General features: G+C 44.6%; 2 protein-coding genes across 5 annotated transcripts; one reads left to right on the top strand and one right to left on the bottom strand.

The window, feature by feature from the left end:
- Positions 1 to 68,228: 68,228 nt before the first annotated feature.
- On the bottom strand, positions 68,229 to 75,860 carry HNRNPDL (heterogeneous nuclear ribonucleoprotein D like). Of its 4 annotated transcripts, none has more exons than XR_014225904.1 (9): positions 75,699 to 75,860; positions 73,846 to 74,014; positions 72,520 to 72,681; positions 71,979 to 72,110; positions 71,760 to 71,884; positions 70,381 to 70,553; positions 69,296 to 69,387; positions 68,829 to 68,932; positions 68,229 to 68,377 (listed from the first exon to the last, which is right to left on the bottom strand). XR_014225904.1 is itself a non-coding variant. In XM_082272272.1 (8 exons), the coding sequence occupies exons 1-7, from the start codon at positions 75,773 to 75,775 to the stop codon at positions 69,317 to 69,319; spliced, it is 909 nt and encodes a 302-aa protein (XP_082128398.1). In that variant the 5' UTR covers positions 75,776 to 75,860; the 3' UTR covers positions 68,229 to 68,373; positions 69,296 to 69,316. The 4 variants fall into 4 exon arrangements, 2 of the variants coding, with proteins under 2 accessions (XP_082128398.1, XP_082128397.1); XR_014225905.1 differs by having other exon boundaries at positions 68,229 to 68,373; XM_082272272.1 differs by lacking the exon at positions 68,829 to 68,932 and having other exon boundaries at positions 68,229 to 68,373.
- Positions 75,861 to 76,216: 356 nt separating this feature from the next.
- On the top strand, positions 76,217 to 120,939 carry ENOPH1 (enolase-phosphatase 1). Its single transcript, XM_082272315.1, has 6 exons — positions 76,217 to 76,401; positions 89,527 to 89,628; positions 96,939 to 97,129; positions 102,093 to 102,225; positions 107,656 to 107,779; positions 120,665 to 120,939. The coding sequence occupies exons 1-6, from the start codon at positions 76,318 to 76,320 to the stop codon at positions 120,799 to 120,801; spliced, it is 771 nt and encodes a 256-aa protein (XP_082128441.1). The 5' UTR covers positions 76,217 to 76,317; the 3' UTR covers positions 120,802 to 120,939.
- The last annotated feature ends 23,240 nt before the right edge of the window (positions 120,940 to 144,179 follow it).

The following is a 144,179-nucleotide window of genomic DNA, read 5'->3' as shown; positions in this document are numbered from 1 at the left end:
CAGGCAGTTCCTTTGACCTCATGATTCTCATTTGCTCTGACATGCATTGTGATCTGGAAGGTCTTATATAGACAGGTGTGTGGCTTTCCTAATCAAGTCCAATCAGTATAATCAAACACAGCTGGACTCAAATGAAGGTGTAGAACCATCTCAAGGATGATCAGAAGAAATGGAAAGCACCTGAGTTAAATATATGAGTGTCACAGCAAAGGGTCTGAATACTTAGGACCATGTGATATTTCAGTTTTTCTTTTTTAATAAATCTGCAACAATGTCAACAATTCTGTGTTTTTCTGTCAGTATGGGGTGCTATGTGTACATTCATGAGGAAGAAGAATGAACTTAAATGATTTTAGCAAATGGCTGCAATATAACAAAGAGTGAAAAATTTAAGGGGGTCTGAATACTTTCCGTACCCACTGTATATATATATATATATATATATATATATATATATATATATACACACACACCAGTACATACAGTATATATATATATATATATATATATACACACACACAGATATATATGTGATTGTATAGGTAATGTGTTTCTAACCTGCTGTTGATGTATATTTCACTGCAGTAGGGAGAGTTTTTACTTTCACTTTTGGGCATGGGGACATTCACAGCAGAAATCTCCTATTTCTTCCTGCTATCTCCACCTCTGAGCTGGAGAAGCAGGAAGAGGAGATCTTCAAAGAGAAGCACAGTGATCAGGTGACATCATGTGTTACTAAACTGGCCGTTTCTATTGCAGTGAATGCAAGCCGTTTGTGTACTGAGATGAGAAGAGAAGACTATGTTCTCCACTACTCTTCTCAGTAATTTAAACCGGCAATGCTCTGAGACAAGCCGTGATCATCCAGATCTCGGCTTATCTCAGTTTACTAAACGAACACCTTGACTTGAGTTTAGAAGCTTTTAACATTTTTTTTGCCAAAGCCCCTAAACCAGGCATCACTAAATAGCGGACCGTGGTCTGCATCCGGACCAAGTTGATGTCCTATCTGGAGGACTGCGGCCCCGCTATTTAGGAAAAATGACGGGAAGAAAATTTTACTGATCGGACCTCCGTGGATTAGGGGAGATTAAACCTCTCTCTCCTTAACACGGAAGAATCACATTCAAGATCAAAATTTTGACTACCGTCCTCGGGGAAAACGCAAAACGTGGCAAAATTGCAGATAAGGCTTCATATACACTGGCAGCTCCTAAACTTGAGTTTAGAAGCTTTTGGTGTTTTTTTTGCCAAAACCTCTAAACTCAACTCCACAAAAGCCTATGTGCCCATGTACACATAGGCTTTTAGCAGAGTTTAGGAGCTGCGGTGTTTAGGTGAGAGGTTAAACTTACCTCTCCTGAATGCAGAAGAATAGGAATGTTTTGACCTACAGCTGTGAGAAAATGCAAAGCGCGGAAAAAAATTCTTTGTGTTTTCCCGCGGCCAAGGGAGGCTAGTGTGCATGTAGCCTTAATGTAGCCATGAAGCCTAAAGCTTGTCGCGATTCCGTCCATGATGACAGAATCACTGCAAAATGCAGGATGCATTTGCAATACCATTATTTCTGACTAGCACCCTAAGGCTACATTCACACCTTTATTGCGCAATTTTTTACAGCGTTTTTGAACTTTGGTGGTTTTTGGATTAGCTAATAGAAAAAACTATCATCTGTTGCATCATTTCTTGCAAGGTTTTTCAGCTTTTTTTAGCTTTTCCATCAGCTTTTATTTATTTTTTTATTATTATTATTCATTCATTTTTTTTTTCTTTGTTAGGGTAAGGGGTTAGAGTTAAGGTTACGTTAGGGTTAGGGTTAGGTTTAGGGGTTAGGATTAGGGTTAAATATTATTTATCTATTTATTTTTTTGTTAGGGTGTTAATACTACTACTAATAATAATAATAAATAAGCAAATAAATAAAAATATTAAATAAATAAATACAATAAATGAATAGTATGTATTAATAAATAAATAATTAACTCCCAACTCTTTGAATTTTTTTTTTTTGAGCCTCAGGTGTTTGGCTTCGGGCGAGTTTAAGTGGAGATGTGAACCATCTCCATAGAGAACAATTGCTTTTTTCCAGCGTTTTGGAGCATCAAGCTTCAAAACGCTGAGAAGTCCTGCATTTTGCCATGATTCTGAAATTGCAGGGAGAATCGTGGGAACTCCGTCCACGATTGAAATCGGCTATGTGTGAATGGAACAGAAGGCTTCATGTACACACAGAGAAGTAAAAATTAGGATGGCGCTCTAGTGTGCATCATTGTGGTAAAAAAACCCAAGTGGAGGCTCAAATGAACAATCTCATAAAAGTTTATTGAGTAGGTCCACAAATGGTTAAAACAATTAGATATGCAATCCTACCAATCCTTGAAGCCTCTGTGCCTCCTGGCTGTACTGCAGGAATCCCTGGTGTATGTCATGGGAGCCTGATGGCCGATGGAAAGGGATAAGGCTCTCAGATGGAAAAGGAATGATGTCAGTGGTGAAGGCTCGCACGGTCCAGTGTGCGGCCGCGTACCCGGACCGGAGCTTTTTTTTTTTAAGGTTTAGGAGTTAAGGTGGGAGGTTAGTTATTTATTATTACCTAGTATTTATTTTTTGAATTTATTTATGAATATTTTTATTTAGTTGTGTATTGATTTTACATTTAATTATTCATTTATTATTAGTAGTAGTAGTAACAATAGCAACACCCTAACAGAAAATAAATGAATAATCTTAACCCCTAATCCTAACACTAATCTAACCTTAAAGCGGAGTTCCACCTAAAAAACAAAAAAATACATAAATATACCCCCCGGGACAGTCAGGGCTAGTGCATTCCACAATGGATAGCCTCTGAACTGTCCCGGGTTGCACTTACCTGCAAGAAGAAATACTTACCTTGAAAAGTCTTCTCCAGCGCTGCCATCTCAGGTGTGGGCAGCTTGAAGCCAGCGTGATCCTCTTCTGCATCCTCTTCGATCCCACGATGCACTGCGCCGGCCCCGCCGTCACTTCCGGGTCTGCAGCGTCATCCCTGCACAGCTTCTGGGCATGCCCAGAAGCTGTTTAGCAAGGTATGACGGCGCCTGAACCGGAACTGACGTCGGGGCCGGTGCAGGCGCATTGATTCCTGGGAGCGATGACGTTTAGAAGCTGTAGTGTACATACGTACATACTTACGATCGCCAAGGTTGGCCCCGCCCCCTCTCACGCGCAGCCTTGCCTTTCCACAGAGCCAGCCCCACCTCCTAAGTAATGGGATTTTTGACTTACTGTAAAATCCATTTCTCTGATGTTCATTGACAAACACAGCTCCTGATATTATTAACCATTGGGTTATACTGCCCCCTACAGGAGTAGAACACTAGGCAGAAAAGATATCTGGCTACACCCATGGGCAGTCCCAGGGGGTATACTCCCTCTCTCTGCTAAAGGAAACTCAGTTTTGTTACAAGCAGTGTCAGAAGAATTATAACTCCACAGAGGGGTGGGTGCTGTTAATGAACATCAGAGAAATGGATTCTATGGTAAATCAAAAAATCCCATTTTCTCTTTCGTTCACTGACGGACACAGCTCCTAATCTTCTTAACCATTGGGACTTCCCAAAGCAGTGTTAAACATGAAGGGTGGGAACAACAATAAAAATCCCAAGGCTAAACATTAGCCACTCAGGCAACAGGAAGGAGCTCAACCAAACAACTGGAGCCCAGCTGAAAAAAAACAACACACCCTCAAAGAGGATCAGGTCCGCTTCAACAGCAGCCTGCAAAACCTTGCGGTCAAACGAAGCATCTGCAGATGCCAACACATCCACTTCATTAAACTTTGTCAAAGTGTGCACCGATGGCCAGGTGATCGTCTTGCAAACCTGCATCTCTGGCGTCTAATGAGGCCCAGGAGGCACTGAGCACCATAGTAGAGTGCGCCTTGACAGGGAAAGTAGGAACCTGACCCCTGATGGAATAGGCCTGAACCACCATCTGTCTGATCCATCTGGAAATGGTCGCAGAGGAACCAGACAACCCTTTTCGGTTGTCTGTTTCCTCAGGGGTGCCCCACTGGAGACACAGCTGATGAAACACCTCCGGATGAAGGGACCATTCCCTGTGGTCCAACGCCTGCCGACTGAGGTAATCTACCTGCCAATATTCCACCCTGGGAATGTATACGACGGAGAGGACTGGAACGAACCCTTCTGCCCACCTTAGAATGCCGGCTACCTCCATAGCCATCAGGAAACTTCTTGTGCCCGCTTGGTGATTGACATAAGCCACGACTGTGGCATTGTCCAATTGAATGCGCATTGGACAACTCTGAAGATGATCCGTCCAATAATCCAGACACAGTCTGATCGCTCTGAGTTCCAAGACACTGATCGGGAGTCTGGACTCTTCCAGCGTCCAGATCCAATGAGCAGAATGCTTGCTGAGGATGCCTTCCCAGCCAGACAGGTTGGCATCCATGGAGACCACTGTCCAATACAAGAGGAGGAAGGAATTTCCCAGACGAAGTGCCAGAGAACGAAGCCACCACATCAGGGTCTCCTTTGTGCCCTGACTCAGCCGGATCTGGTTGTCCAGAGAATGCGGAGTCTTGTCCCATTTGGTCAGAATTTAACCTTTGCAGGGACCTCGTTTGGAACTGTGCAAAAAAAGAACCGCCTCAAAGGTAGATCTCATCAGGCCCAGCACCCGCATGCAAGTCCGGAGGGATGACCATTTGTTGGACAGCAGGAGGCGAATTGCAGCCTGCAATTTCTGGAGTTTGTCCAGAGGAAGGAGCACTCTGGTTAAGGCAGAGTCAGGCCCAGATAGCCTAGCTTTGTGGATGGAACCAGAGCAGACTTCTGAAAATTCAGAATCCAGTGGAACTACTACAGAGTTCATATTGTGATCTCCTGGTTCTCCACCAGAGCAGAGGAAGACTCTGCTCACAGAAAGAGATCATCCAAGAGTCCACCACCAGTTGCACAGTCCACTTCTTAAGAAGGGACTCCTCATTGGGGGAATGCCTAGTAAAGCACCTAGGGACCCCACGGGGATGCTTTGTTCGTCCCCACTCAATTCTGTCAAAATAGGCAGGGAAAGGAAACCCCTTTGTCACTTTGGATGGCTTGTGAGTACCAAAGGGCACCTGTGCCTCTGTCGCAGCTTCAGCTGCGTCCTCTATCTTCAGGGTCTCACGCACAGATACAATCAGTGCATCCACCAGCGCCTTCTAGTGCACGGTCGCAGATGTGGAGGAATCATCCTCACTATCAGAGGATTCCAGGCGCGTGGTTGCAGACCCAGCAGGGCGACCCACGTCCACGGGGGCCAAATCAGATTCAGGATCTGATGAGACAGATGAGGCAGGGGAAGATGGGGGGGGGGGGGTCGCCTTTTGCTAGCCTGTGGCCCACAAGCCACCTCCACCCAGGACTCCAGTGCTTTTATAGATGGTTGGGACCCGGAGGGCCCCGCAGCCTCAGGGAGAGGATCAGGTGGGGAAATGTGCTCCAAAGACTCCATGAGTCACCAGGGGGACCCCACAAAAAGTGTAAAATACTGCTAAGGGACAATCCCCACCGCGCTGGCAGCACCACCCGGTCGCCAGGCACAAAGCGATCCTAAGCAGAGAGGGAGAGGACCCCACCAGATTTGCCACCCACAGAAACAGGCAACTGCAGCCACCAGAAGAACCTGCACCACTCGTGGAAGTAAAATGATCCAGGAGTAAGCACCTGGGGATGAGGAGGGGCTCCCACCACCGAAGTTGCCCACAGGGCTCCACTGTCATGGGCCCACTATTTCTAATGGCAAACCACAAGAAAATGGCCACTGGACACGCAAACATGGCCACCGTGTATAGAAACACACAAGTTATAACAAAATGGCGGCCCCCACCATGAGTCTTACAGGGACCCAGAAGGGAGACCAGGCCTCAAGGGCCGATCCAGGCAAGATGGGGGGCCCTGACAGGAGCCTCCACCAGGTACAACCCCCCCCTCCGCACAATCTATTGTCCAATCGCCAGGCGGCGCACCCCCCTGGCCCCGATCGCCAGTTAGCGCCCTGCCCCCATCCCAAGAAAGTGGCCAGACCACCAAATAGTTGATTGTAGATCTCATAGGAAAAAATCCATGAGGAAAAAAAAAAAATCTAAAAATTCTTTGCCAGGACCAAAGATCCCAGCAAGGAAATAGGTCCTTTACTCATGGCTAGGCAGAGAAAAAACTAAGTGGCTATAACAGAGAGAGGGAGTATACCCATGAGTGCAGCCAGACATTTTTTTCTGCCTAGTGTCCTACTCCTGTAGGGGGCAGTATAACCCAACGGTTATGAATATCAGGAGCTTTGTCAGTCAGTGAATGAAAGAGAAACTCTTGTTTTCATGTTATCAAATGAAAGCACTCTGAATAACAAGTAAATTGCAGGATGACATGGGTGTTGTCTGAATGCGTAATGTTTCTTCTAGAAACTTTCGTTTCCCTGTTCCCTTAATAAAAATGGCCGACTCGGCTTCGCCACGTGTCCCCCTCCATGAATACCCTTGCTTTTCCTCTCTATCCGCAGGACACCTTTGCTATATAAACTCATGAACAGCAAGCATGACGTCTATGCCTGCAGCCAAAGCGTGTCGCCCTTTCAACTGGCCAGCTGCTGGCTGATGCTGCCTCAGCACATCACAGCGTTATGGTCGTCAGAGCCGGCTCCGCCCCCCCTCCACACGCGGCTCCGCCTCCCATCAGAGACGGTCCCGCCCTTATAGTCTTGTCCTGTGTAATGTACTCCCTCCTGACAGCCTTGGTAGCCCCGCCCCCGGCTCCTCCCATCCACCCTCTGGCTGGTAGGAAGAAGTGATCATGGCAGCTGACGGGATGATTCTCTGTATCCCATCGCAGTGTTCATTGGTGAGCTGCGGATTGAGGACGTGCAGGTGAAGAGGGACACAGAAGGGGGGAGGGAGAGTGCAGGTACTGTCTATACTGCTCACCTGAGGGTAGCCCCCTGACTGTATACAATATGGGGAGGGGCGGGGGCGGCTGACAGCTTTCCTCCCTCGGGGCCTTTTTATAGTTTGGAGAAGAAATTTCACTTCCCCATGCAGAGACACAAAAGGAGGTGAAAGGCATCCCACCTCATCCCTTTAATCCAGGACACATATTAATTACATAGGTTCTGAGGCTAATATAAGGCGCTGAGTTTACCACCTTAATCAGCCACATCAGACAGGTGTCCCCATTGGAAGATTTCTCCGCAGTTCCTGTTGTGGTGACAACTCAAAACATTACTCTTCCTATCTAGCATGCAGCCTTAGCTTTACTGCTTGTGTGGTAAATCAGTTGTCATTAGACCTGGAAGTGACAACACCCACATAGCAGCAGAGGTTCTTATCCTTCCCCACTGTTTCTAGCTGCAAAAAGAAAAATAGTTTTAGGCTAGAAAAATGTAAAGCAGGAGTTAAGTCTTCTTCTCTTCCCCCTTTTTTTTTTTTTTTTTTTTTTTTTTTTTTATGAACGACGAAGCGCTGTCTCGGGTGGGGAAGGGTTAGAACCCCTGTCAGGTTTTTACTGCATTAATTCTATAATACCTTAAAGAGACCCTGTCACCAGACCGTTCATGTCAACAACAATCTTCCCATAAGATGATAGGTGTATTTAACATATTTTCTGTATATTATTTACCTGTAAAAACCCCTCTCGTGTAGAAGGCCAAAAGCCCTGAGCCTGCTGCCCGAGTGACGCCATCTTGGATGTGATGTCAGCAACCGCGGCAGGTTTAGAGCTGTCACTGCAATGACACTTTAAAGCAGTGGTAGTCAACTTTCTTGATCTGGGAGCCCTCAACTTCTTCAAAGGACCTCACATTAACCACTTAAGCCCCGGAAGATTTTACCCCCTTCCTGACCAGGGCCTATTTTGCGATTCGGCACTGCGTTGCTTTAATGGACAATTGTGCGGTCGTGCGACGCTGTACCTAAACAAATTTCACGTCCTTTTTTTTCCCACAAACAGAGCTTTCTTTTGGTGGTATTTGATCACTTGTGCGATTTTCTTTTTTGATAATGCGCTACAAACAAAAAAAGAGCGACAATTTTGCAAAAATAACAATATTTTTCACATTTTTTTATATGAAATTCCCCCAAAAAATGTAAAAATAAAAATGTTTTAACATTTTAGGCCAATTTGTTTTCTGCTACATAGGTTTGGTAAAAAAAAAAAAAATCGCAAAAAGCGTATTTTGATTGGTTTGCGCAAAAGTTATTGCGTTTACTAACAAAGGGAAATGTTTCTGTCCTTTTTGATGTTTTTTTTTTTAACGAGTAATGGCGGCGATCTGCGATTTATTTATTTATTTATTTATTTTGTGGGACTGTGACATTACGGTGGACAGATCGGACCCTTGACTGACATTTTTGACACTTTTGGGGTTACCAGTGACATTACTACAGTAATCAGTGCTATACATATGCACTGTTACTGCAAAAATGACACTGGCAGAGAAGGGGTTAACTTTATTTGAGAGGGAGGGGTTAAGTGTGTTCCTAGGGGCGTGTTTCTTACTGTGTAGGGGCGTGGCTTTTCATGTAACAGCAGAGATCTACGATCCTACATAGCAGAACCGTATGATCTCCATTCTTACACAAGGGAGAATGACAGGCGGCTCTGTTTACATTAGCCGCCTGCCTTTCTCCCACTGTAACGGACAATCGCGAGTGCCTGGCGGACACCGGGTCCGTCGGGCACACGCGCGGGGGGGGGGGTCCGTGAGGGAGCGGGAGCGTTCCTCCAGCGGCGCGCGCTCGCTCCCTAGAGCCTCACAGGCTAGCGACGTAGACCTACGTCGCTTTGCCTGTGAGGGGCTGACCGCTCATGTAAATAGTCGTTAGGCAGTCGGCAAGCAGTTAAAGAGGAAGTAAACTCTATGTGAATTTTTTTATTTTATTTATTTTTTCCCTTCAAAGTAAATACATAATGTACTATTATGCATCGCATACTAGCACATCATGTGACACCTGCATCTAAGCCCGCGTTGTCCCCGCTGCTGGCCGCATCCATGTTCACTCGTCTTCTTCTGGGTCTTCAGACTCTGGCAGTATTACTGGCCGGAGCCACGTGACATCACTCTCACACATGCGCGCGGGAGCCGCCAATCACGGCACAGGGCTCTGAAGAAACAGCCACCCGTGCATCATCATACATCATCGGCTGCATGCACTGAAAATATCTCCTAAACGGTGCATATCCAGGAGATATTTACAGCACCTATAGGTAAGCCTTAATATAGGCTTACCTATAGGTAAAAGTAGTTAAAGTGGGTTTACAACTACTTTCACAACTTCAATACCGGGCACTCTTACTCCCTTCCGGCCCAGTCCAATTTTCACCTTTCAGCGCTGTCACACTTTTAATGACAATTGTGCGGTCATGTAACGCTGTAACCAAATTACATTTTTTACATTCTTTTCACACAAATAGAGCTTTCTTTTGGTAGTATTTGATCACCTCTGGGTTTTTATTTTATTTAAAAAAAAAAAGACTGAAAATTTAGAAAAAAACAGAAAAAAAAAACCCTTTTCTTTGTCTCTGTTATACAATATTGCAAATATGTAATTTTTCTTCTTCACTGATGGACACTAATGAGGCTGCACTGATGATAGAAAGGTCCATAAAGACATGGATGAGTGAGTTTGGGGTGGAGAAACTTGACTGGCCTGCAGAATCCTGACCTCAACCCCATAGACCAGGGATCCTCAAACTACGGCCCTCCAGCTGTTGCAGAACTACACATCCCATGAGGCATTGGAAAACTCTGACATTCACAGACATGACAAGGCATGATGGGTATTGTAGTTCCTGGACAACTGGAGGGCCATGGGTTTGAAGACCCCCTGCCATAGAACATCTTTGGGATGAATTAGATAGAGTGGAGACTGCAAGCCAGGCCTTCTCTCCAACATCAGTGCCTGACCACACAAATGTGCTTCTGGAAGAATGGTAAAACATTCCCAGTGACACACTCCTAAACCTTGTGGACAGCCTTCCCAGAAGAGTTGAAGCTGTGATAGCTGAAAAGGGTGGGCCAACTCAATATAGAACCCTACGGACTAAAACTGGGATGCCATTAAAGTTTATGTGCGTGTAAAGGCAGGCTTCCCAATACTTTTGATAATATAGTGTATGTTGCACTGATGGGTCTGCACTTAAAAAACAGTGCCCTGATTCTCAGTGTAAATGTCTCCTGTAACTGGAAAGACAGTTATCGGCATTTCCTTTCTTCAAACAGTGACGGCACTTAGGAAAGGAAATGACGATAACTGGCATTTGTTTACATGTGATCAACTGTGATTGGACACAGCTGATCACATGGTAAAGAGCCTTCGTCATCGTCTCTTTACCCTAATTATTGATGCAGGAGATGACAAGAGACTATAGGCATGGTACAGGAGAGGGTCAGAGACAATGGGCATCGTACAGGAGATGACCTGAGAAAATGGGTATGGTGCAAGAGATGATCAGAGACTATGTGCATGGTTTAGGGGATGGTCAGAGATTGCGGGCATGATATAGGAGTCGGTCAGAGACTGCGGGTATGGTACAGGAGATGGTCAGAGACTGCGGGCATGGTACAGGAGATGGTCAGAGACTGCGGGCATGGTAGAGGAGATGGTCAGAGACTGCGGGCATGGCACAGGAGATGGTCAGAGACTGCGGGCATAGCACAGGAGATGGTTAGAGACTGCAGGCATGGTACAGAAGATGATCAGAGACTATGGGTATGGTACAGGGGATGGTCAGAGACTATGGGCATGGTACAGGAGATGACCAGAGACTATGGGCATGGTGCAGGAGATGGTCATAGATTCCGGGCATGGTATAGGAGATGGTCATAGATTGCGGGCATGGTACAGGAGATAACCAGAGACTATGAGCATGGTACAGATGACCAGAGACTATGAGCTGGGTACAGGAGATGACCAGAGACTATGGGCATGGTACAGGAGATGGTCAGAGATTGCAGGCATGGTACAGGAGATGGTCAGAGACTACGGGCATGGTACAGGAGATGACCAGAGACTATGAGCATGGTACAGGAGATGACCAGAGACTATGAGCATGGTACAGGAGATGACCAGAGACTATGAGCATGGTACAGGAGATGACCAGAGACTATGAGCATGGTACAGGAGATGACCAGAGACTACGAGCATGGTACAGGAGATGACCAGAGACTATGGGCATGGTACAGGAGATGACCAGAGACTATGGGCATGGTACAGGAGATGGTCAGAGATTGCGGGCATGGTACACGAGATGGTCAGAGACTGCGGGCATGGTACAGGAGATAACCAGAGACTATGGGTATGGTACAGGAGATGACCAGAGACTATGGGCATGGTACAGGAGATGACCAGAGATTGAAATCTCGAGCCAAGAAACAGTTGGAGACTGCGGATGCGCTCCAAGAGACAGTCAGAGACCTATTACATGAGACTACTAGAAATCACTCTAAAAATGAGGCAATAGGGAAATTCAGACCAGTGTCTGCAGGAGCCCCAAGGGCTGCACAAAAAAGTGCCAAAGGTTACATAGGGAGGATAGGGGTGGAGGAGCTTGGCCAGCACAGGCAGTAATTAGACACTCCCAGATGAAGAGAAGGATATATTGTGCAAAAAGGGAGGGGGCAGTGCTGGGGGAATGACTCTTTTCTGCATTAAACAAACTTTCTGGCATGTTCAGAGGCACATACATTGCAAGTCAATAAAAATGATTGAGGGTAAGGAAAAACACTACAAGTGAGCATTTCCAGTATTTGATTTTTCACTGCTTTTACCTGCAATGTTTGGTGACAGGTTCTCTTTACATTTTGAAGTCTTTTCTACTGATGTCTACAGGAACACCTATTCCCTGGTTTCTGAATGGTTACTCTTGAACGCCGTCTGTGTGCGCTGCTATTACTCACATTTGGGTTCAGTAAACCTGTTGAGCGTTATCTCTTTTAACCCTCGGTCTACCGGCAGGGTCCAGTATACCCTGTAGGTAGTTTGTGTTGTGTTTTTTTTTTTTTAAATGGAATTTGTTATTATTAATATTATTTAAGAACTTATGACTTTTTTTAACTGCTAATTAGACAGTTCTAAATCTGAAGGCATGTACTTTTTGTATTTACACATTTTCTGTAAGTTCAATTTATAGCATCATACACTGCCAGGGTCCATGGGACCCATGTTGCTTTTCAATGGTTTTTCCTTTATTACTTATCCAGTCACATGATTACTGTCCTGCACTCTGTGAGCCATTTGCAGTCTTCAATAGAGATGAGCTCATGCGTGTTTGAGTTGCTACATGCCCAATCCCACCAGGAAGTCGACACTGCACTTCACTAATCAAAGGCAGTGAGACATTTCCTGATCTGTGCAGCTGCGGATCGTGAATTATCTCACTGCCTGTGATTGACGGAGTACAGTGTCTGCTTCATGGCGGGATCGGGCACGTATGAACTCGAACAAGCCCAAGCTCATCCCTGGTCTTCAAGTTAGAACAGGTTTACTTATCTTTGAACAGCTCCCTTGATAGCTGTTCTTCCTTCTTCTATCTGTGCGTGAGATCCTAAAAATAGAGGACGCAGCTGCGACTGAGGCGCAGGTTAGGTTTGACAATCACAAGCCATCTAGAGCGGTTAAGGTTTTCCCCCTTCCTGCGTATTTTGACAACCTAGTCAAAAAAGAATGGGACCGCCAAAAGCGTCCCACTGAGGTGCCTAAGTGGATTTCTAGGCGCCTACCCCTTTGAGGAGTCCCTTAATAAAAAGTGGACTGTGCGGCCTACGGTGGACCCTCCAGTCTCCAGACTGAATAAAGCTACCATGATCCCAGTGGAGGATTCCCTTTCCTTTAAGGATCTGGCGGATAGAAAGGCGGAGTATGTGGCCCGCAATATGTACTCCCTGGCGGGGTCTGCGCTCAGACCGGTGTTTAGTATTGCCCTTGTGTCACAAACTTTGACTGAATAGGCAAGTTACAACGCCGTGACCTGGAGAGGGTAAAACTTCCCTCTGCCTTTGGGGAGCTGATGGACCAGTTGATTCAGGGGCTGCACTTTGTTTGTGATGCCTCGCTGCATGTGGCTCCACTATTGGCCCGACTGTCGGTTTCGGCAGTGGTCCTCCGGCGTACACTTTGGCTAAAATGCTGGTCTGCGGATCAGACTTCAAGAAAGGCTTTGACTGATCTACCTTTTCAGGGTGATCACCTTTTTGTCACTACCCTTGATGACCTTATCAAAGGTCTTACAGGGGGGAAGAGTACTTTTCTCCCACAGGCTAACAAGGGTAAGGACCCTCGTCGTAGACGGGGTCCCTCCTTTTCAGCACACAAAACGTTTTTTCGTCCCTCAGGGACGAGTGATAAAGGATCAAAGTCCTTCAATGCCTCCCTGGGTGGCTCCAAGCGACCCTGGTCTGGAAAACAGGAGTCGGGGGTTTCTCCAGACCTGCAGAGAAGGCCCCTTCAGCCTGAAGGTGTGCCCTCACCCGTATCTGGGGTGGGGGGAACGTCTTTGCCGGTTTCCGGACCTGTGGCTATCCCGGCTACAAGACAAGTGGGTCCACAAGGTCATATGGTCTGGCTACAAGATCGAGTTTCGATCTGTCCCTCTGGTAAGGTTTTTCCCCTCCAATGTGCGACTGTCCCCGGATCGCTTACAAGCTCTCTATGGGGCAGTACAGCACCTGTTACAAGGAGTAATAGTTCCGGTTACGCCACTGAGTGTAGCATAAAATTTATTGGCATGACATACATGAAAACTCACATGGGGATGCCTTAATCCGTGGCTCCTAGATTGCTTCCTGCGCCTGTGTGTCCACCTTCCAACCGACCAGCAGCTGGGTGATGACGATGACAGGAAGGGCCGTGGAGGAGCTAGATCAAGCGGAGGCAGCGGTGAACCGCAAGCCTTCCCGGATATGACGTAACGCGTTTTGGAGCATGCGCACAAAGCTCCTTCCTCAGACGAATCTGTGCTCATGCTCCGAAACGCGTTACGTCATATCTGGGAAGGCTTGCGGTTCACCTCTGCCTCCGCTTGATCCAGCTCCTCCACGGCCCTTCCTGTCATCGTCCTTACCCGGCTGCTGGTTGGTCGGAAGGCGGACACACAGGCGCAGGAAGCGATCTAGGAGCCACATATTAAGGCATCCCCATGTGTGCGTTTTCATGTATGTCATGCCAATAAATTTTATGCTACACTCAGTGGCGCCTGTTTTTTCTTTCAGGTTTGCAAGGTGGCTACCTGGTTCATACCTGCACAAAATTTTGTAAGGTGGATGTGCTGGCATCTGCAGATGCCTCTTTTGGCTGCAAAGTTTTGCAGGCTGTTTAAGGGGGTTTCTTAGTCTCCCTTGAGGGTGTTTAATGTTTTTCCAGATGGGTCTCATCTTGTTATTCTGATGCATCCTATGTTGCCTGGTTGGCTGTGGTTCAGTCTTGGGGAATTGTTTTCTGCTGTTCCCACCCCTCGTGTTTTATGGCACTGCTTTGGGACATCCCTACTGTTATGAAGAACAGAGACTGTGTCCGTCAATGAACGATAGAAAAAAATGGATTTTTGTCTTACCGTAAAATCCTTTTCTCTGAAGTTCATTGACGGATGCAGTACCCGACCCTCTATGTTGAGTTGGGTTGTTATTGTTTTCTCTGACACTGCTTTTAAAACAAAACTGACATCCTATAGCAGGGAGAGAGGGTGGTATACCCCTGGGACTGCCCATAGGCATAGCCAGAACTTTTTTTTTTCTGCCTAGTGTCCTACTCCTGTAGGGGGCAGTATAACGCTACTGTTATGAGGAACAGAGACTGCGTCCTTCAGTGAACATCCGAGAAAAGGATTTTACGGTAAGACCAAAAATCAAATTTTTTCTGTTACTAGACCTCTCATTTTAGTTGTTCTTTTCCCCTTTATTTTGCTCCAATAGAAATCAAAATACCTCTTATATAAGCTTTATGTGCTCCCCATATTGTGACTTCTGATATTCCTGGGGTTTCATTGAGCTTAAAGTATAGTTATAATTCTTCTTCTTTATTTTACCTACTACCTCATTCTCTTGTATCAGTTCCTCATTTAACCTCCATTTGCTTGCCCTATGTTGAGTTTCCATTATTTTCATCTTCATTAGTACTGGGGCATGATCCAATAGAGAGATTATTTCTACAGATGTTTTAACTACTGAATCCAACAGTCTATGGTCTACCATGATGTAGTCCAATTTAGAGTATGTTCCATGCACTGAGGAGTAAAATGTGGTAAAATGTGTAATCCTTTACACCTGGATGTTGTACATGCCATACATCCACCAGTTGGGCTTCTTCACCCTCCTCAGTTGATGCCTTTCCTTCCCCAGTGCATGTGACATGCTATTTACATGTGGATCCATAAAAAATGTAGGTCTCCAGCCAGTATCGCCATACCTTTTTTAAATTCCATTAACTTTCCCACCACGTTCAGGTATCGAGTCGGGTTTTTATTTGGACAATATATGTTCACCAAGGTAATTTCCCTCCCCTGTATCTTTTCCCTCAGGAAATAAATCTCCATTTGGGATCTACTAATCTCTCATCCAGGGAGAATTATAGCTCTTTGGCAAAGCCTATCGCTACGCCTTTTTGCTCTTTTAGTTGTTGAATCTCCATAAAACCATATCGGATAGTCTTTTGAATACAATCTAACATTTACATCATGGGTTGTTTGTGTCTTTTGTAAAGAAAATGACATTGCAGAATGACGTTTAACCTCTTTAAGAACCTTATGTCGCTTTGTTGGGGTATTTAATCCTCTTACATTATATGTTAAAATATTTATTGACATAATATTGTCTCTCTTTCTCCTTTCCCTTTGCAACCGCCACTTCTCTCTTCAACTATTTTCTTTTCTAATTGAGACCCTAAACTCACTTAATTCCTCAAATTAGAGCGGTGTGTTAGTATGGAGAATGAGAGAGCATATCATTAGTAGGGAGACTCTTCTACTTATGGAAAAATAGATTTACCCTACCCCCTCCTCCCTTCCCCACTCCCCTACCCTCCCTCTTCCTGTCTCTCTTACTACTATTCATTAGAAGTGGGGCTTTTGACCTCCCATTGGTCATCAAGTGGACAGGTACCTCCTCCATCTAGGTCTTCTCTACCTGTCTACTCTTGGGCTGGGGAGGAACTCAATCCACTGTATCTACCAATGTCCTCCCTGCCTTCTTCGGGATGAGATGGCTCCAAACCCTATAGGTGCCCACCAGGTATCTAGGGATCAATCCTTCCTATTATCAACTTTACTTTCCCCTTCTCTACTTTCCCTTTCTGACTATATCTATTCTTTCTGAGACTAAATGTCCTTATTTCATTGTCCCTTTAGCTTCACATCTATTTCTTATTTGGGACCAGTTGCCATTGTTCAGCGTCCAGTGGTGGGCCTTCTCTACTTCTATTTGACCAACCAGAAGTATCAACCATCGGTAATTCCAATTTTTTACAGAAATCTTGTAACTCCTCTGGGAATCTCAGTGTTACTGAACGTCCAGTTTTCTGGCTTACTAGGAACGCTGAAAATTCCCCCAATTATACTGAATATTATGTTCTCGCATTTGGTCCAGCAGTGGTTTAAAGACCCTTCTTCTTTCCAATGTTCTACGCTATAGGTCTGCAAAAATCTGAAGAATTGACTCTTCGTACTTAAGTGGTGGTTTGCCTCTCATTTTTCCCCATATTTGTGCCTTTTCTTCATAGTTATGAAACCTTACTTCTATGTCTCTTGGAACATCCTTTGCTATATTTTGTGCTCTTCTAACCCTGTGGACTTTCAATTTTTAAGACTTCTGTTATTGGTCTACATAGAAGTGGGTTAAAAATTTTTTTTCGTTATTTCTACTAGATCTTCTCCTTGTGATGTTTCTGGTAGGCTTCTTATTCTCAGATTTTTTTACTTCTATCTCGATCTTTCTGGTCTTCAAGTTTATACTCCAAATTCTTTTGCACAGTTTGTAATAAGTCCAGCTCTGCTCTTAAATCCCTCATTACATGAGAATGAGTATCCAGCCTCTTTTCTGTATCCTCCACTCTTGTTAGTAACTGACCCAAGTCGTTATGTAACTTGCCAGATCTTTCTTCAAGGAGAGTTCTAGTTTAGAAAACATTGTTGCCATTTCCAATTTTGTCGGCATTTGGGCTTTGGGATCATTTTCATCATCCAAATCTATTTTTTGTTGGTTAGGCATATTCTTCTCTGCTGGTATCTTTTCGTTGAAATTTTTGTATTCCCTGTTGTATGTTTACCCCAAGCTCCCAATTGACTTTCAGAAGCCGACTTGTCCATGTTCCCTTCATGGGACATGTATTTTTCTTCATAGTCCCAGGGCTGTCTCTAACTCTAGATGATTTGGCTGTTCCTTCATCCAGTTTTGCCCCTCATCCTGAGTATATCTCCTTTTATGTCCTTCAATTGTATAGTCACAAATTCTCCTGTCATTACTATATGTCTGTCCCTCTTCTGGATAATATATACTTTATATCTGCGGTCTGTGTGATGTGTAACTTGCATGAAATGACAAGCAACAAAACACAGGTAACAGTTCAAGCAGAATAAGGAGGTGACTCGCCACTCCTGCATAGGGGCAGCTCTTAAGATAGTGACCTTCTTTCTTTTCTGCATGTATTTCTCTTTTTAGGGTTTAGGGTATCCACTTATTGTCTTGCAGCCTGTGTGGTGCTATGTTATTTATCCGCTTCTGCCTTCCACCCTCGTCCGCTTTCGTCTGGCTGTCAGTTCCCTCTGAGAACAGCCGAGTATAGCCAAGAGCCTCCGAGCGTGTTTGCCTCCTGTCACTTCCTTTTGGGCTTATCAGCCTCGCTGGCACAGCCACTTCTGGAACTCTCACCTCCATTGGCAGGCCCGCCCTGACTCGGCACCCACTCATCCTCCTTCTTGGCTCTCCCTCCACTCCGCTGAAGCAAGGGTTCTCCTGAGGCGGCTCCACCGATCTCTGGCTAATACTGCTTTCCGGCCATCTCGGGCCAGCCAACCAGCATCTCAACTCTCAGCGGAGAGGTTCTGCCTGCTTCATGCAGAGGTAATCCCTGGCATCATTGGTGTACCTAGCACGGGCTCTGTGCAGGCGCTATTGTTCAGCTTCTCCTCCCTCTGAAAAATAGAATTCTGTGCCTATCAACAATCCACAAGGCAGAACGAGGCAAGCGAACATCATTTGAGAAACACCAGGTGCCAGCCATTTTGCGAAAATACAGACAGACCCAATCGAATCATCATATGTGTTTTTTTTTTTTTTTTGGAAAACCTTTGTTGAAACCATCTGTAAATAGATAAATAAAGAAGGTTGGGCTGTATATGGAGCTTGATGGTCTAATCTAACAACAGATGATTTGTACAAGTTCATGGGTGAACTAATTTTGATCGGCGTCTACAAGGGTAAGAATGAAGAAGTGTCTAGTTTATGGAGCAGAGAATATGGTCACCCAATATTCAACAAATCAATGAGCAGAACTCGCTTTCAGAACATTTCCAGAGTTCTGAGATTTGATGATGCTGCTGCTAGATGACAAAATCGTTCTAATAAATTGCAGCCCATTCGAGAATGCTTTGATCTGTGGGTAAAAACTCCTTTCTGAAGCATTTTGTTCCTGCAGTCGATGACAGTTGAACAACTAGTAACCTTTTGTGGTCATTGCCCTTTCAAACTATATATTCTATCAAAACCAGGGATATCCGGCATAAAAATATGGGTAATATGCGATAGCAGAACTTCCTATGCATACGATATGCAGGTGTACACTGGGAAATGTCAAGACCAAGGAAGGCAAGTGAATCAGGCGGAGCGAGTGGTAATGGATTTGGCTCAAGGAATATTACATTCTGGAAGGAACATCACTTGTGATAGTTTCTTCATGAGCCTACAGCTGGAGAAGAAAATCATAGTTGTTGGACCAATTTGTAAAAACAAAAAAGAACTGCCCCAAGAATTTGTGACCACAAAAAACAAAATGTCTACTTTACTCTGTTTGGGTTCCAGAAAGACATGATTATTGCATCATACTGCCCCAAGAAAAACAAAGTTGTTACCCTCTTGAGCTCTATGCATTTCCAACCTACTGTTCAAAACCGAGAAGACAAAAAAACAGAGATAATTTAGTCATACAATGAGACAAAAGCAGGCGTCGATACGTTGGATCAGATGGTTCGTACTTACATTACTAAACAAATGACCAAAAGGTGGCCAATGGTTATATTTTAGAACATGTTGGATGTTAGTGCTATCAACGCCTACATTATCTGGATGTCGCTAAAACCAGACTGTAATGCAAGTAAATAGCACAAAAGGAAGGTTTTCCTTACACATCTTGGGAAAGCACTGGCTGGAGTATCTGAGGGGCATTCCTCAAACTTCTACCTCAGAAGAACCACTGAGAAATAAAGTACATTGCAGTATCTGCCCTAACTGCAAAGACAGAAAAAACTCGAGCAGTGTGTTGTGTGCAAAAAAAAAATGTATGTCTCCCCTAAACTGCTGTATCTTTTTCGCACTCTTATAATACCACTGCCTAATAGGTCCCTTCTAACCACTTAGAGAACGGTTTCAGCGTTTCATTTGGGGTGACAAATCTCCTAGATGTTCCCTCAACATTATGATGAGACACAGAAGTAACGAAGGTATGCGTATGCCGAAGATAGGCCATTATTTTATTCTAAAGCCTATGTTCTGGATCAGCTTCACTATTGGTGGCCCCCCTCGCCACAAAAAATCCCTTATGGATCTCTTAGATCCACCCTTTTTGCATTACAACTCGGGGCCACAGGCTTTATATCCCCCCTCTCTGACTGTAACCACTTCCTTAAATATTTGGGCCGGCTTCCAACTTCCCGTCTCTCTTCCCACTCCATATTGAAACTACACTTACCCATTTTGATTATTTATCATTTTATACCTGACATTAGTTTACACACATGGCAAAACAAGGGCATCGTCCAGTTATCTGACCTTTTTGTAGAAACTACCCTCTGCCCATTTGAGAGTCTACGTTCTCCATACCATCTGGACTCCACTGAATATTTCACCTACCTTTTAGAGTATGGTCTTTCTTACAGAAACACCCTCTCCCTCTGCAAATTGATATGCCTATCTCCATTCAACGTTTCCTTTATGACTCCACATGCAAAATAAGGGGAGTTTCCTTGTTTTACGAGCTCCTGAATCATAATGCTGCTTTCACTAAAAGCACCACTATGAGTAAGTGGGAGGAGGACTTAAGAATTTCCTTTTCGGAAGCTAGCTGGAAAAAGGCCTTTTCATTATCCTACTTCTCCTCTCACTGTACTCGGCACTAGGAAATGTTTAAAAAAATGGCTCATAGGTGGTACCTTACCCCCCCCTATAAACTATCCAAAATCCACCCGTCAAGGAAAGCAGATTGCTGGAGGAACTGTGGAGAAATTGGTTCCCTATATCTATACCCTTTGGCTATGTAAATCTCTCAGATCATTCTGGGATTGCGTTTTTATCCCAATGCCCAGTACACACGATCCGAAAATCGGACGACGTTCCGTCCGTTTTTGTTTGGTTGCTAGGAACTCTCAATTATATTCGCAAATGGGAGAGGTTACTTACGATACAAATTTTCTCGGACGATTATTCAAAAGCTTCCGGTATGCGTAACCACGTTGTAGCGTGTGAGGGGAAATGTCTACTGCTCATACGCTGTCTACTGCTCACCATTTTTTTCGGACGAACAACCTACTGATACTACAATTATCATACGATGCGTTATAATACGATCAAAATTTTTATGCTTGCACGACCGGATAATATCGGGCGAACTGTCGTGATCGCCTCTCGTAAGCTGTGTACTAACGATCAGATTATCGTCCGATCTTTTCACAAGCGCTATTTTTCGTCCGATTTTCGGATCATGTGTATGGCCATTAGCCTCAGAGATCTTAGGAGATCCTGTAGCTCCTGACCATGCTCTTGCAGTACTTCCATGACCTCTTATGACTCTTTATTGTTTATGTTAGATTGCATTTGGTATACCTCCACAGAGGGTTATTCAAATAAAAAAAATTAGATTAGTGCTGCCCCCCCCACTCTACGGCACAGTATCCTCCCAGATGGGATGTCTTGGGAGGGGGACAATACCCCTGCCACTTGAACTATTTTAGTAATATATTTACTGCTCAAGCTCAAGCAGGACTCTTATTGAATTAATATAATCATTTGCTAATCTTTTTGCTATATGCCCTATATGTAACACATACTGACATTGTTTTACTACAGCTCTGTATCTCTTTTCTTGTGAAAATCTTAATAAAGACCATTGAAATAAAATATGGCCTTTCAGGGCACTTTCACACATTAAAAAAAAAAGTCAAGAACATCTGAAAAGTGGTGTGTTTGAACTGTGGACAGTGAAAGGGTTTTCATCATATTAGCATAACTTTTCTACCTACCTATGCCCTACCCCTACATATCAAAATTTCATGTTTCTCTCATTTGGCAATTTCTTTATAATTTTTATCGTTATCTGTGAATTTATGTGCAAAATAAGATAAGACCAAATACTTTTCACAGTTAGTGCTCAAAATATGGGGAATACGCTTTATTATCACCAAATGAGTAAGCGTTTCTTAGTATTTCATGGTTATTCAATATTTTACTAGCTAAAATTATAATCAAAATTCATAAATACCCTGTTTCACAATAAAAAAAATTATTCTAAATCTTAATGCAACATTTTATTCATTCTATGTACCAAACTATAGTACAGGGTCCATTTGACCCTGGCGATGCAAGGTGGTACAAAAAAAAAGCCTGTAGACCGAGGGTTAAAAGGATCTCGAAGATGCAGAATGTGCCCTGTTGTCATGTTTGAGGTTCTGAAAGTATTTTTCTGATTTGTCTGCAGCTCCATCTGAACAATATGAAGAAGCTCTCTACCATTGCTTTGTGTGTAGAAAAGACCCGCAGTGAGCCTCTTTCTGACAGGTAAGGGTGTCTTATGAGAGAAGAGAATAGACCTTCTTTTGCATGAAATTTAAAAATATAATTTTCCATTTACACGTCTTAATCATTTCCATTGGTGTGCGCAGCCTATTGTATTAGGGTGGGCACATCAAAGCTCAAACACGCATTCCTTTCTCTGCAGTCTCAGCTGCGTGGGGCATAGAATGAATAGGAAGTGCTCTGTGCTAGGTGGCTTCCTGTTCATTCACAAACTGAAGCATAGGAAACATAGTTTCCTATGCTTTAGTTATGAATGGACACAGTGAGTGAGTGTGTTCACTGTGTTTATTTAGAAAAGGAAGGGGCCAGGAAGTTTCAAATTTACTAGCCCCTTCCCCCGCTCTACATTCCCTACAGCTGCCAGGAGGAGAGGAGGGAAGCCAGCAGCACTGCAGGACCAACCAGAGGGAGGGGCCTGGACAGTAGGGGGCATCAGCACCACACATAGTGATTAGGGTGTGCCCAGGCACACCTGGCACACGCCCATGTTCTTTTTTTTTTTTTTTTTTAAACGTTTGTAAAACCTATGGTACTACTTAGGCTTCCTGTTCATGTGGTCACAGTGATTACATGATTGGAAGCCTAACCCACTTGCTTGGTGACCGTGCAGTCACTGTACTAGGGGGGGTGCCCACCCCACCCAACACAAACAAGCGATGCCTGCTATATAACTATATGTGAGCCAGCTTGAAGTTAAAGCTCACTATTGTGCTGCTGATTATATGGGCACGGCCTGCATAAGGGGTTAAAGAGAGCCTGTCACTCTACCCCCAAAAGGGCATAACCCTTACACCCCCCCCCCCATCTTCCCCCATGTACTTAACTTACCTGTGCTCCTTCATAGTGCTAACTAGAGATAAACATGGGCATCCTTCAAACGCTCTCTTTTTTTTTTTTTGCTCCAATGAGCTGCGGGCTGGGTCATTCCCACAACAAAGAGATGGGCTGCAGGTACACAGCACATTAGAATAGTAAAGAGCAAGTTCGGAGTTACCTTTAGAGGATGCCGTGCTTTTTTCTATTGGTCACCTGGGAAGGAGTGACTTTACTCCCTAAATTATGTGTCGGTGTTTGGGCTAAGCCCAGGCCCTGTCACAGGGGAGCAGGCAAATCTCTCCTCCATACCAGTAAGTGCCGTGCTTATTTCTATTGATTACCTAGGAAGGAGTGACTTTACTCCCTAGAATATGTCCATGCTTGGGCTAAGCCCAGGCCCTGACACAGGGAAGCAGGCCATTCTCTCCTCCATACCAGTAAGTGCCATGCTTTTTTTCTATTAATTACCTGGGAAGGAGTGACTTTACTCCCTAGATTATGTGTCTGTGCTTGGGCTAAGCCCAGGCCCTGTCGCAGGGGAGCAGGCCATTCTCTCCTCCAGTAAGTGCTGTGTATTCTTACCAGCTGCCGAGGAGGATCAAGGAGCTGCAAGGGAGCGCTGATAAAGTGAGTATATGGTGGTCAGGGGATGCCCTTGAAGGAAAACAGTATTGACAAGCTGACAGTGTCCTTTCCAATAACGTGCATATGTTTAGTAATCAAGCATAACGTGAAAGCTAGCGTAACTATTGGCAGACATAATTTACTTTTTTTGGTTACAAGGTTGTTTCAAATTTCTGAAGGGGGTTCCAGGAATAGCCTCCAAAAGAGACCGGCTCAATCCTCACAGCACAGCAGTTCTAGTAGTAGATCTTGATCGAGTGCATGCAGCTGCTGTCGTCAGTGTGCATCATTGCTGACCAGTTTCAAGGGTGAACCCTCTTCATTAATGGCACAATACAAATTGCACAAAGTATTCAAAGTAAAAAACATGATTTTTTTGTCCCACGCCTATCTAAATTATCTTCAGCATTTAGGCTTTGTTTTCACTTGCCAACGGCCCCCACCCTTGAGCTGCAATAGGCAGCAGAGGGAAGATGTTTACATGGCGCCTCTGAAATTCTTAGCAACCACGGCTAAATTGGCCTTTACATGCAGTGATCAGCAGGCTGTAAGCCTGCTGAACTCTACACATGCAGGGAAATGGGGAAGCGCCGCAAATGACCCGCAAACACTTGCAATGCATGCGGCTGCAACATGATTGTTGGAAAAATGGGGTTGAAAAAGGCGATGAGGCGGCATCGCAGCACTTCCTTTCTGCCTGTCAATAGCCTCTGGAGCGTGAGGTGGAAGCGGATTGAGCTTCAGAGGTAAGAGAGAATTGGATGCACGTCTTAATCTACCCTTAGTGAGTGATCATAATGGCTTTCCCATATAAAACCTTAAAGCAAAGTTCCAGGCGGATATAAAAGATACAAATGTATGCAGCTTTTTATATTTAATTTTGAATTATTAAACTTATTTTTTAAATGCAAGCAGTGTAAGTGTGTTTTCTATAGTCTTTTATTTTCCCTAGGCCAGTTGCACACAGGCATAATAATTTACTGATTTTTATACTGTTGACAGAAGGATCCTGAGTAAAATGAGACCTTGTTACATATAGTTATATAGTTGGTAAGGTTGAATAAAGGCACCAGTCCATCCACTTCAATCTGTGGTGTGTGTGAGTTTATGTCAATAGTAAATCCTATATCCCTGTATGTTGCAATCGTTAAGATGCCCATCTAATAGTTTTTTTTAAACCATTGATGCTCCCTGCTGATACCACTGCTTGTGGAAGGGAATTCCACATCCTTACCGCTCTGACAGTAAAGAACCCTCTATGCAGTTTAAGGTTAAGTAGCTTCTCTTCCAGTTTCAATGAATGGCCTCTTTTTTTTTTTTTTTTTTTTCTCTCCCTCCCACTGAAAAGTTTTTTCCCTATGCTAAGTTCACCGGTAAGGTATTTGTACATTGCTATCATATCTCCTCTTAAGCGTCTCTTCTCCAGAGAGATTAAGTTTAATACTTGAAGTCGTTCCGAATAGCTTGTGTAAGCACGCATATGGGTGCGTAAATTTATAGACAAGAAAAATTCTTAATTTCAAGTGTGTAATATACTCCTTTTATACTTGCATAAACATGGTAATAAATGCGTAAACATGCTTATGCTTATGGGAGTAAATTACTGCACTCAAATGTAAAAATTTCTGTTTCCATTTTATGACTGTATACTTAGCGCTCTATTATTGATCTTTACTCAGCTGTGTGCATTGTTCTATAGACGACAATGCATCTAATTTCAAATCCGTAAAAAAAAAAAAAAAACAGCTTTTCTCTTTCGTTCATTGATGGACCCCGCTCCTGATCTTCTTGACCATTGGGTTATACTGCCCTCTACAGGAGTAGGACACTAGGCAGAAAAAGAACTTGACTACGCTTATAGGCAGTCCCAGGAGGTATATTCCCCCTCTCTATAGGTACTCTCGCTATAGGTACTCATTTTTTTTCTACCTAGTCAGGAGTAAGGACCTAGTTCCTTGCTGGGCATTTTTTTTTTTTTTAGATAGATTTTTGTTTCTCCTGGTTTTTTTCTTGTGAGACCTACAATCAACTGCTGGACTGGGCGACGGGCTGGAAAATCTAGATCCAGTGGTCACTACAGTCTGGCCATTGAGTGCTCGAAGGCCTCAGCTCCGCGCTAGGTTAGCTGTGACATAGCCCCACTGGACAGGGGCTTGCCTGCGAGTTAAACGCCTTGTGAGGTCGCATACGACCGGGTCTCAGCCTGCGTTGCAGCGTTCCTCCTGGCCGACAACCCCCCATTTAGATAACGAGTAGGTTCCGTCTGGAGTGATGCCCGCCCGGTTCCTGGTATGGTGAGTAGCTATCCCCCTATTCTCCCTGGAGGGTTTTGAGGTGGACGCGGGCCCATCCCTGGGATGGTCGGACCCCCAGGTTCCACTCCTTCTCTTTGGGCCCCCCCCCCCCCCGAGTCTGATGGTCCTGTGGGTCATTTATCCCCCCCTCTCTGCCCCCCCCCATTCCCCCTCTACCTATACGGGGGTTGTATATGGGTCTGGCTACCTCCTGAGGCAGGGTGCTGCATTGGCGATGGGGGGGGGGGGGTACGCCGCCGGCAACCGGGCGATCGGCTGTGTGTGTGGGGGGGTGTGTACCTGGTGGCTTAACACGCCCCCCCTTTTTTCTCTGTGTCTTGCCTGGGCCCAGGGGTCCCTAATGGGTCCCTGGGAGCCTCGTGGTGCCATGCAGGGCCGCCATTTTGTTGTAGCCTAATTTCTATATAGGCTGGGGGCCATGTTTGTGTAGCCGCGGCGGCCATTTTGCGTTAGTCGGGCATTGAATTGAATGGTGGCCAAATAACTGTGGAGCCTTCTGGGCGTCTAATTTAGCTGTGGGAGCCCCTCCTTTTCCAGTGGTGCTGACTCCAGGGCCTCTTTCCTTCCTGGATGCCGCACGTGGAGTGCTTTAAACCTGGTGCTGCTGTTGACTGCCTGGTGGGGTCCTCTCCCTCTCTCTGCTGCAGGATCAAGAGGTGCTCTGTGGCTGGCGACCGGGTGGTGTTACCAGCGCGGTGGGGGCATCCCCTAGCAGAGTTTTTTTGCACTTTTGTGGGGTACCCCGATACCTCATGGAGTACCCTGAAGCACATTTCCCCACCTGACCCCCTCTCAGAGCCTGCGGGGTCCTCCGGGTCCCAACTATCTATTGATGCACCGACGGCGGTCCTGCAGTCCTTTGTGTCCTGGGTGGAGGTGGCTTTTGGGGGACAGGGTAGTAAAAAGCGTGTGGTCTCGCGCCCTGAGTTTTCAGATAGTGAGGATGATTCTTCCACTCCCAAAAGGCACTGGTGGACGAACTGATTGTGTCTGTGCATGAGACTTTAAAAATGGAGAGCACAGCTGAAGCTGCGGCGGAGGCACCGGTTACCTTTTGGCACTCACAAGCCATCTAGAGCGGGTAAGGTGTTTCCGTTTCCTTCCTATTTTTACAGATTTGTCGAAAAAAGAGTGGGAACGTCCAAAACATACCTTTTGTGGTCCCTAAGCGATTCACAATGAGGTACACATGGGAAGAGTCCCTCTTTAGGAAGTCTCGACTCTTCCACTGGTGGTGGATCCCCCGGTTTCCAGGTTGAATAAGGCAACCATGATTCTGGTAGAAGAATCGTCGGCTTTTAAAGAACCAGGCTGACAGAAAGGTGGAGGCTGTGGCCTGCAGTATGTTCACTGTGGCCAGCTCGGCACTCAGTCCGGTCTTCACCATTGCCCTGGTGTCACAAACTCTGACTGAGTGGGCGTTTTACGCCGTGACCTGGAGGGTGAGCAGCTCCCCCCTGCCTTTGCTGAACTGGTGGACCAGTTGGTTCAGGGGCTGAAGTTTGTCTGTGATGCCTCTTTGGATGCGGCTCCACTTATTTCTACACTGTCTGTCTGTTTCGGCAGTGGTCCTTAGGCGTGTTTTGTGGCTCAAATGTTGGTGTGTGGACCAGACCTCTAAAAAAGCCTTAACTGATCTTCCTTTTCAAGGAGATGGGCTGTTAGGAGCTACCCTGGATGACATCAATAAAAGTCCCACTGGTGTCCCAAGTTAGCCTGTAGTTTTGTTTGTATCTCTTACCTCCTTGCTGCTATTGCCTCTATCTTGCCTCCCTTCACATGTGGTGTTTGGCTTCTCTGTTCTCCTATGGGCGTCGCCTGCTCCACTGTGGGTTATATCCTGTTCCTGTCTATTACTTCCTGGGTCACCTCCCCTGTTTGCTTCCCTATATATACACATGCTCAGTGCACTGCTCCTTGCTTGAGCAACATCGCTGTTCTCTGAGCTCCCATCCGTGTACCCCTTGGCTATTGTATCTGATCTCCTGTGTACTGACCCGGCTTTGTTTCTCCGTCTATGTTCGTCTGCTGCCTGTCCTGTCCTCGGCTTGTCTCTTGGATCTCTTTATAGTCTCCTGTTTACTCTGCACATGTCAGCGGTCTCCACATCCTCAGCTCGGCCTACCTGGGGGCTGCGACCTGGTTCCAGTCTGCTGCAAGTCCATCTCCACCATCAGGGGCCCTGGTGAAGAAGCAGGCTGGGGCTTAGACTCTGCGCCCTGGGGAATCCTGAGCTGGGGATCTATAAGGGCTCACTACCACAGACTCGTTGGCAACTGGGGAAAAGAGAACCTTTCTTCCGCAGGCTAGTAAGGGTAAGGAACCTTGTGGCCTGTCCTTCTCTGCTCTTAGGAAGTTATTTTGTCCCTCGGGTTGGCTGACAAGGGTTCAAAGCCTTTCAAGCCCTCTTCAGGGGGGGGTTTAAGCGAACTTGGTCTGGCAAGTCCAAAGCGGGGTTCTCCCGACCCGCAGACTCCTTCTGCACCCGTGGACCTCCTTGGTGCAAGACAAGTGGGTCCTGGGGGCCCCCGATGGCGGTGATAGCGTTTTTCCAGTGGTCAGGGGCTGCCTCGGTGGTTTCTGCTGCTCCCCACGCCGTGGAACGCAAAGTCCCATCGTTGGGCTGACCGCGACATCCCTTCCGGGTTGTGATGTCTAGACGTAAGGTGATGCCTTTGCGGATCATGAGCTCCTTCTTCAGGCCTTGGAAGCGCCATATTGGAAGAGGGCTTTTATATGCACTGGTAGGGTTCTGATCTATTTTCCTTGCATTTATATGTATTAGATTGTTTTTAGCATCAGTTGGTTAAGGCTAAAACGCATCCAGTGAATATAACCACCTTGTTTGGCCCCCGTGAGCTCCTGTATTTCAGAATCCTACCAGTACCTTTTGAAAGCCATCTTCTAATATGGCGCTTCCAAGGCCTGAAGGAGCGCAAACCTGTTGCTTTACGTCTAGACATCACAACCCAGAAGTGACGTCACGGTTAGCCCGACTACGGGACCTTGCGTTCCACGGCCTGGGGAGCAGCAAAAGCCACCGAAGCGGCCCCTGACCACTGGAACAATGCTATTACCGCCATCAGGAACCCCCAGGACTGTGATGCCGATGACCACCCATTAGTGCCACACGCCTGTTGTACGCCTATCTTTGTGAGTAGGTATTTATTGTGCTCGATTAAAGTTTCTCACATGCTGCACTTAGAAGACGCTCGTGTCTTTCTCCTTGTTCTTCTCCAGAGTCGCTCCTCACTCTTACACTGGCTGCCACTACAGTGAGCATTCCAATGTATGGATTTCTTCCATGGACTCCTAAACTTCCCTTTTGTACAGTACCTATGATCGTGGACTTTTGGGTTTACGCAGTGAACCCTTATTTGCGCCAATTTTATATTTTTTTTCTCTGATCTGGTGGCTGCTCTCTCCAGCTCTTCGCCAGGGCAAATCTTTTCTCCCCCTGTATTGGACAGTGGTCACCATGGATGCCAGTCTGTCCGGGTAGGGAGGTGTCCTGGGTCGGCACTCTGCTCAGGGAGTTTAGACACTGGAAGAGTCCAGACTCCCGATCAGTGTCCTGAAACTGAGTGATCAGGCCGTGCCTGAACGACGGATCGCCTTCAGGGGTGTCCGGTGTGAATTTATTCAGACAATTGTGTAGAAGTGTATTGGCAGCTCTAGAGGTAGTCGGCATTCTTCGGTGGGAAGATGGCCACGCACTCCCTGGTGCATACTTTTTGTTCAGGGGGTTCGACATTTGACTCCACAGGTGCGGTCCCCACTACCGCCTTAGGATCTCAACTTGGTACTTTTCAGCTCTACAGAATCCTCCCTTTGAAAATATTTGGGAGATTCCCCTGCTTACGCTATCCCAGAATATGCTATCCCAGAAGGTGGCTATCACCTCTGCGCGCAGGGTGTCAGAATTGGCGGCGTTGTCTTTTCGTTTCATTTATTTGGTGGTCCACAAAGATAAGGTGGTTCTTCGCCCCTGTCCGTCGTTCCTTCCAAAGGTGATCTCTGATTTCCATCTGAATGAGGACTTTGTTTTGCCTTTCTTGTGTCCCAGGCCAAAACCTCCTAAGGAAATTGTGTTGGCATTCCCTGAATGTGGTTGGGCTATTTGGGTGTACCTGGCAGCCACGGAGTCTTTTTTAGGAAGGCAGACTCACTATTTGTGCTTACGGATGGGCCTCAAAGGACTATCCGCTTCTTCTACAACCATTTCTAGATGGATCAGACAGTGACTCAGGCCTATTCGATTAAGGGTTAGGTCCCTCTTTTCCCTGTGAAGGCGCACTCTACGCGGGCGCTTAGTGCTTCTTGGGCCTTTCATCATCAGGCGTCTGTAATGCAGGTGTAAACCTACTTGGTCATCGGTGCACACTTTCACAAAATTTTATTAAGTGGATGTGTTGGCATCTGCGGGTGCCTCTTTTGGTCGCAAGGTTTTGCAGGCTGCTGTTTAGGGGGCTTGTAGTGTTTTTCAGGTGGGCTCCAGTTGTTTTGGTTGAGCTTCTGTTACCTGGTTGGCTACGGTTTAGCCTTGGGAATTTTTTCATGCTGTTCCCACCCCTCATGTTTTGACACTGCTTTGGGACGTCCTAATGGTCAAGAAGATCAGGAGCTGTGTCCACCAATGAACAAAAGCGAAAATGTGATTTTTGGACCGTAAAAATCTATTTCTTTGATGTTCATTGACAGGCACAGCACCCATCCCTCTATGGAGTTGTATTAGTTCTGACACTGCTTATAACAAAACTGAGTACCTATAGCAGAGAGAGGGAGGGAGTATACCTCCTGGAACTGCCCATAGGCGTAGTCAAGTTCTTTTTCTGCCTAGTGTTTTACTCCTGTATGGGGCAGTATAACCCAATGGTCTAGAAGATCAGGAGCTGTGTCTGTCAATGAACATCAGAGAAATGGATTTCACGGTAAGTCAAAAATCCAATTATATCTTTTTTTATTACCGTATGCGGGGGAGACCTTTTGTCTATAGCAGTCTAATGTATACCACTTGATGCTCCATTTAGTGCTGGAAGCTGAAGGAAAAATCCCTACTTCCAGGTAGTGATGGGCTCAGGTATGTTCGGATTGAGCCTGCCAGGAAGCTGTCACTGCACACCGCTAAACATAGGCAGTGAGTAATTTCCCGACCAGCCGCTGCACATACACACGCTGCCTATGATTGGCGGTGTGCAGTGCCGGCTTCCTGGCGGGCTTGATCTGAACATGCTCGAGCCCATCACTACTTCCAGGTATGGAGGAGCATGTGGCTCACCCATGTAACAAAGTTTGAGCTGCGACTCAAAGCTTAGCCCTTGTTATGGCTATCGTGCTTCCCAGCACAGTTCCAATGCAAGGACAAGGCAAAATGTCTTATGTCTTATGTCCTATGGCTTCAGTTTGCCCCAATGCGCTGGGTTGGCATGTGTTGGGGGGAAAAAAAAAAAAATTGGATATCTACGTATGTAGCATTTTTGTGCAACACATTTCAATGTGCTGAAAAAATGCACTGCAATGTGTGTTAGATGCATATCAGCACATGGGAATTATTAGCACACTTTAGTGTCCACAACCCCCTACACAAGGCTTCCTTTCACTCCATAAACTAAAAACAGAAAAATACCCCTGTGCTGCCTATATATAAATAGCTCCTTCTTCTCCCGAGCTGCCAGCAAACACGGTTATGTGTTCCCACATCCAGAAAAAAAAAGTAAAAAAAAAAATATATTTTTAATTTGTCTATCACTCCAAGCAGCAGAACGGACCAGTGCAGTAGTGAAAGAGTATATAGCTGGGGTGAAGATAGGGGGTCATTAAAGCATAAGTAAGTTATCAAACAGAAATTAAGCCAGGGCCCCGTCCCCTACTCAGATCACTGTATATTTAACCACTTCCAGTCCAGGTTAATTCTGACATTTTCTCTCCTACATGTATAAAACATTTTTATTTTTTATTTTTTTGCTAGAAAACTACTTGGAACCCCCAAACAATATTATTATTAATTATTATTAATTATTATTATTATTATTATTTATTATTATTATTATTATATTTTTTTTTTTTTTTGCGCAGAGGCTGTAGAACAGGGGTAAAAATAAAAATTTCAGCGCTCATATGAAATGATAAAAAGAAGTCTATAAAGAAGTCCCAAATATTATCAAAAGGTCCATGAATCAAAATCAGTCCATATAAAATAGTCCTCAAAAAGAACTCCACATAAAAAGCAGGAGTCCAAGTAGGTACGTACCTGTGTGACTTGATGTGAAATGTGAAAAGGTATCTCATCTGTGACACAGACAGGGGAGCTGACAGGCAGAGAGGGAGGGGGTGAGGAGGACAGGAGAGCTGTGGATGACAGAGGGACGTAAGCTGACCATGGTAGTCAGGGCTCAGCAGCCGTGATTATCGTGGTCAGCTCACTGGAAGTGGCAGGATCAGCCAGGTTTTTTTTTTACAGTTTAGAGAGGGGGCAGGTTAGACAGCAGAAGCACTGTGCTGTTTTTAATCTGCTATAAGGGAACAGGATATCCTTTTTTTTTTGGGGGGGGGGGTTTACAAATACTTTAAATGGCCATACTGCCAGAATAGTGTGGTGCAAATTAGGGCTGAACGATAGTCGATATGATATCGACTATCGTTCTGTGGCCGTAGGCGATATTCATATCGCCGAGGTCACGATATTTGTATAGGCAGGGGGAAGGGACTCGGAGGAGGACAGGAGGACTCGCAGACTTCCGTGTTAGGCAGGGACTCGGAGGAGAACTCACACATCCAATCCACTGCAGGCTGCAGCCCGCCCCACACGTTCAGTGAGTCTCACTCTCCGCCCTAGTTTTTTCAATGGCACATTCAGGCAACCAATCACGCCGTGAACAGCTGCACAGCTAACCAATCACGCGTGCCTGCACACCTGATTGGTTCGCTGTGCCGCTACTCACGGCGTGATTGGCTCCCTGAATGTGCCATTGAGAAAACTAGGGCGGAGAGTGAGACTCACTGAACGTGTGGGGCAGGCTGCAGCCTGCACGAGTGAGTAATGTAATGTATGCGAACTGAGGGACCCTGCGCTTATGGATTTGAGTGAAAGAGTGCTCACTCAGTGCTATAAATAAATTAAGTGTTTTTAGTAAAGCTGCTAGCTGCAAAAAAAGTGCAAGTGCTCTTTAAAAATGTGGATATGTGAATGCAGCGCTGCTTAAAAATATCAATATGAATAAATAAAAGTGTAAAAAACTGACGATCATATACTCATAATTATCATAAAATTATACAAACATATATTTCTAATAATCAAATAAATAGGATTAAATAAATATATTGTGCTTGAAATAAAAGTCCTGCAGCAATCTAATATGTTACTGCAAAGATTTAAAAATAAAGGATATAAAACCACAAATCTTAATCAGATCCAACAAAAAGTCATAAATATGGACAGAAAAGAATTACTTAAACCCAGAAATAAAGTAAAGAAAACCCATCAAATCGCCTTTTGTACAGATTTTAATCAGCAGTACAAGCAATTAGAGAACATTTTTAAAACTCACTGGCCCATTTTAATGAGAGATCCCACTTTTAAGAATATTTTACCAACAAAACCACGATTCATTTACAGAAGACCACCTATCCTTAAAGACAAAATTGCTAAAAATATACCTGACCCTCCGAAAAAAACGGTGACGTTCCTAGATCAAAAAGGATTCTACAGGTGCGGAAATTGTGTCATATGCCGCACATGTAGAAAAAATAACAAATCCAAAAAAGAAACGCACTTTAAATCAAATGTTACTAAACGACAATATAAAATAGAAAAGTTTATAACCTGCAGGACCACCCATGTCACCTATCTATTGGAGTGTGAATGTGGACTCCAGTATATAGGACGGACTACCAGGGAACTCAGGATCAAACTTAGAGAACACGTTGCCAACATCAAAAAAGGCTTTAAAAAGCATAGTCTGTCCAACCATTTCAGAAATGTACATAATAAAGATCCGAGTAAATTGAAATTTTGTGCAATAGATACGGTAGAAAAACATTGGAGAGGCACTAACATGAAAAGAGCCATCTCACAAAATGAAACATGGTGGATTCATAAATTAGACAGTATGACACCTAAAGGTTTGAATGTTGACCTAGATATAAATTGTTTTATTAATGATTTTTAATAATTTTAACATATTTAATAATTTTAAGGACTTTTTAAAATAAATTTTATAATTGTTTGCATAAATCTGTATTTATAATATATTTACTTATGATATTTAATTTTCCCAGCCTTGTAAACTGAATATTCATGTGTAATTAAGAATGATATTTTAATCCAACTATATACATGGAATCGCTCATAACCAATCGCAAGATGTATGGGCTAGAATCAACCTTTATTGCCAAAAAAATACAGGTCTCACCAGGAGAGGGCAATAAGGAGTAACCTGTATTGTTTTTAAACAAAATCAGTTAATATTAAATAAAGATAATCACTGTTTTAAATTATCTCTATTAGCATTCACATAAGAAAGCATCCACTCCGATGTTTCCAATCAATTGAGAATAGTAGCAACATATACAATACAAAGTATTAGTTTACGGACTTGAAAGCAAGTAGGAGTGGCAATGCAACATACTTAAACCGAGTGGTACGCCTCTCATGTCAGCTACAGATGAAGCTGTGTGTCACAGCGAAACGCGTCTAGCGATAGGTAGAGCGAGTACCACGTGATCTCCGGCCGGAGGATTGCATGCTGCGGGATCAGCACACCACCGAGCCGCTCTGTTTTATTCCCTGCATGTAACTGTGTGATGTTTGTGAGTATAAACCCCCGTTGTATATCCAATAAATGTGATGTTTAAACGAACTTCACTATGAATAGTCTTTTTCCTTGAAGACACGGGGAATGAACCTTGATCTTCCAGCAACATTCTTTCCTTCCCTTATTGGAGATGCGAAGTGCAAAGTCTAATTATTCATGCCTGCTTATATCTACTTAGTGGTAAGTAGACATCTGAAGGGGGAAACCCCATGTAAAGCACAGATCAAGCACTCAAGCACTTTATAAATATTGGGGAAGGACACACCACTCCGGAAGGATTTATTAATGGACTTTTATTTCAAGCACAATATATTTATTTAATCCTATTTATTTGATTATTAGAAATATATGTTTGTATAATTTTATGATAATTATGAGTATATGATCGTCAGTTTTTTACACTTTTATTTATTCATATTGATATTTTTAAGCAGCGCTGCATTCACATATCCACAATGTAATGTATGCGGCTGTGCTCCTTTCTAATCCACCGCTCCAGCCTCCTACCACCACTGCCAGTAGCAGTATATATGTGAAATACAATAAATAATCTATATTGACATGGTGTGTATACAAAAAGGGAAAAGTAGATGTATGTATATGTAGAGGAAAATAAATTATTTATAATTCAGAGGTGATTTATATATTTATATATTAATTATTTTCCTCTACATATACATACATACATACATACATCTACTTTTCCTTTTTTTTTATACACACCATGTCACTATAGATTAGTTATTGTATTTCACATATATACTGGCAGCGCCAATCACTTCCTCTTCCTTTTTATAATCAGAATATAACCCTGGAAGGGGTTATATAATAGAAGTGGGCTGCAGCCAACCTCCTTTATATTTCTCCACAAAAATTGGAAAAAAATTATCGCAATATATTTTTTTCCCAATATCGTGCAGGCCTAGTGCAAATGCTTAATTGAATTCCCTCCACAGTGTCTCCTGCAGTAGTAAAGCATTCTTACCTGCCTGTTCCCCTTTGCACAGCTCCATGTACAATTTTGGCATATGGTGATATATCATCTTAACACGATCCGTCAGGATGGCCAAAGAACTCAAACTCGAAAGAAGGCGGTGATGAGGGAGCTCATAGACATCACATCTCCAGAAGAGAGAGAAGAGTTCAGCTTTAAAGTGGCTCTGAAGTCTAAACATTTTTTACCCTAATGCATGCCTTTGTATTAGGGTAAGAAATGTTTTGGCATCAGTATTCCTCCTCACCCTCCCTTTTACTTACCTGAGCCCTAATTTGATCTAGCACTGTGCACGTCTGCAGTTCTCTCCCCTCACTTCCGGGTCTCGCTGGCTTTGCTGGGGCGTTGGGAGCCATTGGCTCCCAGTGCTGTCAATCAAAGCCAGTGACGAGGGAACAGGGCCAAGTCCAGCTGTCTGTAAATAGAAGCAGCAGAGGAGCTTGGGAGCGCGCACACAAGAGTTCTCCCATGGGAAGTGGCTTCCTGTGGGGGCACTGGACAGAGAGGAGGGGCCAGGAGTGCCAGTAGGAGACCCGAGAAAAGGAGGTTCGTGGCCGCTCTGTGCAATTCCATTGCACGGAGCAGGTAAGTATAGACTTGTTTGTTGTGTGTTTTTTTTAATGTTCCCTTTACAATTGCTTTAATGTTGGAAAGAGGGGCAGGGATTAATCTCAACTTCATGTACAGCCTGGGCCTAGGATCAAAGGGGCTTCACAAGACTAACAAAGAGGTACTTACAAGAACCACAAAAGTGTCTGTAGTTCCGCACTGTTGTTACAGTTCCATCTAAACCTTGTAAACTTCATTTGTTCAATATCTTTTTTTAACAGCAACTTGTTTATAAAATGAACCTGCACCAATGATATGTTGGTGGTTGTAGCAATGTTTAACCCTCTTTTAATAAGGATTATGAAAATGAGAAATTGATTAAAGTTGAATTCTAGGTATGGCAATTTTTACAGTTAAATTGGTTCAACTTGTATCAATGTAAGTATGTGCAGTGCCCAGCATAAATGAGTACACCCCTTTTTGAAAAGTAAGATTTTTAATCAATATCTGAACGATTACAAGAACGATTTCCAAAATTTTGACAAGACGTTTTAGTTTTATTGAACATTTATTTAGCTCATTATATGAAAGTAAGATTAATAATATAATTTAGATTACAAAATCTTCAGTTTTAATCAAATTGATGCAAAAATGAATACACTCCACAACAAAAACTACTACATCTAGTATTTTGTATGACCTCTGTGATTTGTAAGGACAGCAAGCAAGTCTCCTAGGCATCGAATGAAAAAGTTGGTGACATATTGCAACATTTTTTCATTCTTTAAGAATGACCTTTTCTTATAGCCTGGATGCTGGATGGAAAGCGAAGCTCAACTTGTCTCTTCAGAATTCCCCATAGATGTTCGATTGGGTTAAGATCAGGAGACCTACTTGGCCACTGAATCCCTTTTACCATGTTGTTCTTCAGAAATGCATCAGTGGCCTTAGATGTGTGTTTTGGATCATTGTCATATTGGAAAATAGAGATGGGCTCGGACGTGTTCAGGATCCTAATCCCAACCCACCTGCCCGATCCTGCCAGGAAGCCGACGCTGCACACCGCCAATCACAGGCAGTGAGGCATTTCCCGGTCCGTAGCTGCACAAAGCAGGAAATGTCTCACTGCCTGTCATTAGCGGTGTGCAGTGTCGGCTTCCAGGTGGGATCGGGCAGATGGGTTGGGACTAGGATCCCGAATACGCCCAAACCCATCTCGATTGGAAAAGTGCACGAAGAGCACAGAGTAATGGTAGCATCTTTTCTTCCAATATAGAGCAGTACATCTCCCCAACACCAGCAGCACTCATGCAGCCCCACAAATGGACACTGCCACCACCACGTTTCTCTGTAGACACCATGCATTTTTCTTTGTATTACTCATGTTTGTGACACCATACAATTTTGAAGCCATCCGTTCCAAAAACCTTTATCTTGGTCTCAAGCCTTTATTTTCTCCCAGTAGTCTTCTTTTTTAGCGTGGGCCCTGGCAAATTCTAGGCAGGCCTTTTTTGTGCATGGACATTGGGAGAGGCTTCCTCGTGGATGACACCAATGCAAGTCATTCCTCTGCAGTGACAAAAACAATCACCCTAGTTTGCCTTTCTACTTCTTTAGCTAACTGCAGTGAACTTGAATTTGTCAACCCTTCTCATCAGTAGACGCTCCTGTCAAGGTTTTAACCTCCAAGGATGGCTTGGACGGCTCCGTGAGGTGGTTGCAGTTCCATCTTTGTTAAAGTAGAACTTTTCCTAACTTGACTAATCCTTGTCAGATGTTGTTTTTTTTTTCCACCGTCTGTATTCCTTTGCAGAGATTTCCCTTCACTTTCTATCCCATTTTGAGAGGAAATCCCTCCAAATGAATTAACATTTCTTGGGCCTGGCTGGTGCAGACATGTCAAGGTGGCTGCAGGGGACAGTTAGAGTGCCACAGGCAAGCCCAAGAATGCAGGGGGATGATGATTTACTATCCGCTCAAGCTTCGGGGGGAGGCGTGCACAAGGGGGACATAGGTAGGTACCCAGGGGTGTCCTTTAGCAGGTGGCTGTTGTCCCTAACGGGCTGGGGCACCGAAGGAGTGTTTAATGACAGGTGTCACCGGATGTGCACTTTTATGGTTGAGGGGGATGTTTTCTCACCACCATGGCTCCCGTGTTTTATCTTTCGGCAGGCTAAGCTGCTGAAAGAGCCAAAGCCAATTTTGCAAAAGCGGTGTGCTAAGTGTGGGGCAAAGATTGCTTCGGAATACACAGAACCGCTATGTAGTTTGTGTTTGTGTGGGCCGGTTGCTCAGGAAAAAGTTGGATGCCCTGTACACCAAATTTCTTTCGCTCCGTTACGGATGAAATGACATCCACCTTTTAAGGCGTTCAAGAAACTGATTGCAGATGTCAGAACTCCAGCTGCTTCTACTAGGTATCCCTCTCTTGTAGCCTCACCAAGGTCGGTTGCCTCTAGGTCTCAGGAGACTGAGGGATTGAGCAGGTAGCCTTGTTACCAGTAAGGTGGCCATCGATGGCTCAGATTCAGAGCAGGACGGTAGAGAGGAGGAAAAAAGGGGCCCCAAGTTCAGTCTGCTCTTGGATGATGTTAGGGACCTTTTAGGGGCCATCTATGAGATGCTGGAAATTGAGGAAGAAAAAGATCTTCCGTCCAATCATGATATGATGTACCAGCGTAATCCGAAGTATTCCCCGTCCACCAGGTGATGTCTGAGGTGATGTGGAAGGAATGGGCAGACCCTAAGAAGAAACCATGTTTTGCGGCCAGTCACAAAAGAAGGCTTCTATTTGACGACGACCCCGAAAACAGTGTGGAACAAAAATCCAAAATTGGATGCTCCCCTGTCAAGTCTTTAAAAGGTCAGTATTGGCCTTTTGAAGACATGGGTCACTTGAAAGACTGCATGGATAAATGGGGGGACGTTATCCTGAAGAGAGCATGGGAGACTGGTGGGAACGGATGTTCATTCTGGGTCTGATGTACAATGCAGATCCTGCTGTCCAGTGGGCAAAATTCCACCAAAGGCCTCTACAACCCTTCCTTCTACAAGAGCAAGGTCAAGAGGATCTAGACAGAACAGTTTTACTCCCTGCAGCAGTAAAGAGAGCATTATTATGGTGGTGGAGGAACCACTCAAATTTAAGTCAGTTCCTGGCCTGGTCCTTCCCAGTCTCACACACATTAACAACCAACGCGAGCAGAGTGGTTTGAGGAGTTCACTGACAGGCCAACCTGCTCAGGGAAAGTGGGCCCTGACGACGCCCAGGCATCCTCAAATTGGAAGGAGCTTTTGGCAGTTGCCCAAGCGATCGATCATTTCCAGAGACAACTGAGGGGTCACCATGTCCTAATCCTGTCAGACAATGCCACGACAGTAGCATTTGTCAGCAAGCCCATACTTGATCAGGAATTTAAATCAAATCTGCCGGTGGGGAGAAAGGAACATGCTATCCCCGACAGCGGGTCACCTCAAGGGGGATTTCAACCAAGTGGCAGATGTCCTCAGTTGCAAGGAAATCTTGCAGGAAGAGTGGGAACTACATCCGGAAGTGTTCACAGAAATCGCAGCCTGATGGGGGAGTACCAGACATAGACCTGATCGCGTCCCGCAAAAATGCCAAGGCGCAAGCTTTCTATTCACTAAACCAGCGAGATCAGGCTTTAGGGATGACGCACTTCAAAATCTCTGGCATTTCAAGATGTGTTTTGCGCCCCCCCCCAGGTGCATCAGATTCCTCGGGTCCTGAACAAATTCCTACAGGAACAGATGATATTAATACTAATCGCACTGTACTGGCCCAAAAGGGATTGGTTCTTTTAGCAGCCCAGCCCAGGGCACTTTCTCTCAGGGAGGTCCTGTTGCATCAGGGACCTCTAGCAGGCCTCAAGCAAGGAAGCTTCAATTGGACGGTCTGGCTACTGAGGAGGACCTCCCAAGGTCAAAAGGGCTCTCGGAAAGAGTGGTAGCTACGCTTCTGAGCACCAGAAAGCCTAATGCCAGAGCCATTGACAGGAAAACGTGGGAAAAATTCAATAGCTGGTGCATAGAAAATGACAGGCTAACTATGGATACACCAACAATCTTGGAATTCTTACAGCAGGGTGCTGATGAGGGCCTAGCGCTCAGTACCCTGAAGGTTCAGATACCAGTGCTATCAGTGTATCAGAACAGACTTTACAAGACGATTCCCACGTGGGATTTATCAGTGGTACTTAGGGGTATCGTCAAAGCCCCCTTTTGAGCCTTTACAGTATACCTCACTGCACCTGTTGACATTGAAAACAGCCTTTCTGGTGGCTATCACTACGGCTCGCAGAATAGGAGAGCTACAGGCTCTATCAGTCAGTGAGCCTTTCCTAAAGATTTATTACAGAGTTCTACAAACTGGCCCATGTTTTATACCAAAAGTGGTGTCTGCCTTCCACAAATCACAAGATATAGTGTGCTGCCGACCTTTTTGTATTTCACCTTCCAATAGTAGGGAGCAAGAGCTGAACCTGCTAGATGTCAGGAGGTGCTTGTTAGGGTATCTAGAAGTCACAAGTGAATTCAGGTCCTCAGACTCCCCTGTTCATTCTTTATGCAGGAGTAAACAGGCCTCCGAGAACACACTGGCAAAGTGGATTAAGTTAACCCTTATGGAGTGCTATGGGATTATGCAAGTGACACCTCCAAAACATCTTAGAGCTCATTCTACAAGGGTAGCGGCTTCATGGGCAGAAAAGGCGGCACTACCCCAAAAGCAAATTTGTAAAGCGTCAACTTGGTCCAAGTTCTTCACTTCCATCTAATATCCAGCCTGGACAAGGCTTTTGGTAGGAAAGTCCTCCAAGTCATTGCCCCACCCTAGTCTGGTGAGTACTTGGTTATCCTCCCAAGGGATGACCTGAAAGACTGGGGGAAAAAATTGGGTTTTTCCAGTAATCTTCCAGGGCAGCACGTTCCCACCCTAATGTTTAACCTGTTGGGGTTGTGTTTTACGTATTTTTCAGATTCTGACCTTCAGTTTACTTGGATGACTGACCAGGGACCTGAGTGACCACCTTTAAAAGGAGAGAAAATTGGCAGTGTGTTTCCTGACTAGTGGGAAGAGTTCCATCTCGCAAGGGCTGCCTTGAAAGACTACTGGAAACAGAATTACCGGTAAGACTAACTTTATAATCATCGGTCTGATGGACACCTGTTTTATGAATAATTTGGCTTACCTGTAGTAGAATTCTTGTTAATTAGGATTTTGTATGTCTAAAATTTTTGCTTTGCTCCTAAGACTTTCATTGGGGTGTATTCATTTTTGCAACATTGTCTTGATTTAATTTGTTAGGAAAAATCCTTTTTTTGTGTGTGAAAATAAACAAATCTTGGTTGTATTATGTAGTCTAGTGTCTCATAGAAAATGTTGATTCTGAAAGGAATGTAAAGGTTTTTTTGACAAATCTGTTAGGGTGTACTCATTTATGCTGAGCACTGTATGTGCCATACTTGTGGGATCCTCCAGGAAGCTGAAAATTACCATAGTAGGCACGGTTATAGTGATCTCCACTGGTTTCCAATGGCTGCCCTGCTGCATTGTAAATTCATGAGGGCGTTCGTTCCATCGGCATGGGCGCCATTCAGGGAGCATTCATTCTCTCAACAAACGCAAAGCATTCTCTGATCGGACAAAGTAGCAAGGGCAGGGTAATGAAATCACAATCTCCACCTTGTCCAATCTAAGAATATTTTGCATTTACTGAAAAAATGCAAAGTGTTCTCTGAGCAATGCCTGTGCCAAGGGAACGGGTGTTTTTAGTAACGAGACCTGGAAGCTGTCGGCATTCACTATAGTAGCGGTGTCTTCTACAATAATTTCCAGTTTTCACAGGGATCCCACAGGTGAGGCACATACTGTATATATACTTAGTCCCCTTTCACATGTGCGATCTGATCAGGTCCACCTGTCAGTTTTTAAGGGGGGCCTAATCAGAAGGTCTATGCATTCTTTTGGACAGGCGGGTGTAAACGGACTTGTATCCATTTACACCCACCTACCTCCAGGTCTGCTAAAACAAAAACAGAAGGGGGTCTGTCCTTTTTCCATTTTAGTGGATCAGAAGGTAGTTGGGGGTAAACGGACAGCGGAGTCTATTTACTCCCAGCCGCCCATACAGCAGAGTAGACTTTGTCTGTGTCCGCTCTGTAGAAACTTAGCGGACATGGATGTGTCTTCTGCCCGCTCTGCTCAGCAGGGGATCTGAGCTGGTCAGAGCACCATCTGCCCTGTATAAAAGGGGCCTTACATTGGGCCAAACTCAACCATGTAACAATTGCCATGCCAAAACTTCAGCTTTAACCTCCCTGGTGGTATGATTCTTTCGGATTTTTGGTGCTGAAAGCGGTACCATTATTTTGCTTGCAATTCTTGAGAATGAGCAGCCCAAACCAGCTATTTACATATGATTTCTTTTTACCGTGTGTTCTTCTTTATAACATCCCGAGTATGATAAAGTTTGAAACACAAAATCCTAAATTATAATATAATAAATAACTATAAAATAATATAATAATAACACTTTTTTTTCCAAAAAATAACACTTTTTATTCAATAAATTATAGTAAATCATGTAATCAAAAACACTGACATTTTTTTTTTTGTCAAACAAGGATGCAATATATTTTTTTTCCCCAAAAAGGATGCAATATTACTTGTCATACTGCTTCAATAAACGTCCCGGGTGTGGAAAATTTTGAAACTGGGTACAGCGCAAAGGCCAACATCACAGTCTGAACAGTAGTACCGCGTTTCCTTTCTTATTTTCCGCCCGGTGTCGTCGTGCTTGGAACAGCAAACCACACACATTCTTGTGGGTGCAGTCTTCTTCTCCGTCGGTGGAATGTGGTCCATAAAATGACGACCGGTCAGGCGTTCGGGGTTCACAACACCAGCAGCACGGCGTCCGGATCTACTTACTGTTGGTGTCTGGTGCCTGAGAAAAATGAGCCCCGCAATTTCCCACACAAAGTCCGCATGGATCACAGGCCTGTCACTCTTCTTTTTTAGCAGAATGAAGGCATTCCACAAACACTGCTCCAGGAGGTGTCTGAATATTTTTTTTATAATATTTTTTCTGCTGTTTCTGCATTGCTGGATAGAAAGTCATGGCCTGGTCGGCTCTGTCCACACCTCCCATGGTGTTATTATAATCCAGGACCAGTTGCGGTTTCAGAACATCTTTTCCCCCTTTTGTATGGACCATGACAGTGGCGGTGTTATGGATGGTGCTCATCAGGCAGACATCTTTTTTGTCGCGCCATCTAAGTGCCAACATTTTACCTTTCTGCCAGGCAACTAACTCTCCGGGCTTGAGTTTTTTGTTGGCAAAGCTGGGGGGCATGTCTCGCCGGTTTGCTCTGACGGTCCCATACGCATCTGTCTTATGCTGTAGAAGGAACTCAAACAGTTCTGGGGAACGTATAAAAATTGTCTGTGGTGACACAGTACCCCTGATCCAGCAGAGGCTCAATCAGCGTCAGAACAGAAGCAGTTGCCATCCCATAGCTGCTGAACCTTTGGTTGAACTTGGTTCCTCTCCTGGTATATAGGACCGAGTTCCAAATATAGCCAGAGCTGGATTCACACAGCATAAAAGATTTGATTCCAAAGCGTGCTCGCTTGGACGCAATATATTGGATCCAGCTAAGTCTCCCTTTATATGCCATAAGACTTTCGTCTATGCAAATGTCTCTTTCTGGGACATAGGACTCCTGGAAATTTTTCAAAATTAATTGGTAAATGTCCCAGATCTTTTTCAGCTTCGGAGCCGGATGAGAAGTCTCATCAAAATCCTCATTATTGGCAAAGTGCAAATATCTCATAATAAGGGAAAATTTGTACTCCGACATAACGGTACCAAAAAAAGGTGCGGCCAATAATTTATTTGTGGTCCAATACCACTTCTGCAGGGGTTTCCCCACCACTCCCTGCAGAATAATTAGGCCCAGGAATTTCCAGATATCCGCACTGGTAACGGGTTCCCACATCCTGCTCCTTGAAAACCGCCGATGTGCTGCAGGCTTGTTGTTCCTGGTACCGATTGGTCTCCACAACAATTTTTTCGATTAACCTCATCAGTCAAAAAAAGTTGCAGATACGCCAAGGGGTTATCCTCCTCAACATCGACTTTGAGACCAGGTGCTCCGCTAAAGGGGAACCTTGGGGGCGCTACGTGCTCCGTCCCGCAGTCGATCACGCACCGAGTACGCACATCGCTCGGCACAGTCACAGCATCATCACTGAACTCACTTTCAGCGTTGGATAACGAGCTTCCCCATGAATCGCTGTCACTCCACTCTGCATGCGATTCGGGATCGCTGTCGCTCTCCCCCAGCAGGTCATACATCGCTTTTGATGTTGCGGCGTGCTTGTTTGAGGCCATGGTCGCTCTGCAATGATCCAGATACAATGTATAGGAATAATGCAGGAAGTGCAATGGAGAAAGCACTGGGGGGCAATCAAAGGTCAATTTTATTTTATTTAGGGAATGTAATCCAATAGGATTACAGTGTATCAGTGTGTTTGTGTGTTATACATTTTGAATTTGCCGCCGGTTCCACCCCCGGCGGACGTCACGTCGCCGGAGACGGAAGCCGGGGCTGACAGACGATCGGGAGGAAGCTACGCCGCCGCATACCGCCCGCATACATCGCTGGATCCCGGAGAAAAGGTAAGTAAAACCTCTTCCAGGATCCGGCGATCTTCCTAGCGCTACCCCGAGTGTGGCTCGGGGTTACCGCTTTTGGCTCTAAAATGTAACCCCGAGTCACGCTCGGGAATACCACTAGGAAGGTTAAAGAGGTTGTAAACTCGTTTAACTTTTTTTTTTTTTTTTACAACTTGAAAGAGAAACACATAATGAGCTAGTATGCATCGCATACTAGCTCATTATGAAATACTTACCTTAGAACGAGCCCCCGCCGTGCTGCCCGCTTACCTGTATGACGGGCGACCTGTTCAGTCGCCCGTCTTCCGGGATCGCGGCATCCGGCCATCTGATTGGCCGGAGCCGCGGTGACGTCAGTCCCGCACACGCGCGCGGGAGCCGACGGTTACGGCACGGGGCTCTGAAGGAACGGCACCAGCGGCCGTTCCTTCAGAGCGCATGCCCCAGTGACGTCACTGGCTGCATGTAAGGTAAATATCTCCTAAACGGTACATGTTTAGGAGATATTTACAGTACCTATAGGTAAGCCTTATCATATAGGTAAATATATTTCTAAAGGTGCTATTGATGTGAAATTTTCACCACGTTGGTAACAACCTATACAATCCATACATACAAAGAAACCAAAACCAAATAAGTTCTGAAATTAGGTTATGTGTAATAAATGGAATGACAAAAGGAAAAAGTATTGAACACCTGAAGAAAGGAAGGTGCAAAAAAGCACAGAAAAAGACACAGGCTGAAATCTATCAGTAATTAGAGAGCAATCCTGCTCCTTGTCAGTGAAAATTAATATCAGCTAGTTCAGGCTCAACTGCTGGCCTATAAAAAGGTATCTCATTACCAAGGTGTCGCACAAGAAACCTCTCATGATGGGTAAAAGCAAAAAGCTCTCAAGACCTGTGTAACATTATTGTTGCAAAACATACTGATGGCATTGGTTACAGAAGTATTTCTAAACTTCTGAATGTTCCAGTGAGCACTGTTGGGGCCATAATCTGGAAGGGGAAAGAACATAATTCACCATAAGCCAGCCATGACCAGGTACTCCTTGCAATATTTCTGACAGAGGAGTGAAAATAATTATCACAACCAGCCCTCAAATTTTCCACTCGCCTTCTCGCATTTTGCGAGTGGAAAATTATGTTGGGCGAGCTCTGGGGAAGAGAGGAGAGGAAAGCCGGATAATGTCAGAGCTGCGGATCATTCCGCTGTAACAGCTTTAGTTGTAATTGTCGGGCGCTCGCCGACATACACAGTCCCGCCTCCTAGCCCGGCTTCTTTGATAGACATAACACCTGGCCAACCAGGACGTGCGACGTCAATCAAACAAGCCGGGCTAGGAGGCGGGACTGTGTATGTCGGCGAGCGCCCGACAATTACAAGCTGTTACAGCGGGATGATCCGGCGCTCTGACATTAGGCGGCCAGCAGTACTGATGGAGGGGGTAAGCCGATCATCTCATGTTAAGTCCAGAGCCGGTACAAGGGGTGGGTGGACGGCTGCCCTGGGCGTCTGTAGTATGGGAGGTGGAGGGTGCCTGTCAATAGCGGTCGTCAGATCGGGACTTCTTTTCACCTTAAATAAAGCGGAGGTGGAGCGGAGAAGACAATTCCTAAACCTTTGCACGGACAGCTGGCGGGAGAGATGTGGCTGCAGAAGGGGAAGAAGATTGCGGCTCAGGAAGGACACTGAATGTCAGATCCGGACTATACAGAGTTTGTTACCCGCCCCCTTTCCACATTGTTTTCTGGGAGGAGAGGGGGATAACAAACTCTGTATAGTCCCGATCTGACATCCAGTGTCATTCCTGAGCTGCAATCTTCTTCCCCTTCTGCAGCCGCATCTCTCCCGCCAGCTGTCTGTGCAAAGCTTTAAGAATAGGAATAGGCTTCTCTTAGGCTCCTCCTCCGCTCTGACATATGAAGAGAAGGAGCCTCAGAAGAGGAGAATAACAGAGGGATGTGCCGCGCTGTATCTGAGGTCTGCCTGCTGGAGGAAAGGGAGAACTGCACTGGGGGCACAAATCTTATCCTGTCACCTCCCAAATTCCCATCTCAGCACAATCCCCCCTCCCCCTCCTAGCCCATTCCCCCCTATCTCAGCACAATCCCCCCCTCCTAGCACAACCCCCCCATCTCAGCACAGCCCCCCCTCCTAGCACAACCCCCCCCCTCCTAGCACAACCCCCCCATCTCAGCACAGCCCCCCCCCCCTCCCATATTGATCCTTCCTAGAAGTAATCATCTTCTCCCCACCCCTCCTAGTACAAATTCCCCCCCCCCCCAGGACAATCCCCCAAAAAGTACTTGTACTGGGAGGGGTGGGGAGAAGATGATTACTTCTAGGTGGGATTGATATGGGGGGGAGGGGGAATTTGAGAGGTGACAATATATGATTTCTTCTAGCAGGGGAATTGGGGGGGAGGGTGCTAGGAGGAGTGATTCGTGCTGGGGGAGGGGGGGGAGGATTTGTGCCAGGAGTGGGGATTTGGGGATCGTCCTTGAAGAGATTATTGGAATGGGGTGGGGGGATGGATTTGTGCCAGAACAGGAAGTCTTGGGGCTGTTAAAAGGGGGTATTCTGGGGGGGGGGGGGTTGTACCAGTAAGAATAATGGGGGTTTTTTGTGCTAGGGGAAAATTTTGACGGGTAGGATTTGTTCTAGGAGGTGCAATTTGGGGGGGGGGGTACTAGGAGGGTGATTTGGGGGGTTCCAGACCCTCGATGGGCACTGATTAGGCTGCACTGATGGGCACTGATGGGCACTGAAAACGTTGTTGTTAATATTTATTTTTGTAACTTCTGCATTAATGCAAAAACATTTAACAGTGTAATTTTATGAGATAATTTATGAGGGCGTGTTTAGGGGCGGAATTAGCGGCGGAGCAGGGTAGAAGTTGGGTGGGGCAACTGGTGGCGAGTAACCCTTCAGGCCTGGCTAGTAGCTCAGGACTTTAAATTTTGAGCCCTGATCACAACAGTTGTCCAAGAGCCAAGGACCACTTGTGGAGAGCTTCAGAAAGACCTGGAATTAGTAGGTATGATTTTTTTTCAAAGAAAACATTAAGTAATGCACTCAACCGCCATGGCCTGCATGCACGCCCACTACGCAAAACTCCATTGCTGAAGAAAGAGCATGTTAAAGCTTGTTTCATGCTTGCAGCACAACATTTAGACAAGCTTGTGAAATACTGGAAGAATATAGTCTGGTCAGATGAGACCAAATTTGAACTCTGAAAAAGTTGAAAATTGCCATAATACACACCATGTTTGGAGGTCAAATGGCACTGCACATCAACCCAAAAACACCATACCAACAATAAAGTTTGGAGGTGGGAACATCATGGTTTGGGGCTGTTTTTCAGCATACAGTACTGGCAAACTTCATATTGAAGGAAGGATGAATAGAAAAATGTACCAAGACATTCTTGATAAAAATTTGCTGCCATCTACCTGGATGATGAAGATGAAACGAGGGTGGACATTTCAGCAAGACAATGATCCCAAACACAAAGCCAAGGAAACTGTCAACTGGTTTCAAAGAAGGAAAATAATGCTGCTAGAACGGCCCAGCCAATCACCTGACTAGAATCCAATAGAAAATCTATGGTAAGAATTAAAGATCAGAGTTCATCGAAGAGGCCCAGTGAACCTTTAAAATTTTGAAGACTGCCTGTGGTGAAGAATGGGCAAAAATCACACATGAGCAATGCATTCAACTAGTTTCTCCATACAGGAGGTGTCTTGAAGCTGTCATTACCAACAAAGAATTTTTTACAAAGTATTAAATACATTTCAGTTAGCGTGTTCAATACTTTTTACCTGTGTGATTCCATTTTATTACACATAACCTTCATTTCTAACCTTATTTGTTTTGGTTTCTTTGTATGTATGGATTGCATGGGTTGTTACCGACGTGGTGAAAATTTCATGTCAATAGCACCTTTAGAAATAGATCTACTTAGAAAAATAATAATGAGTTCAATACTTATTTTACCTGCTGTATATTTCAAATCAATAAAGTTGCTACAGAGTGGTTCCACTGGGAGAATTTTAGGTTTTCAGAACACTGAAAATTCCATAGCGGCTACAAACATTTGCTCAGTAATAGCCTTTAGGGAGAAGCCTTCCCCTACAGCTGGGGTACTCAAATGTAAACTTGAAAGGTCCACTTACAAATTTTCCATTCAGTCCGAGGTCCGGAAAAGTGACCGTCAAATTCCAAATACAGAACGCCAACAACAAAAAAAGGCATTCCCCAAAACTTGCCCCCATCCAATGCAGAGCGACCATTGTGCATGCCCCCATTAATGCAGAGTGACCATGTGCGTGCCCCCATTAATGCAGAGCAACCAGTGTGCGTGCCCCCATTAATGCAGAGTGACCATGTGCGTGCCCCCATTAATGCAGAGCGACCATGTGTGTGCCCCTATTAATGCAGAGCGTGTCCCCATTAATGCAGAGCGACTATGTGCGTGCCCCCATTAATGCAGAGCGACCATGTGTGTGCCCCCATTAATGCAGAGCGACCATGTGTGTGTCCCCATTAATGCAGAGCGACCATGTGCGTACCCCCATTAATGCAGAGCGACCATGTGCGTGCCCCCATTAATGCAGATTGACCAGTGTGCGTGCCCCCATTAATGCAGAGCGACCGTGTGCGTGCCCCCATTAATGCAGATTGACCAGTGTGCGTGCCCCCATTAATGCAGAGTGACCAGTGTGCGTACCCCCATTAATGCAGAGTGACCAGTGTGTGTGCCCCCAATAATGCAGATTGACCAGTGTGTGTGCCCCCAATAATGCAGAGTGACCAGTGTGTGTGCCCTCAATAATGCAGAGTGACCAGTGTGCGTGCCCCCAATAATGCAGAGTGACCAGTGTGCGTGCCCCCAATAATGCAGAGTGACCAGTGTGCGTGCCCCCAATAATGCAGAGCGACCAGTGTTTGTGCCCCCAATAATGCAGTGACCAGTGTGCGTGCGGCCAATAATGCAGAGTGACCAGTGTTTGTGCCCCCAATAATGCAGTTCATCAGTGTGCGTGCCCCCAATAATGCAGAGTGACCAGTGTTTGTGCCCCCAATAATGCAGTGACCAGTGTGTGTGCCCCCAATAATGCAGAGTGACCAGTGTGCGTGCCCCCAATAATGCAGAGTGACCAGTGTTTGTGCCCCCAATAATGCAGTGACCAGTGTGTGTGCCCCCAATAATGCAGAGTGACCAGTGTGCGTGCCCCCAATAATGCAGAGTGACCAGTGTTTGTGCCCCCAATAATGCAGTGACCAGTGTGCGTGCCGCCAATAATGCAGAGTGACCAGTGTTTGTGCCCCCAATAATGCAGTGACCAGTGTGTGTGCCCCCAATAATGCAGAGTGACCAGTGTGCGTGCCCCCAATAATGCAGAGCGACCAGTGTTTGTGCCCCCAATAATGCAGTGACCAGTGTGCGTGCCCCCAATAATGCAGAGTGACCAGTGTTTGTGCCCCCAATAATGCAGAGTGACCAGTGTTTGTGCCCCCAATAATGCAGTGACCAGTGTGCGTGCCCCCAATAATGCAGAGTGACCAGTGTTTGTGCCCCCAATAATGCAGAGCGACCAGTGTTTGTGCCCCCAATAATGCAGTGACCAGTGTGCGTGCCGCCAATAATGCAGAGTGGCAAAACCCCCATTTTTATTTATGGACTCTCTTCAGATTTGGTAGTAATTTCTTTTGCATTTGCGCGCTATTTTTTTTTAATATACATGTCTTTTGGTTCATAGCTGCAGCAGCTTTGGAAATACATGGGTATGCTCCCCCAAATTTTTTGCCTGTTTATTATGTATTCGGTCTGACCAGACTATCGAGGTTGAGCAGCCCTCCCCACCCCCCACACACACCTGTACTCAATCAGTGTCCACCATCAAGTGGATATAGGAGGAGTCCCCTGTAGTGCATTTGCACATCTTCCCCAGCAAGGAGTGTTATCTCCAAGGGTTAGAAGGGCTGGATTCATCTCTTTTTCATGGATAGTATAGGACCCACTGATAATGGGGTATTTTGACGCAGTAGTGGGCTTGAGCACGATATGGCCATATGGTGGGACCAAACCCCCATTTTTATTTATGGACTCTCTTCAGATTTGGTAGTAATTTCTTTTGCATTTGCGCGCTATTCTTTTTTAATAATAATGCAGAGTGACCAGTGTTTGTGCCCCCAATAATGCAGTTCATCAGTGTGCGTGCCCCCAATAATGCAGAGTGACCAGTGTTTGTGCCCCCAATAATGCAGTGACCAGTGTGTGTGCCCCCAATAATGCAGAGTGACCAGTGTGCGTGCCCCCAATAATGCAGAGTGACCAGTGTTTGTGCCCCCAATAATGCAGTGACCAGTGTGCGTGCCCCCAATAATGCAGAGTGACCAGTGTTTGTGCCCCCAATAATGCAGAGTGACCAGTGTTTGTGCCCCCAATAATGCAGTGACCAGTGTGCGTGCCCCCAATAATGCAGAGTGACCAGTGTTTGTGCCCCCAATAATGCAGTGACCAGTGTGTGTGCCCCCAATAATGCAGAGTGACCAGTGTGCGTGCCCCCAATAATGCAGTGACCAGTGTGCATGCCCCCAATAATGCAGAGTGACCAGTGTTTGTGCCCCCAATAATGCAGTGACCAGTGTGCGTGCCCCCAATAATGCAGAGTGACCAGTGTGCGTGCCCCCAATAATGCAGTGACCAGTGTGCGTGCCCCCAATAATGCAGAGTGACCAGTGTGCGTGCCCCCAATAATGCAGTGACCAGTGTGCGTGCCCCCAATAATGCAGAGTGACCAGTGTTTGTGCCCCCAATAATGCAGTGACCAGTGTGCGTGCCCCCAATAATACAGAGTGACCAGTGTGTGTGCCCCCAATAATGCAGTGACCAGTGTGTGTGCCCCCAATAATGCAGAGTGAAAAGTGTGCGTGCCCCCAATAATGCAGAGCGACCAGTGTTTGTGCCCCCAATAATGCAGTGACCAGTGTGCGTGCCCCCAATAATGCAGTGACCAGTGTGCGTGCCCCCAATAATGCAGAGTGACCAGTGTTTGTGCCCCCAATAATGCAGAGTGACCAGTGTTTGTGCCCCCATTAATCTGGACCGCCAAAGCGGTCTGCTTCCTTCTGTCATCAGTGGGGGGGTTAGAATTGAGAGGATCGGAGTGGCTGTGTTTAGCGCTGCATGATTACAAAAAGCCGAGTACAAGTTCTTCTTACCCGACGGAGAGGATGTCCTACAAAGTCCCGCCTCCTGGACACCGGCTCCTATGATAGACATCACCAGTGTTCTGTCTATCATAGGTAAGAGCCGGCCCAGGAGGCGGGACTTTGTAGGACATACTCTCCGCCGCAGAAGAACTTGTACTCGGCTTTTTGTAATCATGCAGCGCTAAACACAGCCACTCCGATCCTCCCGATCCTCTCCATTCTGTCCCCCGCTGAGACAGAAGGAAGCAGACCGCTTCGGCGGTCCAGATTTTAATCCGTGTGGGTCCGGAGGCGGCCCGGAGTCCGCCTATTGAGGACCCTGGCCCTACAGTAAAACCCTCTCCCATGGAGATATTTTATGTTTTATTTTTAGACTTCTCTTCTCCAGATTCACAGCTCAGGGTATTTTGAATGTAGTAACTCCCATGTGCATATGTGGGAGTTAAGTTATCTAGGATTGGCCAATCCAAATGGCCTAAGATCTGGAACCCAGGAGAAGACCAGGTTTGAGATGACCATACTCGGATTGAATTTTGATTAGTTCAACATGGATGGGCCAAATTTCAACCATCGCATGGGCACTTGCCGATCCATTTCTGTACAATCACCCTGTCATGCTTTTTCCACTCAATCAGCACGGATCAGAGTATCCTGATGGCAGGGAAGTCTCCCCACTGTCCGAATAAAGATTTCCCCATCCACCTGGAATGTGGGGATGGGGGAATAGTCCATTCCCCCCCATCCTCTGATTAAAAAAAAAAGTGTACGGGTGCTTAACCTGTTCCTGCCCAAGCTATAGCAAAATGATGGCCAGGAGGGACGTTCGTCGATCCGGGTGGATGTCATATGACACACCCAATGCCTGATCAGTGTAACGGCCTGCTGCTGGTACCATGTGATCGCTGTGACCAATCACCGCAGATCACATAATAATTGTAAAAAATGGATGGCTTCCTTTCATGTCATCTATTGTGTACAATTGTGTTGCTAGCTGTAATTGGTCACAGTGATCACATGGTAAAAACTGGGCCAATCACAGCCCATCTGTACCATGTGAATAGATGTGACAAATCACAACAAAACACACTGAATGAATCAATTTTATTCAGTAAAAATGGTTGCTTATACCAGTGCAATTCCCTGGTGTACACAATCATAATTGTCACAGGAAATGCATGTCTGGGGCGTGGTCCTTGACTTGGAAATGATTCTATGCAAGTAAGACCGATTGATACACTTACGCAGCCTCCACTACCCCTGGCCACTACTAGAGAGGAAGACTCCAATCCAATCCAGCTGGCTGACCACACACAGGCAGATACAAATTTGATATACAATCTGGTGTACTCTAAGGGTGGGGGAGGAGTTTAGCAATTGGCACACAACTTCTAAGTTTCTGACACCTGGAACCCCAATGTTAATCACTCTTCCCACTGTCCACACACTAGACGGTATCCTGCCATCACCCAACAGTTTTTTGGCAGACTGGTTTGCTAAGTAATCACACACACACACACAGATCTCCATCTGGCAGACCTGCTAGTTTACAATCTGCATGCAATCGACCAGCACATGGTGCAATTGCATACAGGTTGGCAATTAACTTAGACCTAGCACATACACTACAATGCAACAATCTCTCCAGAGATATGAGCCCTAGCTTAGTACACAGAAGTCCCTTATTAATTGTATAATTTAATATCCTGAAACTGGGCAGTGCATAAAATATATACAAGCAAAAAAAGAATTACAAAAAATACTAAAAGACCTACACAATTGACTATAAGCTATGAAAATAAAAGGGGATAAAACCAGAAATAAACTTTACCAAAGCTTATGATTTGACAGAAGCATGTCGGAAACTGTCCGTAATTCCTCAGTCAGGGGGACCAGCTTAGTAGAAATTGTCCAGTCCATTTCCCATATTCCTCAATTTATTGGAGTATGGATGTTGCCTGGAATGTAGCTCTTAACCAATCAATCCTGGGGGGTGTCCATGTCCAAACCCACAGTTTTGCATGTTTCTCCTGGAATATAAATGTGCTACCAATACAGATTCACAAGTACATGTAGCCCAACAAGTGTACGATAAGAAGGAATTGTTTTCATCTCTCTGCAGCTAATATTTTAGCTTTTATTGGAGATAAAATGTATTTCTCGCATCTGTTGATCTATATCAAAGCTGGCAGACAGTTTAGGGTTCCCTGACTGTCCTCTGCAGATTCTTGTAGCCAAAATGGCTTTGGAGGCTTTAGAAAGGTGGCAATCCATGTTTACTTGGATGGGATACTTTTATTGGCATCTAGGTGTCAACTCTATTCTAGAGCGTGCTCTGTCCTTTTCAAATGCTAATAGAGGAACAAATGTCTATGACTGATTACTGAATACTGTGAATACTATATCTTTAATAGCACAGAATTAAACTATATGCCTCTTACTAAATACCTGGGACTATCTCCTTTCCAAAAAGGGGTCATTTGGGGAAGATTTGTACTGTCCTGGTGTTTTCAAGCCTCGAAAAATGAGGCAAGTATATTAGAATTGATCGGATTTCAGATATACAGTTGGGCAAAAAAGTATTTAGTCAGCCACCAATTGGGCAATTTCTCCCACTTAAAGAGATGAGAGAGGCCTGTAATAGGTATTCATTAACTATGAGAGACAAAATGACATCAGAAAATCACATTGTCTGATTTTTTTTTAAGAATTTATTTGCAAATTATGGTGGAAAATAAGTATTTGGTCAATAACAAAAGTTCATCTCAATACTTTGTTATATACCCATTGTTGGCAATGACAGAGGTCAAACGTTTTCTGTATGTCTTTAAAGGTTTTCACACACCGTTGCTGGTATTTTGCTCCATTCTCTCCATGCAGATCTCCTCTAGAGCAATGATATTTTGGGGCTGTCGCTGGGCAACATGGACTTTCAACTCCCTCCAAAGGCTTTCTATGGGGTTGAGATCTGGAGACTGGCTAGGTCACTCCAGGACCTTGAAATGCTTCTTACGAAGCCACACCTTTGTTGCCTGGGCGGGGCGTTTGGGATCATTGTCATGCTGAAAGACCCAGCCAACGTTTCATCTTCAATACCCTTGCTGATGGAAGGAGGTTTTCACTCAAAATCTCACGATACATGGCACCATTCATTCTTTCCTTTGCATGGATCAGTCGTCCTGGTCCCTTTGCAGAAAAACAACCCCAAAGCATGATGTTTCCACCCCCATGCTTCACAGTAGGTATGGTGTTCTTTGGATGCAACTCGGCATTCTTTCTCCTCCAAACACGACGAGTTGAGTTTTTACCAAAAAAGTTCTACTTTGGTTTCATCTGACCATATGACATTCTCCCAATCCTCTTCTGGATCATCCAAATGCTCTCTAGCAAACTTCTGACGGACCTGGACATGTACTGGCTTAAGCAGGGGGACATGCCCGGCCCTGCAGGATTTGAGTCCCTGGCGGCGTAGTGTGTTACTGATGGTAGCCTTTGTTACTTTGGTCCCAGCTCTCTGCAGGTCATAAACTAGATCCCCCCGTGTGGTTCTGGGATTTTTGCTCACCGTTCTTGTGATCATTTTGACCCAACGGGGTGAGATCTTGCGTGGAGCCCCAGATCGAGGGAGATTATCAGTGGTCTTGTATGTCTTCCATTTTCTAATAAATGCTTCCACAGTTGATTTCTTCACACCAAGCTGTTTGCCTATTGCAGATTCAGTCTTCCCAGCCTGGTGCAGGTTTACAATTTTGTTTCTGGTGTCCTTCGAGAGTTTGGAGTGTGACTGAGGTTGTGGACAGGTGTCTTTTTATACTGATAAGTTCAAACGGGTGCACATTAATACAGGTAACAAGTGGAGGACAGAGGAGCCTCTTAAAGAAGAAGTTACAGGTCTGTGAGAGCCAGAAATCTTGCTTGTAGGTGACCAAATAGTTATTTTACTGAGGAATATACCAATTAATTCATTAGAAATCCTGCAATGTGATTTCCTGGATTCTTTCTCCCCATTCTATCTCTCATAGTTGAAGTGTACCTATGATGAAAATTACAGGCCTCTCTCTCATCTTTTTGTGGGAGAACTTGCACAATTGGTGGCTGACTAAATACTTTTTTGCCCAACTGTATATCTTAGTTTGTGGACTCTGTATCTTTCCTATTGATAATAACCCAAATCTGCATATAAATAATATACACTAATTTGGGTTATTTAAAAAAAAAAAAAAAAGCAGAATAAATTTTGGCCTAAATTTTATGAAAGATTTATTTGCAAAACAAAAAAAATCTTAAGAAAAATTGCTTTTTTTTTTTTTTTTCAATTTTTCTAATTTTTTTTTTTTGTTTAGCAAAAAAAAAAAAAAACAACTGGTGATTAAATACCACCAAAAAAAAAAAAAAAAAAAGATTAAAAATGTCATATGGGTATAGTGTTGCATGACTGCCCAATTGTCAACGTGCGACAGTGCTGAAAGCTGAAAATTAGCCTGGGCAGGAAGGGGGTAAAAGTGCCCAGTATTGAAGTGATTAAGCAGGTAGACCTATTTAGGTCCATCTGTGCCACAGACACTAGTTTATTTTTCATAAGGAAAAGTCTGCTCCAAATTAACAAAGGGATTGTGGTAGTTTTTAGTATAAAAAAACTGCCCCCGATCCCCACCAGATCAAACCTGGTGTAGGGAATGTAAACACACAGCTCACATCACTCCTGTACTCAGTTGAGTGTAGACCAAGAACCCGAGCGGATGGGCAGAAAAATCGGTATCCTGCAGCTCCAGCTGTACTGTTTTCTGTCTGTCACAGCGTAGAACAGGGAGGAGAAGGGACTTGCCCCCTTTTTTGTTAATTAGGAACAGCCTCAACGTGGTTTTCCAAATTTAGAAGAGTGGTGCAAACGTAATGCTTAATTTCACCCTATAAACCTCCCCAGAAAAAGTAAAAAAAAATAACCTGAAAGACTAAGGCATATTGAGCTAGTATGCATCACATACTAGCTCATTATGACATACTTACCTTAAAAGGAAGCCCCCAACAGTGCTGCCCATCTATACCCAGTCTTCCTTCTGGGTTCGTGTCCTCCTGCCATCTGATTGGGCGGCTGTTCCTTCAGAGCGCATGCGCCAGTGATGTCACTGGCTGCATGCAAAGTAAATATCTCCTAAATGGTGCATATTTAGGAGATATTTACAGTACACCTATAGGTAAGCCTATGATAAAGCTTACCTATAGGTACAAGTTACAGAGGAAGCTTTACTTCCTCTAAGTAGAACAAATTAGCAGTCTATTCTTGTGGGACATTTAACACCTTCTCACCCAGCCTATTGTACAGTGACATTCTCCCAGGATCAGGCCACGCTGCGGCGTAATGTCACCCACCGTGTCCACTGGACACCGCTTACAGCTGATGACAGTACCATGTGACCAACCACAGCAGGTCATGAGTTTTACACAGTGAAAGGCTTTGTTAAATGCCTTTCATTGTGTACAGCAGTAATTGGTCACAGTCCTCACATGGTACAGACAGGGCCAATCACAGTTCATCTATACTATGTGATTAACTGTGGCCAAAAACAATAGTGAACACTGAATGAGTAGTTTTCATTTAGGAAAAATGGTTGCTTTTAAGGCTCCATGCACACTGGGCTTAGAAAATAAATGCTCATATAGAGCATTTTGTGCACATTTTAGGCAACTTTTGTGTGTCCCCCCCCCAATCAGAAATGCAAACCAGAAGGGTTTCTTTCCTGCTGCCAAGTGTCCTAATGTGTATGGACACGTAGGGTAGCATTGCATTTCTTCTACAGACAAAACTGAAAAAGCAGCAATTTTTTTTTTTTCTTTTTAGGCCAGTATCCATGGAGCCTAACTGTAAAATGCAGTTATAAACAACCATAGTGTGTTAAAAAACAAAAAAAAAGATCCCCAAGTAGTAATGTTCCTATGATAACACTGTATTGCTCTGGTCACTGAATGCCAAAAAAAATGGATTTTTGTAAGAACTTACCGTAAAATCCTTTTCTCTTAAGCTCATTGACAGACGTAGTCTTCTTGATTCTCAAGAGCTGGGTTATGTTGTCTCCGCAGGAGTAGGACTAGGCAGAATGACAAAACGTTCTGGCTCCACCCTAGGGGGCAGTCCCTGAGGGTATATCCTCCCTCTCTCTGCTACAGGGAATCAGTTCTGTTTAAAGCAGTACAGAGAAATTAACCCAACCCAACTCAATGATAGAGGGGCGGGTACTACGTCTGTCAATGAGCTTAAGAGAAAAGGATTTTACGGTAAGTTCTTACAAAAATCCATTTTTCTCTATCGCTCATTGACAGACGTAGTCTTCTTGATTCTCAAGAGCTGGGACATCCAGAAGCAGTGCCACAAATGAGGGGTGGGATTGACAAAATCAAATCCAATCTAGTAGGCCCAACCGGTGCCAAACTAGAAGTTTTAAAGGCTCATTATAAACAAAGAATGAGACTAAAGAAAAAATTTTCCAACGGAAAAAACCCTTGAGGTAGACCACTGGTCTCCTCAAATTGCGGCCTGCAAAACCTTGCGGCCAAATGAGGCATCAGACGATGCCATTACATCAACTTTATAATGTTTAGAGAAGGTATGCACCGACGACCAGGTAGCCGCCTTGCACACCTGGACCACTGACGCCTGATGGCGAAAGGCCCATGACGCACTAAGTGCCCGAGTGGAGTGCGCCTTAACAGGGAACGGGGGCTCCCGACCCTTAATAGAATAAGCCTGCACTACCGTCTGTCTGATCCATCTGGAAATGGTCGCGGCAGATGCAGGCAACCCCTTTTTGGGTCCATCTGGGATCACAAAAAGTGAATCCGTCTTGCGAAACGAGTCTGTCGTTTTCAAGTATACCCTGATCGCCCGGACCACATCCAAGGAGTGTAACGCAAACTCCCGAGGATGACTGGGCTTAGGACACAAGGAAGGTAATACAATCTCTTCATTCAGATGAAATTCTGAAACCACTTTTGGTAGGAAGGATGGATTCGGACGAAGAACCACCTTATCTCTATGAACCACCAGATATGGTGAACGACAAGATAATGCGGCCAGTTCTGACACCCTGCGTGCAGAAGTAATAGCCACCAAGAAGGCCACCTTCTGGGACAACGTGGGTAGAGGAATCTCCCTAATATCTTCAAAGGGAGGTTTCTGAAGAACCGACAACACTAAATTAAGATCCCAGGGGGGTAACGGCACGTGCACTGGCGGAGCCAGATGTCGCACCCCCTGGATGAAGTTCCGCACCAAGGAATGAGTAGCCAAAGGCTTCTGAAAGAAGATGGCTAATGCTGAGACCTGACCCTTGATAGTACTCAAGGCCAGTTTCTGCTCAACCCCTTGTTGCAGAAAAGCCAATATTCGACTAATCGAATAAGACCGAGGACGGAACCCCAAAGGTTCACACCATGCAATGTAGGACTTCCATGTGCGATGATAAATCTTTCTGGAAGTCGCTTTCCTTGCTTCAACTAGAGTAGGAATAACTGAAGCTGACAAACCTTTGTCCTTCAGCACCTGGGTCTCAATAGCCAGGCCGTTAAAGCCAGCGATCGTAAAGCAGGATGGAAGATCGGTCCCTGAGACAGTAGATCCTCCCTGAGAGGAAGTCTCCATGGGACGTCCGCCACCAGTCTGACCATGTCGGCGTACCAAGCTCGACGAGGCCAGTCCGGAGCTACCAGGATTACTGGGATTCCTTCCTCCTCTACCCTGCGAAGAAGTCTTGGCAGTAACGCGAGAGGAGGGAAGGCATATATTAGCTGGTATTGCCCCCACGGGGCGATCGGTGCGTCTGCGGTTTCTGCTAGAGGATCGCGGGAGCGAGCCACGAATCTCTGAACTTTCCTGTTGAATCGTGATGCCAACAGATCCACATCCGGGGTGCCCCACCGTAGGCACAACTGGTGGAAAACGTCTGGATGGAGGGACCATTCCCCCTGATCCAGGGTCTGACGGCTGAGATAATCTGCCTGCCAATTCTCCACCCCCGGAATGAACACCGCAGAGATTGCTGGAACAAATCGTTCCGCCCAGCGAAGAATGCAAGCCACTTCTTTGGCCGCTCGGACACTCTTGGTGCCCCCCTGATGATTGACATAAGCCACGGCCGTGGCATTGTCCGACTGGATCCGAACCGGGCTGCCCTGGAGCTGCTCGGTCCAGTGAATCAGACAAAGTCTGATCGCTCTCAGTTCCAATACATTTATCGGTAATCTGGATTCTTCCGGGGACCAAAGTCCCTGGACAGATAATTGACCGAGAATTCCTCCCCATCCGGATAGACTGGCATCCGTGGTCACTATCGTCCAATATATTGGCAGAAATGACTTTCCCTGGCTGAGCATTGGAGACCGAAGCCACCAAACCAGAGACTCTCTGGTCTGTTTGCTCAATCGGATCTGATTGTCCAGGGATTCCGGATTCCGATTCCATCTGAGGAGAATCTCTTGCTGAAGAATTCGGGTATGGGACTGGGCAAATGGGACTGCTTCGAATGAAGCCACCATCAACCCCAGAACCCTCATGCAAGTCCGAAGGGAAGACCAGCTGTTGGACAGTAACAACTGGACTGCTGATTGAATCTTTCGGAGTTTCCCTACCGGAAGGAACACTCTTGTCCTGACTGTGTCTAGAATTAGACCCAGATATTCGAGCCTCTGGGTGGGAACCAGAAAAGACTTTTGCTGGTTCACCAGCCACCCGAATTCCTGTAAAGAAATCATAATAATTTCTATGTTTTGTAGCAAGGTCTGAGGAGACTCTGCATGAAGCAGAAGATCGTCTAGGTAACCTAGAATCGATATACCTCTTTGGCGCAGAAGTGCCAACATTGGGGCCAACACCTTTGTGAAGACCCGCGAAGCCGTGGCGAGACCGAAAGGTAACGCCACAAACTGATAGTGGTTCTCCTCTACGGAAAAGCGTAGAAAACGCTGATGTCCTGCGAAAATGGGAATGTGAAGATAGGCGTCCTTGATGTCTATGGACGCTAGGACATCCCCTGGATGCAGGAAGGCTGCTACCGTGCGAATGGACTCCATTCTGAATCTTCTTATGTTGACGAAAGAATTGAGTGCTCTTAAGTCCAGAATTGGACGCACTTTGCCCTCTTTCCTGGGTATTGTAAACAGGTTTGAATAAAACCCTTGAAACCGTTCTGTCCGAGGAACGTGGACTACCACTCCTTGTTGTAGTAGATCTGTGACTGCTCTCCGCAGATCTTCTAGACGATCCGGAGATAGTCGGATATTGGAAGGGAAGAATCGCGCCGGTGGGAGAGATCGAAACTCGATCTTGTACCCTGACTTTATGACTTCGCAAACCCATTTGTCCGGGATTCTGGAAAGCCATGGATCCGGGAACCGGCGAAGACGTCCCCCCACCCCAGTTATGGGTGGGGGCGCACCTTCAGGCTTTGGATGGTTTATCTTCAGGTCTGGAGGGGGCGGGCTTTTGCTTGCCCGACCAACGACCCCTGACGCCTCCTGCAGGAGCTTTGGAGGACTTAGTTTTTTCACCCGCTGGACGAAAAAACCTCTTGTGAGCAGAAAAAGAAGGCCCTCGTCTTTGACGAGTTCCTCTACCTTTAAAATTTTGCGGTAAAAAGGTGCTTTTTCCACCGGTGAGATCCTTAATGATCTCATCTAAGTTGGCTCCAAATAGACGCTCTCCTGAAAAGGGGATATTAGCCAATGCTTTTTTGGAACCTTGGTCGGCTATCCAACCTTTTAGCCACAGTGTACGCCTGAGAACCACTGCTGAGACTGATGCTCGTGCCATTAATGGAGTGGCGTCTAACGCCGCATCACATACAAACTGTAACCCCTGTATCATTTGTTCCAACAAATCTGATACCGCCTGAGGGACTTCTTCTAAGTCCCGGCGTAACCACTTGGTCCATTCAGTTACAGCCTGCGAAACCAGACCAATAGCAATTATTGGCCTGAAAGCTGATCCAATCAAGGAAAACATGGTGCGAGACATAGCTTCTATCTTGCGATCCACTGGATCTTTAAAAGACGGAGCGTCTTCTAAAGGAATAACCGTGGCTTTATTCAATCTAGCAATTGGTGAATCCACCACAGGTGGTTCTGTCCATTTCTTAATAAGGGTTTCCTCAAACGGATAACGCCTGTCAATGCGTTTGGAAATATTAAAAGTGCGTTTTGGCAGACGCCATTCTTCATCGATTGGATTGCCAAAACATTTGGGCAATGGAAAAACCTTTGCCACTTTGATGCGCTTTTTAGTCCCAAAAGGGATCTCAGTTTCAGCTATTTCTGATGGAATACCCTGTAACCTTAAAGTCTCTTGAACAGATACAATGAGTGCGTTTACCAACGCTTCCTCTCGGGCTATGGCAGATGCCGAAACATCCTCCTCACTGTCTGAAGAGACAGGACCCGAGACACCAATACCAGATGAAGTACCTGCAACTGCAGAAATAGGCTCAGAGTCTGAATCCGAGGTTTCAGATAATAAGGGGTTAGGCGGGGGTCGCTTTCTTGCGCCCTGTCCCTGACAAGCCACTTCCACCCGGGACACAAACGTTTCCATAATGGCTGACAAAGATTCAATTGTCAATGGGGTGCTGGAGGATCCCGCAGACCCCTCGAGGGGATCCGGAGGAGATACATGAGTGGCAGGGTCCATGTTAATACAGGACACTTTTGCCAGCAATAAACAAAAAAACTTTTTTTTTTTTTTTTGTGTGTCTCCCCCTAGCGCAATAGCGCCCCTCAGAGTACCTGCTTCTCGATCCCAGAGAGAGAGAGAGAGGGACCCCCAAGGCTCACCAACCGATGCAGTGCAGTTTCCAACAAACTGCAGCCAGCGTCTGTCTTACACAGACTGGAAGGAGCTGTTTGCTTTTTCCCGGGCAGAAGGTGTGGCTCCGCCCCCTGTGTACGCCTTCCGGCGTTCCCAGCCCTCCACGAGGAAGCTGGGCTCACAAAACATGGCCGCCCCCATAGAAGAGACATAAGACTCCAAAAACATGGCGGCCGGCGTGACCTGAGGACATACATGCATTCGGTCTACGGCAAAATGGCGGCGGACCGCCGATATCGTCTTCCCAGCACATCCACCTGCACTCTGCTGAGAGGTGACATATGGATCTACAGAGATACACTGCACATAAGGTAGGATTATACCTCCTATGTTTGCTGTAATGTTACAGTCTGCTGGGTAGAGTGTTAGCTCTTGAACCAAGTCCACTTCCCACAAACACATGCTGTATTACAAGGGGGACTTGAAAGTGTCAGATATATACTGACCATATATGGAGGGGCCCATAATATATACTGCCTCATAAATGAGGAAAAAAGGGAACGTTTTACTCACCATACCGAACCGACAGGCACCCTCTCTTCATAATACCCTCTCCACCGAGGTGGGGGTTTGTGGACGCCTCGACTCTCTGGTCCTGGCGTCCAAGCGAGCTTTTAACTCGCAAAGTCAGTCCCTTTACTGGGACTCCGTCGCGGCCGACTCAGCGCACTGGTCTGCACGCGCTTTTAGGCAGAAACCGGGGTGACCACTGGATCTCACATCCAGCCCGTCGCCCGGCCCCGCATACTTACTTGAATATGTCGCGGCCGACCAAGCGCAATGCCTGGTCTGCACGCGCTCGTAGGCCGGCTGGGGTGACCACAAGTGTCGCCCAGTCCGGCATTTTTGCTTGAAGATCTCACAGGAAAAAAACACTGGAGAAAACTACCTAAAAAATGTCTTTTTCTTAAAGAAAAAAAAAAAAGTCTTGCCAGGACCAAAAGATCCCAGCAAGGAACTTAGGTCCTTACTCCTGACTAGACAGAAAAAAACTGATTCCCTGTAGCAGAGAGAGGGAGGATATACCCTCAGGGACTGCCCCCTAGGGTGGAGCCAGAACGTTTTGTCATTCTGCCTAGTCCTACTCCTGCGGAGACAACATAACCCAGCTCTTGAGAATAAAGAAGACTACGTCTGTCAATGAGCGATAGAGAAATACAGGTCCCTCTCCAAAAATTAGCATATTGTGATAAAGTTCATTTTCTGTATGTACTGATAAACATTAGACTTTCATATATTTTAGATTCATTACACACAACTGAAGTAGTGCAAGCCTTTTATTGTTTTAATATTGATGATTTTGTCATACAGCTCATGAAAAACCAAAATTCCTATCTCAAAAAATTTGCATATTTCATCCGACCAATAAAAGAAGTGTTTTTAATACAAAAAAAAGTCAACCTTCAAATAATTATGTTCAGTTATGCACTCAATACTTGGTCGGGAATCCTTTTGCAGAAATGACTGCTTCAATGCGGCGTGGCATGGAGGCAATCAGCCTGTGGCACTGCTGAGGTGTTATGGAGGCCTAGGATGCTTCGATAGCAGCCTTGAGCTCAGCCAGAGTGTTGGGTCTTGCGTCTCTCAACTTTCTCTTCACAACATCCCACAGATTCTCTATGGGGTTCAGGTCAGGAGAGTTGGCAGGCCAATTGAGCACAGTAATACCATGGTCAGTAAACCATTTACCAGTGGTTTTGGCAGTGTGGAGCAGGTGCCAGGTCCTGCTGAAAAATGAAATCTTCATCTCCATAAAGCTTTTCAGCAGATGGAAGCAAGAAATGCTCCAAAATCTCCTGATAGCTAGCTGCATTGACCCTGCCCTTGCTAAAACACAGTGGACCAACACCAGCAGCTGACAGGGCACCCCAGACCGTCACTGACTGTGGGTACTTGACACTGGACTTCAGGCATTTCCCTCTCCCCAGTCTTCCTCCAGACTCTGGCACCATGATTTCCGAATGACATGCAAAATTTGCTTTCATCCGAAAAAAGTACTTTGGACCACTGAGCAACAGTCCAGTGCTGCTTCTCTGTAGCCCAGGTCAGGCGCTTCTGCCGCTGTTTCTGGTTCAAAAGTGGCTTGACCTGGGGAATGCGGCACCTGTAGCCCATTTCCTGCACACGCCTGTACACGGTGGCTCTAGATGTTTCTACTCCAGACTCAGTCCACTGCTTCCGCAGGTCCCCCAAGGTCTGGAATCGGTCCTTCTCCACAATCTTCCTCAGGGTCCGGTCACCTCTTCTCGTTGTGCAGCGTTTTCTGCCACACTTTTTCCTTCCCAGAGACTTCCCACTGAGGTGCCTTGATACAGCACTCTGGGAACAGCCTATTCGTTCAGAAATTTCTTTCTGTGTCTTACCCTCTTGCTTGAGGGTGTCAATGATGGCCTTCTGGGCAGCAGTCTTACCCATGATTGTGGTTTTGAGTAATGAACCAGGCTGGGAGTTTTTAAAAGCCTCAGGAATCTTTTGCAGGTGTTTAGAGTTAATTAGGTTAATAGCTTGTTTAGAGAACCTTTTCATGATATGCTAATTTTTTGAGATATGAATTTTGGTTTTTCATGAGCTGTATGCCAAAATCATCAATATTAAAACAATAAAAGGCTTGCACTACTTCAGTTGTGTGTAATGAATCTAAAATATATGAAAGCCTGTTTATCAGTACATTACAGAAAAATAATGAACTTTATCACAATATGCTAATTTTTTGAGAGGGACCTGTATATACTTTTACCAGTGTCCCTGATTACCGCCACACCATTATATGATGAAACTGAATACAGGAAAAATGGCACTTGCAGTTGTAATTGTAAACAAAAACACAAGAATTTTTTTTTTATAAAATGATCTGTGCTCCATCCTTTTCCAGAAAAGAGTGCATCAAGAAAGATGCTGTGCAGTGTCACATTCCCCTCTTGTATCCCCACTCACCAGAAAGAATGGACTCACAGCTTTTCAGTCTAGGGATGAAATCTGGTGTAATGTCCTTTGATGATGCCCTGTAGGAGGGGGTGGAATGCATTTTCTGGTTCTGCCCTCCGTATCGCAATTCAGTAAATGGATTCCTTTATATTGCGCTAATGAAAACCTTTTACAATACTCTTGAGCATGGTGGGTATTACAGCTATCTATAAGCAGTTGTGGAGATCTAAATAGGAAGCCTGGGAGACCTGTTATTCTCTACACCTGTTTGACCCCCAGACTGAAAAGGTGTGGGTCTATTCTTTCTAGAGTGGGGAGTGCGACACACTGCACAGCAGGTTTCTTGAAGCACTTTATGTAAGAATGTTTCACTGGCATTATTTACAATTACAAGCAGTATTCACTTTGAATCACTGATTTATTCATGTAGTAAACTGTTTATATTAGGTGATACTGTATTGCACTGGTTACAGTAGGTGAATTTTTGTTTCTTTAAAACATCTCCTTATGGACCATCTACGTTCCAAAAAGGGGTCATTTGTATGCCTCAAGAAATGAGCCAAGCTGGGCCATCAGGATTGATCAATTTTCAGATATCCACTCACCGGCCACTTTATTTGCCTTCATTCTTGGCATAAATCCAACTAGGTGTAGGAAACATTACTCAGATTTTGGGCTATGTGGAAATATCATGCAGTTTTGGCTGCATATCCATAATTTGAATCTCCGGTTCAACCACATCCTAATATTGGGTTGAGATCCAGTGACGTGTTCAACATGATCTGAGCTGTGCTTTATCCTGCTGCAGTCATAAAGGGATGGTCAGGTCAACTGGTACAAATAACCCCCCCCCCGAACTGTTGATACAAGGCAGGATAGAGCCATGCTTATGCCAAATCCTAACCCTACCATCTAAATGTTGCAGCTGCAATCAAGACTCAGACAAGGCAATGTTGTTCTAATCTTCTATTGTTTAATTTGATGAGCCTGTGTGAATAGTCAGGTTTCCTGTGCTTAGCGGACAGAGTGGGCTTCTGCTGCTATAGCCCATTTGCTTCAATGTGTTCAGATCGAAAATTTGTTACAATCAAGGTATGCAGAAATGCTATTTGAGTTACCGTTGCCTCTCAAACCAGCCTGCTTATTCTTCAGACTTCCAACAGGACATTTGTCCACACAATTTCCACTTACCATAGTTAAACCCTTGAGATAGTTGTATGGGAAAATCCCAGAAGATTTGATATACCAAGACCATCTGGCACGAACAACGATACCACAATCAGTTACTTAAAACCCCGTTTGGTTTTAACTTCAGCAAGTCATCTTCACCATACCTAAATAAACTGTTGCTGGCATGTGATTGGCTGATTAATTGCTTGGTAACACATTGCTAATCAGGTGTACCTAATAAGTGGCCAGTGAGTATGTATATGCACCATAGTTTGTACACTAAATGTTCCTACAGACTGAATAGACAATGAATTGGGCTCATTTTTACCACAGAAATGTAGCAGGGTTATATTGTGTGTCAGTGTTCCTTTATCCCTCTCCCACCCCCAAATAATAAAACCCTTTGCCATTCAAGAGAATCCATGTATATGGGGAAATTTTGACGTTACCTACCCACCTCAGCCAGCCAATCACAAGTGACCTTGGGTTGATAAATACAGACAGATTTTCTGAATTGTAGATGCGAAGAGGCCGACTAGTTCCAGTAGCAAATGGTAAGTCTTCTGTACAACTGCATAACACATTGCAGCATCTTGTAGATCAGTACATGAAGCAGCTGTATTAGTAATGTTTGAGCAACTTGGCCCAACCAAGACTAAAGTCAAAATAAACCTTGAATTCCACTTCATTCAAAAATGTTTTTGTATTCATCTGCACGATTATGAGGTTGTTCAGAATGCCATTTTTCTAGGCTTATTTAACCCTTAACTTTGTAGGTGTGCTTAAGAGGAACATCTGAGACCAGGCAACGCTGGTGCCTCGAAGTCAAATTTCTTGCCACTTACTGCTTGATTAACAGGGCATTTTCTGACAAACACTACCTCTAGGCCATGGAGACCTTGGGTCAGAATTTGGAAACTGCTCACCATTAGGAGCAACAGCACAAAAAAGGTGGCCAGTGGAAGATTCTGGCTGCAGTGTACAGGGTGGTTTATTGGCTGAAAGGATAATGGCATTTTATGTGAAAATGGTTTAAGGGCAGCTGCTGACATTGCATTCTAATAATTAGATTTCACAACCATAACTTTTTTTTAAAATTTTATTATAAATCACACTGGACACGCTGCAGTGAATGTCACAAAATTACACTTATAAACATAAAATTAGGGGGAACATAAAATCACTGTATACACAGATGAAGTGGATAGATCATGGAGGGGAAAAAAAAAAAAAAGTGGGTTGAGGGGACCGGATGCTATTTACATCAAGACACAAGCGTGTCCTGTACACAAAGTCCTCATAAGAGAAAATTGTAAACTCCCAGTCTGGATGAAAGCCTCCTGTAGCCGATCCTTAGCCATAGCTACCTATAAGACAGACATGTATTAGTTTCTTGGAAGGTTTAGCATTGCATAGCCCATTTAAAAATTCTCTAAGAAAAAAAATATGCATTCATATCCTTTGCTAGGCATTTAACCCCCAACTAAATAGGTTTCAAGTCTACCAAAGTAAAAAGAAAATTATGTGCATATGACCATATATAAACATTTCACCCTCCAGTTAAATAAGTCCTCTGCAGATTTCTCTATTAGCTATAAAGAAAGGAATTAAACATTAATCCTAAAAATAAACAAAAGCTCTGGATACATCCCTTTAAGAAAAGCCAATATTAAGCTGTGAATACATTTACTTTAAAAATGCCTGCAAAACAATTAATGAACGTTAACAAAAAGACTTTGAAGGTTAAGAAGCAAAGTCTGAAGTAGTTTTTCCCAGTTTAATCTTTACGCTGGTACATGAAGTTGGAAGAGACCATACCACAGGACAGCGGTTTCTGGTGTACGCCTTGCACTCTGCCCACAACGTGCGACCCCAGAGATAGACGTGGTCAGGGTGACACACGGCCTGCAATGAAGTTCCCGCTGGCGGGTACAAACAAGGTATAATGTCAGAGTTAGAAGACAACATTCTTCTTTACCTTAAGTTGTACCCATTTTCAGTACTTTACCTTGGTATTTACTTTTAAAAAAAATTTGCTTATTTATTCCTTAGTTCATCTGGCAAAAATACCAGATTACACCAATTTAAAGAATTTTTACTTAATAGGGAAAAATACTCAAGGTTCGTCTTTAAGTTAAAGCTCTAAAAAAAATACTATGCAATAGAGTTTACAACAAAGCTGTTCACAATTTAACATTTACAAAATGAGTCCACACAGATTAAATTTCTCTTTATTAAAAATTTAAATCTAAAAGGTTAAGATATCCATTCTGCTTTATACATACCTGATGTGATTGTAAAAGCCATTAATAAGGCTGATAGTTATTTTGGTGACTTGCGGCTCCTCTAGATGCCTTGCCATATGTGCTTTGCTGGCCTGCAGCAAAACAAGTTAAAATATTATAAAAATGTAAAAGCTCAGCAACATCTTGAAGGTTATGTTACAGTCAAATACAATCAATAAAAACAGCAAGTTGGGGGGGAAGGGGTAAGAAAATAAAACAAAAAAAAAAAGCCTTGTTCTAAAGTTTTAACTTTCCTAATGGTTTGTCTTTAAACACCTGCCTGCCATGTACTGCAGGTGGCTGTAGGCAAAGCAGTATACCCATATGTTGCTGCCTACTTCTGGGTTTAGGGCATGCATACATGCATGTAACCGATTGTTCCCAGCTGGAGCCTGTCAGCAGAGCAGGTCCCAGCCAATGATTCATGGCCAAGACCTGCTGATCTGCCATGTACAACTGCGTTGCCAAGTACAGAGTGAGCTGACAGTTCTCATCCCTAATCAACAGATTAGTGAAAAGCAGCACACTTAACCCCCCTTGATTGCCCTAGATTTTAACCCCTTCCCAGCCAGTGTCATCAGTAATATCACTGTAAATGTCAGTGAGTTCTCCTCCTGCCACAGTATTGCCGCCATTAGTAGTATAAAAAATCCAATATTTATTTACACACACCATAGTTTGTAGGCACTATAACTTTCACGCAAACCAATCAATAAAAAACACTTATTGGGATTTTAATTATTTATTTAATTTATTACAGGTAATTATATATCAAAAACATGTAGCAGAATACATTTTGGCCAAAATTTATGAAGAAATTTGATTGGATAGGTTTTATGGGAGAAAGTAAGAATAGTTCCTTCAAAATGTTCCACCTTTTTCGTTAAGATCACAAAAAACCCAGTGGTGATCAAATACCACCAAAAGAAAGCACTATGTGAAAAAAAAAATATATATAAATTTCATTTGTGTGACCACGCATTTCGCCAGTTAAAGCAGCGCAGTGCCAAATAGCAAAAAAATGGCCATGAAGGGGAAAAAAAAAATCTTCCGGAGCTCAAGTGGTTAATAAGTTTTCCACTCACCACTGTAGTCTGTGTAACCTTGATTGTATCCACCATAGTTTCCATAGTTGTAGTTTGAATAGTCATATCCACCATAACTGTTGTTATAATCATTGTAAGAGTTGCTTCCATAGCCTCCATATCCTTGATCGTAGTAGTTATTGTAACCTTGATTCCAGTTCTGACCTTGACCTTTAAGGGAATACATACATTAAAAATCACAGCACAATTAAGGTTGCTTAGGGTACCACTGCAATTTTTGCAAAAAGTTTTGCAAAGACTAGAACTATGTTTGTGGCGTCCCTATGGAGTGAATCTTTCTGGTTTCAATGATGAACATATCAAAAACCCAGACCACAATGAACCTGCAATTTCTTAACTTAAGTTTTGCCTGGCTCATACTACAGGAACAATCCACAATGCAACTTCTGCACTCAGGTGCTATGCTCGGGGAAAAGGAGTATCCTAGACTGACAGCACCTGGGATCTTGCTGCCCTCAGGACCATGGGTATCCAACAAGTACTGGAAGCGACAAACGAGGGCACACCAACCTAGTGCAATACTATTAAAACATTTGAAGAATAGAAAGGTAACATACATCATACTAAAATGTAGTAAAAAGAGCATGACAATATACTGCTTTGACGGGTAGCCTCCAGGTCATTGACTAATCCAAAGCAGCAGAAGGACCAGATGGGCATCCGTAATGGCTAAACTAACGTGTTTCCAGGGTTTGCCTTGGAACTGCATCAGCCCAGCCATTACAGATGCCATCTGGTCTACCTGCAGCATGGATTATAGTCCATGTCCTGGAGACTACTAGTCTATGCAGTATTTTGACATGCGCTTTTTACTACATGAACAGGCCCAATAAGCACCCAAATGCATGTCAAAATAAAGAATCTGCCAAGTCACGGTACTGGAGCAACTTCATGCTGCTGAATAGTAGACTGTCTTGTTAGAGCGATTTATGTTGCTTCCCAAGACTGCAGATTAAAAAACTTAAAGTTCCATCTCAAACACCACTCCATTGTGAGCAGTCTAGAAAGGTTTCCAACCTTATGGGGAAAAATACTAGATTTTTCCTTAAAGCACTCACCCCATAGTAAAAACTACCAGGATTTCAAGTCTGTTTCTTTTCATTCAATTCTTGTCCCATGTGACAAGAAATGGGTGTGTGGTCACTTGCCAGAAGGCAAATACAGCAGAAAAAACCCAATACCACTCTAGAATATTTTAATGGTCAATATTTCAGAGATTCCATCACATCTCCAAAAATCTGCAGACCAAAATAGTACTAACAAGAGGCCCTATTCTGTCCACAACTGTTTTGCTGACATAGGGCTTCACTTTTGTTTACACTTCACAATTCAATATAGGTTGGAAAGCATTTTATATACCTCTGCCTCTCCCCCTTCCACCACCTCGTGGTGTCACTGCACCTCCTCTTCCTCCTCCTTTTTGTTGTTGCTGCTGCTGCTGTTGCCTGTAGACTTCTTTAGGCTGTGCAACTTTGATTTCACACTAAGGGGAGAAAAAAAAAAAAAGGGTCACTAAATACATGGAATATTGAAAGCCAACATTGTAGAAAAGGGAGCCTTAGAGTTCATCATCTTACCTTCCCTGAGCCGATTTGGTGATATCGGCTTTCCAACAACTTCTTTACTGGTTCCTCATCTGTGTATGTGATGAAACAGAACCCTCTCCTTTCATTGGTCTTTGTGTCCATGGGAAGTTCAATGTTCTCAATCTACACAAAAAAAATTCCACAAAAATTTAGACCACATCCTACGCAGGCTCCAAAAAGTCCTTTGTAACATGCACATCAAGCTTTTGTCAATTAGGTTAAAAACAGCAACTGCATCCACAAGCCTAAAGTAAGGAAAGCGGAAAATTGGGTTTATGGGCTGTACTACAGTCCTTTGTCCAATTCCAGATGCTTCATACACAAGAAACCAAAACCCCTCAATAGGACTAGTCCAATATTTTACCTTTTGTCATGCTCAAACATGTTTATATGCCAGAAAGGCAGCATATTGCATTACTGTTTTCTACAGATTTACATGTAAAGTTCACCCCCCCCACCAGCCAAAGTTTACCAGCAATGAAAAAACCTTGTACAAAAGTTCCCTCTGAAGCCATAGAGTTTGTTTACTTACTTCACCAAAACCACCAAAGTAGTCCTTGATCTGTTCCTCTGTAGTATCAGGGCTTAGGCCACCAACAAAGACTTTCTTGGGAGGCTCCTTGCCTTTCAATGCCTTTGCTCTTTTGGGATCAATAAGTTTTCCATCAAGTTTGTGTTCCTTCAGCTCAAGTACCTGGAGTTTAATAAACGTAGAGTAATGGAATCAGGAAAAATAAAAAAAAAAATCTCAGCATTGATGTGGAGAGAAGCTCTACTTAAGTGATTTTTATTTTTAATCCTCACGCTGCTAGAATGAGTAAATAGATTTACTGGTTTTAAACATTTTTATATTTCTTCAGTTACTACCTAGTTTCTTGCCTAGGCAAATTATGTCAGATTACAGGAGTCCTCAGAAGGGGTTTTCTCAGTTAAAGCGGAGTTCCAGCCTAAACACACACTCACCTGTCCCACGGTCCAGCGATGCGGCTGCCTGAAGCCTCACTTCTCCCTCCCTGCTCTGTGGTGCCGGCATCACTGGTGTGGGCACCCGGCTGTGACAGTTTGTGGATTCACAACCGGGCACGCACTGCGCATGTGCAAGTTGCGCTACGCGTCGTGATTGGCCGGCAATCTTCTGGGACCTGACATGTCCCAGAAGATTGCAGGGAGGGAGGGGGGAGAGGAGAACTTCCGCTTAGGGCGCCGCAGTGCTCAGAGCGGAAGCGGGTACATGTCAAAACTAGGTACCCGCCCCCCCCCCCCCCAAAATGACATGCCAAATGTTGAGGCATGTCAGGGGGTTAGAACTACCTTTAAGCACACCTGAGCTAAGGACCGATACGTTTCCAAGAAATAAATGCTACATTGACTCAATTGCCCTCCCACAAGGTGGCCAGAGCCAGAAATGCTAGCTAGGGGGTTGTTTTTCAAAGGGATTTCCCAACAAAATAATGCATGCAGAGGGTTTTGCTTTAAATACTTAAAATGAATTAAATCACGTTTGTGGTGCTCAGATGCATTGAAGATCCACTTTAAAGTAAAACTACATTTCCACTACAAAACCCCCTAGCTAATCTAACTTTGGAAACCGCTACCAGCCATACTGGATTATCCCCTCCCCACTCAGAAAAGTCATCTTGTAAGTTTATTTATGAATTGTAAAAATATTGTATTTTTATGGTGCTTAACAGCGTAGGAAGCTCTGACCATATACTACTTCCAAGTTAAAGCACTGCCCTCACTGCAATTGGAAGTCTCTGTTGAACGCTAGTACGCTTTGCTTGAGTTAGAAAACAGCTGCTTGTGTCATACTTCCCAAATATTTCTCACTTTGTATGGCAAAACAAAAAACACTTACTTTGTCAACACTGATAGCCTCTTTAAAGAGAACAAAGCCAAAACCCCTTGATCGTCCAGTGACCGGATCTGTTTTAATCGTACAGTCAACCACTTCACCGAATCTCGACAGGTATTCTGTAAGATCTTTTTTACTTGTGTCCCAGCTGAGCCCTCCAATAAACATTTTCCTTTGAAAGGAGAGGGGGAGAAAAAAAAAAAACTGGTATTAGAAACAAAAAGCAATTTCAGCTGCACTCAATAGTCTGCACTTATACACATCGAAAATCGTATAATTCTGATCAATGCATGTTAAAACATGCAATAGATTAGAACAGGGATCACTAAACTATGGCCCTCCAGCTGTTGCGGAACTACACATCCCATGAAGCATTGTAAAACTCTGACATTCATAGACATGGCTAGGCATGATGGGAATTGTAGTTCCTGAACAACTGGAGGGCCATAGTTTGGAGACAACTGGATTAGAATGTACATGGATTTAACTGCAATTCAGTATGAAACCGGCCTAAATGCAGTGTTAAAGGTTTTGCGGGCATTTTTATAAAAAAAAGCAGCATTTTATTGACCTTCATACATCATATTGAAATCAGGGCAGTACTGAAATCAGACAGTTGACTAAATGCCACAATGGGAGGCACTCTTAGAAAAGATGAAATGCTGGATAAAGACTACACATCAAGGAAAGTGTTTGGGAGGAATCCTAGCTCTCTAAAGGAGATGCTGCTCCTTCCCTTCGCTAAATGTCAGCTCTGGGTCAGAAAAAAGGTCCATGGGGAGGAAGAAGATGAAAGGCTTAGTGTACCTTTGCATCCAGGTTCTCATGTCCCATTCTCTAACTCCCCCACTGGCCTGAATACCTGGGCATTCTTTTGTATATGGGTGGAGCCCACACAGCTGTGTCATCCAATCACAGGATCTGAATGGAAAGACTACAAGTCCCACCTACAACAAGAATCACAATGGACCACATTCAGCCAGTGTTTACTTCCTCCAGATTCACACCTGGAGGTTTTCATGGGCCTGGGGTAAAAGTTAGAGCCTGTATCTTGCACCCATGATCCACTGATCACAGGTGCAATGCTCTGCATGCGTGATTTAAAAAATATATAGAACACAAATAGTTGCTCAGTGGCATTTACTACATTTTCCAGAATGTGGACTATGGGGTTGATTTACTAAAATCTGGTGCAGCTCTGCATAGAAACCAGTTGAATTAGGAAAAAACAAAACAGGAAGCCAATAGGTTTCTATGCAGAGCTGCACTAAAAGTCTCTCCCCAGATGTAGTAAATTAACCCCCAATGCCTTTAAGATGCTCTGAGAAAGCTGGCACATAACAGACACTTGCAGAAGGCTAATCACACTGCAAAGTAAAAAGCTCTAGGGGGGGGCTGCTGGAGCAGATATGCATGGTAACCAATCAGCTTGCCTAAATAAGCTTCTACATTGAAAGATAAAGGGCGATTGGTTGCCATGAGCAGTTGCTATAGATCCTGCCTATGCCATTAAGCAGTCATAATGGAAGCGGTTATATTTAGAAGCTCTAGTACAGTGCGAGCGTCAGCGTATCACGGCTGTATACTTACAAGGGAAGGCTGGCGCGCTTACGTCACTCAGTAAGCCAACCAGAAGCAAGCGTGCGATAGCTCCGCCCGCTCTCTTCTTATTGGCTACTGCTGACGACATGCTATTTAGAATGAACGCAAATAGCACGGGCGCTGTTTAACAAAAGCAGCGGCAGTATAGATACCCCTGAGGGGTGGGGGACAATAATAGCCCTCCCCCCTCCGCTGTGTTCCCTCGCCCCCACCATCTTCCCTACAAGGCCGAGAGCGGCGCTCCCCACACTCACCCATCATCTTGTTGGTTTTTGCTGGCGTTGATCTTGGCTCCTTCGGAGTACTCGTCCGCGTTACTGTACCCGCTCATGATTACACCAACGGCTAGCCACAAAGCCTACAAGGAAGAGACCTGACCCGTCTCCGCCACAGACAACAACGGAAAGGATCCTCCCGCAGCCCGCCCTCAGCTTATATATCAGGAGCGGGAGCCAATAGCTAGCCGCCATACTCTAGACGTCACGTGAGCGTGCTCCCCCTCTATTGGCTGAATACGGACCGGGGGGAGGCGGCACGACCGGAAGTGGAGAAGGTTGGGCGGGGGCTGCGCATGGGAGACAAAGGGGGGAGCTTGGAAATTGAGGATAGGTGCTGAGGTCGTGTGCACAAGGCCCGACTGGGAGGGTGGCTTCTTGTGTACGGTGTGTAAAATACAAGAAGGACGCCCGAGGTGTACAAGGGGCGCCTACTATACGTACATAGTGAACACTTACACGCGGCCGGTATCAGCGGTTGTGTGAGCTGCAGGTAGCCTCGTTGTCCATGTTAGCAGTGCAGGCAGTAGAAGCACATTGAGGAGAGTGCTCCCGCCTCCTCCTCACACTGCAGCTTCCGCCCCTCAGCTGGAGAAGCATGGGCTCACTTACCGTGCCTGCCTGTGTCAGCACTGTGCTCCTAGATATCGAGGGCACCACCACCCCGATTACCTTTGTCAAGGTAAGGGATCTCAGAGGACATGGGTAGCTCATATGTGCTGTCTGTTCATTCATAACTGCAAACCAATCGGCTACTATCTTTAGCTTCTTCAGTTAGGCTTTAAAAATAAAAGATTGAAGCTGATTGGTTGCCTCCAGCCTTCGAAAATTCCCTTTCGTTTCCAGCTGAGTGTGAGCAGGAATGGGGCTCATTCACACTCCTCCCCCATTGATCTTATTAGATCAGCCCTCGCTCAGTTTAACCACTTCAGCCCTGGAAGCTGTAAGGAAAAACCCAGAACTCATGGATTTCAGTAACATTTTGACTGTTGAAGCCAGATTGAAAATCATATTTATTTAGACAGACATGTTTGGGGAACAATGTTTATCAAATCCACAGAATGTATGTAAGGGCTCTTTCACACGGGCGTTCCGATCAGATCCGCCTGTCAGTTTTTTAGGTTCATCTGATCGCATGCCCCATTCAGCCCTATGGAGCAGCGGATGCCATCGGTGACATGTCCGATGCCATCCGCATCCGATCCTGTCCGTGAAATCCGGACGGATGGAAACTCTATTTTCCATCCGTCCTGGGGATCGGATCGGATGAGAGCGGACAGGCGGTCCGCGATTTCCCATAGAGAGCAGCGGGGCTCTGACACCTCCCTCTCCGCACACAGAGCGGAGACGGAGCTGTCATCCGCCGGCTCAGCGGGGATCGGCGGATCGATCCCCGCTGAGCAGAGCACGGTCCGCAATGGAATGTGGACCATGTGAAAGAGCCCTAACTGAATTGCTCTCCAAACATGTCTCTACCTACATGTTTGTCTAAGGCTGCATTCACATATCAGCTTATTGATCGCGGGCAGAATCGCCACGATTCCGCCCGCGATCCGGAAATCATTGTAAATCGCGGAACGCCTGTGCGTTGCCCATGATTTGCAATAGCACCCCAAACGCTGTGCGATGTTGCCGCGATTTCCGCCTGCCAAATCGCGGTAACATTGCGCTAAAAAAATCGCGGGACGCATTACACCCTAAAAAGTACAAAAGCTTCTTTGGAGCGTAATGCGTCCCGCGATTTTTTTTGCACAATGTTACCGCGATTCGGCAGGCGGAAATTGCGGCAACATCGCCCAGCGTTTTGGGTGCTATTGCAAATCATGGGCAACGCACAGGCGTCCCGCGATTTGCAATGATTTCCGGATCGCGGGCGGAATCGCAGCGATTCTGCCCGCGATCAATACGCTGACATGGGAATGCAGCCTAAATAAAAACAATTTTCAATCTGGCTCCAGCAGTCGAAATGTTACGGAAACCCATGAGTTCTGGGTTTTTCCCTTACAAAGCTTTTACCCCCATAATGATCAGGTCATTTTTTTTTTTTCGATACTGGCTGCAGTGCGTTACTTTAACTGACAATTGTGTGGTCGTTTCTTCCCCCCCCCCCCCCCCACAAATAGAGCTGTCCTTTGGTGGTATTTGATCACCTCTGCGGTTTTTATTTGTTGCGTTATAAACAAAAAAATAGAGCGACAATTCTGAAAAAAACTATTGTTTACTTTCAGCTATAAAACATTTCCAATAAAAAAAATGTAAAAAATCAAATTTTTTCATCAGTCTATACCAATATGTATTTTGCTACATATTTATTTTTAAAAACAATTCAAATAAGCGTATATTGGTTTGCACAAAAGTTATCGCATCAACCAGCTATGTGATATTTTTCTGGCCTTTTTCTTTAATTAAATTTTTTTTTTTTACTAGTATTTGCGGCGATCAGACTGTGACATCGCGCTGGACAAATTGGACACCTGACTGACACGTTTGCCACTTTTTTGTGAACTAGTAATATTATTACAGTGATCAGGGCTAAAAATAGGCACTGCTACTGTACTAATGACACTGTCAGGAAAGGGGTTAACACCAGGGGCGGTTAAAGGATTAAATGTGTGCCTAGGTGGTGCTTTCTAACTGTGGAGGGGTTGCTCTGGCTGAGTGAAGACAGATCTGTGTTCCTGCTTAGCAAGAACACAAAATCTCTATTCCCCTATCAGAACGGCGGTCTTCCTTGTTTACATAGGCAGATTGCTCTTCTGCCTCTCTGAGGTACAGAGAACAGAACTCCCCAGTAACCGGCCACCTTTTTTAGTTTAAATTGAAAGTACTATTTTTTTTTTTCAAACTCGTTTTTTGTACAATTGTCTTTTTCGCCTTTTTCCGCTTGTGCAGCCAGCCCCCGCGTAACAATTATAGATAACCTATATGGTTCATTCATCCGAGGTTGCCGCTTGCTATACAGAAGACATTTTTTTCCTCCTTCCTAATTCTGACCTTTTTAAAATCCCAGAAGAGCGCAGAAGCGTTCTCCCATTTAAATGATGAAATTCAAAACTGCGGCCGGACGGCGGCTGATGGACAGAGAGGAGGGGGGGTAGACTAGGGCCGAACTCCCCAGTAACGGACCACCGCCGCGCCTGGATGTGACGTCAGCTGCGGGCGGTGCGTCTGTACAGGGGCTGCGGCGCGCTGTGATAGATACAGAGAACTCCCCGGCCTGGATGTGACGTCAGCTGCCGGGCGAGGAAACGGGCGGTGCGTCTGTACAGGCCAGGGGCTGTGATAGGATAGTACCTATCCTATCACAGCCCCTGGCCTGTACAGACGCACCGCCCGCTTCCTCTCCCGGCAGCTGACTGACGTCACATCCAGGCCGGGGAGTTCTCTGTACCTATCACAGCGCGCCGCAGCCCCTGTACAGACGCACCGCCCGCAGCGGACGTCACATCCAGGCGCGGCGGTGGTCCGTTACTGGGGAGTTCGGTTCCTGTGCGGCGGACTACGAGCTGGCTGGAGCCCCAGGGTGTGTGTAGTTACACAGGGGCTGGCTGAACAAGCAGAAAAAGGCGAAAAAAACATAGTACTTTCAAGTTCTAATATCAAACGTTTCATCGTTCAATTTTTTTATTGCTATCGATCACGTGACTATCGCGATACACATCGGTATCGTTTTATCGCCCAGCCCTAGTGGGAACCAGCGTTCCTGCTGCATGATTTTAAAAATCACGATTTTCACGTGTCATATAGGGAAGCCCATTCACTTGATGCGCGTTTGTCCATCAAAAAGAAGCTCCTATGGTATGCCCAATATTTTTTGTTTTGTATAACTACATGTTTTGAATTCAATAAAAATAAGAAACTACAAAAAGAAGTCCCTGCACCTTTTAAGTGGGATTATGACTTTTACCTATAGGTACAGTAAATATCTCCTCAACGTGCACCATTTAGGAGATATTTACTTCTGATACAGCCAGTGATGTCATGGGCGCGTGTGCTCAAGCAACGGCATACTGAAGAAAGGAAAAAGCTGTTTCAGGTGTATAGTGTGTGGTAATTGCCAGGAGATAGGATATCCCATAGAGTGCTGGCCCCGGCCCGCCTCCGTGGGAACACTTGTAGAAAAAGAAATAGTCGCACATCCAGGGATTCCAATAAGTTTCAAATACCTTTAATTCCAAAATGTTGCAAGTGATGACACCAAAGACACCAACATGAAGTCTCGTAGACGCGTTTCACACATACATCTTGTGCTTAGTAATTAATGATTAAGCACACAATGTATGTGTGAAACGCATCTACGAGACTTCATGTTGGTGTCTTTGGTGTCATCACTTGCAACAGGTATTTGAAACTTATTGGAATCCCTGGATGTGCGGCTATTTCTTTTTCTACAAGCAACGGCATACCGTGCTGTTTCTTCAGAGTCCTGTGCCATGTACAGCAGCTCCTGCGCATGCGCGGGAGTGACGTCATCGCCACTCACACAGCTGGAGTCCAATAAACCCTGAAGGAAGACCGAATGGAGAAGGGGGTTTTTGTTTTAAAGGATAAGTTCACTCTTGGGAACATGTTCCACCCAACTTTAGGGTTGAACATGTAACATGTTTCCAGTGGTGCAACCGTCGCCAGCTGCCCCCTTCCTGTGGCAGCAGTATGGGGAGAAGTTCCCCGTACTAGCTGCCAGTTTTTGAACAGGGCTCCACACACACGGCCGCGTAATTCATACACAGTGCTCTGTGTGTCTGAATGCACTACAAGTCCTGACATCTTTAGCGGCTGTCGGCTTGTAGTTCTCAATGAACTACCATGGCGATGTGGAGGGTTTGGTAGTTCATTGAGTGTTCCTGTCAACGAGTATCAGCTTGCCCATACACTGACGGTGTGCAGGAGATGCAATGCTTTCCAGGCTCCTGCAACAAAAAATAATACACTGAACAAAATTATAAACGCAACACTTTTGTTTTTGCCCCCATTTTTCATGAGCTGAACTCAAAGATCTAAGACTTTTCTATGTACATAAAATGGCCTATTTCTCTCAAATATTGTTCACAAATCTGGCTAAATCTGTGTTAGGGCTCTTTCACACGGCCGCTCCGTGTGTCTGCAAATCATCCTATTTTTTTGCGGATGATTTGCGGACATAATGTAAGTCTATGGCATTGCGGATGTCAGCGGAATACCATCCGCTGACATCCGATTTTCTTCCTGTCAGTTCTGTTCCGTTTTTTGGAACTGAACAAAACCCTATTTTTGTTCCGTTCAAAAAACGGAAAGGAAGGAAAATCGGATGTCAGCGGTGTCATCCGCTGACATCCGCAAACCCCCATAGACTTACATTATGTCCGCATATCATCCGCAAACGGATGGGATAATATGCGGGCATACGGAGCGGATGACAGAAATGTCATCCGCTCCGTGAAAAAAAAAAAAAAAAAAAAGGACCGCAGCGGAGCTCTCACACGGAGCGGCCGTGGGAAAGAGTCCTTAGTGAGCACTTCTCCTTTGCGGAGATAATTCATCCACCTCACAGGTATGGCATATCACAATGCTGATTAGACAGCATGATTATTGCACAGGTGTGCCTTAGGCTGGCCACTCTAAGATGTGCAGGCCAATAAAAAAGGCCACTCTAAGATGTGCAGTTTTATCACACAGCACAATGTCACAGATGTCACAAGTTTTGAGGGAGCGTGCAATTGGCATGCTGACTGCAGAAATGTCCACCAGAGCTGTTGCCCATGAATTAAATTTTAATTTCTCTACCATAAGCCATCTCCAAAGGCGTTTCAGAGAATTTGGCAGTACGTCCAACCGGCCTTACAACCGAAGACCACGTGTAACCATACCAGCCCAGGAACTCCACATCCAGCATCCTCACCTCCATGATTGTCTGAGACCAGCCACCCAGACAGCTGCTGCAACAATGGGTTTGCATAACCAAAGCATTTCTGCACAAACTGTCAGAAACCATCTCAGGGAAGCTCATCTGCATGCTCGTTGTCCTCATCGGGGTCTCGAACTGACTGCAGTTCGTCGTCGTAACCGACTTGAGTGGGCAAATGCTCACATTCGATGGCTTCTGGCACTTTGGAGAGGTGTTCTCTTCACGGATGAATTCTGGTTTTCACTGTACAGGGCAGATGGCAGACAGCATGTATGACGTCATGTGGGTCAGCGGTTTGCTCATGTCAACGTTGTGGATCGAGTGGTGGCCCATGGTGGCGGTGGGGTTATGGTATGGGAAGGCGTATGTTATGGACAATGAACACAGGTGCATTTTATTGATGGCATTTTGAATGCACAGAGATACCGTGATGAGATCCTGAGGCCCATTGTTGTGCCATTCATCCACGACCATCACCTCATGTTGTAGCATGGTAATGCACGACTCCATGTTGCAAGGATCTGTACACAATTCCTGGAAGCTGAAAATATCCCAGTTCTTGCATGGCCAGCATACTCAACGGACATGCCACCCATTGGGCATGTTTGGGATGCTCTGGATCGGCGTATTTGACAGCCTGTTCCAGATCCTGCCAATATCCAGCAACTTCACACAGCCATTGAAGAGGAGTGGTCCAACATTCCACGGGCCACAATCAACAACCTGATCAACTCTATGCGAAGGAGATGTGTTGCACTGCATGAGGCAAATGGTGGTCACACCAGATACTGACTGGTTTTGGACCCCCCCCCAATACAGTAAAACTGCACATTTTAGAGTGGCCTTTTATTGTGGCCAGCTTAAGGCACACCTGTGCAATAATCATGCTGTCTAATCAGCATCTTGATATGCCACACCTGTGAGGTGGAGGGATTATCTTGGCAAAGGAGAAGTGCTCACTAACACAGATTCAGACATATTTGTGAACAATATTTGAGAGAAATAGGCCTTTTATGTACATAGAAAAAGTATTAGGTCTTTGAGTTCAGCTCATGAAAAATGGGGGCAAAAACAATAGTGTTGCGTTTATAATTTTGTTCAGTGTAAATGCCCATTTTTTTACCTGCAAAAAATGTGGTAATTTTTTTTTTTTTTTAAAAGTGAACGTATCCTTTAACCAGTTCTGGACCGGAAACATATGCCACCTTAACCTCCCTGGTGGTATTCCCGAGTGTGGCTTGGGGTTAATTTTCAGTGCCAAAAGTGGTAACCCCGAGCCACACTTGCATTGCAGTGGGGCGGAAATGACTTAGCTACGCACGACGCGTTTCGCTCCTGATGACGTCAATGGTGACGAAACACATCGTGCTTAGCTACATAATTTCCGCCCCACTGAAACGCAGATCCGGCCGCTGATACGCATAGCGTCCCGGAAGCAGCCACTAACGAGGGTTTTGCAGCCCCTACTGCCCTGATTGCCTGTTTACCAGTCCTTTTTAATGTGAGTACATTGATTTATCTTAATAAAGAATAGTATTTCAAACGGTACATAACTATATGAGGCCTTCTTCTTACATATTACCTCGGACATATACCTACCATATGATGAATGGGGATATGAGGCTGTACCAACCATATTGAGTATATATTGTATGTGAATGAGATGATCCAGGGATCCCTTTCTCCACGAGTCCAGTGTACAGGAACCACCTGACAGAGGATACTTATTAATACCCTAAGGCTTATTACCCCTGTAGGGGTCCCTAATTCTGCTGAGTGCGGGATATATTGGAGGGGTGCACCGTTCCTTCACCTGGCACCTAGCACTCGGACCACCCCGAATATCACCCATCAGAATTGTTGAAGCACAGTTTCCAAATTTCCAGCACTTTATGGACTTTTGACCATTTATTTATTGCATCACTATTTATTTCATATCAGTTTCACTATATCACCTACAATTAATTAATAATAATTTCCTACATTTGTTTTTTATAATTGCTATAATCCAGTGACCACTTTAAGTCATTACACTTTGGCACGTTATATGTGTATATATTCACTGGAGCACTGTCTATATATATTTATAATATTTATTATATACATTTTAATTTATTTATTTATTGATTTTTATATATTTTTTGGCTTACTTAGCTTTATTTAATCCTGGTTTTCTTCCTATAAACCAGTGAATCACTTTCACTTGTGTACTTTATTTATTCACATTTCTTCTTTTTTATCACCCATATTGGTTTCCATTGCATATATTTTTTGTGTACTGTTATTTGATATTTGTACATGCCCACTAGCACTTTATTTTAATTATACATAGTTCAGTGCGAAGGCACATTCCTTCCTATATTTATTCCATATTTATTCATCACCTATAGGCAGCGCCACCTACCTCACCTTACCCTATATTTACTAATATAGTCCTTTTGGACTATATTTTGAGGTTGGCTGCAGCCAATTCCTTGTCCAAAAGCGCAGAATTTTCTATCTTCATTTCGAGTGCTTTGTGCCTGGAAAATTTTGAAACACCATTGCGTCCAAAAAGCGTATTTTTTTTTTGCACAAAAGCGCTTTTAGACGAACTGAAAAAATAGCGACTGCGAAACGGAGTTACTTGAAGAACTGAGCGATTTGTGGGAAAATTCGTCATCAGGTACGGAAAGTGACGACAGCGACGATTCTGATGTCTCTTTCTGGCCATACGTCATTTCTCGCAGCCGAGTCAGCCTGCCGCAGTAAAACTGCGGCGGGCAGTCGGCAAGTGGTTAAGGTAGGTTTGACATATTGTGCTAGTGTGCGAAACATACTAGCACATTATGACATTGCCTTGCAGGATTTAAAAAAAATCCAAAAACAGCGGTTTACTACCGCTTTAAGGGCGACAATTACTTGATCAAGTATGGGGGTGCGCATACCCACACATCAAAGCCCCGGGAGGGCAACTATGTGACTATACTCTACAAGACTCTGGTCCGGCCACATCTCAAGTATGCCGTCTAGGTCTGGGCACCGGTCCTCAGGAAGGATGTGCTGGAACTGGAGAGAGTCCAGAGAAGGGCAACAAAAATAATTAGGGGAATGGAGGACATCAGCTATGAGGAAAGACTACAAGCACTGAATTTATTCTCTCTGGAGAAGAGACGCTTAAGAGGGGATATCATATCATTGTACAAATACTGTACTGGCGATCCTAGCATAGGGAACAAACTTTTCAGCGAAAGGGAATATAAAAGACACGCAGCCATTCACTAAAATTAGAAGAGGAGCCGCTTAACCTTAAATTGCGTAAAGGGTTCTTTACTGTCAGAGCGGTAAGGATGTGGAATTCTCTTCCAAAAGCAGTGGTATCCGCAAAGAGCATCAATAGTTTCAAAAAACTATTAGATGGGCACCTTAACGACCACAACATACAGGGGTATACAATGCACTATTGACAGCACACACTTACCATAGGTTGGACTGGTGTCTTTTTTTCAGCCTCACTAACTATGTGACCTAACGTTTATTAGGATTTTAATAGATGGTAGGATTATTGTATGTAGTGTTTAAAGTGATTGCAAAGGTAAAGATTTTATAAAAAAAAAAAAATAACAAACATGTTATACTTACCTGCTCTGTGCAATGGATTTGCACAGAGCAGCCCCCATCCTCCTCTTCTCGGGTCCCCCACCAGTGCTCCTGGCCCCTCCCTCCTTCCGGGTTCCTTCACAGCAAGCAGCTTGCTCTGAGGGCACCCAAAAAGGCGCTCCCTGAGCCGCGGCTCTGTGTATGCATTTACACACGGAGCCACAGCTCGGCCCTGCGTCTCCTGATTGGCTCACTGGCTGTGAGTGACAGCAACTGGAGCCAATGGCTCCTGCTGCTGCATCTCAGCCAATCAGGAGGGAGAACCTCGGTTCTCATGCTCGTCGCTGAATCGAGATAGAGCTTAGGTAAATTTTGGGGAGGGGGGGGGGGCTGTGGGTGGAGCTGCACAGTGAATGTTTCCCAAGTCAACTTCCAGGACGGTCACATGAGAGATAGGCTCCTCCTCCTGCAGGAATCACAAGCACAGATAGATTTCAAAGAGGCCGCCCACTGGCTGCCCATCAGTTCTTGTGTTTCCTGTCCTGCAAGCTGAAGATGACATTCATCCCGTTTGTTGTTTTTTACCTTGTCCAAGGCAGGTGTCTCTGGACATCTCCTCCCTCTGCCTGGGTTCAGCTGGTGAGGTCACCGGTACTCAGGCTCTTGGGTTGAGGGATGGAGAACTCCTTGGGATGAGTTACTGTATTTATATTACTATAATATATTACTATATTATAATATAGTAATACTATATTACTGTATCTCCATTCGTACCCGTCACTATTACGTGACAACGAATGGGAAAGCAAAACAATACTACACCGACCAGGATCGATGGATCAGCGCTCACTGCAATCACATAATGAAGGACTGTACATACAGTAATGTTATATATGGCACATAGTCATAAATCCAAAAAACCTGTCCGCAGGTGTGCTTCAGTGTGGTGTCCTGGGTTGAAAGAGGAGATGGTCTCTGTAGTATATGTGGGGGAGGGAGTCCAATTATGTTGAGGTGCAAGACCGGCTGCTCCTAGAAGAGGTGAGGGATCCCTCCAGACATGCAGAATAAAAGAAACAAGGGCGACAGTTCAGAGTAGTGGTCAAATGAAAAACAAATTTATTGCAATGCACTTACATTTAAGAGAAGCAACATCAGCATTCAGGTGAAAAGCATGGATCCCCAATGATAGGTGCCGAGGGTGGTTGGGACGCAAGCACCCAGCCACAGGGCTGGATGGTCCGGAGATCCCGAGGGAAGGGGATCTCGCTGTGCCTCCTCCTGGGGACATCCGCGGCACACAGCCGCAAGCCGGATGCAGCGTCACAAGACACTGCCGGTTCCTCTGCGGAAGTCGGCAGGAGACAGCTGAGACTGTGGAGAGGGCAGGCTGCAACGTCGTTTCAGAGGATCAACCTCCTTCGTCAGGACGTTGCGGCCCGCCCTCTCCACAGTGACAATGACATAATCAGACCGCCAGGGAAGTTAAAGGGGGAAAAAGTTTGAGGTTAAAGTGCAATTCGTGATTCATCAGACTAGGCCACCTTCTTTCATTGCTCTGTGGTCCAGTTCTGAAACTCACATGCCCATTGTAGATACTTTTGTGTAGACACGGGTCATCATGGGCACCCTGACCTGTCTGCAGCTACAAAGCTCCATACACAACATGCTGCGATGCAAGAATGGTTTGAGGAACACAACAACAAGTTTGAGGTGTTGACTTTGCTTCCAGATTTCCCCAATGATATAAAAGTAAACATGATTTATCAGACCAGGCCACCTTCTTCCGTTGCTCTGTGGTTCAGTTCTGCTTCTCACGTGCCCATCGTAGCCATTTTTGGTTGTGGACAGCATGGGCACTCTGACCAGTCTGCAGCTACGCAGCCCCATACACAACAAACTGCGATGTCCATTTTTTTCTGCTTTCAAAAGTATAAACTTGACCGGATGGGTAATACGGTTAACTTATCCTTTAATTGACTTTGTAGTCCTAAATCTAAGGCAAGCCATAGACAGTGCAAATGTCTTTCCTGCAACTACGGATTATTTGCACTTATCCCCCATCAACACAGACATTGCTGGCAGGGGGCAGGGGCAGCTGTCCCCGCCAGGAGAAGACAGTGATTATTGCTAGCGGCTAAAGCAGCCGCTAGTGATAATCGCAAGTGAAACTGGCAGGCTGGCTTTACCCGAGTTGATCGATCGTTTGATTAACTTGGCACATTCAGATTGCCCACACACGGTTCGAATCTTGGACGGTTCCTGCTGAACTGGCCGAGATTTGAACTGTCTATGGCCAGCCTACCACAGCAGTGTAGGCCAAACATTTAATAAACCTTTCAGTTGGGGCAGCCATGTTTTCTTCTATGGAAAATATATTTTGAGAACATCTATTGTGGTCATTCCAGGCACCACAGATAGCCAAGTGCTGTCCAGACCCAATTGAAATGTAGGTACTGAATTGAGTGAGTAACATCTTAGAACATATTCTCCTATCAAAGTCATAAGGGGTGTCCTAGATACTCTATAAATATGTCTCGCAGTACTGTGACAAATGATGGAACTTGGGGAAAATTCATGTACTTCTGACTGCATATACACCTCCAGAAAAGTGTGACGAATTTTATTACCCCTATTTGTTTTTGAAGCTTGGTGTGACTTAAGGGCCATACACACTTGATGAAAATCGGACGAAATATCCTCCGATTTTTCTCTGTCTTCTCAGCGTTCATTACCGTTTTTAGTCGACAGTGCATAAATGTTCACTAAATTTCTCGTCCAAATTTTTCTTTTTTTTTTGGCACATTTGTTCCCAGACTTCCTGGTTGTCAGCAACTTCAGATCATGCGCAGTCTTTCGTATCCGATTTTTCACGGACGTACTGCATACACATTAAACGAAAATCGGCCGGACGAAAACATTTTTGGTGTTTGTCCCTCCGTTTTTTTTTCGTTGAAAATGTCGGCATCGGCTGCTGAAAGTTGTGTACACACTAGGCGAAAATCGGACGATTTCACATCGGGCGGGAATTTTCGGCAGATTTTCTACTAGTGTGTACCCTGCTTTAGGCCCCTTTCACACGATCGGACCGATAAGGTCCGCCTGTCCATTTTTCAGGTGGACCTGATCGGGCCACCCATTCTCCTCTATGGAGAGGTGGATTTCAGGGGAGATGTGTCTGCTGACACCCGTCTGTTATCTGATCCGACAAGATCCGCTCAAAACAGACGGATGGCGATACGTTCGCCATCCATCCAGCGGGTCGAATCAGATGAAAACGGCATGCTGTCTGTTTTCATCTGATCTCCCTATAGAGGAGAACGGAACTCTGACGGGTCTGTCTCTGCACAGTGAGTGGAGACGGACCTGTCATCCGCCTGCTCAGCGGGGATCAACGGAGCGATCCCCGCTGAGCTAGCGGAGTCTGCCGATCGGATCCGCCCCGTGTGAAAGGGGCCTGTTTTCCTTTTATTGAAATACAGCCTTTTAGTTACAAAATAGTAACAAAGGGGGAAGTATATGAGCAACAAGACACAACTACCATCTGTCTCATGTAAATGACTTCCACTTACAATGGGAAGGAATTGTGTTACTGATATTCCTAGGGATCAATAGATGACCTGTTGACCTCATGTGATTTAGCAGTGGAAAGAAAATGTGAAGACACCAAAAATTTTTTTTTTTGGTGAAACTGGCATAAGATCATACATTAGGCTTTTATTACTCTAACATGTATAAAAGACCTGCTGATAATAAAGCAAGTATTTGTTATCCAATGCAGGCAAACATACCAATCTAAAGTGTATGTTTTGATTCCCTCTAGTTTTGGTTAATTGTACATTTGCAGTTGAATTTATAAACATGGAAAACCTAATTGTTTGCTTTGTGTTGAAGGTACATTAAAATTAGCCTATGATTTGGTCTCCCTCAAGGCTGTTAATTAGTATGCACACCTTGTAAAATAATATGGTTTAAGAATGTTTCCTAGTATCGGGAGCCATTGAACATAAAGGATCCCTTGGGCTTTTTTTTACTGCGAATATAAATTCCCTAGTCCTAGCCATTGTGTTTAAACAAAGAAAGCCAAGGCCTTTTTGGGCAACCCCACCATAAGCTGATTTGCATATATAGAGGCACAAAAATGGTAATATGCATCTTAGATTAAAAAGAATCTTCTATTCTGATTTTATCTATAGAAAAGTGTTTTGGAGATTAATTAACTCTAATTTTACATGTAAACAATTGATTAATGTATTAGTAATAAAATATAAAGGACTATTGATTAATATTTTTTTTTTTTAAATGTGTGCAGACGTCCGTAATGAATTATATTGTTTTACACAGGAAATTTTGTTCCCTTACATTCAAGACAATGTTAAAGAATATTTGGAGAATCACTGGCAAGAAGAAGAGTGCCAGGAGGATGTTCAGCATCTAAGATTACAGGTTGGATTCATCATTGATCTATAGTTGACCACACATGTTACAATCTGATTTTATAATCTCCTTTAGATTTAAGCCCCGCACACACGTACCGATTGTCGGCCGCAAATATTCGGCCGCCGACCGATCGGCTGATTGTAGGCTTGTTAGTATGATGCTTCCGACAGCCGACATCGCATTTTCGGCCGAACAGAATCTGTCCTGCAGGCATTAAAATTTTTGTAGGCCGACAACAGAACGGCCGATTGTTCGCCAGTCAGTACAGATTTCGGCCGACAATCGGCAGATTTGCAAGACTGGGCATGCTCAGAGAAGAAAAAAGACACGGAAAGTTAACCATCACATGACATCACTTCTGCAGTCGGCTGTTGTTGGCCGACAAAATTCGTGTGCAGTCTTTTGCACTTTTCAGCGGACAGGACAGCCCTGGACAAAAGACGGCCGATCGTTCAGCCGACGATCGGTACGTGTGTACGGGGCTTTAGGAAAACCTGTGTAGTAAAAGATCCTACCTGATTGGATAGATGTTCAGTAGCTGTATTAGCTAGTTCCTCATATTACATGGTTTTGGCAAATCTAAAGTTGATCGCACATAGATTTATTGTCAGATTGTAAGGTGCATGGTGACCATTATGCTTGTGATACATAAGTTACAGTTGGCTGGTTACTCTCAGCTTATGCAGCAATCGTGTGTGCGCTCCTCTAGACCTTTCCTGACATTCTAAGTAGATCAAATAGCAGACTTGTCATATGATATGCATTTCTTCTCCAAGATAAGTCACTATCAACGTTGTAAGGTGTTACGTCTCCTTTAACTAAAACATGTATCATGTATGTAACTCTAAATAATATTTCTCTTTCGTTCATTGACGGACACAGCTCCTAATATTCATAACCATTGGGTTATACCATTTGCTGCTCAGTGATTGCAGTATTTTAGTCTGCATCTCCCCAAGGTAATACTTAAAATCTGGCCTGTTAGTGTGCCCTGAGGACATGCGTTGAGAAACACTGGGTTATACTGCCTCCTACAGGAGTAGGACACTAGGTAGAAAATAATTCTGGCAACATCCATTGGCAGTCCAAGGGGGTATACTCCCTCTCTATGCTATAGCCACTCAAACTATTTCCTTGCTGGGATCTTTGGTCCTGGCAACATTTTTTAGATAGAACATTTTTTTTCTCCTGGATTTTTTCTTGTGAGATCTACAATCAACTGCTGGATTGGACGATGGGCTGGATAATCTAGATCCAGTGGTCACCCCAGTCTAGCCAGCGAGCACACGCAGACCTCAGCTCAGCGCTAGGTTGGCCGTGACATAGCCCCACTGGACGGGGGCTGGCCTGCGAGTTAAATGTCCCACAAGGTCGCATATGACTAGGTCTCAGCCAGAGTCGCAGCTTTCCTCCTGGCCGACAGCCCCCCATTTCGATGGAGAGGAGAGGGGTTCTGTGCCCGCCTGGTTCCTGATATGGTGAGTAGCTGTCCCCCCTCTCCCCCTGGAGGGTTTTAGGGTGGACAGGGGCCCCTCCTTGGGACGGTCAGACCCCCCAGTTTCCCTTCTTCCTGCAGGCACCCCCCTTGCCAAGTCCCTCTTCCTGTTCCCCCCCTCCACGCTGGAGCTATTTGGGTGGTCTGGCCACTTTCCTGGAAAGGGGAAGGGCGCTAACAGCCCCAGTGATGGGGCTGGGGGGTGCGGCGCCGGCGACCGGATGATCGATTGTGCGAAGGGGGGGGGTTGTACCTGGTGGGGGCTCCTGCCAGGGCCCGCCGTCCTGCCTGGATCTGTCCTTGAGGCCTGGTCTCCCAACTGGGTCCCTGTAAGCCTCATGGTGCCACGCGGGGCCGCCATTTTGTTGTAGCCTGTGTTTTTCTATATATGGCGCCATGTTTGTGTAGTCCGGCCGCCATTTTCTTGTGGTTTGCCATTGGAAATAGCAGCGGCCATGACAGTGGAGCCCTGTGGGCGGCCATTTCGGCAGTGGGAGCCCCTCCCCCATCCCCTGGTGCTGATTCCTGGATCATTTCACTTTCTGATTGCCACACGTGCAGATTCTCCTGGTGGCTGCAGGTGACTTTTTCTGTGGGTGGGGAATCTGGTGGGGTCCTCTCCCTCTCTGCTTTGGATCACTCGGTGCTTTGTCTGATCGAGTGGGCTAAGCTTTTACACCGTAACCTGGAGGGGTAACAGCTTCCCCCTGCCTTTGCTGAGCTGGCAGACCAGCTGGTCCAGGGGCTGCAGTTTATCTGTGATGCCCCTTTGGATGTTGCTCCCCTGATGGCTCGCCTCTTTTGGCAGTCGTCCTTCGGTGTGTTTTTTGGCTCAAGTGCTGGTCTGCTGATCTGACTTCAAAAAAGGTCTTGACTGATCTTGCTTTTCAAGGAAATCGCCTGTTTTGAGCTACCCTGGATGACATCATTAAAGGTCTCCCAGGAGGCAGAGTACTTTTCTTCCGTAGGCTATTAAGGGCATGGGACCTTGTCTTAGACATGGGCCTTTCTTCTCAGCTCATAAGATGTTTTATTGTCCCTCTGGGTCGACCGACAAGGGGACAAAGCCTTTCAGGGCCTCTTCTGGAGGATCCAAAGGAACCTGCTCTGGAAAGCCAGGATCTGGCTTCTCCAGACCCGAGGACAAGGCTTCTTCTGCATCAAGGTGCGCTCTCACCTGTTTCGGGGGTGGGGGGACGTCTTCACTGGGTTCCGAGCCCGTGGGCTTCCCGGGTGCAAGACAAGTGGGTCCACAAAGTCGTTCGGTCAGGTTACAAGATCAAGTTTCACTCTTGTCCCCCGGCAAGACCTTTTCCTTCCAACTTGTGCCTGTCCCCAGACTGCTTACAGGGCCTGTTTCGGGCCATACAAGACCTGTTCCTTCCAAGAGGTGATTGTCCTGGTTCCGCCTTAGGAACATTTTCACGGTTTTTACTCAAACCTGTACACAGTTCCAAGGAAGGAAGGCAAAGTGCGTCCAATCCCTGACCTTAAGGCGCTAAACTGCTTTGTGCGGGTACAGAAGTTCAGAATGGAGTCCATGTGAACAGTGGTGTCATCCCTGCGTCAGAAGGATTTCCTCGCCTCTATCGATATCAAGGATGCCTACCTTCACATTCCAATATGTGCCAGTCATCATCGTTTAACCTGCTTTGCTGTGGAAGAGGATTATCATTTTGTGGTGTTAACCTTTGGTCTCGCATCTCCTCTGCTCTTCACAAAAGTGTTAGCTCCGGTGCTAGCTTTGCTACGCCAATGGGGGATCGCTGTACTGGGCTACTTGGACAATCTCCTTCTGCTCTGGTGGAGAACCTGGAGGAGAACCTGGAGATCACAATATGAACTCTGCGGGAGTTTGGCTGGATTCTGAATTTTCAGAAGTCTTCTCTGGTTCTGTCCACAAAGCTGGACTGTCTGGGCCTGACTCTGGACTCAGCCTTAGTCAGAGGGCTCCTTCCTCTGGACATACTCCAGAAATTGCAGGCCGCAATTTGCCTCCTGATGTCCAACAAATGGTCTTCCCTCCAGACTTGCATGCGGGTGGTAGGCCTGATGGTGTCTACCTTCGAGGCGGTTCCGTTTGCACAGTTCCATACGAGGGCCCTGCAAAGGAAACGTCTGACCAAATGGGACAAGACTCCACAGTCACAGAACAAAAAACTTGAAAAAAAGCTGTTTAAAAATATTATTAATTTACTATCAGGGGAAGGAAACCCCAGAGGAAAAAATATAATAAATTTGATAAATTCATGCATTCCACTCCTTTAAAAAAAATATGTATGGTCGATTTGTTATCCTCCTTAATTACATAAAGCAAATAATTAACAGCAAATCTTCACCTAGCAAAAACAGGACACAATGTACATATGCCGAAAGAAAAAAAATGTAAAACATTTACTAGCTAAATCAAATAACACCATCTAGTGGGGGACTGTGGAATGGCCATAGTAAATGGAAAAGTACATGGAACCTCTCATAAATATGAAGGGGGACTCCAAAAAACTGAAAAAGATGTGTTAACATGCACTGCGTGACTAATCACTACATGGGTATTATTGCTGAAAAACTGGCCACAAAAATTGCAACTATTATACACGGTAACATAAAAATACTAAAACATGTATACCAAAACTGAGAATGAAACATTGGAAGGGAGAGGATCTAACCTCTAATAAAAACGTACGAAAAATATACAAAACAAAAAATGTACAAACTAATATTCTGAAATAAAAACAATTTAAATCAAATTCTATGTTTAGTCCCTTGGGGACCATGGTGTCCATCCCAAAAATCCACCATGATTCCCTCTGGCTGAGGTTTTTGAACCCCTCCAATCTCCAGTGAACCTTTCATAACCCCAAAAACTGTGTGCTAATCTAAAGTGGTTAGATAAAGAGTGTTTTCGATAGCCCTTTTGTATATTGTGTACATGTTCCTAAATGCATTTGGATAATTTTCTCCTGGTACAACCAATGTATTGAAGCCCACAGACACATTGTACGCAAAATATGTGACGCTGCGTGATGACGTGAATCTGTGCTGACATAAAAATCCAAATGTGAAAATAACACTGCTAGCAGAAAAGGTAGTATAGCTGACCTCAAATCATAAATATTACACATTGGTGCAGCACCAGTATTTAAAATTATGAAATAAATGTGCAATATACATCATATAATGACAAATTAAATGACTGGTAGAAAAATGCTATATTGGATAATGGGAAATCCAAAAGTACCAAAAAATAAAGTCCCATAGTGTGTTTGGTGAAGATAAAAACTACTTGTTCCAGCAACACCATTGATCACGAATATATTTCTCAAACGGTGCTCAACTGCCCAATCACCAAGATCAAGTGAATTCAAAACTCACCAGAACAAAAGGCTACCATTACAGCAACATATATGTCTGAGTATGAATGAAATCAAACAGCACTCAAGTGAGAATGAAATCCAACAGGGATCAGTGTGGCATCAGTGTTGCTCCCAGTGGTACCTCCTAGTATACTCCAGCTAGGAATAAAGCTCACCAAGAGCCCAAAGGAATTTCTCAGTGTAGTACGCTTTTTACATAAAATAGCATAAAAACAGAGCAATAAATCCAGAAAACTCACATAAGAGGCCGCTGCTGACCCGGGAGCAACGTGATGTCAGCACCAGAATCTTTGCCCACTCAGCCTTCTGTCCAGTAGATTCCTTAACTCTCAGAAGGGTGACACCTCTATTAATATATTTTTCCTGCCACACTAGTGTATGAAATATGCATGTATTTTTTCATGTTTGGTAGGAGTATCACATTTTTTACTGCATTGCATATATTCGCATTTGATATTTTTTCATCTTACCTATAAGGCTGGTTCTAGCACTGATACAGGGTGACACCATTAGTATTATTTTAGACTTTTTTTTTGCACTTTGTTAGCTTCAGGAATGGTGATTGCAGCACACTTAGGTTGGCTATTATTGGCATCCATAGAGGGTGACACCACCATTGTGTACATCATACACATGGTATTTTTTAGTTCTTACATTTTCCTATGGAGGTGATATGTTCTTTTTAATTTACACATGGAGGGCAGGGGCCATCATTGCTGAGGTTACCTGTGGCCACAAATTTTTTTAGGGGGTGACTACATTGTGGTTATCTATACACTTGGAGAATATGTAGGGTTGAATCACTATTTTAGGGCGTTTTCACACTAGCACTTATGGTGCGCACCCGGGTTCGATTGACGTCAGAATTTGGTTCTTTTTGATGATGTAAACACTGTCTTTATACCCGGGTGCGCACCCCTGAACCATACCCGAGTCCACTTAAAAAGGGTGGTCTGGGGTATGGTTCATGTGAACTCCAGTACGGTTCGCTGCTGATGAGAACGCAATCGTATCAAATCGAGCAATTCTATCCATTTTGGCACCTTCTCGTTTACAGCGGTTGCCAAGCAACATGAGTACACGCCGGCTGCAGCTTGATGACACAAGTGTACCGCGGTTCGGATACAAAAATAAAATGTGAACACGGTCCATCAGGGGAGGGGGGAGCAATCGAACTCGGGTTTGGACCAGGCAATCACACCAAGTGTGAAAACACCCTAAATGTGTGCACATTAATGAGGGTTTCTTCCCCATTGTTGTTTAATTTACATGGACAAGTTATCTGAGTATTCATTTTGATACTTTATTTATACACACGTAGGGAGGTTTGTTTAGCACTTCAGTCACCATTATTTTTTTATTGGATTAGAGTAGCTCAACATTGTTTCTTTTGTTATTTTGTTGGGTGTGGGGACACATTCTAATGCTGGCAGCCACTCACTGATTAGTATATTAGGGAGGTCTGCGCGGTGGTTGTTCTGTTATATTGTAGTTACCTTGTTTATTTCCAAGATTCTTCCAGGACAGCAGGGCGTTTCCGTCCATTCAGTTTTATGTTTTACAATACAAAAGTTTGTTGTGTCTACCTTTTTGGTTCTTTATATATTACTGAAACAAACAAATTGGATGCACTTTTTTTTTTAACATGTAAGCCTTTGTTTCCTAGTTTAGGTGGATTGGATTACTCTTAAAGCGGAGTTCCACCCTGGGAACGTTTTTTTTAATAAAAATACCCCCGGGACAGTCAGGGCTAGTGCATTCCACAATGGCTAGCCTCTGATCTGTCCCGGGTTGCACTTACCTTTTAGAAGAAAATGTCTTGTCCAGCGCTGCCATCTCAGGTGTGGGCAGCTTGAAGCCAGCGCGATCCTCTTCTGTGTCCTCTTCCGTCTTCTTCGGTCCCACGATGCACTGCACCGGCCCCGCCGTCACTTCCGGTGCCGCAGTGTCATCCCTGCACAGCTTCTGGGCATGCCCAGAAGCTGTTTAGCAAGGTATGACGGAGCCTGCACCGGAACTGACGTCGGGGCCGGTGCAGGCGCATTTAATTCCTGGGAGCGATGACGTTCAGCTCGCAGGAATCATTGCAAGCCAGGAAGTGACGAATCGCCGTGGCCGCCGAGGGGAGGAAGAGGAAGTAAGGTGAGTATATTTTCTTCTAAACCAGGTAAGTAAAAAAAAAAAAAATTGTCATTATCCATTTGTTTTTCAGGTGACCCCGGGCATGAAGATGGAGGTAAGTATAATTTTAGGGTGGAACTCCGCTTTAAGTGCTGTCCTGGAGGATTCTTGGAAATTAGGTTATCTGGTAACTTTCTATTTAGTAATGTTGTTGTTGCCAGTTAATGATTTTTCACACATTTACTTGTATTTTAGTTTTACACATCATCACCCATACCAAATAATTACAATTCTTCTGCTTTTTTCTTATCATCTGTACATGTAAGGCAGAAAAAGACTGTAAACTTGATGGATTTGTGCCTATTCCTAAGAATGAAGCAGAGGTACAACAGATTATCCAAGGTGTGGTTGATAATGTTCATTGGCAGATGTCACTAGACAGGAAGACAACAGCACTTAAACAGCTTCAAGGCCACATGTGGAGAGCTGCATATGCTTCAGGACAAGTCAAAGGAGAGTAAGTACCGTATTTTGTACTTTTTTTATTTAGATTTGACTTTCTTTACTTCATGAAAATGTGTTTTCATGCTCAATGTGTTGCAACATGCTACAATGTGTTCCACAAGCTTCAGTGCAAAATAAAAGCATAGAAGTATGAGAAAATGCTAAAATAAATGAATAGCAGCAAAAGTTAAAGTGTTACTAAACCCACAACAGTAAAATCAGTCTGTATATGCAGAAAGCTTGCTTGTAATACTCACTGTGGAACCTCTGCATTGTATTAAAAGGCTATTTGATCCTGGCTTCTATGATCCTCACCTTCTTCCAGTGTCCCCAACTACATAGTTAGTCAGGTTGAAAAAAGACACAAGTCCATCCAGTTCAACTAAAAACAGTATTGAAAACCCAACCATACAATCCCATATACACAATCCTATACCTGCTGTTGATCCAGAGGAAGACGAAAAACCCCCAGCAAAGCATGATCCAATTTGCTACAGCAGGGGAAAAAATTCCTTCCTGATCCCCCAAGAGGCAATCGGATATTCCCTGGATCAACTTTACCTATAAAAAAATGTTAGTACCCATTTATATTATGTACACCTAGGAAAGTATCCAGGCCTTTTTTAAAGCAATTTATTGAGCTAGCCAGAACCACCTGTGGAGGGAGTCTATTCCACATTTTCACAGCTCTTACGGTGAAGAAACCTTTCCGTATTTGGAGACGAAATCTGTTTTCCTCTACACGTAAAGAGTGCCCCCTTGTCCTCTCTAATCTCTGGATAATACAGAAGGTAGGGAACACGCTGCACATGCTCAGTTTGTTGTGTATTGCTAGAGAGTTTTTTTTTTTCTTGGTAGAGTGTGTTTGATCAGCACAGGGCCAATCAGCACTGTCCAGATAGAGGGTCAGGGGTCCTGCAGTCTTATAGGACAGTGAAAGCAGTAGGAAAACTCCTCCTACAAGCTTTAACCAGACTCTAAAAAGGGAACGGACAGAGGGCGCACCAGCCTAGTGCATTATCTTTAAAACAATTTATTAAAATAAAATAGCATACACATTGTACTCCCAAAACAAGTTGGAACACGGGCAAACATGTGCAATCAAGGACCACAATGTGTATGCTATTTTATTTTAATAAACTGTTTTAAAGATAATGCGCTAGGCTGGTGCACCCTCTGTCCGTTCCTTTTTTAGAGTCTTTTTGGGTTACCACGACCTGTTGACAGTGGCAGCACAGCCGGGACTACGTCCATTCAACCTGAATCGCATTCTCAGGATACCCGTTTCAAGATAACCCCTCAAGCGCAGGAGTCATTTATTTTTTGTACATGCTTTAACCAGACACTGATAGAAGTCACAAGATTGCTTTAACTGCTGATGAGAAAAGGTATTTAGCAGTTTATATTTGCTAAAACTATTGCATTTCCATGTTCTGTGTACTGTGGGAGACGAGATAAAGTGAATGCAGGGTCCTGGGTTTCGTAACACTTTAAAAAGGCATTCCAGCGCAGTACACGCACAATGTTGTAAAGAATGTCTTAGTCACTGGGTAGGGGTAAGTGCATATAAATGAATGATGAAGCCTGAACTCTCAATATGCATTCTTGACTCACTTAGGCTGGGTTCACATATATGCGAATTTGATATGTTTTAAACTGCATCCTATTCGCATGACGTGAATGTGACCGGCTTTCAACGAAACCAGTTCACACATATCCAGGGCGGCCACAGTGTGGTTTCAAAAAAGGTCCTGTGCATTTTTGGGTTTGGTTCAGGTGAGAATTCAGGCAAAAATTTGCACCTGAACCGGTGAACAGAAACACACTGGACCCCGGACTGCAAACCGCAGCTGGATATGTGTGAACCCGGGCTATGGCTACATTCACACCTTTGCAACGCGACGTGTCGCTTTTACTCCACGTGTGCCATGCGACAGCATAGGACAGCCTGTTTTTATTTGAATGGGTTGCCTTACGCATGACAACCACACCAAAATAGGTCCTGCTCCTTTTTTGGCAGTGAGCCAAACACATGTTTTGGCATGACTGCTACCTGCATTTGGGGTGCCAGTAGAAAATAATGGCAGTGCAACTGTGATGCTAGTTTTAGTGCAACCGTGATGCTAGTTTTGGTGCATTTTTTGTACGTTTACGGGAATGTGGGCAGAAAGAGGCAGCGCACAAATTTCTCTTACATACATTTCCCTTTAATTGAGCTATAATTTACCACTGACATTACTTTATAATAAAAGTTGCCATAGAATTGTAGCACTGCCCCCATATGGAGCTGCTGAGAATTGCACCTTCTGGATTCCCCTGGGTTACCCTTAGCAGACAAATAGCATTTAAAGTCCTTGGCTCAGTCAATAAACAGTCCAGGGGATGTTAGTTTTTGTGTTTTATTTAGAACTGGGATGGGAGAAGGGATGAGTGGCATACTCCAACTTGAACTATGCACAATCCTGAGGACAACTAACTGTAGTGTGCGGCAAGGCCGCTGCTTCACTTTGCCACTGAAGTGAAGATGAAGAATCTAAACTCCTGTTTAGGTTACTCTTCAGGGTCTAACTTAGCACCCCCTTTGTCACTTTCTGTGTGTGCTGACCTCCCGTCCACTGAGACTCTACTGGAGTGGTCCCCTTCCTGGGCAGACCCCTGGCAAGCTTCCCAGTACTCATGGACACTGTTTTTCCCAAGGTCGCTCTGCCTTCGACTCCCTTGTCAGCATCCACTGGACCTCCTGGCTTGGCACCACACCTCCAGCTCACTAGGCTGACCGCCTGTGACCATCTTCCATACAGACAGGAGAAGAGACCGCTGTCACCCTCCTCCTGGGACCTGGCTTCCCGCCCAAAGACACCCTGTCACATGTGCCCTTGACTTTTATAATGTATCCCAGGATGCACCACTGTTTGTGCCAACCCACTGGGACAGTTACAAAGCCTGTTTGTCACTGGCTGGGTTTTCTCCACTGTCCAACAGGCTCCCCTATTGGATACAGTGGGGACACTCCCTCAACCCAGATGAATCACACATGGACACATGCAACAGGCCTAGCTACTGATCAGGCTCCCCCCGATAAGCAGATGGAGCAAACTATAGTTTACCTAACTAGCACCTACCTAGGAGGGTGCTACAGAATATATAAGAAAATTGAAGCAATGGTTAGGAATTTTAATCCCTTTAAGTTTGTATCAGCCCCTTTATTTAAAGAAAACATAGCACTGAGCAAACACAGACCACTGCTTTAATACACCGGAGCTCATGTCCTTATTGTACCTCTGTTGTTAAGCTGGAATTTACCGGAAAGCAGCATTTTAAATACAAATAACTATTTACATTACATGTCCTTTAAGACATTACTGGTATGAAGCTAATATAAAAACACATCACAGCAACATAAATATCTGTAAGTACAATTATGTAATTGAAATATTTTGTTTTTCAAGAACATGATAACTTAAGTTTGGTACACACTATAAGAAAATCATGCGTACGATCGTCCGATTTTCCTCGTTGTTTCACAGCAAATCAGAACCGATGAACGAAAATTCGTATAAAAATTCTCGTACGACAAAGGCTTTTTTATTTTGTTGTTTATTGTTTCTGATCATGCGCAGTCTTTCTTTTCTGCCTTTTCTTGTACAAAAATCGTACGAAAACGGTACACATTAACCGGTTGCCGACCGCCGCACGACTATATACTGCGGCGGTCAGCCCCGGCCAGGCAGAGTGACGTAGGGGTACGTCACTCGCCTGTCACTGACTTGTGAGCCAATTGCGGGCGTGCGGGCGCGCGCCCGCCGAGGCACGCGCCCGCCCCGGCTCGTTCACTGAACAACCCGATCGTCCGCCGGTCACTCACGATCGCTCCGGTGAAGGGAGAAAGTCAGGCGGCTTATGTAAACAAGTCGCCTGTCATTCTCCCCTGTGTAAAAATGAAGATCAGACGGTTCTACTATGTAGGACCGTTGATCTTTGTTTTTACACCAATAGCCATGTCCCTTTACAGTTAGAAACACTCCCCTAGGACACACTAAACCCCTCCCTCTCCAATACATTTAACCCCTTTCCTGCCAGTGTCATTTTTGCAGTAACAGTGCATATGTATAGCGCTGATTACTGCAGTAATGTCACTGGTACCCCCAAAAGTGTCAAAAATGTCAGTCAAGGGTCCAATCTGTCCGCCGCAATGTCGCAGTACCACAAAAAAAAAACGCAGATCGCCGCCATTACGCGTTAAAAAAAAAACACCAAAAATGACAAAAATCTTTCCCTTTGTTAGTAAACGCGATAACTTTTGCGCAAACCAATCAAAATACGCTTTTTGCGATTTTTTTTTTACCAAACATATGTAGCATAAAACAAATTGGCCGAAAATGTTAAAAAATTTAGATTTTTACATTTTTTTGGGGGGAATTTCATATAAAAAAAATGTGAAAAATATTGTTATTTTTGCAAAATTTACGCTCTTTTTTTGTTTATAGCGCATGATCAAAAAATCGCACAGGTGATCAAATACCACCAAAAGAAAGCTCTGTTTGTGGGAAAAAAGGGACGTCAATTTCATTTGGGTACAGCATCGCACGACCGCGCAATTGTCCGTTAAAATCACGCAGTAAAAAATCGCAAAAAAAAACCCTGGTCTTTTAGCAGCCAAATCCTCCGGGGCTTAAGTGGTTAAACGAAAATCTTTCGTTTTTCCCGTATGAGAAAAATTTTGGAGTTTGTCCCTTTGAGAATTTTGGTACGAAAGTTCGTAAATAAGCTGACGAAAGTTGTTTACACACTATACGAAAATCATACGAAAGTTCTTTGGACGAAAATGTTCGCCGATTTTCTTATAGGGTGTACTAGCCTGTAGAATACAAGGGCAATCATACATGAAACCTGATTGTATATTACTGTTTTGAAAGTGATAAATGAATCCCTTCATTTTGATGTGCTGAATGAAACAATTTTAAATTTTTCCCTAGGGTTTATGCCGATGTTGTTCCAGCACTGAGAAAATGGAAGGAAGCAGGGAAAAAACGTTATATATTTTCCAGTGGTAGTGTTGAAGCACAGAAACTGTTGTTTGGATACTCAATTGAAGGTGACCTGCTTGAGGTACACTTTTATTTTGGATACTATCATCCTATTTGTTCTAGTTTGTGTTTTTGTGCAATATTTTCAAGATCATTTGGTCATTTTCAGTTTTAAACAAGGGAAAATATGTCTTTCTACATCAGGTAGGACCAGGGCTACTTTTATAAATCACAAGGCCCCGTACAGCCTACCTGGCCGCAAACCCCCCTCCCCCCACCGAACACACAGACAGTGTGCATTCAGGGCCACTCACCAGCACTACACAGCTGTCAAAATGTGGACCTGCAGCTGTGTTTGTATAGCCCTTGCATCCCCACAGAGTAACAGGTGGCCCCAACAAACTATTCATTTACACTGTATCTGTCAGAGAACCTATGTAAATGAGCCCTTAATTTTTTTCAAATATTTTTTTACGATATTTTTATTATTTTAAAATATTTTTTACAATTTCTTATTTTTTACCATTATTCTTACAATGTGTTTGGGGGGCTTGGGTGAAATATCAGGGGTCTGTATGGGCAAGAGAGCCTATGTGACTGAGCCCTTAATTTTTTCAAATTATTTTTTACAATTTGTTTACTTACTATTTTAAATATTTTTTTATTTTTTACATTTTTTTTTTTACAAATTTTATATTATTTTTTACAATTTGATAATTATTTTTTACATTTTTTTTTTTTACAGTTATTTTGGAGGGGCTTGGGTGAATTATCAGACCCCTGATATCTAACTTTTGAGACAGAGAAAGTGACTGGGGACACAGATCCCCAATTCTTTCTCTGCGTCCTCAGGCTTCTATTCATTCATAAGCTGAAGCATAGTAAACACAGTTTACAATTCTTCAGTTATGAATTAACACCATAAGTGATCGGTACCAATCACTCACTTTGTACATTCAGAAAAGGAAGGGGCCAGTAAATATCACATATGTACTGGCCCCTTCCCTTCTCTTCCTCCTGAAGTCGTCCCCCCTGCCCTGCAACAGTTGGCGGGAGGTAGAGAAAGCCGTCAGCGCTGCTGGGGTGGGGGGGACACAGTGTGGGCTCCTAGTCTAACTATATATTTAGAGCGAGAGTTGGTGATGTCACTACTGTGCTGCTCACTCTTCTTGTTGTAAAGGGGTACCAGAGATATTTGTGAATAAATTTACTACAAGTCCTCTCTTCCACCATGGCAGACGAACTTGTAGTTTGCAAAGGAATACAAGTCGGTCAACACTGCACTCGTAGTCCATTGACACTCCCTCCAGGGTGGTGGAGCCTGCCCTTGGCACTACATGGCCACATAATCTGGAAGCTCTTCTGGGATTGGCAACAAACAGCAGCGCCTTCACTTCATACAGCTCTGTATTCAGCCCACACATCCCTTACAGGCTGCAGGATGTCTAAAGGCACCACTACCCGCTGGCAACCTGGTCCAGGACAGCCGAATGGCCTCACTAATTTTTTTTACATAAGGCAGGCAAGATGGCAGCTCCAGATGAAACGAGGAGTTCAGCATGGGACATGCCCCCGTCTCATACAGCCCCTCTGAGTGATCCCAGCTCACAGTGCACAGATGTCCCTACAAAAGCCCATCTAAGAGAGGAAAAAAAACCTCACAGAAGGGACCTGCTATCTCCCCTGCTGCCTCTCCCCTCTCCAAAGGGACGGTGAGAAAAAACAGATGGCTTTTGCTGATGGCACATTTGCAGACTCACCACACACAGTACAGGCGGTCCCCGAGTTACGAACATCCAACTTACAAACGATTCCTACTTACAAACGGAGGGAGACAACAGGAAGTGAGAGGAAATCTACCCATAGGAAAGGAAATTCACTCCTGTAAGAGTTCTCAAGGGAAAAATGTGTCTTTACTGAAGCTTTATCACCACTGGTGAAAACAAACAGAGATGAAATCTTCTGAACAGGGGTACAGACAGCAAAACAAATGATACAGGGGTGTTATCCCTTCCCTATGCTATCCAAAAAACTTAAAAATTACTGTTTTGGCTGGAGCTACACTTAAAAAATGATGCCCGTTTCGACTTACAAACAAATTTGACTTAAGAACAAACCTTCAGACCCTAATAAAATAGAAAATCCTGTGAGCAACCTCCCTATATATATATATATATATATATATATATATATATATTAATAAAATGCCGCAAGCACTTCACTTCTCATATAAGTGTGAAAAATCTAAATAAATAAATAGTGTTGCGCAAATAGTAAAATTCAATGAAAACAACAAATATATTTGGGAAATAGGTGAATAAATAATATAATGATAATCAGTGCCCCTTCAAATAAATAAGTGATGCAAATAGCCAATATTAAAATAGTAAATCTGTAGAAAGAATCAATAAATCTTCAATAAATTAAGATAAAAAATGTGAATGAAGTACAAAAAAGAGAAAATCCCATATAATATTGACAGTAAAGTGCAAAAGTGTAGCAATGTTAATTAAATCCAGTCCATAAAAAAGTCCAAACAGTGTAATGGTGATAGACAAAAAGTTCCAAAAAAGTGCCCAGGCCACCTCAGAGTGGCTCGTGTATCCCCAATAGTGAGTGACCGAAGTGTCACAGTCCAACGACAACTGTGCACCCCCCTAAAAGTGGGCGCTCACCTTAAACAAGACATATTAGAGCATATATGCAGGGGATAATCCCCCTGATGAAGACACGTGGTCCCTTGTGTCGTCACGCGTAGGGGAGGGGCTAGGACGGACGGAACGCTTCGTTACCTGTTAACGAGACTGTCGGGCTGCCGTACGGAGGAGGCAAGCAGCTGCGGCGTCTCCTATTATACCACCACGGCATCTGCTTTGGGATATACATTGTACGAATGGCTTTTTAAAGGTGCATGGATGCACCTTCACATGTGAGTGCGCTTATTTTTATGAATAAAAGTATTTAAAAAAGGATTTCAGCACTATTGTCAGTTTGCTTATATTTGCATATAACGTTGGATTGCGGATTAATACATTGGCTGGATTGCTGTCGTCGTGTTGGAGCCATTCTGATGTACCTATGTGAGATCCCTTGCATATATGCTCTAATATGTCTTGTTTAAGGTGAGCGCCCACTTTTAGGGGGGTGCACAGTTGTCGTTGGACTGTGACACTTCGGTCACTCACTACTGGGGATACACCAGCCACTCTGAGGTGGCCTGAGCACTTTTATTGGAACTTTTTGTCTATCAACATTACACTGTTTGGACTTTTTTATGGACTGGATTTAATTAACATTGCTACACTTTTGCACTTTATTGTCAATATTATATGGGATTTTCTCTTTTTTGCACTTCATTCACATTTTTTATCCTAATTTATTGAAGATTTATTGATTCTTTCTACACATTTACTATTTTAATATTGGCTATTTGCATCACTTATTTATTTGAAGGGGCACTGATTATCATTATATTATTTATTCACCTATTTCCCAAATATATTGTTTTCATTGAATATTACTATTTGCGCAACACTATTTATTTAAACCTTCAGACCCTATCTTGTTTGTAACCCGGGGACCACCTGTACAGCAACCTCTGGGAGAGTTTCGTGCTACAGTTCAACCCGCCTCAGAATGCACTACAAAAAAGAATAAAAATGATTTCCCTAAAAAGTGACCTTCAAGCTGATGGGGTGGAGGAGACTTGAAATTGTTGAAAGAAAATTAGGGGAATTTGCAGATGCCCATAGCAGCTTAGTAGATGGCTTTCATGATCACAACACTGACATCCAGTGGCTGAAAACCAAAATTGCAGATACTGAAGATAGATCAAGAAGGAATCATTTAACATTCCAAAGGAATCCCGGAATCTGTTACGTCTCCTGAACTCATTCTGTATCTGCAGCAGCTTTTGAAAGCCTTACTTCCCTTTGAGAATCCTAAAGATTTTGTTATTCATAGAGCTCATATATTGGCAAAACCAAATTCGCTACCTGACTCGATCCCTAAAGACATAATCGCCAGAATTCACTTTTTCCATATTAAAGAGCAGGCTATCGCAGCATCCAGGAAAATAGGGAATAGACCCCTTCTCGAAATTTCAAATCTTAGCTGACCTGTCCTGCCGCAACTATGCAGCAACCCAAAAAGTTAATTTCCCTAATTAGTCAATTGCGGGAATGCCAAATATCCTATAAATGGGGATTTCCTACTAAATTACCAATAACGCATCCGTGCCATTTTTTACACCATTCACTTTTCCAGAAAATGCAGCTAAGCTACTGCCTCAATGGGGCATTACATCTGACAACATACGGAAACCAACCCCGCACCACACCACCCCCCCCCCCCCCCATCGCGCTAAGCCTCCAAAGTAAATCTGAGGAGACTGGTGCACCGTTGAACGCAGTCATTCAATGTAACATACAGACTTACCATCTTTTGTGCCTTTCTAACCTCCTAGGTGTGTCTAACAATTGAAATCATTACGCTGAGCACCATTGCTTTCCATACCCCCACCTGTATGAGATGCATTGTTCTTATTACTCTTGCAATCTGCAGCCTTATTACTTGTTATTACTCTTTCAATCTACCATTTAAAGTCCTCAATAACAGACAGTTTCTTGCATAATGCTTTCTGTTCTTGTTTGATATACTTTTGTGTTTTTTTTATATACTTTTGTGTTTTTCCTCTGAAATCTGGGAACAATAAAATTGTTCCCTGCTGGTATAATACCTCTATTGGCATTGCTGCCTCTGATGCCATAGAACTGATTATATTTCTGCTCCACTGGGTGATCGATATCTCCCCCCTAGGAAACGTGTAGCGCTGTTCCAAGCATCTAATGTAATTTTCACATATCCTTGAAAATTATATCTCTGAATTTATAAAAGCCTTAATAGCCCATATAAGAGATCCATGATGTGAAGAGAAGCTCTCGGCAAGAGAGCTGAAGGAAGAGTGTGCAGGAGCTTGGCATTGCACCTGCCATCCACTGATCGTGGGTGTAATGATTTGCAGGGTCTTGTGAAAACAAAATAATAAAAGGAAAATTTTTTTTCCTGAAAAAAACTGTGTATTTTTTATTTTTCTTTAAGGTGAATTTAGCCTTTTTTTTTCCATTAGTTTTTTCTTTATTTTTCAAAACTAGAGATACAAAATTATACAAGTATTACACATAGGATACATCTTGTGTAAGGAAAAAGAAAATGTAAACTGTACAAACAAGTACTAAAAGTTACATAAATGGTTACTTAAATGGTTAGGTCCTTCTTTTGATGCTGTAAATATGTCTATTTAGCTCACTATAAGGTTACCAGATAAGTATATTTCAATTTTCAACTTGCCAGAAATATGTCCGTGAATTTAGCCTTTAAGAGCTAATTGCGTTTTTAGGAAAACCATTTTTTTTCTGTACTTTAAAGGGATAAAATGTGCATGTATTGCAGAAATGTACTGCTTTTGTTTTGTTTTGATTGTGCCTTGACATAAACTTAATATATTTTCCAGTTTATTCAAGGGCATTTTGACACTACCATTGGGTCTAAAATGGAGAGCGAAAGTTACAGAAAAATTGCTGATCAAATTGGATGCTCAACTAAAAATATTCTTTTTTTAACTGATGTTACTAAAGGTAAGCATACTTACACCTGCAGGAGCATAACTCTTCTATATCATAAGGTGCAAGAACATATAGCAGTATCAAAGAGCCAGAATCAGAGTTAAAATCCCTCCAAAGTCATAGAAATGCTTACTTGAACAGCTATCCTCAGAACAAGTGACTACTACAGAATCAGATCAACTATTTAGGGATCATGGTCCTTGGTAATTCAGTGTATAAAAGGATGAGAGTGCAACAGGTTTGAGCGACATTAAGTTTCTTTATCTTAACAGATCACAACGTAAAGCCGGCGTGTTTTAGAGGCACACAGCTGTCCCTTCATCAGGGCTAAAGGATAAGATACCATAAAAAACATTCAGATAAAAAATATTGTAAACCATAACTACATGATTGATCAGGTATGGTGTACTGAAACAATACAATATATAGTAAAACCTTGGTTGGCGAGCATTGGTTCTGAAAACATGCTTGTAATCCAAAGCACTCTTTTATCAAAGCAGATTTCCTCATAAGAAATAATAGAAACTCAGATGATTCGTTCCACAACCATTTATTCATAAGTCTTTCAGTTTATAGTCCAATAGTGAAAAAGTTACAGCAATGTGAGGTTGTGTAACCATAAAATGTCCATTCAAAATTGGAAGCCTCCACAAGGGGATTAGAAGCAAAATCCAGCAGAAGCTATAGTGTATAAAAGAGAAGAGAGGTGCCTCTAAGGGTCCTTTCACACGAGCGGTGCACTCGGCTGACTCTTTTCTCAGCGGGGATCGATCCGCCGATCCCCGCTGAGCAGGCGGTTGACAGCTCCTTCTCTGCTTACTTTGCAGAGACGGAGCTGTTAGAGCCCCACTTTCCTCTATGAGAGATTGGATGAAAACGGACCGCCTGTCTGTTTTCATCCAAACCAATCCTCTAGATGGATTTCACAGACAGGATCGGATAGAAGCGGGTGTCAGCAGGGATGTCTCCGCTGACATCCGCTGGTCCATAGAGGTACATGGAGCATCCGATCAGGTCCACCTGAAAAACTGACAGGCGGACCGGATCGGATAGCCCGTGTGAAAGGGGCCTTAATGTAGCAATATGGTTGCATTTAACCACTTCTGGACCGGGCCATTTTCTGACACCTGTTGTTTACAAGTTAAAATCAGTTCTTTTTCTCAGAAAATTACTTAGAACCCACAAACATTATATATTTTCTTTTTGGCAGAGATCCTAGAGAATAAAATGGAGATCGTTGCAATATTTTTTATCACACCGTATTTGCGCAGAGGTCTTACAAACGTAATTTTTTTGGAAAAAAAATACACTTTTTTGAATTAAAAAATAAGAAAACAGAAAGTTAGCCCCATTTTTTTCTATAATGTGAAAGATAATGTTACGCCAAGTAAATAGATACCCAACATGTCATGCTTCAAAATTGCGCACGCTCGTGGAATGGCAACAAACATTGGTACCTAAAAATCCCCATAGGTAACATTTAAAAAATTTCTACAGGTTACCTGTTTAGAGTTACAGAGGAGGTCTAGGGCTCAAATTATTGCTCTCGCTCTAACGGTTGCAGCGATGTGTGGTTTAAACACCATTTACATATGTTGACAGAACTTGCGTGTGCGTTCGCTTCTGCGCGTGAGCTAACGGGGACGGGGCGCTTTATTTTTTATTTTTTCAGTTTAGTTAATCTTTTATTTTTACACAGTTTTTTTTTTTAAAACATTTTTGATCACTTCACTCTTATTCTTGTTACAAGAATTGTAAACATCCCTTGTAATAGAAATAAGCATGACAGGACCTCTTTAATGTGAGATCTGGGGTAAAAAAGACCTCAGATCTCACACCTTTACTAAAAAAAAAAAAAAAAAAAAAAGTAATTTCTCTTTCGTTCATTGACGGACACAGCGACATATCTTCATTAGTCGAATGGGTTATGCTGCGCTTCCTAGGAGTAGGACACTAGGCGGAAAAGGGTTAACAAAGTTAACAGAACTTTTAACTACGCCCATAGGGCAGTCCCAGGTGGTATACTCCCACTTCCTGCTCTAAGATTCAGTTTTTAATCAACTGTTGGATTGGGCGACGCACTGGATAGTCTAGATCAGTGTTTCTCAACCTTTTTTCAGTCAAGGCACCCTTTAAAAATTATGGACAGTCTCGAGGCGCCCCATTCTAAAATGTAAAAACTATTCTAATAGTCTTACATAATGCAGCAACATTTACAAGTCCAAGTAGGGCACCCAACGTTAGAGGTGATTTATTCTTCCAAAGCAAATACACTTTTGTAAACTGGTTTGACTAGTATTCCAATGTTTCTCTTCTCCCTCAGTTTTTCTCTATCATTCAGCTAAGGTGAGGGGCAGGGGAGGGTCAAACAAGGATGCTATGCAGGCGACTGACATCCTTCTTATCAACTGATTATGCCAATGGTCGTTAGGACGCCGGCAGTTAGAAGGTTGTAAATGTGCACAATGAAAACCTTTTTTTTTTAAAATTTTTGAGCAATTTTTAGCCATTTTGCCAAGGCACCACTGAAGAAATCTCAAGGCACCCCAGGGTGCCTGGGCACACTGTTTGAAAAAGGCTGGTCTAGATCCTGATGGTCACCCCAGTCCGATCAGACAGCATGTGCAGACCTCAGCTCCGCGCTAGCTTGGCCATGACATGCTCCCCTGTAGGGAGGGACTGGCTTGCGAGTGGGACACCTCGCACAGATGCACACGACCTGGTCGAGGCCGGAGTCGCAGCGTTTTTTGGGCCAGCAGCACCTCTTGTTCCAAGATGAGGAGGTGACCTGCATGGAGTGAATCCTGCTGTGTCTTCAGTGGTGAGTAACCCCCCCCTTTTCTCCCTCTGGAAGTTAGGGACTGGTGCAGGTCCTCCTGGGGTCAGTGATCTTACAGGTGAGCTGCCTTAGTTTTTTAACTACCCTCAATGGGGGTTTTGTTCCATCCCTTCCCACCCCCCTCACCCCCTCCACATTTTCCATCATCTCCCCCCTAAGGGGGCGTCCATTTATCCTTTATGTGATGGGGTTGCTAGTTGTCGTGGTATGTGTGGGGCCAGGAGTGCTTACGGTACTGGAGGGGTCCCGGGTGGGCTTGTGTGGGGTTTGGGCGGACAGTTTTTGCTCCTGCAGGCGCCGCCATTGTGTGGCATGTGGGCTGTTTGGTGGTGGCCGGGGCTACTGAGCATGCGCGGGGCCATTTTCCTGTAGTCCGACCTTGCCGGAGCTAATGTGCATGCGCAACAGCCATTTTCTAGTAGCCGCATTTCATCACATCCTCAGTTAGCTGTTTGCTGCAAGAGAATTGGCGCCTCTTCTTCCCTCTCCCTGATACGGCAGAGACGTGGGTGGTGGTGAATCCTGGGGCCTTTTCTCCCTGCCTGATCAAGCTATTGCAGCGTTCTGGGACCTGTAGTCCCACAGGAATTAATATTGCTGGGGTTTTTAATATTAATAGAGCTCTGTTAAAACTTTTCACTGTGTTCCCATTGCGGCACCATGATGAAGCCGGCCGAACATGTCTCACCACCAGACCCACTCTCAGAGGGGGGATATTCATGGTCCCATTCTGCTATGGCAGCCATGACGGCGGTCCTACAATCTTTAGTGTCAAAAGTGGACATGGTTTTGCAAATGAAACCTGCCAAAAAGCACCTGCTGTCCTCTCCTATTTTATTTGCCTCCTCAGAATCTGAGGCTGGAGTGCCCACCACGGACGTTAGTCACCCCACAGGGTCCGTGTCCACGCATCTCAAGTGTTCTGACAGTGAGGATGATTCCTCTTCCTCCACTTCGGCGCAGGAAAAAGCGCTGGTAGAGTCACTGATTGTGTCAGTGCGGGAAACTTCAAAAATGGAGGGCGCAGCGGATGCTGCATCGGCCACGCCGGTGCTGTTTGGCACCCGCAGACCTTCCAGAGTGACTAAAGTGTTTCCTTTCCCTGCCTTCAACGAGATTGTTGCTAGCCAATGGGGTTCTCCAAAACGTATGGCTGGGATTCCTAAGCGTTTTGCTTTGATCTCTTGATATCTCTTTGAAGAGTTCCTGGTAAAGAAACTGACGGTACCACCAGTGGTGGACTCCTAGGTTTCGAGGTTGAATAAAGCCAAATTTTTACCTGTGGAGAACGCTCTGTCCTTTAAGGATCCTACGGATAGGAAGGCTGAAGCACTGGTACGCCATCTTTTTACCATGGTTGGTTCAATTTTGAGACCGCTGTTTGCCATTACCTTGGTCTTCCAGACCTTGACGGAGTTGGCGGAGCTGTTACGCCAAGATTTGAAGGAGGGTCAGCACCCTCAGGAAATGGCTGAGCTGGCAGAGCAAATAATTCAGGGATTGCAATATATCTGCGATGCCTCCCTGGATGCAGCTCCATTAGCCTGCAGGGCATTGGAGATCACAATGAGAAATTTGCAGGAGTTCGGCTGGATTCTGGATTTTCAAAAGTCAGCCTTGACTCCCTCCAGCAAGTTGGACTTACTGGGGCTGACTCTGGATTCAGCGTCAGCCCAGGTGTTTCTCCCGGAGTCAAAACTCTTGAAGTTGCAGCAGGCAATTCGCCTCCTGTTATCCAATCCTCAGTCGTCTCTGAGGACCTGCATGCAGGTGCTGGATTTGATGGTCTCCACTTTTGAGGCCGTTCCCTTCGCTCAGTTCCATACCTGGCTTCTGCAAAAAGAGATTCTAACCAAATGGGACAAGCATCCACAGTCTCTGGACAAATTGATTCTGTTTAGCCGGATGACGAGAGGGTCTCTGCTTTGGTGGCTCCGCTCCCCGACACTTCATCAGGGAAATCATTCCTCCCACTGTTCTGGACAGTGGTGACTACAGATGCCAGTCTGTCTGGATGGGGGGGGGGGGGGGGTCCTGGGCATGGATTCAGCCCAGGGGGTCTGGTCCTCATAGGAGTACAGTCTGCCTATCAACATTGTGGAAATTGGAGCCATCAGACTTTGCCTACTTCGGCCTACGAATCATCTGCGGGGGTGTTCGGTGTGGATCCAATCGGACAATGCCACGGCTGTGGCATACATCAATCAGCAAGGGGGCACCAGAAGTGCCCTAGTGGCAAAAGAAGTGGCCAGTATTCTGCAATGGGCGGAACATTTTGTTCCAGCGCTATCGGCAGTGCACATTCCAGGTGTGGAAAATTGGCAGGCGGACTACCTCAGTCGTCAGGCTCTGTGTCCGGGAGAATGGTCTCTTCACTTGGAAGTCTTTCGCTAGCTGTGCCTTTGGGGGTCACCAGATGTGGACCTGTTGGTCTCTCGTCTCAACGGGAAGGTTCCGAGGTTCGTTGCGAGGTCTCTGGATCCTTTGGCGGATCCCGCGGGTGCTCTGGGGGCCCTTGGGGCCAGTATCATCTGATTTATGCTTTTCCTCCAATACAGCTACTGCCGAGACTTAGTATACAGGCGCATCTCATAAAATTTGAATATAATCAAAAAGTTAATTTATTTCACTAATTCAATTCAAAAAGTGAAACTATAATTTATTTAGATGCGTTTCACACAGAATGATATATTTCAAGCATTTCTTTCCTTTAAATAAAAAAAATATTTTTCACTTTCTTCTATATAACATTCCCCCAAAAAAATTAAAAATCAACATTTTTTAACATTTTAGGCCAATTTGTTTTCTGCTACATATTTTTGGTAAAAAAAATCGCAATAAGCGTATTTTGATTGGTTTCGCAAAAATTATCGCATTTACTAACTACGGGAAAGATTTATGTCATTTTTATTTATTAATTTTTTTTTGCTAGTAATGGCGGCGATCTGCGATTTTTAGTGAGACTGCGACGTTGGGACGGACAGATCGGACCCCTGACTGACATTTTTGACACTTTTGGGGGAACCAGTGACATTACTACACTAATCAGTGCTACAAATATGCACTGTTACTGTAATAATGATACTGGCAGGGAAGGGGTTAACACTGTGGGTGATCAAGGGGTTAAATGTGAGCCTAGGGGAGTGATTCTAACTGTGGGGGGGGGGGGCGTGGCTTGTGAAATGATCAAAGAGACCTGTAATCCTACATAGAAGGATCACAGGCACTCTGTGATCATTCCAGAGAGAACAACGGTCAGCTGTGTTTACAATAGCTGATCGTCCTCTATCGGAGTCCCCGCTGCCGAGTGGGGCGGAAGCACGCTCGCCCTCTAGCTGCAGATGCACAACCGACGTATACCTACGTTGGTTTGCGCAGGAGGGGCTGCCTGCCGCAGTATAACTAAGGCAGGTGGTCCTTAAGTGGTTATGGAGATGCTGATTTAATTTTCCAGGAGGACTTGGCATCTGCCCGCACTGCCAAAAGTACCAATACCTGGTTAAATGATCATGGTATCACTGTGATTGATTGGCCAGCAAACTCGCCTGATCTAAACCCCATAGAGAATCTGTGGGGTATTGTCAAGAGGAAGATGAGAGACACCAGACCTAACAATGCAGACGAGTTGAAAGCCGCTATCAAAGAAACCTGGGCTTTCATAATACCTCAGCAGTGCCACAGGCTGATCACCTCAATGCCACGCCACGTTGATGCAGTAATTCATACAAAAGGTGCCCTGACCAATATTGAGTGCATACTATACTGTACATGGACATACTTTTCAGTAAGCCAACATTTCTGTATTACAAACCTTTTTTTATTGGTCTTATGTATCATTCTAATTTTCTGAGATACTGAATTTTGTGTTTTCACTAGCTGTAAGCCTTAATCATCAAAATTAAAATAAAAGAAATGCTTGAAATGTATCACTCTGTGTGTAACACTTCTATACATGGGCATCCGCAGGTAGGGGCAAGGGGGGGGGCAAATACCCCCTCTGGAATCTCAACTTCCCCTTTCAAGTGGTTGTTAAGCCACTTTATACCATCCTGTCTGGTCTGTTTAATAATCCTGTGTGCCTGTGTATGTGTTTTAAAAAAAAATAAGCCTTTTTTTGCCAGTTTTCAGAGGGCCGAGTGCTGCTCACGTGACCCGTCAGGTCTTTCCTCTCCCCATCCGACAGCTGCCTGCAGGGCCAAGGATTCCTCACTGGAATCAGTCTGGGGGAGAGGAGGAGAGAGGCAACGAGTCACGTGAGCGGCGAGTGGCACTCTAAAAACTTGTAAAGAATGGCTTATTTTTATAAAACACAGACACGGGGCACACAGAATTAATAAATAGACTGTAGACAGGATATGAAACTTTAAATAAAACTACAGCAGCAGGAGGGGAGGGGCACTGACACAGGAGCAGACTGGCAGGGAGGGAGGGGGAAGAGAGGACAGGAGGGCTGCAGATGACGGAGGCACGTAAACTGACCACAGTGTCAGGGCTCAGCAGCCATGGTATACCATGGTCAGTTTACAGAAGGGAGGACATAGCCAGGCAGGGTCAGCCAAGTATTTTAGGCGATAGAAGGGGCCAAATTACACAGCAAAACACAGTGCTATATCACATGCTTTAAGGGAACATGATCAATATTTTTTTTTTTTTAGGTTAACAAATGCTTTAAAAATAAATGCTGCTGTTTGCTCTTCAAAAATAAATACTCATAATAAGTATAATGACTAAGCCCCTCCCCTTCATGACATTGTTGAAAAGGGGCGTAGCATGGGTGACCTTAAAATTATGCCCCCCCCTGAAAAAAGTTCTGCGGACGCCCATGCTTCTATATAAAATATATGAGTTTCACTTTTTGAATTGAATAACTGAAAAAAAATAAATTTTTGACGAGATTCTAATTTTATGAGATGCACCTTCTTAGAACACCACACTTTATCAATAGGTGATGTCGTTGTTGCTTTAGCTATTCTTATTTTTATTGTTTTATGCTCTCTTATCCCTCAGCCCTGATGCAGGGATAACGGCGTGCCCCTAATCACCTTGGCTTTATCCTTTTGACCTATTGTCAAGATAAATACATTTTTAATCCAAACCTGTGGCACTCTTATCCTCTTATGTACAGTATTAAGAAGGTGAATGATCACTAAGCCCCCATTCACACAGGAGTGGCTTGTAATGTGATTTGGTGACAGATCAAAACGCATTATAAGTCACATGGTATTGTCCGCAACGACACTATTGCAATCGGTGCCAGGCCAGCTTGTCGGTGCCGCATCGATTTGAAAAATGAGTTCCTGCACTACTTTTGCCGATTTCAGTTGCGACTTGCATAGACATCTGTACATGAAGCTGCACAGATGTCTTCAAAGTCGCACTGACATGCGGCTTTGAAATTGTGCGATTTCAGATGAAGTTGCGCAATTTCAAAGCCACATTCAGTGTGAACGAGGTGTAAATGGTTGATCTTTTTCTGTTTGAAGTAGGTGATGTTAGAAGTTAACAAAGTGCCCACTGGGTGTCAGCATTCAGTCATATAAAGAGATATTGTTACTTTATCCATTTAGTTCAACCAACATACATTGTTTTGAATTTAATCGATTTTGGAATAAGGCTGTAACATAACAAAATATGAAAAAAGTGAAGAGCTGTGAATACTTTCCGGATGCATTGTATGTGTGGCATTTGGTAATATGTAATATTTACTGATTTAGAGAAGTTCTGCAATTTTGGCTTTAGCAGACAGTAGGCTGCCATTTTATTCTCTTTCATGGAAAGCTGTACTGATATAAAAAAGAAGGCTGTCTTTCCAAAATTCTTTTTTTATTTCTCTTCTATGTATTTTTAACCACTTCCAGACTGCCCACCGCAGATTTACGTTGGTACTTTGAAGTTAAATACCCATAACCCCGGTATTTTTTTAATCTGCGGGCGGTCCTCTTTCACATAAGGGTGGTCCAAGCGGCGGATTCGCCACGGGATCACCCTTACAGTGCGGCAGGAGAGGTGCCCCCCCTCCCGCTGCTTCCCGGATGTTTTCCCCGCTTACCGGATCCCGCCGGCAGCGGGGAAAACTATCCCATCCGCGCTCCTCACAGGCAGGAAGTCGAGTGAGGGCAAGACGGCCCCACTCAAGTTTATGGTCTTGGAGGACCGGAGCGACGTTAAACGCCATCTCCTAGTAACGCATTTAAAGATTCCATTTTTTTTCATCATGAAAAAAATGACTTTTTTAACTTGTAAACAACAAGTATCAGAAATAGGCACCGGTCCTTAAGTGGTTAATAAAATGCTAGTTCTTTGGCCATCAAGCTGGGCCATTGGCTTTCATAATTTTTGATTCACTGACCCAGTACCAGCATAAGCTCTGGGTCACTGACTTAGCCTATCTAAAGCCAAAACTTTCTTTTAGCTTTGGGTAGAGTGGCGAGAGTGGTTAGAACCCCTGTCAGGTTTTTATTGCTGCTTGTGTCCCTGTAGGGGAAATACACTCTCTCAGTTTGTTCTGGTGACCATTGTCACTCTGCTCTATTCTGATGAGTAAGGAAACAAATGTTTCCAAGATACAGAATGCTCATTCAGACCAATGCAGACAGTACCCTCTAGTGGTTATCATAAAAATCTGGTTTACATAATAAATGGATGCAAACACATAGCCAGGCAATGTTACCGGTGAGAGAATGTCATTTCTGTAATAGTAATCCATCAGATAGGCCTTTTTAATAAAAAATATATAATGTTGAGTGCAAGTGAAATTATACTTTAAATAGTGCAAGATACTGTATATTCTGTAGAAGAAATCTAAGAATATAGAAAGCAGGGTTATAAAGAGAAAAAAAAAGATGGCGATGGAGGATGAAAAGATGTGCAAGCAAAAGATCAAGATTGAATGAAATTAAAAAGCTAAGAAGGGGACGGATGATTAAGCAGTCTTAACAATATTGATAAATATTTGCCGTAGGCTCTTTTTTTTTTTTTTTTTGTTGACAGCTGTGAGTGAGCAGAGAACAGCTCTGTAAGAATTGAGGACATGCCGTTTTAAGTGTCAGTTCAAATTGATGCGATGCGAGAACCCTGCGAATCCACTGCGTGTTCCAGCATCGCACCCAACTCACAGGCAGTTCACACTGCCATATGCGAACTGCTGGCAGTGTCAATACAATGTTAACGACACCCCCAGATTAGTTTGCATATCGCAGTGCGAATTTTCAATTCGGGCAGGAATCAGATCACATTGGAGTGAACACCCATGGGATCTGATTCTGGTGCTGTCCAAAAAAAGGGTTTTGTGGGACTTTGGTTCGAATGCAATGGAAAGTCAGCCATGCAATCTGTATGGCTGAATTCACATCACACAGACATTGAATGTGATATGCACAGCAGTGCGCTCCGAATTACATGTGATGTCTGACATTGCATATTCGTGAATCGGCACTAAGATTGAGAGCGGGGGTGAATCGAGATCGCAATTTTTTAATGATTAATTAATTGTGTAGCTCTACTGTATATTGGTATTGGTATCAATTACTAAATATATACAGTAAATGACTAAGCAATTGCAAATAAACTTCAACTGCTATATTAGAGTTAACACTAAGCCTCCTTTCACATTAGGTCGCTCCGACTTAGCGGGCGACCTGTGAAGTCGCGTGCAGCGCGACTTCGGCGCGACTTGCACGGACTTCACATAATGGAAGTCAATGCAAGTCGCCTCCAGGTCGCCCCGAAGTAGTACAGGACCCTTTTTCTAAGTCGGAGCGACTTGTGTCACTCCTAATAGAACGGCTCCTGTACTACACAATGGGAGCGTGAGGACCGCGACTTGTCAGGCTGACGAGTCGCGGTCCAAGTCGTACCAGTGTGAATGCGGTCTTAAAGTATATCTCAATTTATACTGCACTAAAAAACAAACATATGTGTAAAAAATAAAATTCCTCCCGAAAAAGAAGTTAGAAAATTTGTGATACAAAAGACCTCCAGGCGTGACAAAGTCACAATCAAAAAAAATCCAGGTAAACACTCTTTTAAAAATATATGTGTGCAGTCCAAAATGTGTCCCAAAATTTCCATCGCCATACAAAAGTCCTCCAAACATAACAAGACCATGATCCAAAATCTATGTAAACACTCCTTCAATGAGATGTGTGTGTACTACAGGCCAATGTTATATTGTCCTAAAGTTTCCACCACATTAAGAATCTTCAATATATGTAAAAGTGTTCACTTTACCACACTAAAGCCCCGTACACACGTACTGATCGTCGGCCGAACGATCGGCCGTCTTTTGTCCCCGGGCTGTCGTGTCTGTTGAAAACTGCAAAAGACTGCACACGAATTTTGTTGGCCAACAACAGCCGACTGCAGAAGTGATGTCATGTGATGGTTAACTTTCCGTGTCTTTTTTCTTTTCTGAGCATGCCCAGTCTTGCAAATCTGCTGTCTGTCGGCCGAAATCTGTACTGACTGGCGAACAATCGGCCGTTCTGGTGTTGGCCAACAAAAATTTTAATGCCTGCACACCCGATTCTGTTCGGCCGAAAATGCGCTGTCGGTTGTCGGAAGCATCATACTAACAAGCCGACAATCGGCCGATCGTTCGGCGGCCGAATATTTACGGCCGACAATCGGTACATGTGTACGGGGCTTTAGGGAATGCACTTGCCAAAAAAGTATGCCTATCTTGTTATAGAATAGGCAAACACGGTTTGTGAAGGCTTAAAACAGATGGGAATTACACTTGCCTCAATCTCCACTAACTGCAACAATCTCATTTCATTGCAATGGAAAGTTTGTACTCTTTGGAACTCATTTGGTGTCATCATAGTGACCCCATCAGCACTAATTTTTATAAAATGAACTAAAGTGGCTTTACAACAGGTAGTTACCTCATATATTAAAGAATAATAGGAGAAGTCTCTGACAGAGGATTTAACTCTTCCCCACTTCATCCAAGTAAAAAAAGCTGCTTGGTTGATGCAGTTCTTTGCAATGATTGCTGGAATCCTGCTGTTATTTATATAATCTATAGGCCGGGTTTGCGCTTTATAACAAAAAACTGGCACATTAAAACGCCGTCACATCAAAGCTGATTTTCTGTTTCAAATATCGTTGAGGGAAACATATACTGATTTTAATTGGGGATTTATAGTGTATAAAAGTTAGTAATTCTTAGAGAATTACTTGTAAGATGATATAATTCATCTCTGTGTGAATTTAACCTGGTGCTTTTCTCTGGATATGTAATAATGCATAGGATAAGAATGTTTTTGGTGACCCAAAGAGTGTACCTGTGCAAGTTTCCATAAGAAGTAAGAGTCGGGTATTTTTTTTATGACTGATGAATAGAAGAATTTTAAAATGTATTAGTAAATCCAGTGAATTGCAGGTAATGTGTGCACAATAGAACACAATAATATAAAGTTACTTGACATGGCTTGCCCGGTTTCTCAGGAAGTCATTTTAAAGCAATAGGAACAGATCCAAGAGATTGTAATAATAGGATCTTTCAGCTTTGACTTATTTTATTGGCACTCAATTAAGTTTGGATTTTCTATTTCTATTAGACTTTGACATACTACTTCTGTATGTTTATGGTCAGTTCTCATTTTACTTTTTTAGCTTCCTGTCATTTGACATATTATCTGAGAAATCCAAAAAGGGTGTCCTAAACCGGCAGCAGCAAAAGTGTCAGTGCTTTCACCAACAGGTACATGAACTTGTCTGTGTCTGCACCAGGCACACCTTCCTCAGTGCACACCACCCCTCCCCAGCCACTCACACTGACTGGTGTGCCAACATGCTGAAAAAAAAAAAAAATAGAACAGCAAGATGATTTCTGGTTACCCGCACTTTGCATTTAAAATATAATTGTAATAAATTGAATTGTATAGCCTCTAATAAAAAAAAATATGATATATATATATATATATATATATATCATGTTTTTTTTTATTAGAGGCTATACAATTCAAATATATATATATATATATATATATATATATATAAAAGGTTTTATATGAATCTTGCTTATTACCGCAGTATACTTTTTTTTTCTACAGAGGCGAAGGCTGCAGTGGAAGCGGGAATGACCGTGGCTATAGTGGTGAGACCTGGTAATGCAGCACTAACAGATGAGGAGAAAGCCAGCTACCCACTTATATCCTCATTTGAGCAGATAACTTTGCACCCTGTATAATAACTTTTTTTTCTTTTGCATAAAATAAATTAAAAAGCATGAAACATAACTGTCACTTTTTCTTTATTTGAATGATATAATGCTAACCCAACATCTATTAATGAAAATCTCCAAAATAAACAGATATTATTACTGAAATGTATGTTTAATTGTAAGCCTATGTTAAATTCTAAGAATATTCAAAATTGCAATTGAGGGTCACTCCACAATGCGATAAGCACTTCCATTTGTTTTGCATGCTCTGTGCACAATGAGAATTGCAGAGCGGACTTTCTTCCTCCCTACCACCAATGTGTGATAAAGATTGACAACACAGCCTGGGAAATAATGCTAACTCTCAGGCCGCTGTCCTTATGAATCAAGGGAGGACAACGATTGGGTCTGAGGCTAAGCGGAAGGATAGATTTTCCTGGATGCAGGTATGTGAGAGCAACCAATAACCACGGAATGTTAAAGAACTCAAGTCTCTAAATTAAAATGCTATGGCAATAAGGCCAGCCGCTATATTTATCAATTTCTATGAAGGGAGGGCACTGGCATGCTTACATGTTCAGATTCAAGGCTCATTCACATTTCTACAGTCTGTTGTGGCACATTGTTACACACATCACTGTGCATTGCATTAATTCTATGTTAAGATTAAGGCTTCCAATGCACCTCAACTGACAAATTAACAAGACATGCATTTTTGCAAACTCACTAAAGCACACCGAAATACACTGTATACAGTATGTGCTGTGGTTCCTTGCCATGCGGCAGGCATTGGCTGCTACTGTACAATCAGTGGCGTAGCGTGGGGGGTGCTTGGGGAGCCAGCCGCACCGAGCGCAAAATCTGGGGGAGGGGGCGCGCCAGTGTCACTGTCCCCTGACGTTCTCCTGCGGCCCCTTAGATGTAAAAATGGCGCCGCCCGGCACCAACAAGTCACCGCGCATGCCGAACGTATACGAGCTTTCTCGAGCAGCAGCGGCGCATGCGCAATGACGGGTTGGCGCCGGTTCACAGGTAAGTGAACTCCTCCACAGTAGGACAGAGGATGATGTAGGGGGAGTCAGTGTGGGGGGGGGGGGGGGTCAGTGTAGGTGTCAGTGTGGGGGGGTCAGTGTAGGTTTCAGTGTTGGGGGGTCAGTGTAAGAGGGGTCAGTGTAGGTGTCAGTGAAGGGGTCAATGAAGGGGGGTCAGTGTGGGGGGTCAGTGTAGGAGAGGTCAGTGTAGGTGTCAATGAAGGGTGGTCAGTGTAGGAGGGGTCAGTTTAGGTGTCAGTGAAGGGGTCAGTGTAGGTGTCAATGAAGGGGGTCAGTGTAGGTGCCAGTGAAGGGGTCAGTGTAGGTGTCAATGAAGGGGGGTCAGTGTAGGTGTAAGTTTAGGGGGGGTCAGTGTAGGTGTCAATGTGGGGGGGTCAGTGTAGGTGTCAATGTAGGGGGGTCAGTGTAAGGGTTCAGTGAAGGGGGTCAGTGTAGGTGTCAATGTGGGGGGGGGGTGTCAGTGAAGGGGTCAATGTAGGGGGGTCAGTGTGGGGGTCATTGTAGGAGTCAGTGTGTAGGGGGTGTCAGTGTAGAGGGGTCAGTGTAGGGGTCAGTGAAGGGGGATCAGTGAAGGAGGGGCAGGGAAGAAGGGTCACTGTAGGGGGGCCAGTGTATGTGTAGGTGTCAGTGAAGGGGTCAGTGTAGGTGTCAGTTAATGGGGTTCAGTCTAGGGGGGTCAGTGAAGGAGGGGCAGGGATAAAGGGTCAGTGTAGGGGGGGTCAGTGAAGGTGTCAGGTAGGTCAGTGTAGGAATCAGGAATGCCAGTGTAGGGGTCAGTGTAGTAATAAGGTAGGTCAGTGTAGTGATCAGTTTGGTTAGTGCAGGAATCAGGTAGATCAGTGTAGTGGTCAGGTAGGTCTGTGTAGTGGTGAGGTAAGTGTCAGTATAGTAATCAGGTAGGTTAGTATAGGAATCAGGTAGGTCTCTGTAGTGGTCAGATAGGTCTCTGTAGGTGTCAGTATAGTGATCAGGTAGGTTAGTGCAGGAAACAGGTTGGTCAGTGTATTGGTCAGGTAGGTCTGTGTAGTGGCTAAGTAGGTTTGTGTAATTGTCAGTATTGTAATTAGGTAGGCCAGTGTAGTGATCAAGTAGGTCAGTGTAGTGGTCAGGTAGGTCTGTGTAGTGGTGAGGTAGGTCAGTGTAGGTGTCAGTATAGTAATCAGATAGGTTCGTGTAGGAATCAGGTAGGTCTGTGTAGTGGTCAGATAGGTCTCTGTAGGTGTCAGTATAGTGATCAGGTAGGTTAGTGCAGGAAACAGGTAGGTCTGTGTAGTGGTCAGTGTAATTGTCAGGTAGGTTTGTGTAGTGGTCAGGTAGGTCTGTGTAGTGGTAAGGTAGGTCAGTGTAGGTGTCAGTATAGAAGTTAGGTAGGTCAGTTTAGTGATCAGGTTGGTTAGTGCAGGAATAAGGTAGGTCAGTGTAGGTGTCTGTGTAGTGGTCAGGTAGGTCTGTGTAGGTGTCAGTGTAGGAATAAGGTAGGTCTGTGTAGTGGTCGGCTAGATCAGTGTAGTGGTCTAGTAGATTTGTGTAGGGGGGAGCAAATTACTTACCTTGCCCCGGGCGCTGACAACCCACGCTACGCCACTGTGTACAGTGCATTAAGGTGCCATTCACAAGTCAATTGCAATGCGCTGCACAATGATTCTTGCATTGACAGGCGTTGTGTAAATGCATCTTGGTTTCAATTGGACTGGCAAGTTAAAATGTAGCAAATTTTGACCATTTGACATATTGTGAAAGCAGCAGATTATATCAGTTGGCAGAGGTTGGTTGAAAGCAGGCGGTAATTCAAATACATTTTTTTTTTTTTTATTGCTTTGAAAAGTAACAGCTATAATATATTAATATGTTTGCTGAACTTTAGATCAACCCTTGTAGTATGACTGGCTTGTTTTCTTGCTGCTTAATAAAAGGTATTGTTGAGCATTGAGGAGAGGAGATTAGATATAAAGTGGATCCAATTTGTCAGCATGTTTGCAGGATGTAGGGTTTGATGGGACAAAACCACATTAGAGGTACATACAGAATTGAAAACTGCCCCAAAAGTACTATGGATCCCTAATATAACCAATGTAGATCCTATATTTTTAATAAAGAGTAAAAAAATGAGCTAAATGTTCTATAGGTGCTCTTAACCAACTGAAAGCTGAACACCATACAAGCAATTAAATCTTTCTCATTCTTTCATTGATGGACACGGCTCCAGAATATTCTTAACCATTGGGTTATGCTGCCCCCTACAGGAGTAGGACACTAGGCAGAAAAAAAGCTTTACCATGCCTACGGGGCAGTCCCAGGGAGTATACTCCCACTTCCTGCTATTGGCATTCAGTTTTTTCCTGCCTAGTAAATAGTAAGGACCTAGTTTCTTGCTGGGATCTCTGGTCCTAGCATTTTTTCTTTTTTAAATGGAACTTTTTCCTCTTTTATATTTTCTGCTTCTGTGAGAACTACAATCACCTGCTGGACTGGGAGACGGACTGGATATTCTAGATCCTTAAGGTCTCCCTAGTCCGGCCAGTGGGTGTGCGCAGGCCTCAGCTCTGTGCTAGGTCGGTCGCGACATAGCCCCGCTGGACAGGGACTGGCCTGTGAGTTAAACTGTGAGGTTGCATACGACCTGGTCCAGGCCTGAGTCGCAGCGTGCCTCTTGGCCCGCAGCACCCCAATTCCGATGGGGTGGTAATCTGCCCAAGGCGAAGCCCACCCGTTTCCATGGTGTGGTAAGTAGTTTCCCCCCCACTCCCCTGGTGGTCTTTTGGGGTGACGTGGGGCCCCTCCCTGGGACGGTCGGACCCCCGGGTTCCCCTCCCTTCCCCCCAGCCCCTCTAAACAGTCACTGTGGGTCTTACAGCTACGAGAGCAGATGTCCGCGGGTACACGCCTCATTTGTGGCCTACTCGGCAGGAAACCTATGTGAGGAGGCCCATGTGAGGATGGCTGAAACCACTGCCTCCCGTGTGGGCATCTGCCTTCCCCTCCACTGCCCTGGGTGGTCGGATCCGCTGGGGCTCACGTCCTAGCGGTGGTGCGCCCTCAAAATTTAGGCTGCCGTCTGCTAGGCCATGCGGTCAAGTTGAGCACCACTGTTGGGGGGTGGCCTCAGTGGGTCTAGCTGAAGCCCCCAACTCCCCCCTCAGGCATCTGCCAGACTTAGGATTTGTGCTATTTGCGGCTGGGCCCCCACAAAAATTTAGCCCGTGGCTTTGTGCCTGCTGGGCCATATGGTCAGCTTGCCACCTCCCTTGAACCGGGAGGCGCTGTGGGTGTGCTTCATTTTTAGTGACAATCTTGCCCCCATTGTTGTGTGAGTGGGGGTACCCTGCCTGTGCATCTGCATCACAGCAGGCGGCCCACCTTTAGGGGGGCTATGTTCTATTATGTCCTCTATGGTGGGCTCTTAAGGCGACCCCCTTGTCTTTTGCGGGGTTTCAAAGGTGGTCCATTTGTGCAATTTTAGCCGTCGTCCCCTTGCTGGATTGCAGTCGGCAGTCTCCCCTGATCGTTATGTTTCGGGGTTAGCTTAGTATATAGCGACCTTACTGGGTCTGCGTCCATGCACTTCGAGTGCTCTGTTAGTGAAGGTGATTCCTCTTCTACTGCAGCCGTGCATGAAATGGCGCTGGTGGATGCACTGATTGTATCAGTGCGGGCAACTTTGAAAATGGAGGATGCAGCTGCTGCTGCATCGGAGGCGCCGGTCCCCTTTGGTACCCACAGCTCCCCAAAATCTGCAAAGGTATTCCCTCTTCCCATCTATTTTGACAAAATTGTCGCGAGTCAGTGACCTAAGCGCAATAGGTCGGTGCCTAAGCGTTTCACAGTTTCCCTTTGAAGAGCCCCTGTTAAAAAAGTGGACAGTCCCACCTGTGGTAGATTCTCAAGTTCCAGGCTGAAAAAATCCACTTTAATCCGGTGGAGGAGTCTCCGGCTTTTAAAGACCTCTTTGACAGGAGAGCCAAGATTTTGGTCCGCCACATGCTTACTGGTTTCCCAGACTTTAACTGAGTGGGCAAAGCTTTTGCGCCAGGATCTGGAGGAGGAACAGCTTCTCCCTGTCCTTGTGGAGCTGGCGGACCAGTTGGTCCAGGGGTTGCAGTTTGTCTGTGATGCCTCTCTGGATGCGGCTCCTTTAGTTTCTAGACTGTCCATGACAGCAGTGGTCCTTCAGCACATGATATGGATGATATCATTAGGGGCCTTACAGGGGCAAGGAGTCTCGTCACAGACTTGGGCCCTTTTTTTTCCTCGGCTCATATGCGGTCTTTTAGGCTCTCAGGATCTCAAGACAAAGGATCTAAGTCTGTCGAGACCTCTTCCGGAGGTTCCAAGAGGACCTGGTCTGGTAAGCCAATAGTGGGTTATTCCAGACCTGCAGACAAGCTCTCTTCTGCCTGAAGGGGCACCCTCACCCGTGTCTGAGGTGGGGGGACGTCTTTGCTTCTTTACAGGCCCATGGACCTCCCTGATTTAAGTTAGGGGGTCCACGAGCTGATTCGGTCCAGCTATAAGATCAAGTTTCGGCCTTTTCCCCAGTGGGGTTCTTTCCTTCCATCCTGCGTTTGTCCCCAGGCCACCTGCGGGGTCTCTTCGGAGCGGTGCAAGACTTTCTACTACAAGTAGTGATTGTTCCAGTTCCAAAATTGGAACGTTTTCAAGGTTTCTAGTCAGACCTGTTTACAGTTCCTAGGATGGAAGGCAAGGTACGTCCAAGCTGGACCTCAGGGCTTTGAACCGCTTTGTGCGCCTACAGAAGTCTTGAGTCCATTCATGCGGTAGTGGCATTCCCACATCAAAGGACGCTTGCCTTCATGTTTCAATATATGTCGGTCATCAGTATTTCCTCTGCTTTGCTGTGGGTGAGGAGCATTATCAATTCATGGCATTACCCTTTGGTCTTGCCTCAGCTCCTCTGGTATTCACAAAAGTGTTGGCCCTGGTGTTGGCATTGTAGCAGCAGTGGGGGATTGTGGTACTGGGTACCTGGACGCTCTTCTTTTGTGAACAGAGTCTCTGAATGCTCTAAAGGACAACCTGGAAATTACTGTACAGACTCTGCAGGAGTTCGGTTAGAAATTGAACTTCCAAAAATCTGCTCTGGTTCTGTCCACTAAGTTGGACTATCTGGGTCTAACTCTGGACTTGGCTTCAGCCAGGGTGTTTCTTCCAGGGGAAAAAACTCCAAAAGTTGCAAAGCTGCAGGATGCAATTTGGCTCCTGTTGTCCAGCAGTCGGTCATCTTTCAGGACTTGCATGGGGGTGCTGTGCCTGATGGTGTCTACCTTAGGGGCAGTTCTGTTTGCACAGTTCCACTCGAGACCTCTGCAAAGAGAGATTCTTGCCAAGTGGGACAAGAATCCACAGTCTCCAGACAATCTAAACCTGTTGAGCCAGGATACGAGAGGGTCCCTGATATGGTAGCTTCGCTCTCCGGTGCTTCAACAGGGCAAATCCTTCCTTCCCCTGTATTGGATGGTGGTCTCCACAGTTCCCAGCCTGTCCGAGTGGGGAAGCGTTTTGGGCACGGATGTGCTCAAGGGGTCTGGACTCTGGAGGAGTCAAGACTACCGATCAATATACTGGAACTTTGAGCCATAAAATTTGTCTGGCTCATTGGACAAATCGCCTTTAGGTGTGCCCGGTAAGGATTCAATGGGATAATGCCACAGGCGTGGCGTATGTCACTCACCAAGGGGGGCATAAGAAGTGTCCTGGCGGCTCGGGAGGTAGCCAGCATTCTAAGGTTCAGCTGTGTCTCCGGTGGGGAACTTCCAAGGTGGACCTGTTGGCCTCTCGTCTCAACAGGAAGGTACATAGAATTGAGACAAAGCCTCTGGTCGACGCCACAGACGCACTGGTGGCTCCTTGGGGCCAGTATCAGCTGATATACGCCTTTCCCCCGCTAAAACTTCTGCTGAGTCTTCTGCGAAGGATCGAGGCAGAAGGGATCTGGTCACCCTAGTGGCTCCAGACTGGCCTCGCCTGTCTTGGTATGCCGATCTGGTACGGCAGGTCACCGATGCCCCTTGGAGACTTCCTCTCACAGAAGATCTATTGGCCCAAGGGCAAATCCTCCATCCTGCTTTAGAGTCACTGACTTTAAAGACTTGGCTGTTGAAAGCCAGGCGCTGAAGGATAGGGCATTGTCTGAATTGGTGTGTCCCATGCTGTTAAAGGCTAGAAAAGCTACCTCTAGGAAGATTTACCATCGCGCCTGGCAGACGTAGATTGTGTGGTGTGAGTCTCTTCGGGGTCACCCCGTTCCCTTTCAGTGGCTCGGATTTTGGCATTCCTCCAACGAGGTGTTGAGCAGCGCCTGGCCTTGGGTACCATCAAAGGCAAGGTTTTTGGCCTTGGCAGTCTTCTTTTACCGTCCTTTGGCTACGCCTTCTTTTGTTCCCACCTTTATTCAGGGAGTTTGCCACTTGGCTCCCCCAGTACGGTCTCCCTTGCCCCAGTGAGATCTCAATTTGGGGATTTCTATTGAGTTAGGTTATTTTTCTTCTGAAACTGCTTGCAACAAAACTGAATGCCTATAGAAGAAAGTGGGAGTATACCCCCTGGGACTGCCCCATAGGCATGGTAAAGCTTTTTCCTGCCTAGTGTCCTACTGCTGTAGGGGGCAGCATAACCCAATGGTAAGAAGATTCTGGAGCAGTGTCCACAGATGAAAGAATAAATGTGGAGTAAAAAATTTAAACTGAACTCCAAGCATATATAAAAGTCCAAAAATGAATGCAGCTCTGCAATTGTTAATACATCATTAAATTTATTTTTGGGAGGAAATCTAGTGCCAGAAAAACCACTGTGGGAAAACCTCCAGGTTGAAGGTAAATATTGCACCAAAACTAGTTTTGTTCATTTATCTTTTAATAGACTATTCATTTTTGTCTTAGAGTTGGCTGGAGTGTGGAACTAAACCCCTCTCTTCTTTTCAATCAAGGAAGCTGCCGTCTTTGTCTGTTTTTGATCTGCAATTGCCATGTGGCTGCACATATGATTGGTTATGAGACCAGCCTTTTGATGGTTTGACAGGTCGGTTGAGGGGAAACTTGGAATAGGCAACCGCACCAATAGCCAACTGGATACCAACAAAAAAACATTTTTGTTGTAATATATAGTTACATAGTGAGGTTGAAAAAAGACACCAGTCCATCCAGTTCAACCAATGATGAGTGTGTGTGTGTTTATGTCAATAGTACATTGTATACCCCTGTATGTTGTGGTCGTTAAGGTGCCCATCTAATAGTTTTTTGAAACAATGGATACTCCTCGCTGATACCACTGCTTGTGGAAGAGAATTCCACATCCTTACCGCTCTGACAGTATAGAACCCTTTACGCAGTTTACGGTTAAACCGCTTCCCTTCTAAATATAGCAAAACGCTGTGAGTCCTTTTATATTCCCTTTTACTGAATAGTTTGTTCCCTATGCTAGGGTCACCAGTACGGTACAGGTATTTGTACACTGATATCATATCCCCTCTCAAGCGTCTCTTCTCCAGAGAGAATAAGTTCAATGCTTGCAGTCTTTCCTCATAGCTGAGATCCTCCAGTCCCTTTATTAGCTTTGTTGCCCTTCTCTGGACTCTCTCCAGTTCCAGCACATCCTTCCTGAGGACCGGTGCCCAGAACTGGAGAGCATACTTCAGATGCGTCCGGACCAGAGTCTTGTAGAGTGGGATGTAATCACAGGAATGAACTTAAGGTTAACATGTTTCACATATCTTGTGCTTAGTCATAACCAGCAGACGTTTTTTTATTGGTATCCCTTTGTGGTGTGTGGCTGCCTATTCCAAGTTTCCTTGTGTGTCGCAGTGGCGAGCCGGGCCAGCACTTGTGGAGTTACCTGCTGTGGAATCTCCTCGGCTCACCTGGAGCAGTGATTTCCCCCTGCCAGTTTGGTTGAGAGCACAAGCAAATGGCATGTCGGGAATGTAACTGTTTTTTGAGACCGTTAGGGCTCTTTCACACGGAACGTATGTCCGTTTTTAATCCCATCCGTTTGCAGATGAAAAACGGACATAATGTATCTCTATGTAAATATGGATGTCATCGGATGATCATCCTGACATCCGTTTTTTGTCAGTTCAGTTCAGTTCAGTTTTTTTGAACGGAGGAGAACCCTATTTTTTCTTCCTTTCAAAAAACGGAACTGAAGCAAAAACGGATGTCAGTGGTGTCATCCGCAGACATCCATATTTACATAGACATGCATTATGTCAGTTTTTCATCCGCAAACGGATGGGATGAAAAACGGACATACGGACCGGATGACACAAGTGTCATCCGTGTCCGTTACAAAAAAAAAAAAAAAGGACCTGATCGGGCAAAAAAAAAAGGAACGCCCGTGTGAAAGAGCCCTTAAATCGATGAGTTTAGTTCCACTTTAAGAAGAAAGTAAATGAAAACAAATAGATACAGAAGACTACATAACACAGTTGGAATTAGGAGGTAAGAAGAGACTGCTATGTACAATGCAGAACTGTTAAATATCAAAAGAGAAATAGTAATAAGAAGGATTATGATATAAAATGATATCATGATAACGTGGTATAAAAAAACATAGCCCATATGAAACATCATATAAAGATATTGAGACCTTTGTTATGGAGGAACAATACATAAGTGTAAAATTCTATTACAATAGATGGGAAATAAACAGAGAATTTCTAAACACCTCTAAATATTTGCATGGGGAATTTAAAGGCAGAAAGAAAAAAAACGTCAGACACCCCTAAAAGCAGCATTTTTAACGTTTAGTATGTACGAGGCCCAGAAAGAACGAGGCCCAGAAAGAACCTGACAGGTGTTCTAATCCCTCCCATGTCCCCAGCAAAACATTCACCTTTCCTTAGTTCTCCTGCTGCTCCGTTTAGCCACTAGCAGTAAAAATAAATTTACCGGTACTTCCAGATAAGTCAACCAGGGAGAACAATTTGTAGGGTAATAAGTGACATGCAGTAGGAAAACTGGGGGGGGGGGGGGGGGGGTGGCTAAATTGTCTAAAGGCGTGGCTCAAAAAGTTGTACTATATCACTTTTAAATAGAAAGGACATAAAACAGAGAATCGAAGCCCATTCTCATCATTACAGCGCGTAAAACACATACACATTGACGTGTAATTAAGAGTTCTTGCAAGGTAAGGCCACTTACTGTTATCTCACATATACTGTATATTCCTATTATTATAGCCAAAGTTACCACCCTAACTCCTCCCACAGTTTTTACACTACATAGACAGTAATATACCAAAACGTGCGGATTATTCCTAATTGGTGTGCTATTACTTTGTGGAATGTTTCGCCGAGTGGTTCACGAAATATCTGAGTTTTTGAGGCGAAAATGGTCCCATAGGAATTAATGGCGGAATGTTCAAAACTAGAGTGGGAGCCAAAGTCCTGATAGTTTTTACAATATGACCATTTGTTTGCAACTCATGCCGCCCATTGACATTGAAACTCCACTCTAGCCACCTCATATTAGGTCTGGGTCTTGTGATTCTCACAATATAAAGCTCTTCGCTGTAGGATTTATAATTTTTAAACTACAACCATTTGAAGATGGCAACCGCCAGTGAAGTGAGCAAGTTGGAGCAGTTTGTTTTTAACCGTTCTTCTCTGCCCTTCACAATTTTTTAACTGCCGCCACTCCCACACACCACACACACACACCACACACACACACACACCACACCCCACACACACCACACCCACAAACACACACCACACCCCACACACATCACCCACACACACCACACCCCACACACACCCGGCAAGAACACTTCACACAATTTCCCCGAAAATTGTACGTTTTCTAGTTTTACAATGTGTTGCACTGCATCGCCTTTTTATATTGTATTTCAGTGGTTTTTTTTTTTGTTTGTTTGCTTTTACCAAGCATTGCAGTGTGTTGCAATGCATAACAATGCTGCTATGTTAGTGTAAAATGACTCAATAGAAGTTAAGGCTTTTGACTTGTCCATGCGTTGAGACTGTGTTGACCAATGCAGGTGATGTGAACAAGCTCCTCTACTTAGTGTGTGTAACAAAAGACATACATAAATTACATACAGTATCCCACAAAAGTAAGTACACCCCTCACATTTTTGTAAATACTTTATTATATCTTTTCATGTGACAACACTGAAGAAATGACACTTTGCTACAATGTAAAGTAGTGAGTATACAGCTTGTATAACAGTGTAAATTTGCTGTCCCCTCAAATAACTCAACACACAGCCATTAATGTGTAAACTGCTGGCAACAAAAGTGAGTACACCCCTAAGTGAAATGTCCAAATTGGGCCCAAATGTCAATATTTTGTGTGGCCACCATTACTTTCCAACACTGCCTTAACCCTCTTGGGCATGGAATGTACACTCACTACTTGACATTGTAGCAAAGTGTAATTTCTTCAGTGTTGTCACATGAAAAGATATAATAAAATATTTACAAAAATGTGAAGGGTGTACTCATTTTTGTGAGATATTGTATGTGTAATGTTCATACATAAATGGCATCAACATTTTAGAAACCATAACCAAAAACATTTGCTCTATTGTAAGAACATGTCAGAACTGCATTGCACAATAACCTTGGACCAAAGACAGAAAAGGGGGCAGGTCAGGTGAATGAGGGGAATCAAGGGAGAACTACAGACCCCGGCCATTTTATTAGGTACACCTGTTTAATTGCTTGGTGACACAAATTTCTAATTAGCCAATCTCATGGCAGCAACTCAATGCATTTAGGCATCTAGACATGGTAACAATGACTTGCTAATGACTCAAACCAAGCATCAGAATGGGGAAGAAAGGGGATTTAAGTGACTTTGAACGTGACATGGTTGTTGGTGCCAGACGGGCTGCTCTGAGTATTTCAAAAACTGATGATCTGCTGGGATTTTCACGCACAACCATCTTAAGGGTTTTCAAAGAATGGTCTGAAAAAGAGAAAATATCCAGTGAGCTGCAGTTGGTGTGGACAAAAATGGCTTGTTGATGTCAGAGGTCAGAGCAGAATTGGCAGACTGGTTTGAGATGATAGAAATTCAACAGTAACTCAAATATCCAATCGTTAAAATCAAGGTATGTAGAATACCATCTCTGAATGCACAACACATTGAACCTTGAAGCAGGTGGGCTACAACAGCAGAAGTCAACAGCAGGTGCCACTCTTGTCAGCTAAGAACAGGAAACTGAGGCTACAATTTTCATAGGCTCTATTGGACAATAGAAGATTGGAAAAACTTTGCCTGGTATGATGAGTCTCGATTTCATCTGCAACGTTCAGATAGTAGTGTCATAATTTGGCATAAACAACATGAAAGCATGGATCCATCCTGCCTTATATCAACAGTTCAGGCTGGTGGTGGTGTAATGGCGTGTAGGATATTTTCTTGGCATACTTTGGGCCCCTTAGTACCAATTGAGCATTGATGACCATGTCCATGGTCATGGCTACTTACAGCAGGATAATGCACAATGTCACAAAGCTCTAATCATCTCACCACTGGTTTCTTGAAAATGATAATGAGTTCACTGTACTCCAATGTCCTCCACAGTCACCAGATCTCAATCCAATAGAGTGCCTTAGGGATGTGGTGGAATGGAAGATTCGCATCATGGAAGTTCAGCCGACAAATCTGCAGCAACTGCATGATGCTATCATGTCAATATGGACCAAAACCTCTGAGGAATGTTTCGAAGACCTTGTTGAATCTATACCACGAAGAATTAGAGCAGTTCTGAAGGCAAAAGGGGGTCCAACCTAGTACTAGCAAGGTGTACCTAATGAAGAGGCCGGTGAGTGCATACATCATGCAGGACGAGACGGAAAAAAATAAAGGGGGACTCCCTGGTTTTCAGAGTGAGTTTACATGACTGTACTTCCGAGTAGGGCAGAGCATGTTTTTTGCTCCATGTGACAGCACTAGTGATTGCTCCAGTATTGTCATGTGGGCAGTAAGCGGTGGTAGCTGTTATATTGTTGTCATGGCAGTGAAGAGATTGCCAGGATTGCGGTGGTGACATGACGAGACTGGTCTCATTTTTTTGGGTGATAGGGTGGTTGGCCCAGGTGACAAAACTGCAGCATAGTTCCCATGGCATAGAGGGATCAGCAATGTTACAATGGCGACAAAGGGGGTTGGTCAGTGACAAGTTAATCGGCCCCCTTGCTGTGGTGATTTAGCAATTTCCTGTGTTTCCATGGCAACAAAAGGAATGGCCACGTTGCCATAGTGAGAGAGGGATCATCACACTTGCCATAGTAAAAAAGGACTGTTTACATTGCCATATTACCAGATGGATTTGTCATGGTATGTTTGCCATCACAACACTAAAATTGGCTGTGTTTTCATGACAATACAGGAATCTCTCACATCTCCATTGCTGTTGTGAAAAATAAATCAGCACCCAATGCCATGCAATGCAAAAAGGGATAGGCCCTGGTGCCATGACCTACTTGCACAGTAACAAAAAAGTTGGGCGCACATCATTGCCATGGCAGAGGGTTTTTCTTCATTGCCTTATTTACATAGGCTTGGTTTGCATTTCCATAATTGACCAAGGGATTAACAAAGTTGCTTTGGTGACAGAAGAATTGGCCTCATTGCCATGGCGAAATAAGGATTTCCCCTATTACCATGACAATGGAGGGATTGGCTGCAACATTGTCAAGGCAGCAATAGAAAAGGTCATGCTGCCATGGCAACAGTGGATCTGCACCATTTTCATGGCCCTGTTCTTGTGGAAAGGGAAAAGTAGACACTATGGTGGAAGGATTAACTACATTGCCATGGCAGCAGATAAAATGACTCTTGTCATGGTGAAGGAGGAATGAGCATCATCATCATCATAAAGATAGAGGGGGTTGACCTCCTTGCCATGATGATGAAAAGATTCACCTCTTTTCTATGGTGGATATTGATGGTTGGATCAGCCACGGCACTATTTGTATGATGACGAGGAGTTCAGCTTTGTTGCCACAGAGTCATGCCAGTGCCTAGACTAGAGTCTCCATATGATTGCCACGGTGAAAGAGTTATCAGTTAATGTCCCTTTTAATACTAAAAACAAAGGTTTTCAAGAATCAGGATATGAGACATTATCACCAGCCTTTTGCCATGTTTAGTTTCATTACATTTTAAGAAGGGGAAATATCAAACGGTAACTACAATACCACCTTCATTAAATAATCACTTATTTAGGACACGACACGGAAACAAATGACTCTAGGGGTTGATTTACTAAAACTAGAGATTGTGAAATCTGGTTCAGCTCTGCATAGAAACCAATCAGCTTCCATTTTTTGGGGGTTTTTTTTCAAAGCTTAACCACTTTACCACCGGAGGATTTTGCTGTCTTATGTCTGGGCCACTTTTTGCGATTCGGCACTGTGCAACTTTAAATGGCAATGACAATTGCGCAGTCATGCAACGCCGTACCCAAACGAAATTGACGTACTTTTTTTCCCCACAAACAGAGCTTTCTTTTGGTGGTATTTGATCACCTGTGCGATTTTTACTTTTTGCGCTATAAACAAAAAAAGACCGACAATTTTGAAAAAATAACAAAATTTTTCACATTTTTTTTATATGAAATTCCCCCTCCCCAAAAAATGTAAAAATCAAAATTTTTTATCATTTTAGGCCAATTTGTTTTTTGCTACATATGTTTGGTAAAAAAAATCGCAATAAGCATATTTTGATTGGTTTGCGCAAAATTTATTGCGTTTACTAAGTAAGGGAACGATTTCTGTCGTTTTTGGTGTTTTTTTTTTTTAACAAGTAATGGCGGCGATCTGCGATTTTTTTTGCGGGACTGCGACATTGCGGCGGACAGATCGGACCCTTGACTGACATTTTTGACACTGGGGGTACCAGTGACATTACTACAGTAATCAGTGCTATAAATATGCACTGTTACTGTAAAAATGACACTGGCAGGGAAGGGGTTAATTTTTATGGGTGATCAAGGGGTTAATGTATGCCTGGTGCTTACTGACGTGTGTGGGGGGAGGGGACTATGTGACACAAGGACAGATCGCAGGTTCAGCTATGCTGAATCCTGCAATCTGACCCTGCCTGTCACTTAGGAGATCTGCCCACTTGTGTTTACACAAGCAGGCGGATCTCCACACTCGATTCCCCGCCGATCTTGGAAGAGCGGCGGCGATCGCCGCTGCTCCTCCCCTGGCCCGACTCCCGCTGTGACTGAATACAGCGGGAGCAAGCTTCTGGCGGCCCGCGCGCCGCAGAGAGAGGGGAATGTCTGGCGACGTAGGTCTAGGTCGCCAGACGTTATCGAGCCACTTTGCCGCAGTAGAGCTCTAGTGAGCAGCGGCAAAGTGGTTAATTGAACAAGTTGAAGTTTGAAGCTGATTGGTATCTATGCACAGTTGCAAAAGGTTTTGCACTCTCCAGTTTTAGTAAATCAACCCCAATGTGTAGATGTGTTTATAACTTGACTGCTGAATGTCATTTGAACCATTTGTAAGAGTCTATGCTTTTAAAAAAGTTACTGAACTGAAGTAGAACAAAGAAAAGCACATTGACACTGACCCTAACAATGGTTCTCAAATGTAGTTGGGAACTAAATCAAATAATAATAATATAACTTGCATGTATTTATTGTTTTTAATACATTTCCTCCTTGGAGCTTCTTTTTAAACAATCTCCACAGCTATGCACCTACATTGCCGTTTTATGTGTGCCTCCTGTGCTACCAGGACCTATGAAGACCTGTAGAAGTCTTCTATACATGGGCGCTCCTGCAGAGACTACAACAGTATGTGCGGCCATTCAGAGAGCCGCACACACAGGCACCACAAGAGGGACACACAGCAAAAGCAATGTCTTCCTCCTCCACTGTGGTGAGTGACAGTGGCTCTGTGTCCCTCTCGTGTTGCATGTGTGTGCAAATGTAAACAGGCTTTATCCTGCACTATTTGAATGCAAATCTTTGATTGTAAGTGGAAAATACTGCACTTAGTCACTATATGGTGCTAGAATAAAAACAAATGAAAAGATTTTTAGGGAATTTCAAGGTGTGATTCCTTTACCCAATTAAGCCGCGGAGGATTTTCCTGCTCAAAGACCAGGGCCTATTTTGCGATTCGGCACTGTGTGACTTTAACGGACAATTGCGCGGTCGTGCAACGCTGTACCCAAATGAAATTGACGTCCTTTTTTTCCCACAAACAGAGCTTTCTTTTGGTGGTATTTGATCACCTGTGCGATTTTTACTTTTTGCACTATAAACAAAAAAAAGCGCCAATTTTGAAAAAATAACAATATTTTTCACATTTTTTTTATATGAAATTCCCCAAAAAAGATGTAAAAATCAAAGTTTTTTAACATTTTAGGCCAATTTGTTTTTTGCTACATATGTTTGGTAAAAAAAATCGCAATAAGCGTATTTTGATTGGTTTGCGCAAAAGTTATTGCGTTTACTAACTACGGGAAAGATTTATGTCATTTTTATTGTTTTTTTTTTTTACTAGTAATGGCGGCGATCTGCGATTTTTTTTGTGGGACTGCGACATTGCGGCGGACAGATTGGACCCTTGACTGACATTTGTGACACTTTTGGGGTCACCAGTGACATTACTACAGTAATCAGTGCTATACATATGCACTGTTACTGTAAAAATGACACTGGCAGGGAAGGGATTAACTTTATTGGTGATCAGTGGGTTAAAAGTATCCCTAGGGGTGTGTTTCTAACTGTGGGGGGACGTGGCTTCTGATGTAACCACAGAGACATACGATCCTACATAGCAGGATCGTATGATCTCTGCTGTTACACCAGGGAGAATGACAGGTGGCTTTATTTACATCAGCCGCCTGCCTTTCTCCCTCTCCAGCGGGAGCTCGCAAGTGACCGGCGGACATCGGAGCCGCCGGTCACTCGCGCGGGGAAGGCAGGGAACAGGCGGGAGCGTGCCGCCGGTGGCGCACGCTCGCCCCCTTAGAGGCTCGTGGGCGAGCGACGTAGCCCTATGTCGCTTTGCCTGTACGGGGCTGACTGCCGCAGTAAATAGTCGTGCGGCGGTCGGCAAGCGGTTAACAAATAAATAACTGAGAACCAATGAAAAAGATTAAAATGGGGGAACGTGTCCGGATGTAGAAGGGAGTAGACATCTCAGTGAGAGCTCTGGCTTCCCTGCCACAGAATCCTGATCCATCTCCTGAGCGATATCCTACCATGTGAGCTGCTGATAACCAGGTATGGAGATCCACCAAGAAACAGCCGCATCCTAGGGCTCGGAGTTCAGTAGCAGAGACACATGTGGTGGCGATATTGCCTCTCTCTCTTGAGGCTGACCAGGCAGAGACAGTGAGTGCGAATCTGCGGAGGCTGTTTCTGGATATGGCATCTGACATGGGAGAACCCTTACAGCCTACGGTTTCCAGACCCCTGGAGAGTGACTCCTCCCCTGCGGCCATCCTGGATGCTATAGAGGCTAGTAAAACTACTCTGATGGGCAGGATTGACACTGGCTATTGAGTGCAGCCTCATCAGACAAGACATGGACAAATTTAGAGGGAGGGTTTCAGTGGCAGAGGCTCACGTATCGGAAATCGAGGATGCTGCTGGAACCTCCAGGCACAACGTCTTGGAGCTACAAAACACAGTGAAATTCCTAATGGCGAGATCAGAGGATGCTGGAAACTGCCTGCGCAGGAATAATGTGAGAGTAGTGGGCCTCGGAGGGCTCTGAGGGGCTAATCCTGCTGTTTTTGCAGAGGGGTTTTTCAAGGACATCCTTAATTTGAACCAAAGATCCTCTGCATACATAGTGGAGCGTGCACACAGGGTGCCGACGGGGCCTAGGCCGCAGGGAGCACCATCCAGACCGTTCCTGGTGCGATTCCTCAATTTTCGCAATTGAGACCTCATCCTAGCTGAAGCAAGGAAACAACCGCAGATTAAATATGAAAATACCACCCTGCATTTCTCCTTTGATTTCTCTCCTGAGCTTCAGAGGGGTTGGAGATCATTTGTGGATGTCCGGAAGCGGCTGAGGGAGAAGGGGCTCACATATGGCATGCTGTGCCCGAGTAGGTTACGCGTGGAGCATATGGGATCTGTGAAATTCTTTGAGAATCCATCAGATGCCTCTGAGTTGGCTAGATACCCTTGCTTTATCCTCATGCACTTTGCAGCTATATTCCTCAATTACTGTTAGGACCCTCCTTTGACGGGTGTTAGAGGAGGGGTGTTGCCTTGCGATGGAGCTATATCTCAAGCCCCATGTTATGCCTCAAGTCAGAAATGTCCCCCTTTTTGATGCAGCTTACCTAAATCTCCTGTTACAAAACCTAATGTGGGATCCAGAGTTCTTCTTTAGTCTTGGAGCAAACGGACCCTAGAACTTTGCATTCCTCCCCTTTATCTTCTGTGGAGTACATGCACTGACTCCGAAGAGGAACAGTTCAGAGTTTATGGGAATAAAGTCCTCCAGCCAGTTTTGATATATCATGCTTGTTATGCTGGTGAGACAGTGAATTTTTCAGTTGGATAATTTTTTTTTTCAGTTAAGGTGCAATTTTTCTATTATTTTTGTGGGTTTTTTTTTTTTTTTGACACACTATTGGAGAAGGGTGCATTCATGCTTTGTGTGCTCTTTTACAATTCTCTGGGCACAGGAAAGGATTTTTTTTTTTGTATTATTGTTAGGTTTCATGCCTGTGTTAAGTGTTACTTATGTAGAGAAATGCTTCAGCAGGACCAGTGGCACTGTATTGCTCTGAAGATATGCAGAGGTATAGGACCGCCATCTAGTGGTTATTTTAGGAACTGCAGGTATGTCTTTAAATATTAAAGTTCTCTCCTGGAATGTCAGGGGTCTCACTCTCAACTCCAAATATAAACGAGCTCCACTGTTGAAATACATACAATCACACCGCCCTCAAATCATTTTTCTGCAGGAGACTCATTTAATGGGTAATAAAATACTGGCTGTGCGCCGTCCTTGGATCCAGTGAGCCATACATGCTAAATTCTCTTCGTATGCCAGAGGGGTTTCGATTTTACTTCATAAGTCTCTGCCTTGCTCTGTAGACACAGTGGTAACCAATCCTGAGAGTCACTATGCGATGGTGATTATTTAAATTCATTCCCATCATCTGGCGCTGGTAAACATGTATATTCCTCCATTTTCCAGTGTCATTCTGTATGAAATATTGGGAAAGCTAGCACTTCATTCCTCTTACAGGCTGTTGATTGCAGGTGATTTTAACAATATCCTAGATTACACCCTTGATACCTCTAATGCACAACGAGCACCTAACCATGACTTATCTCAGTGGACAGAGGCAGCTGGCTTCACTGAAATATGGAGGTGGAAGCATCCCATGGACAGATATTACTTGTATATATCCCCTGTGTTTCACTCCTCATCCAGAATAGATTTGGCTTTTGCTGATGAGGATCTATCAAAGAGGTATTGGAGACTGTCACTTAGATGGGTGGGGGAGCCTAGTTGAGGAGATATTTAAACCACACATAGATTCCTTCTGGCAGATAAATGAGGGGTCAGTCAAGGATCAGATTGAATGGGACGCTTTCAAGGCCTCTTCCAGAGGGATATATATATATGCCATTAAGGTAGCAAGGGAGGAACATAACCACTCACTGGCAATCCTGCAGGAAAAGGAACAAGAATGTGCAAAGGCACATGCCAATACTCCTTCTCCTGATACCCTGGCAGAATTGCAAAGTGCTAGGAGAGATTTACATCTTCACTACCAGGACATAACCCACTGCTCCCTGAAACGGGGTGCAGAACGGATTTTCGAACAGGGAAATAAAAATTGGAAGTTGCTAGCATTACTATCAGCTCAGGATAAGTCTCAGACAGTAATTCCATGCATTTCCTCACAATCTGGATCACTACTTACAGACGGAGAGGACATTTTACAAACATTTGTCTCTTTACAGAGATCTTTACTCGCCTATTCCCCCTTATGCTATAAAGGACCTGTTGGCTGTTCTAAATCCCTTGAGTCTATCTATAATACCTAAAGAGATCAGGGAAACTTTAGAGGCCCCATTTAGGGAGAAGGAGGTGATGCTTGCAATAGGTTCCTTTCCCAATGGGAAGGCGCCTGGTCCGGATGGATTACCGATAGAGTGGTATAAACATCATGCGGAAGTTCTCTCTCCAAGATTACTGAAGCTATATGCGGAGTGCTTTGAAACAAACTACCTCCCCTCAGTGGTGGGATTCAAAAATTTTAGTAACCAGTTCCGACTTTCAAGCATGGTATAATTTTTTTTTTTTATCTAATGTCAGTTAGGGGTCCGATCTGTCCGCTGCAATGTCGCAGTCCCGCTAAAAATCGCAGATCGCCACCATTATTAGTAAAAAAACTAAACAAAAATTACATTACATTAAATCTTTCCCCTACTTAGTAGACGCGATAACTTTTGCGCAAAACAATGAAAATACGCTTATTGGGATTTGTTTTACCAAAAATATGTAGCAGAAAACAAATTGGCCTAAAATAAAGTGCAAAAAAATAAAAAAATCTCACAGGTGATCAAATACCACCAAAAGAAAGTTCTATTTGTGGGGGGAAAAAAGGACATCAATTTTATTTGGGTACAGCGTCGCACGACCGCACAATTGTCAATTAATTGTCAATTGTCAGTTAAGTAAGAATTGCAAAAAATGGCCTGGTCATTAAGGGGGAAATCTTCTGGTCCAAAAGTGGTTAAATTAAAAGCAGGGAGCTAGTACATCAGTGAGTGGTGGTGGACACAGCAACCTCCCCCCTTCCCCTGTATGGAGAGAGAGAGTATAAGAGAAAGAGGGATGAAGGGAGGGAGGGAGAGAGAGGGAAAGAAAGAGGGATGAAGGGAGGGAGGGAGAGAGAGAGAGAGAGGGAAAGAGGGATGAAGGGAGAGAGAGAGAGAGAGGGAAAGAGGGATGAAGGGAGAGAGAGAGAGAGGGAAAGAAAGAGGGATGAAGGGAGGGAGAGAGAGAGAGGGAAAGAAAGAGGGATGAAGGGAGGGAGGCAGAGAGAGAGAGGGAAAGAAAGAGGGATGAAGGGAGGGAGAGAGAGCGAGGGAAAGAAAGAGGGATGAAGGGGGAGAGAGAGAGGGAAAAGAAAGAGGGATGAAGGGAGGGAGAGAGAGGGAAAGAAAGAGGGATGAAGGGAGAGAGAGGGGGGGAAGAGGGATGAAGGGAGGGAGAGAGAGAGAGGGAAAGAAAGAGGGATGAAGGGAGGGAGAGAGAGAGAGGGAAAGAAAGAGGGATGAAGGGAGGGAGAGAGAGAGAGGGAAAGAAAGAGGGATGAAGGGAGGGAGAGAGAGAGAGGGAAAGAGGGATGAAGGGAGAGAGAGAGAGGGAAAGAAAGAGGGATGAAGGGAGGGAGAGAGAGCGAGGGAAAGAAAGAGGGATGAAGGGGGAGAGAGAAAGGGAAAAGAAAGAGGGATGAAGGGAGGGAGAGAGAGAGGGAAAGAAAGAGGGATGAAGGGAGGGAGAGAGAGAGGGGGAAAGAAAGAGGGATGAAGGGAGGGAGGGAGAGAGAGAGAGGAAAAGAAAGAGGGATGAAGGAAGAGAGAGGGGGGGAAGAAAGAGGGATGAAGGGAGGGAGGGAGAGAGAGAGAGAGAGGGAAAGGAAGAGGGATGAAGGGAGGGAGAGAGGGAAATAAAGAGGGAGGGAGAGAGAGAGAGGGAAAGAGGGAGGGAGAGAGAGAGGGAGAGAGAAAGAAAGAGGGATGAAGGGAGGGAGAGAGAGAGAGAGAGGGAAAGAAAGAGAGATGAAGGGAGGGAGGGAGAGAGAGGGAAAGAAAGAGGGATGAAAGAGGGAGGGAGAGAGAGAGGGAAAGAAATAGAGATGAAGGGAGGGAGGGAGAGAGAGGGAAAGAAAGAGGGATGAAAGAGGGAGGGAGAGAGAGAGAGAGGGAAAGAAAGAGGGATGAAGGGAGGGAGAGAGAGAGAGGGAGGGAAAGAAAAAGGGATGGAGGGAGGGAGAGTGAGGAAGGGAAAGAAAGAGGGATGAAGGGAGAGAGAGAGAGAGGGAAAGAAAGAAAGAGGGATGAAGGGAGGGAGGGAGGGAGGGAGAGAGAGAGAGAGAGAGGAAAAGAAAGATGGATGAAGGGAGGGAGAGAGAGGGAAAGAAAGAGGGATGAAGGGAGGGAGAGAGAGAGGCAAAGAAAGAGGGATGAAGGGAGAGAGAGGGAAAGAAAGAGAGATGAAGGGAGGGAGAGAGAGAGGGAAAGAAAGAGGGATGAAGGGAGGGAGAGATAGAAAGGGAAAGAAAGAGGGATGAAGGGAGGGAGAGAGAGAGAGGGAAAGAAAGAGGGATGAAGGGAGGGAGGGAGAGAGAGAGAGGGAAAGAAAGAGGGATGAAGGGAGGGAGAGAGAGAGGGAAAGAAAGAGGGATGAAGGGAGGGAGAGAGAGAGGGAAAGAAAGAGGGATGAAGGGAGGGAGAGAGAGAGAGGGAAAGAAAGAGGGATGAAGGGAGGGAGGGAGGGAGGGAGAGAGAGGAAAAGAAAGAGGGATGAAGGGAGAGAGAGAGAGGGGGGGGGGAAGAAAGAGGGATGAAGGGAGAGAGAGAGAGAGAGAGAGAGAGAGAGGGAAAGAAAGAGGGATGAAAGAGGGAGGGAGAGAGAGAGAGAGAGAGAGAGAGGGAAAGAAAGAGAGATGAAGGGAGGGAGGGAGAGAGAGAGAGAGGGAGGGAAAGAAAAAGGGACGGAGGGAGGGAGAGAGAGGAAGGGAAAGAAAGAGGGATGAAGGGAGAGAGAGAGAGAGGGAAAGAAAGAAAGAAAGAGGGATGAAGGGAGGGAGAGAGAGAGAGATAGAGAGGGAAAGAAAGATGGATGAAGGGAGGGAGAGAGAGGGAAAGAAAGAGGGATGAAGGGAGGGAGAGAGAGGGAAAGAACGAGGGATGAAGGGAGGGAGAGAGAGAGGCAAAGAAAGAGGGATGAAGGGAGAGAGAGGGAAAGAAAGAGAGATGAAGGGAGGGAGAGAGAGAGGGAAAGAAAGAGGGATGAAGGGAGGGAGAGAGAGAAAGGGAAAGAAAGAGGGATGAAGGGAGGGAGAGAGAGAGAGGGAAAGAAAGAGGGATGAAGGGAGGGAGGGAGAGAGAGAGAGAGAGAGAAAGAAAGAGGGATGAAGGGAGGGAGAGAGAGAGGGAAAGAAAGAGGGATGAAGGGAGGGAGAGAGAGAGGGAAAGAAAGAGGGATGAAGGGAGAGAGAGAGAGGGGGGGGGAAGAAAGAGGGATGAAGGGAGAGAGAGAGAGAGGGAAAGAAAGAGGGATGAAAGAGGGAGAGAGAGAGAGAGAGAGGGAAAGAAAGAAAGAGGGATGAAGGGAGGGAGAGAGAGAGAGAGAGA

The sequence above is a fragment of the Pelophylax lessonae genome (genome assembly GCF_965119305.1).
Source record: "Pelophylax lessonae genome assembly, chromosome: 1".
Taxonomy (NCBI): Eukaryota; Metazoa; Chordata; class Amphibia; order Anura; family Ranidae; genus Pelophylax; species Pelophylax lessonae.
This window is presented reverse-complemented; position numbering and strand designations above follow the sequence as displayed.

Bases quoted from the DNA above. Each gene is read 5' to 3' on its own strand.
- HNRNPDL (XM_082272272.1), bottom strand. From the start codon at position 75,775: ATGAGCGGGTACAGTAACGCGGACGAGTACTCCGAAGGAGCCAAGATC. The intron at 74,015-75,698 runs GTGAGTGTGGGG...CTCCTTTCAAAG, and splicing joins AAAAACCAACAAGATGATGG to GAAAATGTTTATTGGAGGGC. The intron at 70,554-71,759 runs TATATAAAATGC...GTATTCCCTTAA, and splicing joins GGAAGGGGGAGAGGCAGAGG to AGGTCAAGGTCAGAACTGGA.
- ENOPH1 (XM_082272315.1), top strand. From the start codon at position 76,318: ATGGGCTCACTTACCGTGCCTGCCTGTGTCAGCACTGTGCTCCTAGAT. The intron at 97,130-102,092 runs GTAAGTACCGTA...ATTTTTCCCTAG, and splicing joins TCAGGACAAGTCAAAGGAGA to GGTTTATGCCGATGTTGTTC. The intron at 107,780-120,664 runs GTAAGCATACTT...TTTTTTCTACAG, and splicing joins TTTAACTGATGTTACTAAAG to AGGCGAAGGCTGCAGTGGAA.